General features: G+C 46.7%; 2 protein-coding genes across 3 annotated transcripts; both read right to left on the bottom strand.

Annotated features, from left to right (window-relative positions):
* Window positions 1-15741: 15741 nt before the first annotated feature.
* On the bottom strand, window positions 15742-26217 carry LOC140206696 (V-set and transmembrane domain-containing protein 5-like). 2 transcript variants are annotated; one of them, XM_072274856.1, is made up of 8 exons: window positions 26009-26217; window positions 25492-25809; window positions 21195-21315; window positions 19603-19658; window positions 19141-19205; window positions 17904-17945; window positions 17137-17251; window positions 15742-16834 (listed from the first exon to the last, which is right to left on the bottom strand). In XM_072274856.1, the coding sequence occupies exons 1-7, from the start codon at window positions 26058-26060 to the stop codon at window positions 17183-17185; spliced, it is 723 nt and encodes a 240-aa protein (XP_072130957.1). In that variant the 5' UTR covers window positions 26061-26217; the 3' UTR covers window positions 15742-16834; window positions 17137-17182. The 2 variants fall into 2 exon arrangements, with proteins under 2 accessions (XP_072130957.1, XP_072130958.1); XM_072274857.1 differs by having other exon boundaries at window positions 17208-17251; window positions 26009-26215.
* A 34843-nt stretch (window positions 26218-61060) lies between these two features.
* Window positions 61061-117855, bottom strand: LOC140206693 (cell adhesion molecule CEACAM7-like). The gene is made up of 9 exons (XM_072274847.1): window positions 117656-117855; window positions 117139-117456; window positions 67547-67822; window positions 65986-66109; window positions 65508-65563; window positions 65045-65109; window positions 63828-63869; window positions 62558-62601; window positions 61061-62191 (listed from the first exon to the last, which is right to left on the bottom strand). Exons 1-9 carry the CDS (start codon window positions 117705-117707, stop codon window positions 62188-62190), a joined length of 981 nt encoding a protein of 326 aa, XP_072130948.1. The 5' UTR covers window positions 117708-117855; the 3' UTR covers window positions 61061-62187.
* Window positions 117856-144179: the final 26324 nt, after the last annotated feature.

Raw genomic sequence — 144179 nt, 5'->3', positions numbered from 1 at the left:
GATGGCGCGATGGAGCAATTGATCAGCAGACAGGACAGGGCATCACAGTGATTTATCAACGTTGACAGTGGAAATTATACCTGTCAACACAGCAGCCTTTTTGTAACCATCAGCTTGCGCCTAAATAAATGTTCCTGTTGATAACGACGACTCAAACGTAAACGGCCACGTATTTTTTTTTTTGTTGTTGCAATTTTTTAATTTTCATGCTGTGGTCTTCTGTCGACTTCTGTTACCAGAGGTAAAAAAAAATGCAGTGAATATGGAGCAGAGTTGCAGATACGATGGAGGGTCTGGAGTGATTTATTTAGAAGGCAATTTGTGGAATTTAATATCTACACTTAAGACTAAGGCGAATATTATTTCATGTTTCCCAGAATACAGAGAACTAAAGAGCAGGTAGAAATATTCGGTTAAGATTATGGAGTGCCATGTCGGCTCATCTGCTTCAGTACCCGAGGGACATACTGTGCATGCTTATAAGCAGGATCACTCCAAGCCGTTCTTCACAGCAGCAGCTTCAGATAACATTATGACGTATTGTTGAGTGAAATTCCTGATGTTTTGAGAGGTAGATGTGTTTCTCAGCATACAGAACCCCGAGCGGTACAAACCCGACTTCATGAAGTTGAGAAAACAACCAGTTTGTGAATAAAGTACAGCCGCTGGAAGTACTGAACAAGCCAATCTTGGAGCAAGTTACCCAGGGTATAAGTAACATAACGTTAATGGGGAGAAACATAAACTGCTGGAAACACTCAATAGGTCGGGCAGCATCTGTGAAAGGAGAAACAGGGGTTGACATCGCAATGCAGGATGGGAAGGTGGGGAAACAATAAAGCGTCAATAAATTGTGAGATGAGCTTTCACCGGAGAGGGAGGGTCATGTGTGCAGCAGTTCTGACAGAGGATCTTCGACTTGAAATCTTCACAGTTTCTGCGCCACAGAGGCTACCTGACCGTCTGAGTGTATTCCGGGATCACCTTTTTTTAAAAAAATATTTCCATCAATTCCAGCGCGTGCGTTGTCTTAAAATTCAGTTAATTTTAATACAAATGTGAACGAAACGAACTCTCAGGTAACCCATCCTGCTGGGGGATCCCGCTTTTTCAGGCGAACGATGCTTAGGTCACCGGTAATGTGGTCTCCCAATTCAACGCGGGTCTCAGCGACATATAAGTGAGCACACGGAGAGCACGGAGCACAGTACACTATATGACCCCAATTCACTCACAGGTGGGTTGTCGCCTCACCTGGGAAGATCGTGTGGGACCCTGCATGGAGGCCAGGAAGGAGGTGAAGGGGCAGGTCTTGCACTTGTTCCGCTTGCAAGGATAAATACCCGGAGGGAGATCAGTGGGGAGGGACAAATGGAGAAGGGAGTCGCGCAGGGTGCGATCCATGCAGAAAGCAGATATTGGGGTGGTGTGGTGGGAAAGATCTACTTGGTGGTGGGATCGCGCTGGAGTTTGAGGAGGTTCTGGACAATTCTGTGGTGTAAGCGGAGTCTGGGCTCTCTGTTTTGCCATTTGCCGCTCCAGTTCCACATAAACCTTTCAAACGTCAGGTCCAGATTTCCCAGTCAGGAAACGTCTGCCCAGACTGAACTGTATTTCACAACTGTAATCGTTGAATAGATTCATGTCAGTCCCTCTGGATATAAAACAACTAGAGAACGTTCAAAAATGAGGAAATGACACGAAATCATGGATAATTTCTCTGTCTCTGAAACCCCAGCCTCTACACCACTCCCTCTCTGAAACGGCAAGCATTCTATTCACACCCTCCCTGTCTCTATAAACACTTTTATCCCGCGCCCCTCCGACTCTGTGACCACTCCTGCCACAAACCTCATCCATGTCTCTGTAACCACCACCCTCCAAGCCAGGACACTGCTCGGCTGTCGATAAATCCGCCTACCGCTACACCCTCTCGTCTGTAAATCCGTCAAGACCCTACATCCATCCATCCGAACCTCCTCTCTCCTTTACCGCTCGCTGCTTCTGAAACACGCTCTAAGCACGACACATCTCCCAATTTCTGTCCCCTACAACCACCTGTCTGTGTATACACCTCAATTGCTGCTCCCATCGGAGTGTCCGTAACCCTCTCCGGTCCCAATAACCTTCCCCATATCTGTAACGGCTTACACCGTTAATGAAATATTTCAGATTCCTTGGGAGATATGGACATTCTGGTGTGAAGATGTATTTTTAACCACTTTCGTTACGATTTGTGGATGGGACCCAATTGTCAGATTGAATCGGTTGTGTTTGGGAAGTTCTGCTCAGATTTTGGGAATCATCTATCCAGGATGCAAATTGAGGGGGGATCACTGGGAGGGAATTAAAGAGGAGATGAATACTGCTCGAAAGGTCGGTGTGGTGAGTTGGGGCGGGATCGGAGGTGATGGGGAACCGGGACAGAAGTGTCTGGGGTAGATCTTTGTGAATGGTTGGGGAGGGTCGAGAAGCCGAGTGCTTCCTTGTGTTGCTGACTCCGTGTGTACATCCGGCATCAGATGTTGTGGACACTGGGTATAAAACAAGGCTGGGGGCAGGGTCTCTGATCTGACAAAACGGGATTAAGCGCGCCAAAGGTTGACATTCGCGAGGTGCTTTTCCATTGTTTTTCTCACAATTCAGGGCTCGTTGAATTGAGCTCCGGAAGTGTTTGTTACACAATACCAGTTTGCTCAGAACCAACTTTAATTACTACAAAGGATGGAGCCGATTGCAGCTGCAGAAATCAGATCCACCGCAACCTGATTAACCCTTTATGAACGGCCAGAGACTCATAGAGAGGGCGGAGAGCGAGACTGAACACGGGACTCTGCGGCTGCGCCACTGCAGAACACATTGGTCTCTGATCTCCTGTCAGTGCTTTGTTTCCGAGTGTCATTTCTTCCTCGAATTGGCACAAATTACTGCAAGGACACGCCGGTTCGGGGAGTAGCTGTGGACAGAGACACTGTCCGCTTTTCGGATCCGAGATGAAGGCACCAGGACCCAGAACATCAACTGGTTCTCACACCCAGAGATTTGGCAGTGATCTTTAACACACTTTAACACATCGGGTGAAACAACAGCCGGCATATCCATGACCCCACCCACACTGGACATTCTCTCTACCCTCTTCCCCACCCCATTCCTTCGTTACAAGCCTGCAAGCACGTACCACCAGTCACAAGGACAGAGAGGAGACATGTTTAGCGATTTAGTGTTCACGGTTTCATTGTCCATTCAGAAATCCTTCTGTGGAAGGGCAGAAAATGCTCATGAAATTTTGCCTGCGTGTCTGCTGTCTCCATGCTTTTGTAGCTCCTCCCTGATTGTGGTAATTCGAAGATAGGAAAGGGATAAATGTTTGATAGTTCGCGGCTTGACGGCCATGGCGAAAGGTGACGGAAGATGAGATCTGGAGCTGATTAGCTCTGATCATACCGGAAGTTAGGGCAGGGTAGAGTGGACAAGTGGCCTTCGTTTCTTCCTGTTTGCTTGTTCTCGTCTCCCAGGGCAAGAGTAAGGTGGAAGGAGATTCAACATCTCTTTTGCCCCCAAATTAAACTGTTAGACGCCACAGCGAGACAGGCGTCGTCTTCACCGTAACTCACACCTTTATTGAAAGATTTAAATGGTATTGCACAGTTGGCATGTTAAAGTATGTTTATAATGAATGAAGTTTTTTATTTCCCTTCTGTGACATTGATCACAGTGCACCCATGGGTGGGGCCGATGCCGTACAGTTCGCGAGTACACCCCGAGGTGTGTGTGTGTATGTGTGTGTGTGTGTGTGTGTGTGTGTGTGTATGTTTGTGTGTGTTTGTGTGCGTGTGTGTGTGTGTAAGTGTGTGTGTATGTGTGTAAGTGTGTGTGTGTATGTGTGTATGTGTGTGTGTGTAAGTGTGTGTGTGTGTCTGTGTGTGTGTATTTGTGTGTGTGTGTAAGTGTGTGTGTGTGTGTGTGTGTGTGTGTGTGTGTGTGTGTGTGTGTGTGGAATGAATATGTGTGTAGAAGAGCAGGTTGGAGGAAACTGCTGGGGGATGGGTTGTGGGGTCTGTGGTTTAGTTTTCATTACAGTCCCACGGAACTGATTCAACGCTTAAGGGTGGTTTGAGAAGGCATGGATGTGGTGTGAATGCTACAATTGGTAAAGCCTCAGGTCCTGATGGAAAAATAAGCTGTTATTTACTTCGATGTTTAAATCACCCTGTATTTTGTCCGCCATGAACTATCCTGTGGAGTAGAGGGAGAGAAGCATCAGAAAGTGGGTTCTGTTCTGTATTATTTATTGTTTAATTGAACCGTTGAAGACCTATGAGGAAGGCATTCCCACAGTTTCCCTTTTCTCTCTTATCTATTGCTAGCAGACAGCGTGGAGTTGGACACTGCTGCAGAACAGCCTGCTGCAGTTGCCTTTCTTCACCAGCGACACCCAGTGGTCGATGTGTGCAACGTTTACATCTTTACTCACCAGGGTTATTTCGCTCGCCCCTCCTGAACTCTCACTCCCCACCCGGCATCTCCTGCTCTGAGGCCGAAGGGCAAAAAAAGAAAACGATGAGCCCCACCACCCTCTGGTCCCTGCCCTAGGAAATCTGTTCATTGTGCCTTCACACTGGTGGGGTCCGAAGCCGGGAACTCCCCGCCTGACAGTACTTTGCGTGTAATTTTCCCAATCGAAGTGTGACAGTTGAAGGAAGACGCCCACCACAAATTTCTCCGTGAGGGGTCGGGCAAGGGAGGGGTGATTAATAGCAGCCTTGCCAACAACACCCAGACCTACCCCTTTTAAAAAAGGGGAGAATAATCACTACGCTTTGCTGAAAATATTCCGATGTAAATGGTTCTCTTGGCGACGCTTTCTTGCTGAGATATATCCCACAGGAGATCAAAGACTCGCTGTTTGTAATCAACTAGGTGTATAAATCAATTCGGTGTATAAGATGATGAAAGGCATTGATCGTGTGGATAGTCAGAGACTTTTTCCCATCGCTGAAATGGTTGAGAGAAGAGGACACAGGTTGAAGGTGCTGTGGAGCAGGTACAGAGGGGATGTCAGTGGTAAGTTTTCTTTATACAGAGAGTGCGTGGAATGGGCTGCCAGCAACGGTGGTGGAGGCGGATACAATAGGGTCTTTTAAGAGACTTTTGGATAGGTACATGGAGCTCAGAAAGATAGAGGGTTATGGGTAAGCGTAGTAATTTCTCAGGTAGGGGCATGTTTGGGACAACACTGTGGGCCGAAGGGCCTGTATTGTGCTGTAGGTTTTCTATGTTTCTCTGTTTCTAACACACACTGATATTTCTAAAACCAGACAACTTTCCATGGCACAAGACACTCAGCATCTCACCCCTTCCTGATGAATATCCCAACTCCTCACGGAGCCTTCTAAACGCTGACGACCAGGACGGGGTGTCTGGATCCTGTCCAGGATCAGAATCACGTTTACTATCACTGACTTATGCCATCACTGCTCCTCCCCCACCCCCCCCCCAACACCCAATCCCGTTTAAAGCACTGAAACCCAGAAGTGTTGAGAATCCATTCCTGCCTTTGTGCCTTTGTGCCAGCCACTGTTCTGTAATGGCCACCACATCATACTTCCATGTATGTATCCAAGCTCTCAGTTCATCACCTTTGTTCCTGATGCTTCTTGCATTGAAGTACACGCACGTTGGCCCTTCCGCCTTATTACCTTTACACCTTTTTTTTCTGCTTCTCTTTCCTCAGAGCCTCTTTATATATTAGAACTTGCTTTACTCCATGCGCTGTACTTGCTGTTCTCGCATGACCTTTATCCACCTCCACCTCACTATCTGCTCTAACACTTTGGTTCCCTCCCTCTGAAAATCCAGTTTATACCCTCCAGAGAAGCAGGAGCAAACCTTCCCGCAAGGATGTTAGTCCTCCTCCTATTCTGTGGAGTTGCCTGTGGAAAGGTCAGTCATCTGCCAAAACAAGACTAAGCACAAAAACAGTCTGACACTTCTGAATTGAGATCCACTTTCTTTTTTTGGAATGAGCGGTTGGTTGGTCTGAGCTCGGGATTTGCTGGTTACGCATGCAAGACGAGTGGAAACATATTGGTGAGTTACTGTTCGTGCATTCATAGTGCAGTCTGAAATTTTATGGCGGAGGGGAGGAGGCAGTTCATGAAATGTTAAATGCCTGCCTGCTGCCTTCCTGCCCCCGCACCTCCCCCATGATTGTAGCCATTCGAAGACAGGGAGGAGATAAATGCTTGAATGTTAGGGGATTGAGGGTCAGGCAGACTGAGACAGAAGATAAGATCTGAAGCTGATTCGCTGACTGGTGGGGCAAGCGGCCATTTCATCCTCTTCCTATTAGCATACCATCGCTAGATCGTCCTAAATTAACTATGATATAATATCATTCATTCAGATGCTGTGGTTTAACGTTACAAAATAGGCTCTGGTCCTCCATCATGTCGGATTCACACACAATGGACGAAAGAAAGAAGCAATGGTAATCAGGACTGAGGAAGAAGAAGAAGAAGATCGGCGGTGGTGGGGGAGGGAGAACAAGGTTAATGCAGCACCAGAGGTCTCTCAATGCTGCTTCTCAGGTTGACTCTGTGGTTAAGAGGGCATATGACGTGTTGGCATTCATCAACCGTGGGAATGAGTTTGAGAGCGTACAGGTAGTGTTGCAGCTTTCTAGGATCCCGGTCAGACCCCACTTGCAGTACTGTGCTCAGTTATGGCCGCCTCACTACAGGAGAGATGTGGAAACTATTGAAAGGGTGCAGAGGAGATTTACGAGGATGTTGCCTGGATTGGTGAGCATGCCTTATGAGAATAGATTGAGTGAACTCGGCCTTTACTCCTTGGAGTGACAGAGGATGAGGGGTGACCTGATAGGGGTGTACAAGATGGTGAGAGGCATTGATCGTGTGGATAGTCGGAGGACTTTTCCCAGGGATGAAATGGCTAACGCAAGAGGGCACAGCTTTAAAGTGCCTGGAAGTTGGTACAGAGCAGATGTCCGGGGTAAATTATTTTTACGATGAGCGTGCTGAGTGCGTGGAATGGACTGTAGGTCGAGGCAGATAAGGTAGAGAGCCCTGGACAGGTACCCATGGAGATTAGGAAAATGGGCAATCCTAGTTTATTTCTAGTGTAAGGACATGATCGCCACAGCTTTGTGGGCAGACAGGCCTATATTGTGCTGTAGGCTATTAAGTTTCTATAAGATCGGCGGTGGAGGAGGAAGGGAGGGAGAGCTAGATTCATATCTGTTGCACAAACAGCCTAAAGAGTGAAAGATCCAGCAAAGGATGCGATTAATCATTCAAACACAGCATGTCACCTCCCAGAATTCACAGAGTCTGAGAAATGTAAGGAACAAGGAGATTAAAACCACTCTTGCCCGCAAGTCAATGTCTGGACTCTGCCGAGAGACGGTAGTCTTCCCCGCCACACATTGCCTTCTTGAAAGATGTTAGAGAGATGACACCGTTTAATTTTCAAAACATTTTCATGCTGAATAAAGCTTCACCCCCTTCCCAGGCTGCCTCCCGGAATCACTGCCATTGCCAAGTGGCCACATTGTTGCTGACCCTGCTGCTTCACGGGGGTCGGACTGGATTCAGTCACTGCTCGGCAGATGGATTTGAACAACAATCCGGTCACCACTGAAGTCACCATCACTGGCCTTTCAGCTTGACCGACTTGCCCTCCTCTCGCATTCTTGTTCCAGCTTCTTGGCTACTTCCATAGAAACCATGGAAACCATAGAAAAACTACAGCACAGAATCAGGCCTTTTGGCCCTTCTTGGCTGTGCCGAACCATTTTCTGCCTAGTCCCACTGACCTGCACACGACCATATCCCTCCATACACCCCCCATCCATGTATTTGTCCAATTTATTCTTAAATGTTAAAAAAACACACACTTACCACCTCGCCTGGCAGCTCATTCCATACTCCCACCACTCTCTGTGTGAAGAAACCCCTCCCCATGTTCCCTTCAAACTTTTCCCCCTCACCCTTAACCCATGTCCTCTGTTTTTTTTTTCTTCCCTTGCCTCAGAGGAGAAAGCCTGCTTGCATTCAGTCTATCTATACCCATCATAATTTGATACACCTCTTCCTTTCCACTCCTGGTGAAGGGTCTCGACCTACAACGTCGATCTTCTGCAGGTGTTGCTGAACCTACCGAGCTCTTCCAGTATTGAGTGTTTGCTCCCCCTGCGATGCCCTGGAAGCTTCTTGGGGGATGGGATGTGTGGCACGTGGTTTAGTTTTTTTACAGCCCCTTGGAACTGACTGAATGCTTGAGAGTGGGTGAAGAAGGGTTTGGCCAGGTGTGAATACTCTACGTACTACAGCCTTCAGTCCTGAAGGGGGAGAAAAAAAACAGCTATAACTAACATCGATCTGTAAAACTGTTTGTATGTTTTTCAGCATGAACTGGCCTGTGGGGTGAGGTGATCGATGGAGGGGGAACTGAGTTGTTTTTGACAGCATTTCTGTTTGAATTGAACTGCTGAAGAAATATGGGAAGTGATTACCGCAGTTCCCCATTTCTCTCTTATCTATTGCTAGCAGACAGTGTAGCGTTAGACACTGCAACAGAACTAACGGATACAATAACAACGTTAACGTTCCCTGCCTCCACCAGCGGCACTTAACAGCCGATGTGTGCACAGTCTATAGAATGCAGTGCAGTTACTCACCAGGACTATTATACGTCAACCTACGACCACCACCCCCACCACTGCACCCACCGCCGCACCCCACCTCCCACCTCCTCCCTCGCACCCTCTCTATCGCTCTCGCCGTGGGGGCGAATGGCAGCAATAAGATGAACGAATAGCGCCACCCGCTTATCCCGCCACTCGGAAATCTGCCCGTCCTGCCTGCATCACAGTGCGGGTCCGATTCCCGGAACCCGCTACCTGACAGCACTTTGGGACCACCTTCCCCAGACAGGGTCTGACAGTTCAAGGAGGGAACCCACCAGTAACACCTCAGTGAGGGGTTTTGGTAAGGGAGGAGTGATAAATACCAGCCTTGACAACAGCACCCAGATTCATCCCTTAAAATACTAAGGAACAATCCCCACAACTCTCTGCTGAAAATATTCCACTGGGAATTGTTTTCCATACAACCGTTTTACCATATAGCAATTACAGCACGGAAACGGGCCATCTCGGGCCTTCTAGTTCGTGCCGAACTCTTATTCTCACCTAGTCCCACCGACCTGCACTCAGCCCATAACCCTCCATTCGTTTCCTGTCCATATAGCTGTCCAATTTTACTTTAAATGACAATATCTAAACTACCTCTACCTCTTCTACCAAAAGCTCGTTCCACACAACTACCACTCGCTGAGTAAAGAAGTTCCCCCACGTGTTACCCCGAAACTTTTGCACCCTAAAACTCAATTCATGTTCTCTTGTTTGTATCTCTCCCACTCTCAATGGAAAAAGCCTATCCACGTCAACTGTATCTATCCATCTGATAAATTTAAATACCTCTATCAAGTCCCCCCTCAACTTTCTCGGCTCTAAAGAATAAATACCCAACTTGCTCAATCTTTCTCTGTAAATTAGGTGCTGAAATCCAGGTAACATCTAGTAAATCTTCTCTGTACTCTCTCTATTTTGTTGACATTTTTCCTGCACTTCGGTGACCAGAACTGTACACAGTACTCTAAATATTGCCTTTCCAATGCCTTGTACAATTTTAACATTCCATTCCTGGTGACCATATCCCGCTGAGGTATGTCTCAGTGGAGAGACTATGTTCATTCTGTAATCTATCAACACACATTGATATTGGACAAATCAACCAACCTCCCTTACCACCCGATCCCGAGAAGCTCAATCCTTCCTGCTGAATCTGTCTGCTCTTGGTTTTTAAAATGCTCTCCCTGGTACATCTATAGATTTTTTTCTACGATCATTGGTGACGTACCACGTACTCTGATAGTTTAAGGAGACAGCCCACCAGAAACACCTGAGTGAGGGTTTTGGTAAGGGAGCGGTGATAAATTCCAGCCTTGCCAGCAACACAAAGATTCATCCCTTAAAATACTCAGCAACAATCCCAACCACTCTGTCCTAACACGCGGTTAAATATCTCAATTGCTATGTTTTTATTTTCTCTCATCCTCTGTAGTTGCATTAATGTGCTTGACACAGATCAGATACTCTGAAATGTTAACAGCCAACAGCATGAAGCTGATCACGATTGCATTGCTGATCCATCATTAAGGGCTGGTGCATTCCACGCACCAACCACTCTCTGAGTAAAAAACTTTCCTCTAATATCACCCTTGCACTTCCCACCCCTTACCTTAAAGCCATGTCCTCTTGTATTGAGCAGTGGTGCCCTGCGGAAGAGGCGCTGGCTATCCACTCTATCTATTCCTCTTATTATCTTGTACACCTCTATGATGTCTCCTCTCATCCTCCTTCTCTCCAAACAGTAAAGCCCTAGCTTCCTTAATCTCTGATCATAATGCATACTCTCTAAACCAGGCAGCACCTGGTAAATATCCTCTGTACCCTTTCCAGTGCTTCGACATCCTTCCTATAGTGAGGTGACGAGAATTGGACACAGTACTCCTAGTGTGGCCTAATCAGAGTTTTATAGAGCTGCATCATTACACCTCGACTCTGAAACTCTATCCCTCGACTTATAAAAGCTCACAACCCCATAAGCTTTCCTAACTACCTTATCCACCTGTGAAGCAACTTTCAGGGATCTGTGGACATATATCCCGATATCCCTCTGCTCCTCCAAACTACCAAGTATCCTGCCATTTACCTTGTACACTGCCTTGGAGTTTGTCCTTCCAAAGTGTACCACCTCACACTTCTCCAAGTTGAACTCCATCTGCCACTTCTCAGCCCACTTCTGCATCCTATCAATGTCTCTCTGTAATATTTGACAATCCTCTACACTATCTACAACACCACCAACCTTTGTACCGTCTGCAAACTTGCCAACCCACCCTTCTACCCCCACATCCAGGTCGTTAACAAAAATCGCGAAAAGTAGAGGTCCCAGAACAGATACTTATGGGACACCACTAGTCACAATTCTCCAATCTGAATGTACTCCCTCCACCACCACCCTCTGCCTTCTGCAGGCAAGCCAATTCTGAATCCACCTGGCCAAACTTCCCTGGATCCCATGCCTTATAACTTTCTGAATAAGCCTACTGTGTGGAACCTTCTTAAATGCCTTACTAAAATCCATATAGATCACATCCACTGCACTCTCCTCATCTATATGCCTGATCACCTCTTCAAAGAACTCCATCAGGCTTGTTAGACACGATGGCCCTTCACAAAGCCATGCCGACTGTCCCTGATCAGAAAATGATTCTCTAAATGCCTACAGATCCTATCTCTAAGAATCTTTTCCAACAGCTTTCCCATCACAGACGTAAGACTCACTGGTCTATAATTACCTGGACTATCCCTACTACCTTTTTGAACAAGGGGACAGCATTCGCCTCCCTCCAATCCTCTGGTACCATTCCCGTGGACAACGAGGACATAAAGATCTTAGCTAGAGGCTCAGCAATCTCTTCTCTCGCCTCGTGGAGCAGCCTGGGGAATATTCCGTCAGGCCCCGGGGACTTATCTGTCCTAATGTATTTTAACAACTCCAACACCTCCTCTCCCTTATTATCAACATGCTCCAGAACATCAACCTCACTCATATTGTCCTCACCATCATCAAGTTCCCTCTCATTGGTGAATACCGAAGAGAAGTATTCATTGAGGACCTCGCTCACTTCCACAGCCTCCAGGCACATCTTCCCACCTTTATCTCTAATCGGTCCTACCTTCACTCCTGTCATCCTTTTTTTTCATTCTCGTAATTCAAGAATGCCTTGAGGTTTTCCTTTACCCTATCCTTGCCATAGAGGGAGTACAAAGAAGGTTCACCAGATTGATTCCTGGGATGGCAGGACTTTCATATGAAGAAAGACTGGATGAACTGGGCTTGTACTCGTTGGAATTTAGAAGATTGAGGGGGGATCTGATTGAAACGTATAAGATCCTAAAGGGATTGGACAGGCTAGATGCAGGAAGATTGTTCCCGATGTTGGGGAAGTCCAGAACGAGGGGTCACAGTTTGAGGATAGAGGGGAAGCCTTTTAGGACCGAGATTAGGAAAAACTACTTCACACAGAGAGTGGTGAATCTGTGGAGTTCTCTGCCATAGGAAACAGTTGAGGCCAGTTCATTGGCTATATTTAAGAGGGAGTTAGATATGGCCCTTGTGGCTATGGGCGTCAGGGGGTATGGAGGGAAGGCTGGGGCGGGGTTCTGAGTTGGATGATCAGCCATGATCATAACAAATGGCGTTGCAGGCTGGAAGGGCCGAATGGCCTACTCCTGCACCTAGTTTCTATGTTTCTATGTTTCTACTTGCCAGGGCCTTCTCATGCCCCCTTCCTGCTCTTCTCAGCCCCTTCTTAAGCTCCTTTCTTGCTTCCCTGTATTCCTCAATAGACCCATCTGATCCTTGCTTGCTAAAACTCATGTATGCTGCCTTCTTCCACCTGACTAGATTTTCCACCTCACTTGTCACCCATGGTTCCTTCACCCTACCATTCTTTATCCAGTTCCCAGCCTTCTCCCCGTTACCTTTTAATGCCATGTCAAATCAAGAACCTATCAATCTCTCGGATTACTCGGAGGCATTTAAAGTCTGGAAGAAGAATAATGGAATGGTCGGGGAGGGGTGAGTTGGCAGGGGATCGAGTGTGATAGGGACCTGGGAGTGAAGTGTTTGGGACATATTCTACTGAATGATTCGGCATGTTAGAGGACCGGAGAATTGTTTTGTGTTGCTGTTCCCCTGTGCTCATCTGACAACAGATGTTGCGGACAGTATAAGGATAAAAGAAAGTTTGAGACAGGATCTCTAACCTGACAACATAGGACTAAGCTCGTCAAAGGCTGACATTCGTGAGAAGTTTTTTTGTTTTTTCTCTTGGTTTTTCTTAGAATTGAGCTCGGGAAGTATGTGTTACACAATGCCAGTTTGTTCGGAACCGACTTTGTTTACAACAAGGGAAGCAGCCGATTGCCATCTGCAGAAACTAAATCGACAGAAAGTTAACTCTTTATAAACACCAACAGAGAGACAGAGAAGATGGGGAGCGTGACTGAACACGGGTCACCGCGGGTGCGCCAGAACAGACCACGTCCATCTCAGATCTCCTATCGCCTCTTTTTTTTTATTTTTCGAGTGTCATCTTCTTCTCATATGTACGCTTTTTAATCCTGAGGACGTGTCTTCTGGTCTTAGATTCTCCCACCATAAGAAACATCCTCTCCACATCCACTCTCTCTGTGTCAACTGGTCCTAGATTCCCCCACTATGGAAAACATCCTCTCCACATCCAATCTCTCAAAGCCTTTCACCATTCGAGAGCTTTTATTGAGGTCACCCCTCATTCTTCTGAACTCGCTGTATACAGGCCCAGGGCCATTGAAAGCTATTCATTGAACAAGCCATTCTACCCTGGAATGACTTCCACACAGCTGCTTTGAACTCTTCATCAGTTTCAGCTCATCGTTTGTCAGACAAACGGCTCAGACCTGCTTACAATGCCACAAGTGATCTTTCACCAGGGCATTATGAAGTTTTAATATTGCATCTTGCTTCTATATTCGAGTCCTCTTGAAATGAATGCCAACACCTCTTTTACCTTCGTCATCAGAGACTGATCCTGCAAGTCAACCTTTAGCGAATCCTGCACAGGGAATCCCAAGTCCCTTTGTACCCCAGTTTTTGTCTTGTATTTCCTTTCCATTTAGGAAACAGTCAACCTTCCATTTCATCCCCCAAAGTGCATGCTCAAACACTTCCGAAAGTACATTCCAACTGCCTCTTTTGACCATTCTCCCAATCTGTCTGAGTCCTTCTTTAGCCTCTCTAATTTGATATCTCTTCATCTATCTTCCAATCGTCTGCAAACCTTACAACAAAACCATGACTACCCCCATCCCACTCATTGACATCTGACGGAAAGGAACCTTTCCCAACACAGACCCTGTGAAACACCACTCGTCACCGTTTGCCAGTCCGAAAAGAGTTCCCTTATTCCCACCCTTCGTCTCCTTCCCGGACTACGTGTTCCCGTTCTGGGAAACTGCCAAGCGGCCTGCATTATTTCCGGATTTTCTGGAGCTGCTTCGGCGACGAGTGCTTTCGGGGTGAGGCTCTGGGTGTGACCCGATTCCTCGCCGATTTCGCCGACTGAAGCATCTGGGGAGACCGAAATGTCGAGACAGCAGGCGCTGTGCGAGCTACCGGAGGCCTCTCTATTTCTCCCGATGGTGACAGACAGTCCACTGGTCCCAGAGTCAGGGCAGCTGGAATGGACTCAGGTTATCAAATCATTTTCATGTAACTGAGTGGAATTCAAAGCGATCTGCGTGAGATTCAGGGGTACACGCAAAAAGAAAATTATATTCAGGTGGACAGCGGCAAGGTGAATTGCTGAATTCCAACAGTGACAGAAGACAACACAATCAGCTTGAATACTATGGGTTAATGGCTGCAGGAGCCCATACTGATATAATTTGATTCATGTTATCCAAATGAAAGAAAAAAAAATACGGAAAGCACAAATTGGGGGCGGGTGGTAAATACGAGAGGAATTAGTGAGAAGGTGAGAGAAGGAAAAGTGAAATCCAGATTTACATGAAATACCGAGAGTGGTCGGTGCCTTGAACGCACTGTCAGGGGAAGCAGTGAATTGCAGTTTAAGTGTCATTTGGGCATTTACGCGGGGAATGGAGGGGAGCTGATCTCATATCGGCAGATGTATTGTTCTAATCTCACATGATGGTTTTCGTTGGCCGAGGTGCCAGTTCCTATTCACGTCTGTTCCCCCCCCCTCGCCACCCCCCAGCCACCTTGAGCTGTACGAACCAAAGAGCAAAGAAAGAAGAAGTTTGAATCCATAATACGCAACAAAAAATCAGGTAACTGCGTTACAGTGAAACATAGACACCAGGGAGACTGGTGGAAGAACCAGGGGATGTGAACGGGTTATGGGGTAAATCAGGATTTTTCAAACAGGAAGTGACGTCATAATCTCGGCTGAATCAGTGACTCGGATTGATAATCATTTACTGAGCTAATTCACGCAGAAATCAGGAGGCAACTCAGGGTTTCAGCAAAGTTTTCTGTTTTATTACGTTTATTATTCAGCCATAAAGAGCGGAATAGCCTTTCAGCAACCGACGACAAACCCCATTAACAGAGGAGATTTACGAGGGCGAAGCCTGGGTTGGAGAGCCTGGTCTATGAGAATAGGTTGCGTGACCTCCGCCTTTTCTCCTTGGGGCGACGGAGGATGAGAGGTGACTGATAGAGGTGTACAAGACGATGACGGTGATTGATCGTGTGGACAGCTGGAGGCTTTTCCCCAGGGCTGAAATGGCTAACACGAGAGAGCATAGCTTTATGGAATTTGGGGGTCGGTACAAGGGGAAGGTCAGAGGTAAGATTTTCACACAGAGAGTGCAGGGTGCGTGGAATGCACTCCCAGCGAAGGCGGATGCAATGGATCTTTAAGTGCAAACACAGAATAATCTGCAGATGCTGGGGTCAAAGCAACACTCAGAGCACGCTGGAAGAACTCAGCAGGTCGGGCAGCCTCCGTGGGAAAGATCGGTCGACGTTTCGGGCCGGAACGTCCCGACGAAGGGTTCCGGCCAGAAACGTTGACCAATCTTTTCCACGGATGCTGCCCGACCTGCTGAGTTCCTCCAGGGTGTTGTGGGGATCTTTTAAGTGTCTGTGAGATCGGCGCATGGAGTTTAGAAACATAGAGGGCTGTGTGGCAGGGTAATTCTAGGCCGTTTCCAGAGTAGGTGCCATGATCGGCACAACATTGTAGGCCGAAGAGCCTGTAATTTGCTGTAGATTTCTATCTTCTATGTTCGATGTTCTAACAGTAACTTAACCACGGGACACTGTACAATGACCAATTAACCTTCACGGACTTTGGATAGGGAGATCTACAGATTTATTACACATGACGCCGGACTTCATCTCCGAACTCGCAATGCTAACAGCACCTGAGTAAAATAGGGTTGATTGAGGCTTAAGAGCAGAGAGACTATGTTATTTGCTGCTTCGCTTGGAAACACGAAAGTTTATTAGGTATTTTCTAGTCCCTGGATAGACACTCCTGCCTTCCATCCTCGTATCCCCACCACTCTGTCCAAATGGGTTTCTGCCTCTGGGACACTAATGGAAGCTGAATACGAGGAGACTGACACAGTACTCAGTGGGCGAATACGTATCCCTTGCTCACAGCGAGCTCCGTGACGCTAAGGGTGAAATTAATGGAATTATTCCCACTTGGCCGCTTGTGCCGCTGAACCGGCCTCACGCCAAGTGAATAACGGAGCTATGCTGAGGGTTGAGAGCGAAACACTACGATATTTCATGTTTCTGAGCGTACCAAGTGGTCAGAAAACTATCGGCCCATGATGGGGGTCAGAACGGTATAGAAATTGTATCACACAGCAACGTTGAGAGGGAATATGTTGGTGGCAGTGTGGAGGTGGCAATTACGGGATGTAAGGTCTGGGTTGAGCTGAGAAAACTAAGCTGCTTTGATACTAACGAGTCAAAACCTTCAGTGATATCTTCATCGTGAGGATGTGAAACGCAGAGAGAATCCTACGGAGACATGGGGAACAATTATACAGAAACAAGGAAAGACATTCTGAACGATGGCTTTTTCCTCGATGGTTGTCCATCCTCTGTGTCAATTCACCTGCCAACTATCCTCTTCCGTTCACCAGTGACGTCATCTGAGGAAACAACACACCATTTATGCTGACTACGTCAGCAACCCGGAAGTGCTGCTGCTGGTGAGGAAAATTACGAGGTGACGATTTTCGAATCTGTGCTAAAACATCGTGACAATGCAACCTTGAAAACAACTAGTATATTTCATATAGATACAGGCCCAGAAAATTTGTTCCTTTCAATATCAATAAAACGCTGTATGATACCGCCTAACTCGAATCTTGCGTTGTTACGTGTCTCGAAACTGCTAATCACAGTGTAGTATATACATGGACACAACCATCGCACTGCATAACTCACAGACCTGGAATTAGTAGATACGTTTCCTTTACAAGTGACACTGTGTATCGTCAGCCCAATATTCCATTCACATACCTCTTCAGATCACTGTAAACAGATCGGTCCTGCAGCACAAGTCCCTGTTAATGTGAGGAAATCAGCATGATTAGCAGCATTTTGTTATTAAAAGCATTTTGTGATAGAAGAGAACAGCAATAATACTGAAGAATACTTGCGCTTATTTAATAAATTCTGTCTGAAAGTAACACGGAATAGTCAGACCATGATGAAAAGAGGATCAGGGACAGACAGTCATGATCCCCAAGCGAAAGGGAGCATAATCCCTTGTCATTCGCTTCTCTTCCTTCAAAAGATCAGAGTGATATTTGCAACTTTCCAGTCCTCAGAAACAATTCCACAGCAATCTGTAGCTTGGAATATCAGTAATTATCCCTCGACTACCTCTTCAGTGGCCCATTTCAGAATGGTGTGGTGCAGTTAATCTTGTCCATTTAGTCCAGGTGATTCATCTACCTTCAGCCCTTCCAGCTTGCCTTGCATCTTCTCCTTATTAGCCACTCCCGTGTCCTGACACTGTCAGACTGATAGTTTGCTCCACAGCAAAGATTGACACATAATACTTCATGAATGGATCCGCCATGTCTTTGTCCCCAACTGCTGCCTCTTCGATTTCATTTCCGCTATGGAATGTCTCACCTCAGCGTCTGTCCCTTACTGTGTAAAGTGGAAACAATTACTTCAAGAAGGCATTGACGCAAATGTAGTCCTTACCATATAAGTGGAATTTCCATCATCTGCATTGTTCCTTGTGCCCTGGAACGAGAACATGAAGATTTCTATTGAAGCGTTTAACCAAGTGCATAACAATTGTATTCTGAGTCTGCACATAAAAAAGGGAGAATCAATTTTCACATTCACTGCTGATTGGAGCATATTGCATCATTCGCCGTTCGACAGACTGCGTGTTTCGGATTCAGTGTCAGGAAAGTACATATTTTCTCTGACACCAGGAACGCTTCCGGACAGCATTAGATGATTTGTAAGCATTCAGCAATAAGGGTAGCATGATGAATGTTATTTGACGAGGAGCTCGCCTTCAGAACCAAACATCTTGAGAGATTATTCCTGATCAGAATTTGCACGTCACAGAGAGGGGATATGGACTTGTGTCCTCAGGATGCTGACCGTATTTGCTATTTCTCTAAACGTTCACATAGATCATCGCTGATCACAGTCCGGCAGGTGCAGACCTAACCACCGCTTCCACTTGTGTCTTTCCCGCTTTGACCGGACATTTAAAGAGGATCCTTCATGAAATATATTCCACTCAGAGTAAGATCTGTTTTTTTGCATTGTACAGCAATAATGTATTCTGCAGAAACAGCAAATAACTCGGGTGAAGAAGTTCTGCAGGTGCTGGAAATCCGGAATAACGCACACAAAATGCCGGAGGAACCCAGCATTTCAGGTAGCATCAATGAAAATTAATAAACATTCGACGTTTTGGGCCGAAAGCGTTCTGCTGGACTGGAAAGGAAGCAGAAAGGCGCCAGAATTTAAAAAAAAAAAAAAACAATAAGTGTGGGAGAGGAAGGTTGTCTATGTGGAAGGTGAATGGTGCGCCTGGAGAGTGGGGAAGGTAAAGCGCTGAAGGAAAATGAATCCGATTACAGAGGAGACTGGACCATGGTAGAAATCGAAGATGGAGAGTCTCCGGGGAAGTTCATGGACATGTGAAGATAAGAGATAAGAGTCGAGGGCGAAGAATAGAAGAAGAGGGAAGTGAACAAAAACACGGGTAGGAAAAGGTCGATGTTCGTTGCTATCTGGTTTGGGTCTACTTTGAGGCGTTGTTCCTCAGTTAACTGGAAATGTGAACCGGTGATCTACATAAATGGCCAATCAGTGCCCAAGGGCCCGATGGACGCTACCGATCACATTACCGATGTTCTTATCTTTCCTTCGCAAAACAATGACTGAGGCCATGAACATAATACAAACATCCAACCTGCTCATTCCTTGGGAAATTTTCATAGTTTTCCGATGCGTCCGCAGCGTTTGTATCCAAGGTGCCTGTGAGAACAAAACAGATATGTCACAACGGTGAAGAGCGGTAGGGACCGTTGTTAGTACTGCAGACGTCAATCCGGGCCCCAAAAAAATGCAACCATAGCGTGAGCCACGTCCCATCCAGTTGACTGAAACACGTAATCTCTTGTACAGAAGACCAGTAACTGAGGGCCTATATTGATCAATATGAAGGGAAATTAAGTCCACTAAACTACAATTCCATCTCCCCCTGATATTGTAATGTTCAGTTCAAAATTTAAACTTTTTTCACTGGGATACCAAACGATAGGCAAGATAAAACGACCTCCAGCTTGTGTGCGCTATGAGCTTCCATATTTAAATGCAATGTTTAGATTTCCGTGGGCTCAGTAATAGAACAGTTCAAACGGGGTTCACTCACTCTTTCTTCTGGAATTGGTGCTCGTGTCGTGTTTGGATTGCGGTGGATCTTTGATGCTGAATAAACAGAAACAAAGGTCAAAACATGAATTCGGCAGGATGTCACTTTCCTTCACTGATACACCGAATGAGAACGACCCCTATAATTCCATTTGATAATTTCTATTCATTCCTTGATACTGTTCCTGTTATTGGATACCCGATTCCAGTCCTACTCGATCTCAACAACAGTGACCATAATGGGTTATGGATAGAAAACGTTCTGGAATTTCGGACCTCAGCTTTCCAGGAGAAAGTGACACACCTGCATTAATGAACGCAGCCCACTTTCAAACAAATGCTCACACTTCAGGAAAGCCACGTCCACGTACAAGATAATACTGATTCTGTCCACGGATGTCTCCTGATCTGTGGCATAATTCTAGAGTTGCTAATCAATTTTAGCTCCTCCTTGGGTAAAGAGGTTTAAAATGCCAACAGGTGGAGACCGAGCGGTCCCCATTTTCCTTAAACACCGGGGACGTGCGGATTGACCAACTGCTCCACTGTGACTGAAACTGATTGTTATCGACAGGGTAATATTCACTCATAGATCCGTTATCTCACGGAAAAGGACATCAGTGCCTGGTGAGGATCTACACCAATGCACCGTCCGTGTTCCATTCCTGAACCTTGGACATGAATCGTCACCATTTAATTATCCATTTCCCTCTTAAAGGCCGCAGCTGATCCGCCCTTAGGAAATCTGCAAACAGAGCTTCCCCTGTTCCAACAGCAAACTGCTGGGAAACTAACCATTCACCTTACACACATCAAAGTTGCTGGTGAACGCAGCAGGCCAGGCAGCATCTGTAGGAAGAGGTGCAGTCGACTGCACCTCTTCCTACAGATGCTGCCTGGCCTGCTGCGTTCACCAGCAACTTTGATGTGTGTTGCTTGAATTTCCAGCATCTGCAGAATTCCTGTTGTAACCATTCACCCTGACTTGTAATGGCTGCCTCTTTCATCTTGAGTCTCTAGACTTTAATCCTGTACTCAGTGATGTGGGAGAGCAAATTCAAACTCACATATGAACTCCGATGTTTATGTGTTTCAGTATGAACTCCACTCAAAATGCCTTCCAGGAAACAGCGTGCTTCCAAAAGCACAATCTGTCCCTGAACCCAGTATCCGCTCTGGTATATTTCTTCTGCACCATTTCTGAATCCCTAGCTTGCCTCCTGTCATATGCTGAGGAGGCAGGAAAAAATAACTTTCAACACGGCCAATAGTTCTGTTCCTGCTATGCACGCATTCCAGACTTCAATAATTGTTGTTTCGGAAACAAATCCCAGGACCCGTTGTGCCGTGTGAAGCACTTCCTCGTCCTGCATCCCCGCATCTAAAAAGGGTCTGTTCATGTTCCCCCACAAATAATGCCTGACTCGCCAATTTCCTCCAGCTCCAGTTTGTGTCCCCTTCTTCGTTCACCGGCTGCATCGCAAATTCGCGTTAAAGCTTCCAATAACCCACTTCTGCCAAAAAGAAAAATCTTCCGCACTAAATGAAAGTAGAGGTGACATTCGGGAAAAAAAAATAAAAACATGCATTTACCCGTCAGTGTTCCTGGTGATCAACCATCCACTGACTACGCCGATCATGATCACGCCAAGGAAAAATACCACAATGCCCAGGATTGCGCCAGAGCTGAGGATACATTTGCCATCTGTTTTTTCTGTTAACACACAAAGAAAATGAATATCTTACATTCCGAGAACACGTCTTTATCAGTGACAAATTCATTTTCACAGCAATTTGACTGGGTCAGTTTAGAGTTGTATATTGTCTCACAAGGATTACCCCCGGAATGAAAGCGTTAACATACGTTGAACGTTTAATTGGTCTGGGTGTGCAGTCGTTTGAATTTACAAGGATTGTCGGGGGGGTGGCGTGGAGGGAACCGCATTGAAACTTTCAACGAATGTTGGGAGGTCTAGACAGAGTAGATGTGGAAAGTGTGTTTCATGCAGTGGGAGTGTCTCGGATATGGAGGCACAACCTGAGGATACAGGGGTGTCAATTTAAAATAGTGATGCGCGGATATTTCTGCATAAGACCATAAAACAAAGGAGCAGAAGTCCGCCATTCGGCCTATCGAGTCTGCTCCGCCATTTTATCATGAGCTAATCCATTCTCCCATTTAGTCCCACTCCCCCGCCTTCTCACCCTAACCTTTGATTCCTTGGCTACTCAGATACCTATCAATCTCTGCCTTAAATATGACTTAGCCTCCACTGCCACCGTGACAACAAATTCCATAGATTCACCACCCTCTGGCTGAAAGAAACTTCTTCTCATCCCCGTTCTGAATGGGCGCCCTTCAATCCTTAAGTCGTGGCCTCTCGTACCAAACCCCGCCATCATGGGAAACAGGTTTGCCACATCCACTCTGTCTATGCCGTTCAACATTCGAAATGTTTCTATGAGATCTCTCCTCATTCTTCTAAACTTCAAGGAATACAGTCCGAGTGCGGATAAACTTTCCTCATATGTTAACTCTCTTATTCCTGAAATCATTCCAGTGAATCTTCTCTGCACCCTCTCCAACGTCAGCACATCCTTTCTTAAATAAGGAGCCCAAAACTGCCCACAATACTCCAAGTGAGGTCTTACCAGCGCCTCATAGAGCCTCAAAATCTCATCCCTGCTGCTATACTCTATTCCGCAGGAAATGAATGCCAACATTGCATTCGCCTTCTTGACCACCGACTCAACCTGGAGGTTAATCTTACGGGTTTCCTGGCACGAGGACTCCCAAATCCCGTTGCACCTCAGAATTCTGAATTCTCTCCCCATTTAAATAATAGTCTGCCCGTTTATTTCTTCTGCCAAAGTGCATAATGATACACTTTCCAACATTGTATTTCATTTGTCACTGCTTTGCCCATTCTTCCAAGCTATCCAAGTCTCTCTGCAGACTCTCCGTTTCCTCAGCACTACCGGCCCCTCCACCTATCTTTGTAGCATCAGCAAACTTAGCCACAAAGCCATTTATTCATTAATCCAAATCGTTGATGTGCAACGTAAGAAGAAGCGGCCCCAAGACGGACCCCTGTGCAACACCACTGTTAACCGGCAGCCAACCAAAATAGGATCCCTTCATTCCAAATCTCTGTTTCCTGCCAATCGGCCAACGCCCTATCCATGTATGTAAATTTCCCGTAATTCCATGGGCTGTTGTCTTGTTAAGCAGCCTCATGTGTGGCACCTTGTCAAAGACAGTCTGAAAATCTAAATATACAACATCCACCTCATCTGCCTGGTCTAGTCTACTGGTAATTTCCTCAAAAAATTATAATAGGTTTGTCAGGAAGGATTTTCCTTTCAGGAATCCATGCTGAGTTCTGCCTATCTTGTCATATGCCTCCAGGTGCTCATCCTTGACAGCAGACTCCAACAACTTCCCAACCACCGATGTCAAGCTAACAGGTCTATAATTTCCCTTTTGCTTTCTTGACCCCTTCTTAAATAGCGGAGTGACATTTCCAATCTTTCACTCCTCCGGAACCATGCCAGAATCTATCGACTTTTGAGCGATCATTGCTAATGCCTTTGCAATCTCCACAGCTACATCCTTCAGAACACGAAGGTGCATTGCATCTGGTCCGGGAGATTTATCTACCTTTAGACCATTCAGCTTCCTGAGCACTTTCTCTGCTGTAATTGTGACTGCGCACATTTCACTTCCCTGCCACCCTTGAGTGTCCGGTATACTGCTGATGTCTTCCTCAATGAAGACTGATGCAAAATACTCGTTCAGTTCCTCCGCCATCTCCGTATCTCGCATTACAATTTCTCCAATATAATTTTCTATCGGTCCTATATCTACACTCAACTCTCTTTTTCTCTTTATATACTTGATAAAGCTTTTAGTATCCTCTTTCATATTATTTGCTAGCTTCCTTTCATAGTTTCAGATTCCTCGCTTCTGCTGAAAATACCGTGAACATCCCAATAATCTGTATTGTTGACTTCACAAACTTCTATATGGTCAGGCCAAGGCCTTCCACGCTCCGAGGATAACTTGAACAATCTCCCATTCCAGTAGCATCCTTGTGAATTTTTTCAGCGCCTTTAAGGCTGTATGAAATTCTTCTCAGAATTCTTTCTGCCTATTCGAGGAATGATAATGCAATTCCTAACCATAAGCTTCAAGGTGAATTTTATGTCCCATCAAAACATCTAACCCTACAGTAAAATTCGTCATTCGCGTCATATCACCTCAGCGGGAATCTTGATGGCCTAAGCCCGCAAGCGTCGACTCGACCCTGGCTCCTGGAATGCAGTCCCAAAACTTACTAAACCTAATTGCACCTCTTTCAGATGTTTGGGGGGACCGGAGCTCCCATTGTCATTCGGACTGACAAAGGGCTGAGGCCCGGAACGTCGACCGTACCTCTTCCTACAGATGCTGCCTGGCCTGCTGCGTTCCACTAGCATTTTGTGTGTGTCACTCAAAGATGGTTGCTTAGCTCACTGATATACGCTCTCTTCACACACGACGTGACTAGTGACAGATCATATTCCAAACGTCAAATTGCCGATGATACAACTATTGTTGACAGAATTTTCGATGCAACGATAAGGCATACGGGAGAGTGACAGATCAGCTTGGTGACAGGTGCCGCAACAATTACCTTGTACTCAACTTCACTGAGTCTGAGGACGTGATTTGAACATCAAGAAGGGTTAGTCGAGTGCAAACACACACCAGTCCTCATCGAGGGAACGGAAGTGGAAAGGGCGAGCGGTCTCAAGATGCTGGATGTCAACCTCTCTGAGGTTCGACCCTGGGCCGAACATATTGATGCATTTGCAATGAAGGCACCGCGGCGGCCATTTTTCATCAGTAGTTTGAGGAGATCTGATATGTTACAGAAGATACTCGCAAATTTCTACAGATGTACCGTGGGGAGCATTCCAACTGTTTGCCGGACGTGCTGGTCCTGGACCCAGCACACAAGTGCAATAGCGAAGACTGCATAGCAGCTCCTCGACTTCCTTTGGAGATTGTGAAGATTCGTCATGGCGTCTACCTTCGATAGATGTGTAATGCTGAATGTATTGACCTACTGCTTCGCGGCCTGGTATGAGAAAAATCAATGCTTTTGAATGGAAAATTCTATAAAAAGTAGTGGTCACGGCCCAGTTCATCACCGGTAAAGCCCTCCCAAGCACTGAGTGCATCTACATGAACGGCTGTCGGATGAAAACATAATTTGCCCTCAAATATCCTCACCACCCAGGACATGCTATTTTCGCGATGCTGACATCAGGTAGAAGGTACAAGAACCTCAGGACTCACACCACCACGTTCAAGAACAGTTACAACCCTTCAACCATCAGGCTCTAGAACAAAGCGGATAATTACACCCACTGGCCATCCAGTGACATGTTCCCACAACCAATGATCTCAGTTTAAGGACCCTTACCCCGTGATTTCATGTCCTGAGTATTTATGACTATTTATTTATATTTGTATTTGCACTGTATGTTGTCTTGTCCACTCCCGTGGACTGTTCATTGATCCTGTTGTAGTTCCTAATCTACAGCTTTACTGGGCCGGGTGAGAGTTGAACAGTCCGCAAATTGGGACCGGCAGGGTGCGGTAGAGGCGAGGTTCACCACCCACAGCCACTGATCATCGCCGAACGTTGTCCGAGAGGATCTTCAAACTAAATCTAATGCAGATCTGTGTTGTTCACTCGGTACAAATTTTTTTTTTCATTCAGAAACAATGGGTCATCCAACAACGAAAAGTACAGGTCATATTGTATTCTGTCGCCACAGGAATAAAATTGAATGTTATAGTCCGAGATTGCATGACTCTGTAAAGCTTTGTCTCACTTACCAATAACACGCAGAAAGATGGTCGCTGAGGTTCGGGAGCCATTAGTTGGAACGATAGTCACACGGTATTCCCCATTGTCCGACATGTTCAACGACTTCAGCAGAAGCGACCCATTGGAGATGAATACATAAGCCCGCGATGTGTAGGCCTTGTCAACGGTCACGGTCTGGTTGATCCACTGGGCGATTGTTTCCCCCTTAAAAATCCAGTCTCCACTGCTGACATTGCCCGACGGCCGCACTGAAAAGAGCGCATCTCCCCCGACGGTGACCTTTATCTGGCTGTGCTCAACGAAAATGGTGAACTGCTGAGACTGACCTGAGGAAGAGAAAATGGTATGAGGGAAAAGCGACAGATGCGGAGAGACTGGAGAGCTGTACTGGGCTCAATCAGCACAGACAGCTGAGATCTGTACTTAGCTCAGTAGGATCGTCCCCTGTAACCTGCCCTTCTTTCCTCCAACCACCCGCCACTGTTGATGATACGACCACGGACGATTGGAGAGAGCGACCCTCACCCGCCGTTATGCAGAGACAAAGAACGAGCGCTGCGAAGGGCAGTCCCGACATCCCGACAGAGAGCAGCGCCGATCTCTGTTACACTCGGAGACTGAGCCGCACTTCCGGGTTTGCGGGGCAGATAATTGGATTCTGACGTCACAAGCGGCAGCGCTGATTGGATCAGAGAATCTGTACTCTGCTCAAAATCCAGATCAAATCTTGTGTGCTGTTCTACAAATATCTGCTGCTGTGTTGAATCCGATTATGATCTCAAAGAGAGTTTCTCTCACCCACCGTCATGAACAGAAAGAGAGAGAGTAAAGTGAACGTCATCCAAGCGATCCGGAGAGAGCAGGGCCTGTCTCTGTTACAATGAGAGAGTGAGACGCATTTCCTGGTCACCGTGACTGATTTCGAGAGTCCTGATCTGAAAAGCCGGAGCTGATTGGATCGTACAGCGAGAAGGCGGAGATTGAACGAACATAAAACGCTGCAGAAACAGGAGGCTATTCAGCCCTCGAAATTCTTCATTCTCTATATGGGTTAGTGCTCGGTCCTGACATTCGGGCTGTGTTCAGACCCTGCATGAGAATCGCCTCGATAGGACATACCAGACTTTCGCCTGGTGAATCTGTCTTGCACTGCCTGAAATGCTTGTGAACAGCATTTCAAATCAGAATCAGAATCAGGCATCGTGTCATTGGCATATGTCGTGAGATTTGTTACTTTGCAGGTGCAATGCATTGCATTTATTAACAATAAAAAAACATATAAATTATCATAACTCTCATTCGTAAGGCCAGAGATGTTGTGGGGATGGAACTGGACTCTCTGACGGTGGTGTCTGAAAAGAGGATGCTGTCCAAGTTGCATGCCATCTTGGACAATGTCTCCCATCCACTACATAATGTACAGGTTGGGCACAGGAGTACATTCAGCCAGAGATTCATTCCACCGAGATGCAACACAGAGCGTCATAGGAAGTCATTCCTCTCTGTGGCCATCAAACTTTACAACTCCTCCCTTGGAGGGTCAGACACCCTGAGCCAATAGGCTGGTCCTGGACTTACTTCCTGGCATTATTTACATATTACTATTTAATTATTCATGGTTTTATTACTATTTAAATATTTATGGTGCAACTGTAACGAAAACCAATTTCCGCCAGGAACAATAAAGTATGACAATGACTATGAAATAAATAAACTGAGAGAAAAAATAAATCATGGATAAACGCATCGAACCTAGCCAGAATAATGACAGAATACCTATGTCCTCAGGACAAAAAGGCAAAGCCAATCTGAAAACAACACTTTGTCACAAAACTGACACAGGAAAATATATATGAACCATGAGCAATGATCACAACAGCGACGGCGCAGGGACCTACCTGCAAATTAACTGTAATTGTGCAGGTACGTCATTACATCAAATTACATTCAGTATTACTTATTACAGGAACAACACGCCATCCCGATTTCTGTTGGAAATGGAACAGACAACACCGGGGATCAGCCGCAGACGTGCCAAATATTGTCACCAGTCAGAAACTCTTCCTGCCCAGTCAATCCCCAATGCTGACTCTAGATGGCGCAATGGGATCGATCATGTGCACACAGGACAAGGCTGCGCCATCGAGCCAGTCAGCAACTTTGGCAGCGGAAATTATATCTGTCAGTTTGAGAGCAAAGTAACCGTCACACACAGCAGCCTTTCACTGAAGTTTCTGTCTCTTCTCCGCTTCAATCGACCGCTTACACGTCGAAGTAGGTTTATTTTGCAATTTCCGCGATGTGCGCTTCTGTCCACTATGGAGAAGGGAAACAGATATAACGGAGGGTTTGAAGTGATTTATTTAAAAGTCAATTTACCAGAAATTTGAAATATACATTTTAGCAATGTAGCGAACAATGTTCGAAGTTTGCCGGAGCAGAGAGAACAGGGTAGAAAACTGAGGTTAAAGTAATGGCGAGCCGTGTCTGTTCATCACCCTCAGTAACCGGGGACATGATTGTAAGCAGCTTCCTCAAATCCGTTCTGCATAACAACAGCTTTAGTTGACTCCAGAAGTTTTGAGAAGTAGATATGTTTCTCAGAATTCAGAGTCCTGAGCAGCGCCGATCTGACTTCACGAAGTTAAGTTTACCATCCGCAGCCGCTTTACACACTGAAATGATCTATCATTTAGCCGGTTGCAATGTTTTGAGCAAAATGACTTTCAGGAGTAATAACAGAAAACGCTGGAAGCACTCAGCATGTCGGATCGCCCCAGTGAAAGGAGGGCAAGAGGTCAACATCCCTGTACAGGGCGTGAATGTGAACGTGAATTGACCTTCACCAGAGGGGGAGTGAAACGCGGCCGATGGGATTTATCAACCAATTCAACAATCAGTTGGCTGAGTTGTGCCTGGGATGTGCTTTCCTTGGAGAGAGTACAGAGGAGATTTCCGGGGATGATTATGGGAATGAAATCGTTAGCACTGTCATAAGGGCGGTGGGTGGCAACGGACCCAAGTGCAAGGCACAGACACTGAAGCACTAGGGACAGGACTAGGATACAGGGCGATGGCAAGAACATGGACAGGAAAACGAGGAACCTGGAACAGGACTGAACAGGAGAGCTAGGAGCCCGGGCTTGGACTCCGAGCCAGAGACTGGACAAGGACAGAGTACCTGGGCCTTGATCTGGCTCAGACCCCAGAACTAGGCAAGGACAAGAACTGGCAAGCAGGGAGGACGAGGCTGGAGTCTCAAGGCTTGAGGCTAGAGATTAGAGGCCAGGCTTGGCAGGAGGCAGGAGGCTGGAGTCTTCCGGCTTGAGGCTAGAGGTTAGAGACGTGGCTTGGCTTGGCAAGAAGCTACAAGATAGAAATTTGGCTTGGCTTGGCAAGAGGCTAGAGGCTAGTGGCTGGAGTCATCAGGCTTGAGACTAGGCAGGAGACAAGGCGAGGCTTGGCAGGAGGCTGGAGGCAGGAGCCTTGAAGCGAGGCTGGAGACTGGAGGCAGGAGACTTGAGGCGAGGCGAGGCTGGAGGCTGGGGGCAGGAGACTTGAGGCGAGACTGGCGGCTGGAGGCCGAAGACTTGAGGCGAGGCGAGGCGGGAGGCTGGAGGCAGGAGAGTTGGGGCGAGGCGAGGCTGGAGGCTGGAGGCAGGAGACTTGGGGCGAGGCGATGCTGGAGGCTGGGGACAGGAGAATTATGGCGAGGCGATGCTGGAGGCTGAAGACAGGAGAATTATGGCGAGTCCAGCCTGGAGACTGGAGGCAGGAGACTTGAGGCGAGGCGAGGCTGGAGGCTGGGGGCAGGAGACTTGAGGCGAGACTGGCGGCTGGAGGCCGAAGACTTGAGGCGAGGCGAGGCGGGAGGCTGGAGGCAGGAGAGTTGGGGCGAGGCGAGGCTGGAGGCTGGAGGCAGGAGACTTGGGGCGAGGCGATGCTGGAGGCTGGGGGCAGGAGACTTGAGGCGAGACTGGCGGCTGGAGGCCGAAGACTTGAGGCGAGGCGAGGCGGGAGGCTGGAGGCAGGAGAGTTGGGGCGAGGCGAGGCTGGAGGCTGGAGGCAGGAGACTTGGGGCGAGGCGATGCTGGAGGCTGGGGACAGGAGAATTATGGCGAGGCGATGCTGGAGGCTGAAGACAGGAGAATTATGGCGAGTCCAGCCTTGAGGCTGGAGGCAGGAGACTTGAAGCGAGTCGAGCCTGGAGGCTGGAGGCTTGATACTTGAGGCGAGGCGAGGCTGGAGGCTGGAGGATGGGGCAGGAGAGTTGAGGCGAGGGGAGGCAGATGACCTGAGGCGAGGCGAGGCTGAAAGCAGGAGACTTGAGGCGAGGCGAGGCTGGGCTCCTCCTGGGCAGGGTGCGGATCACGTGGGCAGGGCGCGGATCACCACCCGACGGAGACAAGGGACAGGAAGTGACTGAACCAATCCCAGGTAACGGCAAGACGGCCTGAATTACCTGGGCGGAGACAAGGGATAGGATGGGAACTAGGTACAGGGTGGCTCCAGGACAAGACAGGAAAACAAGGCAAGGCTTCAGGCAAAGCAAGGCAAGATGAGAACTTCAGGCTAGGCGAGAGTTGCAGCAAGACAAGGCGGGGCTCCAGGCGAGGAAACAGAAGGCAGAGGAAGGGATACAAGGAGTAAGGACAAGAACAATCCAGCAGCTCGCCCTGGTCTCTGGAGGTATTTATGCAGCCAGCCCCAACTAGCATCAGCTGCCTTAATTAGTGTTTAACAGGAACAAAAACAGTGTAGACAGGAAAACCTGGAGCAAGGGTCGATGGACCGGACCATGAACCGGAATACGGACTTCACGGACGGAACATGACAAACACATGAGGAGCTTTCTGCAGCTTTGGGCCTGTACACACTGTAATTTAGAAGTACGCGGGGACATTTCATTGAAACATACCGAGTGTTGAAAGGTCGAGATATTGCGTATTTTGAGAGGATGTTTACTCTGGTGGGATTTTGCAGAACAAAAGGGCACAGTGTCGAAATTGAGGGGCCGCCCTTTAGAACAAAAGAAAGGGGAATATGTTTTTTTAGCCTGAGAGTAGTAAATCTGTGGAATGCTCTGCCACAGTCTGCGGTGCAGGCCAAGGCCTGCTTATATTTAAAGCGGAAGTTTTCCTTTCCTGGCCGGCGAGGGCATCAAAGTATATGGTGGGAAGGCAGCTGTATGGGGTGGAGTGGAATCCTTGATCGGCCATGATGGACTGGCGGAGCAGACCCCATGGGTGGGATGGTCCAATTCTGACGTCACGGCTTCTGGTCTTCTGGTCTTCTGGAGCCAGAGCTGGAACATAGAGAGTCCTTCATCTCCCTCCCGTCCATGCGTATTGATTAGTTATTATTATCCTGTCTTTCGTTTACTATTTCCACAGTTTATTCTCTTTTGCACACTGGTTGAACACCGAGTTGGAGCGGAGTTTCACTGGTTCTGTTGCGGCTATTATTCCGTAGATTTACTGAGAATGCCGCAGGAAAATGGACCCCAGTGTTGTATCTGGTGACATAAATGTGCTTTGATAGGACCAAACGGAGCAAAGAAAAACAGCCACCGTGAGATGTTGTTGAAATCTCCCCAGAATCATGGAGTGAGGCAGAAATCAGGGCCTGAGAGTGAAGATGTCGCAGACTCCCCCTGGGTCGACTGAAAAAGGCGCCCATGTGAGTTCGCATCCGAGACATGAGTGGATCACTACAGACAAATGAGAGAAGCGCCCTTTTAGCGGGCGCCTCCAGAAACACGGTTGGTCACCCCCTCGTTAACAAACCAATGGACTCAGCAGTGAGAAAGCCGCCTTTAGCCGGCTCAGTACGTCCTGCGTCGATGTGACTTGGGACCCACCAGACCGGGAGAGCCCGAATGTTTCAACCATCTGCCCGCCAATTTCTGCGAATACTGTGTAAATGCTGTCCACTTGTAACTCCCCGTCAACAGGGAATAACAGTTAGGACACTGCATACAATAAAAATCTAAAATTTATGAATGCCGACTTAAGGAAACAGTTATTCAAGAAGAAACAAAGGAAACGAATACAATAGAAGTGGCCATTATAACTAAACCAGTCAAATGGGCACAAAGTTTTAGCTCAGATCATCCAAGAGGTGGCGCTGTCCCTGTACTCACGGCGCTGGCTGATACTTCCGCTTCAAATTGTCGCCGTAACCTACGGAAATGGCCGACGCGCATTGTGAGCATTTATACTTGTGCGTTGGTGAGTCTGCGTCGTTCGGTAATTCGGGCACGCCACGCATGCGCACACACCTGCCCGTGCAAGCCTTAATGTTCATGGTAGTCTTTCTAGGGTAAACAAGTTTACAGCGAACGTCTTTTTCCGTAAAAGGGAAAAGTGTCCTCCATAATTTCGGAGGCCTGTTCAGCTTTACGGAAAGCATTGCAGCCAGAGTTCCTTCCCTGCTCTTCAGTCGCCCAATGGGAAGCGACGGCAGCGTAGGAGGAAATGCGATGCTACCAAGCGGACCAATCACAGTCTTTGCGGTCTGCGTTGCCGCGATGTGCAGTTACATTTTGGGAAAGGTGCGTGTCAGGCTCCCGAGTAAGTCCGCGTCGTCGTACCTAGTGGGTCGATTTGACGCGGAGAATAAATTAACATTCCGGTTGGATGGAGACCTACCGCTGGTTCTCTCGGCCTTACTCTCTCTTCATCACCCGCCGAAGAAGCCATCGTCCCGTACATTCAGTGTCAGTCACCAAATCTCCCCGCCCAGCTTTCTCTACAACTGTCCACCATCCTGATTGACTGAGCAGACAATCCTGAGAGAGTGACCCGGAGGAACGGAGAGACAGAGAACAGGCGCTGAGCAGGACAATCCCGCCATCCCGAGAGAGCAGCGCCTGTCTCTGTTACACTCGCAGACTGAGCCGCACTTCCTGGTCTCCGCGCCGGATCACTGCAGCCCGTCATCTGAAAAAGCGGAGCTGAATGGATCGCCGAGCGAGAACGAGTCGAGGGGAATGAACGAACCTAAAACGCGGAAGGAGAAGGCCGTTCCGTCTTCGCTCCTCTTATTTCATCCTCTTCCAACTCACGTGACATTTTTCAGAATACGACTTACCTGCCAGATAGACAGACCGGTGAGTGATGCCGCACAGCAAGACAGCGAGACGAAGGAATGTACGGTGGACTTCACGAAGGAGAATTCAAGCGAACAGACACCCGTCCTCCCGGAAGTGGAGAGCAGTGTCAAGCTTCTTGGCGGGAGCTTCTGAGAGGATGTCTGCTTGGCCTCAGATATTTATAATTTCACAAAGAAAGGCACATCAGCCGTTGTCTGTCATAAGGAGTTTGAAGAGATTTGGCATGTCAGAAAAGGCATAGTTCCTGGTCCGATTTCCCTGTCTAGTCCATGTCCTAGCCCAAGTCTGCGTTCTTGTCCCTGCTCCTTGTCTTTATCCTGTCACGTCCCTACTCTAGTCAAGTCCTGTTCCTTGTACTTCAGTGTCTGTGTCTTGCATTTCGGTCCCCTACCAGTGCCCCCATTGTGACAATTAGGAGTTTGAAGAGACTTGACAAGTCACAGAAGACGGGAACATGTCTACAGACGCAGGGTGGGGAGTATTCTGACTGGTTTCACTCGCGGCTGCTAGACGGCATGGTCAGAGATTGCAGAAGGTCGTAGATACAATCACATCCGTCAGCGGCTCTGGTCTCCACATCACGGAGTCAAAGCACTGCTGTACAAACACAGGCCTTTCGGCCCAGCTACTACGTGACAGACCACTTATCTGTACAGTTCCATCGACCTAGGCCTGGAGCTTAGATGGCCCTTCATATCACTGCCTCCCATGCTTATTTATTAATTATTATTGTTCTTTCTTTCTTTTCCATTTGCACAGTGTGCTCCCTTTTGTGCACTGGCTGAACACACAGATTTTGCGACGTTTCACTGATTCTGTTCCGGTGATTATCCTATAGATTTATTGAGAGTGCCGCAGGAAAATGTATCTCAATGATTTATCCTTTGACATATAATTGCTTTGATAAAAGTCCTTGATGGAGCAAGTGAAGCTGAGTGACGTTATCCCCTCCTGACTCGTCACCGCGTTTGACGCAACCTACGTCGGTGGTGACGTCAGCAAACGTCAACACGGCATTGGAGCCGCGCGAAGCCGCGCAGTCATCAGTGGAAAGCCAGTAGAGCAGGGAAGAGGATTTAATTTAATGTGGCAAAGGGAAGCAGCCAGGATGAGATGTTACAGAGATCACCTGAGCACCCTGGAGCGGGTGTGGAAATCAGGATATGCGAGTAAAGATGTCGCACGCCTCCATTGGGACGACTGAGAGAGCTCGCATGTGAGTGTTTAAATTGAGAGATGAGTAGATCAATAAACATCTAGTGTGCGCCGTGGGCTTTCACTTTGCACAGTTTCCGTAGAGGTGAGGTCAGTAAATCCGGATTCACACTTTTTCAGGTAGAACTGTCCACTCTCAGGCAAATGAGTAAAACTCCCTTTTACCGGGCTGCTCCAGAAACACGGCTCGTTAACAGGCCTATGGAGTCAGCGGTGAGAAAACCACTTTTTGCCAACTCCGTACGTCTACGGTCGATATGAGTTGAGTCCCACCGGACCCGGAGAGCCGGGATGTCTCAACCAATCGCGCCCCAATCTGAGCGACTACTGAGTCCACTTGCAATTATGCGTCGGCAAGATATAACAGGTTGTACAATGCAGACAATGATATGAAATGCATATTTATGGAATTCAATTTAACCAAAGAGTTATTAAAGAAAGAGAAAACAAGATAAAAATAAGAGCAACACAGCATTCAGTGATTAGGTCGCCTACATGTCTCTCCGTTGGATGCCTTTCTGTTCTACCATTCTGCCAGAGTTTTCCTACTAGTTGTAGGGTAAGTACCAGGCTCTGGGTTAACACGTACCGTCTTGCCTAGAGGTACAAAGTGATTCACTGGAGATTTTGATAGAATCTGTCCCATCTTCTGGCATAACCAGAAAAGTGTGAAATCTTCACTGCGGTCCATAATAAACCACGATTCTTGCAAGAATTGATAGATTCTGACACTGTACCGGGCGGCGGGAAAATTACACATGTTATTCCGTGGTGTAAGAAGGGTGGGGAGGCAGCAGAAAGGATACTAGAGAACTGTCAGTCTGACATTAGTTGTTTGGAAGTTGTTGGAATCGATTGTTCGGGATGAGATTACGGAGTACCTGGAGGCACAGGACAAGATAGGCCAAAGCCAGCATGGTTTCCTGAAAGGAAAATCCTGCCTGAGAAACCTACTGCAATTCCTTGAGGAAATTACAAGCAGCAGATGCAGGAGACGTGGTATACTTGGATTTTCTGAAGGCCTTTGACAGGGTGCCGCACAGTAGGCTGCTGAGTAAGGAAAGAACACATGGAATTACAGGGAAGTTACGAGCATGGGTGGAGCATTGGCTGATCGGCAGAAAACAGAGAGTGGGAGTAAAGGGACCCTCTTCTGGCTGGCTGCCGGTTACCAGTGGTGTCCCACAGGGGGCGTTGTTGGTACCGTTGCTTTTTATGACGTATGATTTAGACAACTCCATGATGGATTTGTGTTTAAATTTAACGATGATACAAAGATAGGTGGATGGGCGGGTAGTTTGGAGGAAACAGAGAGCCTGTAGCGAGACTCAAATAGTTTAGGGGAATGAGCAAAGAAGTGGCAATTAAAATACAATGTTGGAAAGTGTATGGTGATGCACTTTGGAGTAAAAAAAAAATAAATGGGCAGACTATTATTTAGATGGGGAGAAAATTCAAAGCGTAGAAGTGTAAAGGAGCAGACTGAGTGGGTTGTAAAGAAGGGAATGCTGGCCTTCATTTCTAGAGGTACAGAATATAAAAGCAGGTATGTGGAGTCTCTATACGGCACTCGCGAGACCACACTTGCAGTATTACGTGCAGTTTGGGGCTCATTATTTTAGAAAGGATATATTGACTCTGGAAAGATTTCAGAGAAGATTCACAAGACTGATACCAGCAATGAAGGTTTACAGTATGAGGAACGTCTGGCAGCTCTTGGTCTGTATTCCCTAGAGTTCAGGAGAATGGTGGGGCGGGGGGGAATCCCATGGAAACATTCCGAATATTAAAAGGCCTGACCAGATTAGACATGGCAAAGTTATTTCCCATGTTAGGGGATTCTAGGGCAACAGGGTAAGACTTTAAGTTTGAGGGACCTCCATTCAGAACTGAGAAGCATAGAAATTACTTTCGTCAGAGGGTGTTAACACTGTGGAATTTGTTGCCACGAGCGGCAGTGGAGGCCAAGTCATTGAGCGTCTTTAAGGCAGAGATAGACAGGTTCTTGATTAGTCTGGGCATCAAGGGTAGGGGGATAATGTGCGCATGCGCCGGTCGTGCACGCAGCCGGTTACAGCTGCTCCGTAATTTCTCATTTTTAAACTTTTTCACTTAGTTATTTCCTGTTGTTGTTGTTTTTTTTTTCTCTCACGGTAACAAGTTGTAGCCGCACCCTCTCTAACATACTGGTGCAGAGAGTGTTACTTGCTTTTTTTAGCGCTGGAATTACTTCCGGGGTTGGTTCCATTTTGCTCTATTTCCACACAGGCAAATCAAAACGGATTTTCACCAATCAATTCAAGCAATCCCTCTGACCAATTTTTTTTCATATCACGGACACAGGCCCCAGTTTTGTCACGTACCCCGTGACGGGAATAAAGAAGCAGCAGAGATGGAAAACACTTTGGATTCCAGTATTGCTATGAACTAATAGTATTTATTTGTAACTACGTAATACAGTAACATAAATGTAGATAAATCAAACAGGTTAGCAACGATTATATATAAGTAAGTAAATCAGTAAGTGCGGAAATACACGTGAAAAAAGAAGCTTCTTTAAGTGCAGGCATACAAAGATACAGTCTTACGATGATGAGTAAAGTTCGGTTCAGTTCGTGGTATCGAGTTTAGTAGTGATGGAGACAGAGAGAGAGAGAGAGAGATTTGAATCTTCAGATAAGCTGATGCCGTCAATCTTCCCGTTATCCTCCCTGCAGAGTTTCCGGTCCTTCTGAAATGAAATGGACGAAACGGATTACAACAAACTATTCAGGAAATACAGCAGAGTTTCTTTGCAGGGAGAGGAAGAACAGCCCAGCGCCAGAGAAAGTGCTCCTAGACACCGGCAAATGCATTCGTCTGGAAGCCTCCCGCGGTAAATAGGAGAGTCGGGACACCGTATCAGATAACCCACGTCATATGAAACTATGAATTTCAGAGCTACCTTAAATCCCCAAAACCGTCTCCTCCTCCAAAATGGATGCAGTTCACGTCAGTCAGAATCATATCGTTTTGAAACTTCTCTCGGTGTGCCGTTTGTGGGAAATAATTCAGGGAACTTTTCCAAGCAGAATACCCAGCGTATCTCTGCGGGGCTAAAGTAAGGCAGATTGGACTGTAGATGCAATAACTAAACTAATCAGGCTTCGGGACTAATGTCACGTGGGTGTACACCATACTGTCACGTCACTGACCTCCTGTGCAATTATAGGGAGACTCCCATTCACAGCGTGTATGGTACAACCCGTTTTCAGTACCAATACTCTAGATTTAGTCTCTATCGGTGAGGACCCGTCGCTGTAACACGACTACACATTGTGATTTTCATCCCAGTCTAAAAGCTGTAGCTTCCCGCATCCACATGTGCACTGAAGCAATGTATTCTCGACTATTCGCAGCTATGGACGTTGGTCGGAAGGGTAGCGGGGCTGATAAGGGCTGCGGGCGTTTTTTCGCTCTGAACCTCCCATGAGGTTTCCGGAGAACGGAATTCTAATCAAAGTCCTGAAACGGCCTTACACGGCGCAGTCGATTCAATGGTCCATTTGTCTAAAAAAATATATCATTGCCCTCATTGCACCAAGTTCGGATCAGAATGCATTGCTTCGAAATAAAATTAAACCAGAATTAGAATTTTGAAGAAATAATTTTGATTTTAGTGAGTAGATTTGAAGTGATACTCAGAGCTCACTACAGTCCAAGAAGCGGACGTGATATCAATTCTCCATAACCGGTCACTGTGAATGATATCACAAGTCCTTTTTTGTGCTTCGCACATATTCACGCCACCCAAATTTAATCTGCATCACATTTGCCTTTGAACTGTGGAGTTTGGAAATGTTTAAAACGCATTGTTTTGTGTGAAGACCCATGTGGGCAGATCAGGTTATCCTGCACATTTCTTATAACTGAAGTACAGATGAGAACCGACGTTGTGGTCGTTTCATCGTCACCGTAGTGCGACCCAGGCATGAGGTATGAAGTTCAAATTTTCAATTTTAATTCCCCAGCATTCCGAGATAGACTCGGATCCGTCTCCCAAACGACTGTTCAGTATTTCCTATGGTGTAAGTCCGTAGCGGTTTATGCCTACGGTACCGTTCACTAATCTAATCACACTGATCCGGAACGCCCTCACGATCAGGATCTGTAATATTATGTGTAATTACCGGAGACTCGGAACACTTACTGTAGACATCGAGATAAACCTCATCGCTTGTCATTTCGTTAATCGTTTTTTTTTTTGCCTTGCAGGTGAAACTTCTGTCTGTCCATAGAAACCATAGAAACCATATAAACTACAACACAGAAACAGGCCTTTTGGCCCTTCTTGGCTGTGCCGAACCATTTTCTACCTAGTTCCACTGACCTGCACACGGACCATATCCCTCCATAAACCTCCCATCCATGTATCTGTCCAATTTATTCTTAAATGTTAAAAAAGAACCCGCATTTACCACCTCATCTGGCAGCTCATTCCATACTCCCACCATTCTCTGTGTGAAGAAGCCCCCCCCTAATGTTCCCTTCAAACTTTCCCCCCCTCACCCTTAACCCATGTCCTCTGGTTTTTTTTCTCCCCTTGCCTCAGTTGAAAAAGCTTGCTTGCATTCACTCTATACCCGTCATAATTTTATATACCTCTATCAAATCTCCCTTCATTCTTCTATGCTCCAGGGAATAAAGTCCTAACCTATTCAACCTTTCTCTGTAACTGAGTTTCTCAAGTCCCGGCAACATCCTTGTAAACCTTCTCTGCACTCTTTCAACCTTATTTATATCCTTCCTGTAATTTGGTGATCAAAACTGAACACAATACTCCAGATTCGGCCTCACCAATGCCTTATACAACCTCATCATAACATTCCAGCTCTTATACTCAATACTTCGATTAATAAAGGCCAATGTACCAAAAGCTCTCTTTATGACCCTATCTACCTGTGACGACACTTTTAGGGAATTTTGTTTCTGTATTCCCAGATCCCTCTGTTCTACTGCACTCCTCAGTGCCTTACCATTAACCCAGTATGTTCTACCTTGGTTTGTCCTTCCAACGTGCAATACCTCACACTTGTCAGTATTAAATCCATCTGCCATTTTTCAGCCCATTTTTCCAGCTGGTCCAAGTCCCCCTGCAGGCTCTGAAAGCCTTCGTCACTGTCTACTACACCTCCAATCTTTGTATCATCAGCAAATTTCCTGAGCTGCCAGTCCTGCCCCTCCTGTAGCCAAGTTTCACTAATTGCTACAACGTCATAATTCCACGTGTCAATCCACACCCTCAACTCATCCGCCTTCCCCGCAATACTCCTAGCATTGAAATATATACACCTCAGAAGATTTTTACCACCACTCACAACCTTTCTATTAGCGGATTTGCTTGAACTTTTAACATCATTTATTTTCACCCCAGCCACACTGTCAGCTCTGGCACTTTGGTTCCCATCCCCCTGCAAATCTAGCTTAAAGCCCCCCAATCGCATTAACAAACCTCCCTGAAAGGGTATTGGTCCCCCTGTAGTTCAAGTGTAACCCGTCTCTCTTGTACAGGTCCCACCTGCCCCAGAAGGGGTCCCAATTATCCGGAAATCTGAAACCCTGCTTCCTGCACCAGTTCCTCAGCCACTTGTTCATCCTCCAGAGCATCCTATTCCTACCCTCACTGGCACCTAGCACAGGTAGCAATCCTGAGATTACCACCCTCGAGGTCCTGCTTTTCAACTTCCTACCAAGCTCTCTATACTCACTGTCCAGGACCTCTTCACTCTTCCTTGCTATGTCATTGGTACCGATATGCACCACGACATCTAGCTGATCACCCTCCCACTTCAGAATGTCATGCAAGCGATCAGAGACATCCTTGACCCTGGCACCCGGGAGGCAACAAACCATCCTGGATTCTCTGTCACGACCACAGAAGCTCCTATCTGAACCTCTAACTATCGAGACCCCTATCACTACCGCTCTCCTCTTTTTCCACCCTCCCTTCTGCACTGCAGAACCATACTCAGTGCCAGAGATCCGGCTACTGCAGCTCGTCCCAGGTAAGTCATCCCCCCCAACAGTATCCAATGCGGTATACTTGTTGAGGTGAATGGCCACAGGGGAACCCTGCTCTGCCTGCCCTTTCCTCTTCCCTCGCCTGACAGTGACCCAATTTCCTGTCCTCTGCTCCTTTGGCGTAACTACCTCCCTGTAGCTACGATCTATAATCGCCTCATTCTCCCGAATGATCCGCAGGTCATCCAGCTCCTGCTCCAGTTCCCTAACACGGTTTGTCAGGAGCTGCAGCTGGATGCACTTCTTACAGGTGTCGTTGTCAGGGACACCGGAGGGCTCCCTGACTTCCCACATCCTGCAGGAGGAGGATTCCAACATCCCGCCTGGCATTCTCTCTACGCTAGACAATCTGAACAAAAATATTACTAGAGCCTACCCTGGCCTCTGCCTGTTCTCGCCGAAGCCTGTTGAGCCAAAGCCGCCCCACTCTGTCTCAGTCCACTCCGACGATGGCCGCTACAAAGATGGCCGCTGTCCTGAAAGTGTGAGTGTGCTGTTGTCGGAACTCAATTGCAACCTGCCACCTGGAATTATCGTCCTGTTCTCCTCAAGCCACAGGTAAGAGACTGCCGTGCCTGTTGCCAAGCAGGTTAGTGAGACGGTGTCACTGTACTCTCTCAGTCTGGTGGAATTAGATGTTACAGTGACTTTGGAAACAAGTTCTGTTAAAACATATGACATTGGTTAGTGCACGACTCAAAAACAGAATCTGGAGGTTTATGGATTCCGTTCCGAATCCGAAAATGAAATCATACATTTATTATTCCATAATAAGTAAGCATTAGGAGATTATTAAATTTGATGGACATAAGGTTTCAGATGGACGTTACGGGGATCAGGGAATAATTGTAGAAGGTTGGAGGTTGGGTAATTGTGTTCCATTGATCAGGACCAGTGGGAAGCGCAACCTCGGATACCCCAGGCGGGTGTGCATGCTTCAGTTTCAGGAAAATTACTTATGGGACTTCTAAGCGACAATGTAAACCGTCATTCTGATCGTTAAGGCCTGATTACGAATAGCCAATGTGGTATTCTGCGTGTGAAGTCATAAAAAGGATAGAGGTGGGGGGAAGGGGAGGAGGGGTGGCATTACTGGTCAGGGATACTGTTACAGCTACAGAGAATGTGGGTAATATAGCAGGATCCCCTTTTGAGTCAGTATGGGTGGAAGCCAGGAACAGGAAGGGAGCAGCTACTCTACTGGGGGTATTCTATAGGCCCCCTGGTAGCAGCAGAGATACAGAGGAGCAGATTGGGAGGCAGATTTTGGAAAGGTGAAAAAATAAGAGGGGTGTTATCATGCGTGACTTTAACTTCCCTAATATTCATTGGCACCTGATTAGTTCCAATGGTTTAGATGGGGAAGATTTTGTTAAGTGTGTCCAGGACGGATTCCTGTCACATTATGTGGACAGGCCGAATAGGGGGAATACCATACTAGATCTAGTACTACGTAATTAACCGGCTCAGATCACAGAACTCTCAGTGTGTGAGCTTCTGGGGGACAGTGACCACCGCTCCCTGGCTTTAGCATTATCATGGAAAAGGATAGAATCAGAGAGGACAGGATTTTTTTTTAATTGGAGAAGGGCAAATTATGAGGCTATAAGGCTAGAACTTGAGGGGGTGAATTGGGATGTTGTTTTACAGAGAAATGTATTATGGACATGTGGTCGATATTTAGAGATCTCTTGCAGGACGTTAGGGAGAATTTTGTCCCGGTGAGGAAGATAAAGAATGGTAGGGTGAAGGAACCATGGGTGACAAGTGAGGTGGAAAATCTGGTCAGGAGGAAGAAGGCAGCATACATGAGGTTTAGGAAGAAACGGTCAGATGGATCTATTGAAGAATACAGGACAGCAAGAAAGGAGCTTAAGAGGGGGTTGAGAAGAGCAAGAAGGGGGAATGAGAAGGCCTTGGCGAGTAGGGTATAGGAAATCCCCAAGGCATTCTTCAATACTGTGAAGAAAAAAAGGATGACAGGAGTCCTTCTAAAGGTGGGAAGAAGTACCTGGAGGCTGTGCGAGTCCTCAATGAATACTTCTTTTCGGTATTCACCAATGAGAGGGAACTTGATGATGGTGAGGACAATATGAGTGAGGTTGATGTTCTGGAGCATGTTGATATTAATGGATAGGAGGTGTTGAAGTTGTTAAAATACATTAGGACGGGTAAGTCTCGGGGGCCTGACGGAATTTTCCCCAGGTTGCTCCACGAGACGAGGGAAGAGATTGTTGATACGCTGGCTAGTATCTTTATGTCCTCGTTGTCCACGGGATTGGTACCAGAGTATTGGAGGGAGGCGAATGTTGTCCCCAGGTTCAAAAAAGTTAGAAGGGATAGTCCGGGTAATTATAGACCAGTAAGCCTTATGTCTGTGGTGGGAAAGCTGTTGGAAAAGATTCTTAGAGATAGCATCTATGACCATTTGGAGAATCATGATGTGATCAGTGACAGTCACCATGGCTTTGTGAGGGGCAGATCGTGTCTAACAAGCCTGATAGAGTTCTTTCAGGAGGTGACCAGGCATATGCATGAGAGTAGTGCAGTGGATGTGATCTATATTGATTTTAGTAACGCATTTGACAAGGTTCCACACGGTAAGCTTACTCAGAAATTCAGAATGCATGGGTTCCAGGGAAGTTTGGCCAGGTGGATTTAGAAATGGCTTAACTTCAGAAGCAGAGTGTCATGGTGGAGGGCGTACATTCAGATTGGACGATTGTGACTAGTGGTGTCCACAAGGATCTGTCCTGAAACCTCTAGTTTTCGTGATTTTTATTAAAGGCCTGGATGTGGGGTTAGAAGGCTGGGTTGTCAAGTTTTCAGACGGCCAAAGTTTGTTGGTGTTGAAGATAGTGTGGAGGATTGTCGATGATTGCAGAGAGACATTGAGAGGATGCAGAAGTGTGCTGAGAAGTGGCAGACGGAGTTCACCTCGTAGAAGTGTGAGGTGGAAACATTTGGAAGGTGAAACTCAAAAGCAGAGTACAGAGTAAATTGCAGGATACTTGGTAGTGTGGAGGAGCAGAGGGATCGGGGGGCACATGTCCACAGATCCCTGAAAGTTGCCTCACATGTGGATAGGGTAGTTAAGAAAGACTATGGGGTGTTAGTTTTCATAAGTCGAGGGATAGAGTTTAAGAGTCGCGAGGTAATCATGCAGCTCTATAAAACTCTGGTTAGGCCAGACTTGGAGTACTGTGTCCAGTTCTGGTCGCCTCACTATAGGAAGGATGTGGAAGCATTGGAAAGGGTATAGAGGTGATTTACCAGGATGCTGCCTGGTTTAGAGAGTATGGATTATGATCAGAGATTAAGGGAGCTAGGGCTTTAGAGGTGTACAAGATAATAAGAGGAATAGATAGAGTGGATAGTCAGCGCCTCCTCCCCAGGGCACCACTGCTCAATACAAGAGGACATGGCTTTAAGGTAAGGAGTGGGAAGTTCAAGGGGGATATTAGAGGAAGGTTTTTTTACTCAGAGGATAGTTGGTGCGTGGAATGAACTGCCTGAGTCAGTGGTGGAGGCAGATACACTAGTGAAGTTTAAGAGACTACTAGACAGGTATATGGAGGTATTTAAGGTGGGGGGTTATGTGGGAGGCAGGGTTTGAGTGTCGGCATTATATTGTGGGCCGAAGGGCCTGTACTGTGCTGTATTATTCTATGTTCTATGTTAAACCATAGAAACCATCGAAAAACTATAGCACAGAAACAGGCCTTTTGGCCCTTTTTGGCTCTGCCGAACAATGTCCTGCCTATTCCCACGGACCTGAACACGGACCATAATATCTCCATACACCTCCCATCCATGTATCTGTCCAACTTATTGTTAAATATTAAGAAAGAACACGCATTTACCACCTCGTCTGGCATGTCATTCCACACTCCCCCACTCTCTGTGTAAAGAAGCCCCGCCCTAATGTTCCCTTTAAACTTTTCCCCCTTCACCCTTAACCCACGGCCTCTGTTTTTTCCTCCCCTTGTCTCAGTGGAGAAAGCCTGCTTGCATTCACTCTGTCTATACCCATCATAATTTTATATACCTCTGTAAAATCTCCCCTCATTCTTCTACGCTCCAGGGAATAAAGTCCTAACCTATTCAACCTTTCTCTGTAACTGAGTTTCTCAAGTCCCGGCAGCATCCTCGTAAACCTTCTCTGCACTCTTTCAACCTTATTTATATCCTTCCTGTAATTTGGTGACCAAAACTGAACACAATACTCCAGATTCGACCTCACCAATGCCTTATACAATCTCATCATAACATTCCAGCTCTTATACTCAATACTTTGATTAATAAAGGCCAATGTACCAAAAGCTCTCTTTACGACCCTATCTACCTGTGACGCCACTTTTAGGGAATGTTGATTCTGTATTCCCAGATCCCTCTGTTCTATTGCACTCCTCAGTGCCTTACCATTTACCCTGTATGTTCTACCTTGGTTTGTCCTTCCAAAGTGCAATACCTCACACTTGTCTGTATTAAACTCCATCTGCCATCTTTCAGCCAATTTCTTTTCAGCTGGTCCAAATCCCTCTGCAAGCTTTGAAAACCTTCATCACTGTCCACTGCACCTCCAATCTTTGCATCATAGGCAAATCTGCTGATCCAATTTACCACATTATCATCCAGATCATTGATATAGATGACAAATAACAATTGACCCAGGGCTGATCCCTGTGGCACACCACTATTCACAGGCCTCCACTCTGAGAAGCAATTCTCTACTACCACTGTTTGGCTTCTTCCATTGAGCCAATGCCGAATCCAATTTACCACCTCTCCATGTATACCTAGCGACTGAATTTTCCTAACTAACCTCCCATGCGGGACCCTGTCAAAGACCTTACTGAAGTCCATGTAGACAATATCCACTGCCTTCCCTTCATCCACTTTCCTGATAACCTCGTTGAAATCTTCTTTTTGCCCTTCTGATTTCCTTATTGAATATTTTCTTGCACTTTTTATACACCTGAAGCATATTCTTTACTCCCTCTCTCCTATACATGTCATACAACTCTGTCTTCTTCTTTATCAGAGTTGCAATATCCCTTGAGAACCAAGGTTCCTTATTTCCATTCACTTTGCCTTTAATCCTGACAGGAACATACAAGCTCTGCACTCTCAAAATTTCTCCTTTGAAGACTTCCCACCTACCGATCACTTCCTTGCCAGAGAACAACCTGTCCCAATCCACGCTTTTCAGAACCTTTCTCATTTATTCACATTTGGCCTTCTTCCAGTTTAGAATCTCAACCCTAGGACCAGATCTATCTTTATCCATGATCAATTTGAAACTAGTGGTGTTATGATCACTGGAACCAAAGTGCTCCCCTGCACACACTTCCGTCAATTGTCCCAACTCTTTTCCTAATAGGAGATCTAATATTGCATCCTCTCTAGTTGGCAGCTGCACATATTGATTTAGAAAACTTTCCTGAACACATATTAAAAACTCTAGCCCATCTAGACCCCTAACAGTGTGGGTGTCCCAATCAATATGTAGAAAATTAAAATCCCCTACTACCACAACTTTATGTTTCCTGCAGTTGCCTGCTATCTCTCTGCAGATTTATTCCTCCAAATCTCGCTGACTATTGCGTGGTCGACAATACAACCCCACTAATGTGACCATACCTTTCCTGTTTCTCAGCTCCACCCATAAGGACTCAGCAGACAAGCCCTCTAATCTGTCCTGCCTGAGCACTGCTGTAACATTTTCCCTGACGAGCAATGCTACTCCCCACACCTCCACCTTTCATTCCTCTGCCTCTATCACATCTGGAACATCGGACCCCTGGAATATTAAGCTGCCAGTCCTGCCCCTCCTGTAGCCAAGTTTCACTAATTGCTACAACATCATAATTCCACATGTCAATCCACGCCCTCAACTCATCCGCCTTCCCCGCAATACTCCTAGCATTGAGATATATACACCTCACTCACTCACAATCATTTTACCACCACTCACAATCTTTCTATTTGTGGCTTTCCTTGAACTTTTAACATTATTTATTTTTATCCCAGCCCCACTGTCAGCTCTGGCACCCTGGTTCCCATCCCCCTGCAAATCTAGTTTAACGCCTCCCCAATAGCACTAACAAGCCCACCCGAAAAGATATTGGTCCCATTGTAGTTCACGTGTAACCCGTCTCTCTTGTACAGGTTCCACATGCCCCAGAAGAGGTACCAATGATCCTGAAATCTGAAACGCTGCCCCCTACACCAGTTCCACAGCCACTTGTTCATCCTCCAAAGCATCCTATTCTTACCCTCACTGGCACCTAGCACAGGTAGCAATCCTGAGTTTACCACCCTTGTGGTCCTGCTTTTCAACTTCCTACCAAGCTCTCTATACTCACTCTCCAGGACCTCCTCACTCTTCCTTGCTATGTCATTGGTACCAATGTGCACCACGACATCTAGCTGATCACCCTCCCACTTCAGAATGTCATGCAATCGATCAGAGACATCCTTGACCCTGGCACCCGGGAGGCAACAAACCATCCTGGATTCTGTGTCACGACCAAAGGACCTCCTATCTGTACCTCTAACTATCGAGTCCCCTGTCACTGCCGCTCTCCTCTTCGCCCACCCTCCCTTCTGCACTGCAAAGCCAGACTCAGTGCCAGGGTACACTTGGATTTGGCCAATAAAATCCACTGAAAAAGAGACAAATGAACTTCTCACTCCCCACACCTGCTAGTTGTGTTACCAACTCCATCAGAACGTGTCACTGAGTGAGTACAGCCGGAATTACACCAGACATACCTATGTTGAAAGCAATAGATTAATGCGAAAAGATGAAAGAAGTCTGCCGAGGATCTCGAGCATTCCGGACTGGTGATCTAGGAATGTACAGGATGTCTTTGAACGACTTACGGAAGGCTATCAAAAGATCAGTTGGCAAGCTCTGCCGTTTGCTTTTCTCAACAGTGGATTTGCAACGGCAGCAATCTCACTCGCTCTGCACTGGGCCACGGATCAACTGAACAATATTGAAACTAATAGCAGGCTGTGTTGTTTTTTTTAATTTTATTTTTACTACAGATCACCATTCAGCACACGTATTGTCCTCGGTTATCTTCGATAAGCTCCGAACCCCGGGTGTCTATGCCTCCCTCTGCAACTGGATCCTTGACTTGCTGACCGGGAGACGACAGTCTCTGCGGATCGGGTAGCGCATCGCCTCCTCTCTGACAATCCACACTAGCTCAGCGCAAAGTTGGTTTCTCAGCGCACTGATGTACGTCTCTCCACTCACGACTATGTGACTACGCTCGGATCATATTCCATCCATGACATTGCCGGTGACGCAACTATTGTCGACAGAATTTTAGGCGGTGACGAGAGGGCTGACAGGAGCGTGATAGATCAGTTTGCTGACTGGTGACGTAACCATTACCTTGTGCTCAGCTTTACCGAGGCCAAGGAGTAGATTTAGATGTTGAAATGGGGCAATCGAGGGCGCACACAGCAGTCTTCATCGGGAGAATGGAAATGGAAAGGGTGAGCATCCACTTTTCAAAATGATTCCCCCCCCCCCCCAACTATTGAGTGCGTTGTCGGAGGAAAACAGCATCCATCATCAAATATCCTCAACACCCAGGACATGCTCTTATCGCGTTGTTGCCATAAGGTTACTATCCATCAGCCCTCTGGTCACTCAACCCCCCATCCCTGTCCCCGTCACGGCCTCCCTTCCCTACACCCCTCCCTATCTCCGTCACCCCTCCCTCCCCTACACCCCTCCCTATCTCCATCACACCCTCCCTCCCCGTCTCCATCACCCCTCCCTCCCCTACATCCCTCCCTGTCTCCATCACCGCCTCCGTCCCCGTCTCAGTCACCCCCTCCCTCCCCTACATCCCTCGCCGTCTGCGTCACCCCCTCCCTCCCCTACATCCCTCCCTGTCTCCATCACCGCCTCCGTCCCCGTCTCAGTCACCCCCTCCCTCCCCTACATCCCTCGCCGTCTCCGTCACCCCCTCCCTCCCTACACCCCTCCCCGTCTCCATCACCCCCTCCCTCCCCGTCTCCGTCACCCCCTCCCTCCCCTACACTCCTCCCTATCTCCATCACACCCTCCCTCCCCGTCTCCATCACCCCCTCCCTCCCCTACATCTCTCCCTGTCTCCAACACCCCCTCCCTCCCCGTCTCCGTCACGCCCTCCCTCCTCTACACCCCTCCCTGTCTCCATCACCCCCTCCCTCCCCGTCTCCGTCTCACTTACCAATAACACGTAGAGTGATGGTCGCTGAGGATTGGGTGCCACTCGCTGGAATCATATTCACACGGTATTCCCCACTGTCCAACACTGTCACCGACTTCAGCAGAAGCGACCCGTTGGAGGTGAATAACTCAGCCCGCGATGTGTAGTCATTGTCAAATCGCACGGTTTCACCGATCCACAGGGCGACTATGCCTCCTTTAATACCCCACCTTCCGCTGCTGACATTGCCCGACGGCCGCACTGAAAAGAGCGCATTTCTCCCGACGGTGACATCTATCTGGCTGTGCTCAACGATAATGGTAAACTGAGGAGACCCACCTGAGGAAGAGAAAATAGTTTAACGAAAAGCGACAGACGCGGATAAAATCGAGTACTGCCCTTAACTCGATTTCCACAAATACCAGGGGTCTTTACATAGCTCAGTAACGTCCACCCTTATAACCTGATCTTCATGCCTCCGACCACCCGCCACCGCCTTGAATAACCGACCACTGAGAGTTCGAGAGAGTGATCCTCACCCGCCGTTAAGTCGAGAGAAAGAAAGATGGCTGCGAAGGGCAGTCATAACACCCCTAGAGAGCAGCTCCAATCTCTGTCACACTCGGAGACGGAGCCGCACTTCCGGGTTTGCGGGTCAGGTAACTGGATGCCTTCGTCGTTCGCAGCAGCTCTAATTGGATCTAATCTTGTTTTCTACAACCACCCGCCTTACTCTGGATTATCCGACCACTAACAGTTTCAGAGAGTGATCCTCACCCGCCGTTATGCAGAGACAAAGAACGAGCGCTGCGAAGGGCAGTCCCGACATCCCGACAGAGAGCAGCGCCGATCTCTGTTACACTCGGAGACTGAGCCGCACTTCCGGGTTTGCGGGGCAGATAATTGGATTCTGACGTCACAAGCGGCAGCACTGATTGGATCAGAGAATCTGTACTCTGCTCAGATCTGAATCAAACCTTGTGTGCTGTTCCCCAACTATCTGCTGCTGTGTTGAATCCGGTAATGATCTCAAAGAGAGTGTTTCTCACCCACCGACATGAAGAGTGAAAGAGACAGTAAAGTGATGTCATCCACGCGATCCCGGGAGACCAGCGCTTGTCTGTTACATTCGGAGACTGAAACGTATTCCCAGATCTGGAAAATCCGTGATCCGAAAAGCCGGAGCTGATTGGATGGGAAAGTGAGAAGGAAGAGAATGAATGAACTTTAAACGCTGTAGAAGCAGAAGGCTGTTCAGCCTGCGATACTCTTCTGTCATGATTGGATCAGATCCCGATCAGAGAATCCGTGCTTTGGTCAAACCTGGATCAGATCTTGTGTGCTGTTCTGCAACTATTTGCTGCTGTGTTGAATACGACAATGATCTCAAAGAGAGTGTCTCTCAGCCGCCGACATGAGCAGCTTTTTCTCCTTCCTAGAGAATCTCTGCTTGGCCACACCATATTTATACATTCACAAAGAAAGTCACGTCAGCGGCTGGATGCTATGAGGTATCTGAAGAGAATTGGTGTCAGTGTGTCACCAGAGACTGGGAAGTAAATATGTGCCCATGCAAGGTGGAGAGCATTCTGGTCTGCAGGGTCCAATGTACAGGATCGGCAAAGATTGCAGAGTGTTGCACACACAATCACATCCAAGCCTCACCATAATTGACGACCATCCGGGATATGCTGCCTTTTCATGACTACCATCCAGGAGATCCTCCCGTCTCCTTATTACTAACCGGAATACGCCTTTGTCTCATTACTAACAACCGGGATATGCTCTCCGGTCAAGTTCCTCCCTCGTGCCTCTGTCAATCCCTTTATTCAATTTGACCTATGCTTCTTCCTCTCAAACTGCAGTCTGAATTCAATCATATTATGATCATATTATGATCACCTCCTTTACGTTAAGCTGACTAAAACCTGCATTATTAGAAAACACCCAATCGAACATAGCCATCCCAGAGTGTTTTTTTTAAAGTTTCATCTTGCAGTTTCTTAAATGCACCCGAAAGATTCAATATTATCTGACCCCATATCACCTCTTTCTAAAGATGTTATTCCATCTTTTACCAATAGAGCCACATCACTGCCTATGCCATCCTGTCTGCCGTTTTGATACAAAGTATATCCTTTGATATTAAACCACAAACTACGACCCACTTTCGGCTACGACTGTGTGATATCCACAAGCATCATATCAACCAATCTCTAATTGCGCCACGGGTTTTTTCCAATTTATTCTGAATGCTGCACGTATTTAATACAGCACCTTCAGTCATGCATTCTTCGCCCGTCTGATTTTTGCCTCTGTGTTACAACTTAACACTTTGTTCTGTCTGCATCTGCACCCAATCGTTGGCTTGTCCTTACACTCATTCATGTTCCATCCATCATCCACATCGTTAGCTCTATCATAATGGTTCCTATCCCGCCGCCATATTCGTTTAAACCATTCCCAACAGCTCTAGCAAACCGGCCCTGAAGGATATTGGTTGCCCACGGATTTAAGTGCAACCTATCCCTTTTGTACTGGTCACACGTGGATCAGATGAGATCAGAAGAAGTCACAATCATCCAGATATCGGAACTCTTGTTCCCCGCTCCAATTCTTCAGCCACGCATTTATCTGCCAACCTCATTCTGTTCCCATCCTCACTGTCGCGTTGGACAGCCAGCAATCCCGAGATTACTAACCTGCGGTTCCGCTTCTCACTTGCTTCCTAAATCCCTGTAATCTGTTTGCTGTATCAGTACTTTCTCCCCAACCTATTGGCATGAACATCGATTTCGCTAACTTCCGGAAATGTACCCTCTGCCCACCCCCGCCCAACCAAACCCTGTTCCATTCCCTAACTGGAGATCCAGGGTCACAGAAGAAAACTATGAAGACCCTGTGACGAACGTTCAGGGGTTAATGATTTTTTTTTCCAACAATAAAGAGCGTGAATTTAAAGCTGCAGTCCGTTATCTGTGATTTAGGTACACTGCGTGATTGGAATGTGTGCTGTAGATGGGATGTGGGAATAGTTATGACTATGTTTCTTTGTTCTGTGGATTATCACATGTCTGCGATCGAGCAAACCTGATATACTTGTCTGAAACTGACACTTCAGCAAATGTATAGCTGTAACTGTTCAAGGACATACTGTGTAACTTCATTATTCTGCAGAATGATAGTGTAAATTCCTCCTTATGACTAGATGCTTCTTGTCACGTACAACTGGCGTATAAATAAGACTGTACTTTATTGTTAAGTGGAGTTCCCAGATCCCGTTTTTAGGTGCTTGGGCTCCCCGTGGTATCACGCACTCTCCGTCCAGGTACGAGAATTTATTTGGCGAAAATTGGCGACGAGGACAGTATCCTCTTAGTGTCCTAACACCTCTCAAGTTGGAGACAGTTTAATAATGACGACGACTGCCTCAGGACGACACGCACACACTCCTTACAACCCCCCTCCCCCGTCCCCATGCCAGAAGTTCAGGCACCTGACACCCCCAGCGGAGCAGACATCACTGTAACGAGAGAAGGGTGTCAGGAAAGAGGAATTGAAGCAAAGGGAGCTGAAAGAAATGTTAGCAGTACTAGAGAAAAGGGGGGGAAAGCCCGAAAAGGAAAAAAAAACACAGGCAGGAAAAGAGAAGAACAGAGTGGAGGATATATTTTTGTCAAACACCTTCAAAACTCGACATGCAGAGTCTACAATACTTGATTAATAGCAGCCGAGAAAAGAAGCAGCCCCATTGCACGGTCTGTTACAGTTGCTCCTGGTAGACTAGGGGACACCACAATGCTTCATTTGACAGTGGCCATAAAAGCACCAGGAAAGCCTAAAGATATCGGGACGATGATAAAACGACTGGCGGAAGAAACCAAGGCTGTTTATACAATAACACTGCCGGTAGTGGGACAGGAAGCCCGAATAGAATTCTCTAACGAAAAGGAGGTCGAGAATTATGTTAAAGTCCGAGAGCTGGGAAACTCCCTTTCAAAAGCAAAAGCCCCCACCAGAAGGCCCTCGACTTCCCCATAGAGCCTGAGCGCGGGTACCAGGGAACCTGTCGGCACAACATAGCAATCATGTGGGAAAGGCCCAAACAGATCCGGAGCATAAAGTTACTCCAGAAAGAATGCGCCACTGTCCTGTATTAAACAGTACCGTATGGCGACTGAAGCTGAAGAAAGTGTCGCTCCAGTAATTGACGCATTGCAGCAAGGGGTGCTGATGAAGACACAAATCATATATAACCCGGCTAATTTACCTATCCCAAAAACGGGCCGGAGAAATGGATGGCGTTTTTTGACAGGATCTGAGAGCCATTAATAAGATAGTTATCCCTATCACTCCGCTGGTGCTGGAAACTTCTACACCTGAGGGAGCTGGTACCTTTACTGTAATCGATCGGTGCTCAGCATTATTTTCCATACAGTTGCATGAGGATAGCCAGTATTTATTGGCCTTTACCTATAAGAGTGAGCAACATACGTTGGCACCTTTGCCCCAGGGATACACCGAAAGCACCGCAGTTTATGCTACAGCAGTTAAAAACGGTTTGGCCGAATGCCAGCGAATATTCCACGCTGATTCAGTATGCTGATAGCTTCTGCTACAGGGCCACAATGATTCTTTACCACTCCTTGAACTTTTGGCGAGAAGAGAGCGCAGGGTGTCTGTGGAGGGAATGCAGTTTTGCAAGAGACTGTCCAGTCACTTGGCTTCCAGCTGAGTAAAGTTTGGCGAAGTTTGTGAAGGGATCGAATAAAAGCAATAAAAAAGGAGCCAGGCCCCAAAACAAGTAAAGAAAAAAAAAAGGAAAAAAAAAAACATTCTTTCTTTCTTGGGCATGGTACGGCACTGTCGACAGTGGATTCCCGAATACTGGGAGAGGGATGCAGCAATGCGTTCTGCTACATTGAAATCGGAGCCCCTCATCGTCGAATGGACACCCGAAAGAGTGAAAGCCTTCCATGACTTCAATGTAATGATAGAAAAATCTATTCCTATTGTATTGGATCACCCTTGTTCTGTGATAGTACCAAATGCCGGAAAGCTACTGCTGAATTCAGCTGCTGCTCAACATTTTACCAGGGCCAGAAGGGCAGGCTATGAGGTGATTCTTCTCTCTCGATCCAACTGTACGTACAGAAGATCTCCGGCTATAAACCCAGCTACTTTTGTTCCGTTACCATCTGCACAGCAGGATGGGGGTGACCATGACAGTCTGCTCGCAGTGGAAGCCACTACTCCTCCCCCACCAGATCTGAGAAGCGAACCTAGTGATAACCCTGTTTTAATTATTTTCACAGATGGCTCTTTGCACGGCCCAAGAGATGACCTGTTGCTGACAGGGTATGCTATAGTAACTCCTCACGAGATTATAGAAGCTTACGCCTTGACAATAGGAACATCAGCGCAGGCGGCAGAACTCTATGCCGTTACACGAGTGTGCTTGCATCTTGGCCTAAGGAAAAGCTGCCAATGTTTGTTCCGACTCACGTTATGCGTTTGGAATAGCACACGACTTTGGACCATTGTGGAAAAATAGAGGATCGGTCAGCTCCTTGGGGAAAGCGATTAAACACGCCTGCTTGGTACCTAACCTTCCAGAAGCAAGACAGTTGCCACAGACTTTAGTCATAATCAATTGGCCCTTCAGCGACAAGTTGCGCTATAGAACCCTCGGGTTGAATCGGGAGGGAAGGAGCTCCTTGTGTGTATGGACGTCCAGCAGTTGGTTGAAGCCCCAAATGCTGTCTCACAGCAAGAGAAATGTGCCCGGAGCAAATCTGCATGTTACCAGAGTACCGGGCTATGACGTCGCCCAGATGGTCGAATAATGTGCCCGCATTACGCCTGCGCAAATTGACTTTGTACATTGGGCTGCTGAAAGGAGGTGTAAGTATATATTGGTAATAGTAGAGATGCTGACCAGATAGGCGGAGGCCTATCCAACTAGGAGGAAAGGTGTACGAACTGTGGTGAACATACTGATGGAATAAAGTACACCTAGGTTTGGAATCCCCCTAGGGATAAGTAGCGACAGGGGAAACCATTTTACAAATAAATTAGTACAGGGACAGAAGGGAGCCTCGGCGTTCCGGTTGAAATTGCATATCCCCTGCCAGCCTCAGTCCTCAGGTATGGTGGAAAGAGCAAAAGGGGAAATAAAAGTGGCTTTGGGGGAGCAAAGGGACCTGGCGATGCATTGCCACCGATCCCTGAAAGTTGCCTCACAGGTGGATAGGGTAGTTAAGAAAGCTTATGGGGTGTTAGCTTTCATAAGTCGAGGGATAGAGTTTAAGAGTCGTGAGGTAATGATGCAGCTCTATAAAGCTTAGGTTAGGCCACACTTGGTGCACTGTGTCCTGTTCTGGTCGCCTCACTACAGGAAGGGTGTGGAAGCATTGGGAAGGGTACAGAGGAGATTTACCAGGATGCTGCCTGGTTTAGAGAGTATGGATTATGATCAGAGATTAAGGGAGACAGGGCTTTACTCTTTGGAGAGAAGGAGGATAAGACGAGACATGATAGAGATGTACAAGATATTAAGAGGAATAGATAGAGTGGATAGCCAGCGTCTCTTCCCCAGGGCACCATCGCTCAATACAAGAGGACATGGCTTTAAGGTAAGGGGTGGGATTTTCAAGGGGGTGTTCGAGGAAGGCCTCTTTCTCAGAGAGTGGTTGGTGCGCGGAATGCACTGCCCGAGTCACTGGCAGAGGCTGATACACTAGTGAGGTTTAAGACACTACTAGACAGGTATATGGAGGAACTTAAGTTGGGGGGGGGTATACGGGAAGCAGGGTTTGAGTGTCGGGACAACATTGTGGGCCGAAGGGCCTGCAATGCACTGTACTATGCAATGTTCTGTGTTCTATTTTCTAACAGATCAACAAGGAGGAAACTGTGGAAGAAACCTTAAAGTATTCTTACCGATCAGGGACAACAGGGCCAAGCCATTTTTGCCACGACAGCAGTACCGTCTGTTCTTGGTAAATTGCCAACTAACTAACCATACCGAGCAATAAGCAACTGACTCACATATCTGCTGTACTTTGAGAAAGAAGTGATAATTTGTTACTCTCAGGAATCATTGTTTCGTAATCTGCCCTACCTCGGCAGGCAGAGTAACTATCAAATAGATTGTTACTTCCTGTTATCCTGTAGAACATGCTGTGAAACAATTCTGTTTGTGTGAGGAAGACCTTTTCTCAATTATATTTTGACTATAAATATGAGTTTAAATCCTTTCTTGTTCAGAGCTGCGAGGCTCCGGTTTAGGAGTCTGAACTCTCCAAGAGATCATGTAATAAAATTCTTTAGTCCGAAACAACTCTCTGAGTCGGTCAGATCTATTCTGTCTGCTGCTCCTGAGATTTTTTTGTCCCCACAACAATAGGGCACATTCTCTACAAATCCACTCTATCTGTGTCCTGTGGTCCTGGAATCTCCCACTATAGAAAACATTCTCTCCACCTCCTCTCTCTCTGTGTTCTCTGGTCCTAGACTCACCCACTATAGGAAACATCCTCTCCACATCCACTCCATCTGTGTCCTCTGTCCTAGACTCCCCCACTACAGGAAACATTCTCTTCACGTCCACTGTATCTGTGTCCTCTGGTCCTAGACTCCCCCAGTGTAGGAAACATCCTCTCCACATCGTCTCTATCTGTGTCTTCTGGTCCTACACTCCCCAACGAAAGGAAACATCCTCTGCACATCCACTCTATCTGTGCCCTATGGTCCTAGACTCCCCCACTGTAGGAAACATCCTCTCCACATCCACTCTACCTGTGTCCTCTGGTCCGAGACTCCTCCACAACAGGAAACATCCTCTCCACATCCACTCTACCTGTGTCCTCTGGTCCGAGACTCCCCCACTATAGGAAACATGCTCTCCACATCCACTCTATCTGTGTCCCCTGGTCCTAGATTCCCCCACTATAGGAAACATCCTCTCCACATCCACTCTATCTGTGTCCGCTGGTCCTAGACTCTCCCACAACAGGAAACATCCTCTCCACATCCACTGTATCTGTGTCCTCTGGTCCTAGACTCCCCCACTATAGGAATCATCCTCTCCACATCCACTCTACCTGTGTCCTCTGGTCCGAGACTCCCCAATACAGGAAACATCCTCTCCACATCCACTCTATCTGTGTCCTCTGGTCCTAGACTCCTCCACTACAGGAAATATCCTCTCCACATCCACTCTATCTGTATCCTCTGGTCCTAGACTCCCCCACTATAGGAAACATTCTCTCCACATCCACTCTATCTGTGTCCTCTGGTCCTGGACTCCCCCACTATAGGAAACATCATCTCCACATCCACTTTATCTGTGTTCTCTGGTCCTAGACTCTCCCACAACAGGAAACATCCTCTCCACATCCACTCTATCTGTGTCCTGTGGTCCTAGACTCCCCCACTGTAGGAAACATCCTCTCCACATCCATTCTACCTGTGTCCTCTGGTCCGTGACTCCCACACTATAGGAAACATGCTCTCCACATCCACTCTATCTGTGTCCCCTGGTCCTAGACTCCCCCACTATAGGAAACATCCTCTCCCCATCCAGTCTATCTGTGTCCTCTGGTCCTACACTCTCCCACCATAGGAAGCATCCTCTCCACATCCACTCTACATGTCTCCTCTGGTCCTGGACTCCCCCACTATAGGAAACATCCTGTCCACATCCACTCTATCTAAGCCAGTCAATATTTGACAGTTTTCGGTGAAGTCCCCTTCTCGTTCTTCCAAACTCCAGCGGCTTCAGGCCCACCGCTGCAAAAGCCCCTCGTACAGCGTTTGGAGACCGCGTGACGGGACGGCGAGGGGCGTGGGGTTTTTGACCTCGAGGATCAGTCACAGATGGGGACAGAGAAATGTATCTGGGGTTAGAGTGCGGAGTCGCACTTTTGGGAGTGGATCCAGGAGAGAGAGATTGCGGAGAAATGCGTCGAACGCCGAGAGACAGGCACCCCAGGGGAAAAATCTCCGGTGGATAACCCTGGGTTGCCGCCGGTGTCGGGAAGAACAGGAAGATTTGCCAGGTGTGGCTGAGGAATTGCTGAAGGGGTTTGGGGGGCAGGGTTTCAGATTTCCAGATCTTTGGGATCTCTTCTGGGGAAGGTGTGACCTGTACAAAATACGGGGGTTACACTTGAACTTGCGGTTTGTTGGGGTGGTGTTGGAACACAATATCCTTACGGGTAGCTTTGTTAGAGTTTTTATTGGGGGTGGGGTTGTTAAACGAGGTCTGCAGGGATACGGGAAAGAATGTATGAACAGATGAAGTGGGTAGTTGGTGTAAAGATGGAAGGAGATTTAGCTACATCGCCAATTCAAGCAAAATTCTGCAGATGTCCCGGGGACAGCGTCGCAACCGGGTGCATCTTCCTCCGGTACGGAGAGAGGGGCCGCTACACAGTAGCGGAGAAAAACGCAGAAAGTTGCGAACCTGCCCCGCTCCATCGCGGGCACCAACCTCCCGCTGTCCATCATTAAGGGCCCCCATCATCCTCTCATTGCTACCGTCAGGGAGGAGGTGCAGGAGCCTGAGGACAAACGCTCAGCGATCCAGGAACTCAGCCAGTCTTCTCCTACGCCATCCGATTTCTGAATGGACACTGGACCGATTAACACCACCTCACTACCTTTTCATTTCTGTTTCTGCACCACGTGTTTAATTTAACTTTCAAAAGGCTCAAAGGGACACGGCGGTTTCGAGAGGAGATGCTGTTTGGTGCGGGAAGATCCCAAGAGTGTCAGGGGTTTGGGGAGGGGGGACGGTGTGGGGACCGGGTTCAGGCCCGGAGCCAGCAGACATTCCTATTAGCAGCCCTTTCATTCCCGGAATTGTCCCCCCGTGACACTACTCCGGACACGCTCCAGTGCCAGCGCGACCTTTCTGAGATAGGGGGACGCCCAAAGCCGCTCACAGACCTCCCGAAGAGAGGCCTCACCGGCGCTTTGCGAAGCCTCACCGTTACATCCTCGCTTTTATATTCCCGTCCCCTCGAAATGTGTGAATCCAACTTGGGGCGTGGCGGTGTGGAAGACAAGGAATGCCATTGCCCCAACTTTTAGGGGCGGAGGTGGTTACAGAGACGAGGAGGCGTGTAGGAGAGGGAGGGTGTGTCGGAGACGGGGAAGAATGTAAGGGAGGGAACGGGTGACAGCGACAGGGAACGGAATCGGGGAGGGACCAGGAATATCACTCAATGTGACCTTCTTTCCTGGAACGACACAAGGATCTAATCAAGATCTGATTATTGGTTCTTTCGCACGGGATGTGTCGAAATTCCACCGCACTGCCCCCCCAGCCCATCCTGCTGCGGAACGGGCGTTAATCCTCGGCGCAGAACGACGTTCGTGCCAGAAATCCGCAGGTCAGCGGAAGCGAGAGATGATGCTGGGGCCACGGATTATTCTCGTGTTGCTGGTGGGAATCACTCTGACCCAGGGGGAGAGTGGTAAGTATTCCCAAATGGCACTGATCGCAGCCACCCCCACCCCCCGCCTCACTCCGTCTCTGTAACGTCCCACAAAGTCTTCAACCTCCTCCATCCACCTCTCGCCCCCATGTCCCCCCTCTCTCCCCATCTCACTCTCTCCCCCGTTACTGCCCCACTCTCTCTTGCCTGGTCTCTCTACACGTCTCTCTCCCGTCTCCCTCTCCCCTCTTTCTTCCCCCTTTCCTCCCTCTCTCTTCCCCTCTATCTCCCCACTCTCTCTGGCCCATCTCCCCCTCTCTCTTCCCCCTTCTCCCCACTTTCTCCCACCTCTCTTTCTTTCTCTCGATATCCTTCCTCTCTCCCCAACTCCCCCTCTCTCCCCTTCTCCCCACGCTCTCCCGCCTCCCTCTCTTCCCCTCTATCTCTCCCCCATCTGCCCCTATCTCTCCCCTTCTCCCCACTTTCTCCCGCCTCTCTCTGCCACTGTTGCCTTGTCCCTCCCCTCCACCACTTCCTTCCTTAACTCCTCCAGCGACCCTCTGCACTCTCGCTCCCTCTGCACCCTCCTACTCTCCCTCAATCACTGCTTCCCCTCTCTCCGTCTACTTCTCGGCTGTCTACTGCTCTCTCACCCTCTCTCCGCCCCTCTCTCCTCTCCCTCTCTCCCTCCCACTCCCCCCTCGCCCTCTCATTCTCTCCCCGCCTCTTCTCTGTCTGCCTGCTCTCTCTTCTTCAGACTCCTCCTCTCTCTCTCTGTGCCCCCTAGTTCCCCGTCACATTCATCCTCTCCCCGTCTTTCACACTCACCCTGTCTCTCTCCATCCACCTCTCCCTCACACTCTCTCTCTCTCGATATCCCTCTGCGGTATCAGTCGTTGTTGTTTAGGGATTGGCTTTGTCGGGTTGCTGGTCTGTTATTCTGGTTGTACAACAGGGGACTAATGTTGGATGGAGTTATAGACCAGTGAACCTTACGTCTATGGTGGCAAAGCTGTTGGAAAAGTTTCTTAGAGATAGGATCTCTGGGCATTTAGAGAATCATGGTCTGATCAGGGACAGTCAGCATGGGGTTGTGAAGGGCAGATCGTGTCTGACAAGCCTGATAGAGTTCTCTGAAGAGGTGACCAGCCATATAGATGAGGGTAGTGCAGTCGATGTGATCTATATGGATTTTAGTAAGGCATTTGACAAGGTTCCACACGGTAGACTTATTCAGAAACTCAGAAGGCATGGGAACCAGGGAAATTTGGCCATGTGGATTCAGAATTGGCTTGCCTGCAGAAGGCAGAGGGTTGTGGTGGAGGGAGTACATTCAGTTTGGAGGATTCTGACTAGTGGTGTCCCAATAGGATCAGTTCTGGGACCTCTAGTTTTCGTGATTTTTATTAACGACCTGGATGTGGGGGTGGAGGGGTGGGTTGGGAAGTTTGCAGACGACACAAAGGTTGGTGGTGTTGTAGATAGTGTAGAGGATTGTCAAAGATTGAAGAGAGACATTGGTAGGATGCAGAAGTGGGCTGAGAAGTGGCAGATGGAGTTCAACCCGGAGAAGTGTGAGGTGGTACACTTCGGAAGGACAAACTCCAAGGCAGAGAACAAAGTAAATGGCAGTATACTTGGTAGTGTGGAGGAGTGAGGGATCTCGGGGTACATGTCCACAGATCCCTGAAAGTTGCCTCACAGGTGGATAGGGTAGTTAAGAAAGCTTATGGGGTGTTAGCTTTCATAAGTCGAGGGATAGAGTTGAAGAGTCGCGAGGTAATGATGCAGCTCTATAAAACTCTGGTTAGGCCCGACTTGGAGTACTGTGTCCAGTTTTGGTCGCCTCACCATAGGAAGAATGTGAAAGCATTGGAAAGGGTACAGAGGAGATTTACCAGGATGCTGTCTGGTTTAGAGTGTATGTATTATGATCAGAGATTATGGTAGCTGGGGCTTTACTCTTTGGAGAGAAGGAGGATGAGAGGAGACATGATAGAGGTGTACAAGATAATAAGAGGAATAGATAGAGTGGACAGCAAGCGCCTCTTCCCCAGTGCACCACTGCTCAATACAAGAAGACATGGCTTTAAGGTAAGGGGTGAGAAGTTCAAGGGGATATTAGAGGAAGGTTTTTTTTACTCAGGGTGGTTGGTGCGTGGAATGCACTGCCTGAGTCAGTGGTGGAGGCAGATATACTGGTAAAATTTAAGAGACTGCTAGGTTCTTAAATGTGGAGGGATTCAAGGTGGGGTGTGGTATATGGGAGGTAGGGTTTAAGGGTCGGCACAACATTGTGGGCCGAAAGTTCTGTACTGTGCTGTACTATTCTATGTTCTATGTTCTAAAACAGAGTTGAAGAGACACGTGTGCATTAATTAAGGATGCATCTTCTGCAATCCCACCAGACATCCGCGTGTTTATTCAATCACCGATCATGTGTTACATTTTTTCAATATTTCAGACACCCCAAACACGTCATACTGATATTAATGTTCTACTCAAGGTCATGGTCCAGGCCAGATTTTTTTAAAATTTTCTTTGTATTTGTCACCACAATGTGTTATCATTCTTTCCAAGACTCCTGGATTACGTTACATTGTTATTTATTTATCAAAAACCGACTCTAACTCTGTATTTCCTAGTGCCGGGGAAATCCCTTCTACAGGCCCGTGCTCCTGCCCCCCACACCCGTACTTCCCAGGTTGTCCAAATGCACTTGTGTCTCCCGGACCGCGGTGTGCGGAGGAAGGCGAAAAAGTGGTCCCTGGCTCTAGAAAATGGCATCAAGGTGGCCATTCCCGTCAAGGTGGGGAAATGGAGACATCAGTTCCTTCCTGATTAGGGAGAGAGAGAGCCTGTGGAATATCGAATACCGGGTGAAACGCGAAGTCTTTGGGGTAACTGCAGGTCGATGTCTTTGCTCATGCGTGAGTACTCGGCTTTTTTTTGTCAGTGGGGGTACTGATGCTCGCTGCCACTTACGCGCGGGAGGGGGGAGCTGGGAGGAACTTGTGCTTCCAACTTCTAACTGCCTTTCATTCTTTGGGCCACTCTTCTGTTTTCGTGGATGGTTGCAGAGAAAAAAAGCATTTCAGGATGTATATTGTATACAAATTTCTGACGTTGAATTGTGACTTTGAAACCTTGAACCTTTGAGAATGATCTCAAAATAAATAGGTCTGGGTATCACGGATAAATTTTGGTTGCTCGCTAAGACGATACTCACATCACATCGCACAGTGTTTAGTGAGCTAATACGAAGGCCCGGGATGGGAAGAGTGGAATCATAGGAATTATTGTCACTTTGTGGGCCGAAGGGGCTGTATTGTGTTGTAGCTTTTCTATTTTTTCTGTATTGCAGAACAAAGTTGAGAGGGCAAATTTTGGCGGAAGTATGAAGGTGCCTCTCTTGGGATGCAGGAGTCTGCTTTGAGGTGAGAGAACGAAGCGGCTTGGATACAAAATGAGTCTGAGACTTCAGTAATGTCTCGGAGTGAAGATGTGACATCTGGCAGACAGAAGAGGGAGACATGGATAACGGGGTAAATAAAAAGTGTGAGACGTTTTGAACGGTGGCTTCATCCACGATGGTTGTCCTTATCATGTGTGCACTCACGGCCAACCGCACTCTTTTATTCACCAGGAACGTCATCTGAGGAAACAATACACAATTCATGTGGACTACCTTAGTAACCGGAAGGAAATAAAGTTGGTGAGACCAAACACGGGCGAGATTTGCAGATCAGGCGCCAGGCATCGTGTCAATGAGAATTTGCAGACAATTTGTCAGTTTTGTAAGGCCACAGGCCCATGGCAATTGCTCCTCTGAATGGCAATGACTTGCTGAGTGTCTCCGGCTGACACCAATCCTACAGTCTCTCGTGACTTTTAATCACCGGGTAACTTGAAAGCACGCACAGCCAGGGCTCTGCTCAACTCATCGGCTTGATAATAATGGACACGTTCCCTTCGCAAGTCACATTTCAAAAATCGACATCCCAATGTTCTGCTCACTTACCTCTTCAGATCACTGTAAACGGATCTATCGCCCAGCATCAGTCCCTGTCAAACGCAAGTAAATCATTGTGATTAGCAAAAGTTAATAACAAACGCAGTGTGTGATAGAGAAGAATTGGGAGAACATCGGAAAGGACTTGCCCACATTACACATATCGGTTCGGAAAGAACCGTGGGGCCGAGGGACCAGGGTTAAAAAAAAATCTTGTTTCATATCGCAGGAGACAGGAGAGATCCAGAAGACTATAAGACAGAGGAGAAAAATTGCCCATTCGGCCCAATAAGTCTGCTCCAACTTTCTATCATGGCTGATTCATTACACTTCTCAACCTCAATCACTTTCCTTCTGTCCGTAATGTTTGACACCCTTATTAATCAAGAAATTATCAACCCAGTCGTCTTGGTGCAAGATTCACTAAAGTTTAACTTGCAGGAAGTAAAGAATACAAGGGCCATCTTGGCATCATTGACTTCGATATCGCAGCAATATCGGGCAATAAATTCCACAGATACACCACACTCCACCTGAAGATATTGCTCCTAATGCCTCTCTTCCAAAGGGGGTTCCTTGCTTTCTGAGGTTGTGTCCTCTGGGCACAGAGCGACCCAGAATTAGAGATGTCCTCTCCCCGTCCACTCTATATAGGTCTTTCAATATTCGATGTTTCAAAGTGATCGACCTCTCATTCTCGTAACCTGCAGGGAGTAGTGGGTTAGATTCATTAAACACTCCTCATACCTAACGTCTCCCCCGAAGGCGCCTGTAATCTCCTGCTATCTGCTTCCCTTCCTTCAGAGAGAGCAGAGTGATATATGCAGCCTCTCCGTCCTCCAAAGCAATTCCATAATAATGTGAAGCCTGGGATATTGTTGCTAATTCCTCTGTTACCTCTTCAACGGCCTATTTCAGAGCCCCGGGTGCAGTTAATCTCGTCCATTCAGTCTAAGTGATTTATCCACCTTCAGCCGTTCCGGCCTTGCATCGTCCCCGTCTTATAGTGACTGCAATCACTCCTGTGTCCGGACACTGACAAATTAATGGCGTGCTCAGCAGTGCAGACTAACAGAAAATACTTCACGGGTTCCTTCGCCTTTTCTGTGTCCTCCATTGCTGCCTCTTTGACGTCATTCTCGCTGTCGAATCTCTCACTACAGGTTCCGCTTCTTACTCGATGAAATGGAACCAATTAGTTGAAAATTGAACCAATTACTTAATGCGTGAAATAGAAGCAATTACTTCAATAAGGGATTGACGCAAATAATTCCCTTACCATGTAAGTGGAGTTTCCATCTTGTGTATTGTCACTTGAGCCCTGTAAAGAGAAAAGGGCGATTTGTTTATCGTGACGTTTAACCAAGTGAGCAACCATTACATTCTCACTCTCCACATATAAACCCCGAGGGTATCAATTTTCACATTGGAGCAATATTGCGCCGTTCACCGTTCGACAGACTATGTACTTCTGATTCAGTGTCAGAGCAAAATATGTATTTCTTCGACATCATTCATCAGCTTTCTTCAATAAGGGTAGCCTGATACATGTTACCTGGCCAGGGGCACGCTATCAGAACCATTCAGCTTGCGAAATAAGTCTGAATGAGAACGTGTACGTGGTGGATTCGGGATTTTGTCTCGTGGCCTCAGGCTGTTTACCGTAAGCTGCTGTTTCTCTGAAACGCTCACAGAGATCACTGTTGATCACAGAGAGAAATGTGCAAACCTGACCATGGCTTCACTCTGTGTGTGATTGCGGAGTCTCCGCCTTTACTCACATCGATCGGACATTATAAAAGACATTTCTCTGAAATTTATTACAGCAAGGACAAAATATGTTTTTGCATCGTACAGGAATTGTGGATTTTTGGGAATTCTGTGGAAATTCTGCAGGTGCTGGAAACTCAGAGCAACACACACAAAATGCCGAACGAATTCAGTGTGCTAGGCTGCACTATGAGAATGTATTAATCCGTTTACGTTTTATGCCGAGACCCTTCTCCTGGGCTGGGAAGGAGGCAGGAAGACGCCTGAACAAAATGGTGGCGAGGGGAAGGGGGCCTGGCTGGAGCTGATACGTGAGGCTTGTTGACTGGGAAAGAGAAAGGTTGAAGAAAAAAAAATAATCCGATTGTAGAGGCGACTGTGCCACAGGAGAAAGGGAAGAAGGAGGGGCACCAGGGGGAGTGATGGGCAGGTGAGGAGAAGAGGTAAGAGGCCAGAGTGGACAATAGAAGAAGACGGAGGTGAACAGAAATACTGATGGGATAAAGTCGATGTTCATACCATCACGTTTGGGTCTACTTTGCAGAATATGATGTTCTATTTCTCCATTAACTGAAAATGAGATCCGGGATCGATGAACCATGATCTTATTAAATGCCCAATCAGAGCCGACAGGCCCGATGGACGCCACCGATCGCAATACTCATGTTCTTATCGTCCCTTGGCAAAACAACGACTGAAATCATCGAGATAATACAAACATCTAACCTGTTGATTCCGTGGGAAATTCTCATAGTTTTGCGATGCGTTCACGGTCGTTGTATCCAAGGTGCCTGTGGGAACCAAACAGATATGTCACAACCGTGCAGAGCAGCAGCACCGTTGTTGGACACAGCAGACGTCAATCCGGCCCAAAGTAAAACGCCATTGATTGCATGAGCTTCCTTCCCACCAATCGCCAGAACCAGGAATTGAGGGGATATATCGATCAATATGAAGAGAAATTAAGTTGTATAAGCTACCATTCCTTTCCTTCGCCGACATAGTAATCTTGAGCAGAAAAATTCAAATTATTTAAGGGGAAACCACAACGGCAAATGTCGCATCGTTCGTGACCACTCGCGCGGGTGAAAACCTTCAGCTTGCGTGCACGATGAGCTCCTAAATTTAAATCAAATGTTTAGATTTCCATGGGCTCAGTAATAGAACAGTTGCAACGGAGTTCACTCACTTTTTCTTCCGGAATTGGTGCTCGTGTCGTGTTTGGATTGCGGTGGATCTTTGATCCTGAATAAACAGAAACAAAGATCAAAACATGAATTCGACAGGATGTCACTTTCCTGCACTGATACACCGATACACTGATGCTCCTATAATTCCATTTGATTCTCTCTAGCTATTCATTTTCACTACGCTGGTTATCAGATGCCCGAATCCAGCCCTACTCGATCTCAACGACAGTGACCATAATGGGTAAAGTAGAGAAAAGTGCTCTGGCCTTTTTGACACAAACTGCTCTTCACACAAATATTGTTGAACGCAAACCTGTTTCAGAGAGATGTTCAAATTTCAGACAAACAACTTCGCCGTGAAGGAGGAATGCTGATTCTGTACACAGATGGCCCCTGATCCGAACAAAAGTCGTTTCTGCCGAAATTCTCCAACAATGATTAAAGGCTGAACTGAGATTCGGAGAGAACTGCGTTTACCTGACCATTTTTCTTGCGATCAACCATCCACTGATTCCTCCGATCAGGCCCGCGCCAAGTAGACCAAGTACAATGCCCACGATCGCGCCAGAGGTGAGGGTAACATTTCCATCTGTTTTTGGTGCTAACATAGAAAATAAACATCAATTTTACATTGCAAAAACACTGTTTTTGTTTTAGAAATGATGATTGATCCACGCGCTGAAACGTTCCCGTAGCTGGTCTCGATATTGAATATTGGTTTTGGTCCAATATTCTGACATCATGTGGATGCCACTGGTCTGTATTCCGTAAAGGGAACATTGTGTTGGATCCACAACGTAAATAGATTTGGGAATCAACTACTTCTGGGGGAGGGGCGGGCGTGAGAACACGGAACATAACATGAAAGAACGATACTCCAGCTACTCGAAGTGGTTATTGAATTTCTCACTGAAATATAACGTGACCAACCCCGGCTCTTTTGTCATTTCTGACTGCATTTGCAGACTCCAGTTTCCGCTATCACCGGGTCTTCTCTTCGTTCATGTTTTAAACTTCCAACCCCTGCAGACGTAATTTCACCACCTGGCTCACAAAATATCACCATCCTTTCAATCTTTCACAAACCCGGTTTTGCTTTCTCTCCTGCCTTCGCTCTAACACATCGTGTTCATTTAAACAAACAGACTAAATTATAATATTTCTGTCTGTGCAGATGCTCTCCTCTCCTGCTGAGTATTTAGCGCCTGTGAGCTTCACTTTCGACCTTCCAAAGTGTATTACCTCACTCTTTTCTGGATTGTCTGACCCTCCAAGGGAGGAGTTGTAAAGTTTGATGGCCACAGGCAGGAGTGACTTCCTATGACGCTCTGTGTTTCATTTCGGCGGAATGAGTCTCTGGCAGAATGTACTCCTGTGCCCACCCAGTACATTATGTAGTGGGTAGGAGACATTGACCAAGATGACATGCAATTTTGACAGCATCCTCTTTTCAGACACCACCGTGAGAGAGTCCAGTTCCATCCCCACAATATCACTGGCCTTACGAATGAGTTTGTTGATTCTGTTGGTGTCTGGTACACTCAGCCTGCTGCCCCAGCACACAACAGCAAACATGATCGCACTGGCCACCACAGACTCATAGAACATCCTCAGCATCGTCCGGCAGATGTTAAAGGACCTCAGTTTCCTCAGGAAATAGAGACGGCTCTGACCCTTCTTGTAGACAGTCTCAGTGTTCTTTGACCCGTCCAGTTTATTGTCAATTCGTATCCCCAGGTGTTTGTAATCCTCCACCATGTCTACACCGACCCCCTGGATGGAAAAAGGGTTCACCGGTACCTTAGTTCTCCTCAGGTCTACCACCAGCTCCTTAGTCTTTTTCACACTAAGCTGCAGATGATTCTGCTCACACCCTGTGACAAAGTTTCCTACCGTAGCCCTGTACGGTAAGATCAGAGTAATATCCTGGTGGATATGGGATGTTGTGACTTTCTCTGGTCATCTCTACACTGAGAACCTATGTTGATAAATGTAATATCCGATACAAATGAACGCGGTTGATTAACTGTGTACTTACAGTAAACTTGCACGTAGGTCTCTCCAGAGCCACTGCTGGCTGGGTTGCTGGCGATGCACTTGTACGTCCCTGCGTCGTTTCTGTTAACACTGATTATAGTCAGTTTCGCCTTGTCGGGAGATGTAAATATCCTTCTGTTTTCCCGGATGGGTTGGTTATCCTTGAACCATCTCCGTGTCTGAACAGTGCCCGACGCGTCACAGCTCAGTGCGATGGTATCGAGGTTTTCCAGGGGAGTGGAATCATTGGTCACCACAGTAACTCCAGTCACTGGCTCTGTAATTGCAATTAAAGTACAAATGATTTTTACAGCTGGTTTTATCTACACGGTCAGAATATTTCTGTGTCGCCAACTCAATATCGTCGTTATTCCTATCTCTTATCCCCATCTGTTTCTATATCAGGTCAGATTGCAGACTGAATGAAGCTCAGGCAGAGTTTAAATTTTACTGCTGTTACGTAGGGGGACTAACTAACTTCGCTATAGTTTAATTGTCCTTTGGAAAAAATGGGAAAAAATGCTGGTCTCCCCGTATCCTCTGTCTTTATACATGTTATTCGATTACAAGATTAGTCCTATAATATTGTAGGCAACACTGAATTACGGCGGAAAAAATGTTGCCGGGAGCTTGATGTCCAAGGATACATATTGTTTCGAAAGGACAGGCAGGAAGACGAGCGGTCCGGCGTTGCTCTGTTGGTAAAGAAATAAATTCAAATTATTAGAAGAGGTGAAAGTGGGTCGGAATGTATCAAACCGATGTGCAGAGAGCTGTGGAACTGCAAGGGTAAAAAGTCCCTGATGAGAGTTGCGCAGAGACCGCCAAGCAGAATAATGATGTGGCCTAAAATTACAACGTGGAATAGAAAATGCATGTCAAAATGAGAATGTCACAATAAGTCATGGGGGATTTCAATATAGGCCTTCAGGGTACTGGGAAAAATATAGAACTTTTGAATTATGGTCCATGGACAAATAGAGAGATAGAGGCATACGCAGACGGAATAGATCGATAGGTACATAGATAGATAGATAGATAGATAGAAATATAAATAGATAGATAGGTCGATAAATATATAGAGGGATAGATCGGTGGATGAATGGATAGATAGATAGATAGATAGATAGATAGATAGATAGATAGATAGATAGATAGATAGATAGATAGAGGGATAGATCGGTGGATGAATGGATAGATAGATAGTTAAGCGGATAGATGAAGCGCTAATCGGGTGTCAGGTCTGCAGAAAACCTACAGCAAATCAGTCAATGACAAATCTCATGATTTTGCTGTGGATTAAAAATGGAGAAATAACATGATAATTAGTCGGTTAGGTTGTGAGAAGAACGTACAGGTATGTTTGGACACATGACGAACCTCCCAATCCATTGTATTCAGACGTACTGTTAAATATCTCAGTGGGTACTGCATCCCAAAGCTGATTCATATTCATCTGCCGTCAACTGTCACCATTTCTTTCGCAAGTGTAAATCCTGTGGCTCGATATAATATCTTCCCCTTTTCAGTTCATTGAACAGTTCTCCACCGCTGCCCAGACGTTCAATCACACTGGTGTTTATGCTTGCAGAGTTTCAAACAGGGAAACACGGAAATACATCAGAAGAGCAAGGAAGCCTCACATATACACCTCTTGTGATCTGAAACTGGCGTTGGAGTTGACGGTGCTCAGTGTTTTGAATCCGTGGTCGGTTAAGTACTCCTCCTATCAAAGCCTTCCAGAATTCCGCCACCTTCTGTTAACACGAAACGAACTCAAAACCACGCCAAACTGCGGGATGTATCTTACTAACCTTCTCTTGAAATTCATTGCATGACAGATGCACATTTCCTGACAATGTTTTCACAGCTTCCGAGAAAAAGACATGCCCAGTACATATGTTGCGCAATTTTGGAAACTGCATCAGCTTTCTACTGCCAAAACGACAACGGTCTGCAAGCTGTAATAAGATCTGGTATTTCAACATCTTTGCCTCTGATCCCAACATGCATCATGAGCAAATCAGTAGCTGATTCTGCAAGGGCATTGTTAGAGTCAGACAGGACTCCTTTATCCCGCAAAATATTCTAGCTGAGCTAGTCGCATTTACTCGCCTTCCAGTCTTGTTCATTTTAGCCTCCCGGCCTCTGTACCAGGGGCGTCCTTGGGGACGGCATCAGAGAACTGGAGATACAGCTCAGTGACCATAGTCTGGTCGGGGAAAGTGTGGAGGTGATAGAGAGGAGCTATAGGCAGGTAGTCACACTGGGGCCTCGAGGACATATAAGGGTAACAGTCAGGAGAGAGAAGGGTCAGATGTTAGAGAGTACCCCTCTGGTTGTGTCCCTTAACAGTACTCCTGTTTGAGTACTGTTGGGGGCGGGGGGCGTGGTTAGCCTACTTGGGGGAAGCAACAGTGGCCTCTGGCACAGATCCTGGCCCTGTGGCTCAGAAGGGTAGGAAAATAAAGAAGGCGGCAGTTATAGGGGAGTCTATAGTCAGGGCGTCAGACAGGCGATTCTGTGGATGCAGGAAAGAAATGTGGATGGTAGGTTGCCTCACAGGTGCCAAGGTCTGTGATGTTTCTGATCGGGTTCCCCATATTCTGCAGTGGGAAGGTGAAAAGGTGGAGGTCGTAGTACATATAGGTACCAACTACCTAGGTAGGAAACGAGACGAGGTCCTGAAAACAGACTGCAGGGTGTTAGGAAGGAAGTTGTGAAGCAGGACAGCAAAGACAGTAATCCAATCGTTGTATCATCAGCAAATTTGCTGATCCAATTTACCACATTATCATCCAGATCATTGATATAGGTGACAAATAACAATGGACCCAGAACTGATCCCTCTGGCACACCACTAGTCACAGGCCTCTGCTCTGAGAAGCAATCCTCTACTACCACTCTTTGACTTCTTCCATTGAGCCAATGTCTAATCTAATTTACCACCTCTCCATGTATCAACCAACACACATCAATGTTTCTGGTGAACGCAGCAGGCCAGGCAGCATCTCTAGGAAGAGGTACAGTCGACGTTTCGGGCAGAGACCCTTCGTCAGTACTAACTGAAGGGAGAGCTAGTAAGAGATTTGAAAGTGGGAAGAGGAGAGGGAGATCCGAAATGATACGAGAAGACAGGAGGGGGAGAGATGGAGCCTAGAGCTGGACAGTTGATTGGCAAAAGGGCTTTGAGGGGATCATGGGACAAGAGACCCAGGGAGAAGGAAAAGGGGGAGTGGGAGAAAAAACCCAGAGGTTGGGCAAGGGGTATAATCAGAGGGACAGAGAGAGAAAAAGGAGAGAGAGAGAAAGAATGTGTGTATAGAAGTAAATAACGGATGGGGTACGAGGGGGAGACGGGGAATTAGCGGAAGTTAGAGAAGTCAAGCTGGATAGTCTAAAGATAGATATATCTCACGGACCAGATGAAATGCACCCTCGTGTTCTGAAGGAACTAGCTGTGGAGATTGCAGAGGCATTAGCGATGATCCTTCAAAAGTCAATAGATTCCGGAATTGTTCCGGAGGAAGGGAGGATTTCAAACGTCACTCCGCTATTTAAGGAGGGGCCAAGGAAGCAAAAAGGAAATTATAGACCTGTTATCTTGACATCGGTTGTTGGGAAGTTGTTGGAGTCGATTGTGAAGGATCGGGTAACAGAGTACCTGGAGGCATATGACAAGATAGGCAGAATTCAGCATGGATTCCTTAAAGTAAAATCCTGCCTAGCAAACCTATTACAATTTTTTGAGGAAATTACCAGTAGGCTAGACAAGGGAGATGCAGTGGATGTTGTATATTTGGATTTTCAGAAGGCTTCTGTCAAGGTGCCACACATGAGGCTACTTAACAAGATAAGAGCCCATGGAATTACAGGAAAGTTACATACGTGGATAAAGCATTGGGGCTGATTGGCAGGAAACAGGGAGTTGGAATAAAGGGATCCTATTCTGGTTGACTGCCGGTTACCAGTGATGTTCTACAGGGGTCCGTGTTGGGGCCGCTTCTTTTTACATTGTACATCAACGATTTGGATTATGGAATAGATTGCTTTGTGGCTAAGTTTGCTGACGATACGAAGATAGGTAGAGGGGCCGGTAGTGCTGACGAAACGGAGAGTCTGCAGAGAGACTTGGATAGATTGAAAGAATAGGCAAAGAGGTGGCAAATGAAATACAATGTTGGAAAGTGTATGGTTATGCACTTTGGGAGAAGAAATAAACGGGCAGACTATTATTTAAATGGGGAAAGAATTCAAAGTTCTGAGATGCAACGGGATCTGGGAGTCCCCATGCCGGATACCCTGAAGGTTAGCTTCCTGGTTGAGCCGGTGATGAAGAAGGCGAATGCGATGTTGGCATTCATTTCTAGAGGAACAGAGCATAGGAGCAGGTAGAGTATAGAATCATTTGCCCATCAGATAGAAGGTACAAGAACCTCAGAACTCGCACCACGAGGTTCAAGAACAGTTACAACCCTTCAGGCATCAGGCTCTGAACGAAAGCGGGTAACTACACTCACTTGCCCATCCAGTGATATGTTCCCACAACCAATGATCTCACTGTGCGGACATTTTATTTCGTCATTTCATATTCTCAATATTTATTACTATTTATTTATATTAGTATTTTCACAGAATGTTGTCTGGTCCACTCTCGTGGATTGTTCATTGATCCTATTATAGTTACTAATCTGCAGCTTTACAGATTGTAAGTGAAAGTTTAGCAGCCCGAAAAGTGGGAATTGGCAGGGTTCACGAAAGAAACCATAGAAACCGTAGAAACTACAGCACAGAAACAGGCCTTTTGGCCCTTCTTGGCTGTGCCGAACCATTTTCTGCCTAGTTCCACTGACCTGCACACGGACCATATCCCTCCATATACCTCCCATCCATGTATCTGTCCAATTTATTCTTAAATGTTACAAAAGAACCCGCATTTACCACCTCGTCTGGCAGCTCATTCCATACTCCCACCACTGTCTGTTTGAAGAAGCCCCCGCTAATGTTCCCTTTAAACTTTTCCCCCCTCACCCTTAACCCATGTCCTCTGGTTTTATTCTCCCCTTGCCTCAGTGAAAAAAACCTGCTTGCATGCACTCTATCTATACCCATCATAATTTTATATACCTCTATCAAATCTCCCCTCATTCTTCTACGCTCCAGGGAATAAAGTCCCAACCTATTCAACCTTTCTCTGTAACTGAGTTTCTCAAGTCCCGGCGACATCCTTGTAAACCTTCTCTGCACTCTTTCAACCTTATTTATATCCTTCCTGTAATTTGGTGACCAAAACTGAACACAATACTCCAGATTCGGCCTCACCAATGCCTTATAGAACCTCATCATAACATTCCAGCTCTTATACTCAATACTTCGATTAATAAAGGCCAATGTACCAAAAGCTCTCTTTACGACCCTATCTACCTGTGACGACACTTTTAGGGAATTTTGTATCTGTATACCCAGATCCCTCTGTTCCACTGCACTCCTCAGTGCCTTACCATTAACCCTGTATGTTCTACATTGCTTTGTCCTTCCAACGTGCAATACCTCACACTTGTCAGTATTAAACTCCATCTGCCATTTTTCAGCCCATTTTTCCAGCTGGTCCAAGTCCTTCTGCAGGCTCTGAAAACCTTCTTCACTGTGTACTACACCTCCAATCTTTGTATCATCAGCAAACTTGCTGATCCAGTTTACCCCATTATCATCCAGATCACTGTTGTAGATGACAAATAACAATGGACCCAGCACTGATCCCTGTGGCACACCACTAGTCAGAGGCCTCCACTCAGGGAAGCAATTCTCTACCACCACTCTCTGGCTTCTTCCATCGAGCCAATGTCTAATCCAATTTACCACCTCTCCATGTATACCTAGCGACTGAATTTTCCTAACTAACCTCCCATGCGGGACCTTGTCAAAGGCCTTACTGAAGTCCATGTAGACAATATCCACTGCCTTCCCTTCATCCACTTTCCTTATAACTTCCTCGAAAAACTCCAACAGATTGGTCAAACATGACCTACCATGCACAAAGCCATGTTGACTCTCCCTAGTAAGCCCCTGTCTATCCAAATGCTTGTAGATTCTGTCTCTTAGTACTCCCTCCAATAACTTAGCTACTACTGACATTAAACTCACCGGCCTATAATTTCCCGGATTACTTTTCGATCCTTTTTTAAACAACGGAACAACATGAGACACTCTCCAATCCTCCGGCACTTCACCCGTAGGCAGCGACATTTTAAATATTTCTGCCAGGGCCCCCGCAATTTCAACACTAGTCTCCCTCAAGGTCCGAGGGAACACTCTGTCAGGTCCCGGGGATTTATCCACTTTAATTTTCCTCAAGACAGCAAGCACCTCCTCCTTTTCAATCTGTACAGTTTCCATGGTCTCACTACTTGATTCCCTCAATTCCATAGATTTCATGCCAGCTTCCTTAGTAAATACAGACGCAAAAAAACTATTTAAGATCTCCCCCATTTCCTTTGGTTCCGCACAAAGCCGACCACTCTGATCTTGAAGAGGACCAATTTTATCCCTTACAATCCTTTTGCTCTTAATATACTTGTAAAAGCTCTTTGGATTATCCTTCACTTTGACTGCCAAGGCAACCTCATGCCTTCTTTTAGCCCTCCTGATTTCTTTCTTAAGTATTTTATTGCACTTCTTATACTCTTCAAGCACCTGATTTACCCCGTGTTTCCTATACATTTCATACAACTCCCTCTTCTTCTTTATCAGAGTTGCAATATCCCTTGAGAACCAAGGTTCCTTATTCCTATTCAATTTGCCTTTAATCCTGACAGGAACATACAAACTCTGCACTCTTAAAATGACCCCTTTGAAGGCTTCCCACCCACCAATCACATCTTTGCCAGAGAACAACCTGTCCCAATCCACGCTTTTTAGATTGAGTTTTCTACCAGTTTTTTAAAAAAATTATTAAATAACCAAGAATCATTTTTTGCTTTAGCTTCCTAATCCTTACATTTTATCTTCCTGGGTGCATTCACTGCCGTCTCGTAATTTAAAGAGCTCTGATATTCAGACGCGTGTCCTTCCTTCTACTGGAACAAACGTCCTGTCTATTGTGCACTGGGCAGTTGGTGCTGAAGAAGTTGCACATGGCAGCGAGATGCAGTGGATGTTGTATATTTGGATTATCTGAAGGCCTTTGACAAGGTGCCACACACGAGGCTACTTAACAAGATAGGAGCCCATGGAATTACGGGAAAGTTACATACGTGGATAGAGCGTTGGCATATTGGCAGGAAACAGAGAGTGGGAATAAAGGGATCCTATTCTGGTTGACTGCCGGTTACCAGTAGTGTTCCGCGGGGATCAGTGTTGGGGCCGCTTCTTTTTACATTGTACATCAACGATTTGGAATATGGAATAGATTGCTTTGTGGCTCAGTTTGCTGACGATACGAAGATAGGTGGAGGGGCCGGTAGTGCTGAGGAAACGGAGAGTCTGCAGAGAGACTTGGATAGATTGGAAGAATGAGCAGAGAAGTGGCAAATGAAGTACAATGTTGGAAAGTGTATGGTTATGCACTTTGTCAGAAAAAAATAAACGGGCAGACTATTATTTAAATGGGGAAAGAATTCAAAGTTCTGAGATGCAACGGGACTTGGGAGTCCTCGTACAGGATACCCTTAAAGTTAACCTCCTGGTTGAGTCAGTAGTGAAGAAGGCGAATGCAATGTTGGCATTCATTTCTAGAGGAATAGAGTATAGGAGCAGGGATGTGATGTTGAGGCTCTATAAGGCGCTGGTGAGACCTCACTTGGAGTACTGTGGGCAGTTTTGGTCTCCTTATTTAAGAAAGGATGTGCTGACGTTGAGAAGATACAGAGAAGATTGACTAGAATGATTCCGGGAATGAGAGGGTTAACATATGAGGAACGTTTGTCGGCTCTTGGACTGTATTCCTTGGAGTTTAGAAGAATGAGGGGGGACCTCATAGAAACATTTCGAATGTTAAAGGCATGGACAGAGTGGATGTGGCAAAGTTGTTTCCCATGATGGGGGAGTCTAGTACGAGAGGGCATGACTTAAGGATTGAAGGGCGCCCATTCAGAACAGAAATGCGAAGATTTTTTTTGTTTAGTCAGAGTGTGGTGAATCTATGGAATTTGTTGCCACGGGCAGCAGTGGAGGCCAAGTCATTGGGTGTATTTAAGGCAGAGAATGATAGGTATCTGAGTAGCCAGGGCATCAAAGGTTATGGTGAGAAGGCAGGGGAGTGGGACTAAATAGGAGAAAATGGATCAGCTCATGATAAAATGGCGGAGCAGACCCGATGGGCCGAATAGCCTACTTCTGCTCCTTTGTCTTATGGTCTTATGGTCTTATGGTGTGGACGTCCCTAAAGTCAGCTGTTTAAAATAACTCTACCGAGTTACCGCCTAATTGAGTCATAATTGGCACTGATCAAATGTATTTTCACCCACAAGGTCTACACCGAACCTCGGCCATTACGATCTTAAAACTAAAGGAATTCTGATCATTCTGAGATCTTGTAGCATATGTACGTTACGGAAAAAAATGTGCCGAAGCTTGGATATTGGGTAATTGTGTTCCATTTATTACGACGAGTGGGAAGTACAAGCTGGGAAACCCCCGGCCGGAGAGCATGTTTTCAGTTACAGGAATAGAATTTAAGGGATTTCTAAGAGACAAAGTCTACCATCATTCTGATAGTCAAGGCTTGATCGCGAATGGTCAGTGTGGTAATTCTGCGGGTCTGACAAAACGTTTGGATTTGCTGGGGTTCGGTGTAGCTAGAACAGTGGATTTTGTCCACATGGTCTTCAGTAAGGCCTTTAACAAGGTTCCACATGACAAATTCATCTGCGTTAGGGGGATAGCGATACACGATAAGAGGGAGATATTTGAAAGGGGTCTAAGGAAACGTAACACAGAGGGTAATAAGCACCTGGAATGAGCTCCCTGATGAAGTGGTCCAGCTGAACACAGTTGCAACATTTAAGACGAACTTCGATAAACAATTGGAGCGGAATGGTTTGGAATATTATTGACCGAACGCAGCAACTGCGAATAGCAAGGAGATGCAGGGGTCGGCATGGACATGTTGGGCCGAAGGGTCTGCTTCTTTGCTGTTTTAATCTTTGACGCCATGGCGTTTTGAAATTTCACATTTCAAAAACAAACCCGACAAAATGTCAAATCAATGGAGCTCGTGAAGGAGGAAGAAGGAAACAATTCACTTCAGGCAAGGGTGACTTGGCAATGAGAAAGATGATGCATAATCACTGGCAAACACAGAACAGAAATACTGACAACAGTTTCTAATATCATCCAGAGAAACTATCGCTACTGAAATGATCCAAAGCTCAGTGTTCGTGTTAATGTTTTGGAGCCAATGGGAATTGTTTCACACAAAACCGAACAGATATAAATTGGGGTTCGTCTTAAAAGCACGTGTTGCAAGCCCCACACGGCGTAATGACACGGATCAGAATATCTCACTCAGCACCGGACTCTACCTTACCAGACGCTGATAATTGAAGTAAAAAATAAACTCTGAGTTTATAGATACACAACTCAGACACTTTACGACCACGTCTGGGGAGAATACAAACTGTACCACAGAAGAAATAGTTTCGTGTAGTTGAGCTGGATTGTTGGTTTGCATTGCAAAAAGCCCACACGTAAAAAACAATGCTCGGGATAAATCGACAAATATGAGGTTCTGTCCAAATTATTATGAAAGGACCATAGGTGTCTGGAAAAGCCGAAAAGGGGCAAATCGTGTTTGACCCCGCCCCGTCTGCAGCACATTCTGATTTGATGGATTTTTCTGGAATGACCTCACTTTAAGGATACTTTATCTCGTCATTTCATGTTCTCATTATTTATTTACTATTTCTTTATATTTGCATTTGCACAGTCTGCTGTCTTGTCCACTCTCGTGATTTTTTCATTGGTCCTGTTATAGTTACTAATCTACAGCTTTACTGAGTACGAGTGAGAGTTGGGCAGACCGAACAGTCGGACTGGTAGGGTTCACTACAGGCCAGGTTCTGCGTCCACAGTTAGCGGTCATCGCCGATGCCTGTCCGAGAGGATCTCCAAACTAAATCTAATGCAAGACTGTTTCGTTCACCCGGTTTAGTTTTAATTCAGAACGAATTCGTCATCCAGCAACGAACAGTAAAGGTTATATTGTGTTATATCACACCAGGAATAAAATGGAAATTACAGTCCGAGATCGCATGACTGTGTATAACTCTGTCTCACTTACCAAAGACACGCAGAGTGACGGCCGCTGAGAATTGGGTGCCACTCACTGGAACCATATTCACACGGTATTCCCCGGTGTCTGACATCTTCACGGACTTCAGCAGAAACGACCTGTTGGAGGTGAATAAAACACCCCGCAATGTGTAGGCATTGTGAAAAGACGCGGTGTGACGGATCCACTGGGCGATTGTTTTCCCTTTAAATATCCAGCTTCCACTGCTGATCACGGCCGACGGCCGCACTGAAAAGAGCGCACCACCCCCGACGGAGACATTTATCTGGCTGAACTCCACGAGAATGGTAAACTCACCTGTGAATGAGAAAATCGTGTGAGTGAAAAGCGACAGACGCGGAGAGACTCGAGAACTACAATTAGCTCAATCAGCAGAGATTATCACATCGTCTCTTATAACCTGTCTTTCCTTCCTCCAGTGCACGTCACTCAGTTCATTGTCTGACCACTAAAGATACAACAGAGTGCTCCTCACCAGTGGTTATGCAGAGATAAAGAACGAGCGCTGCGAAGGGCAGTCCCGACATCCCGACAGAGAGCAGCGCCGATCTCTGTTACACTCGGAGACTGAGCCGCACTTCCGGGTTTGCGGGGCAGATAATTGGATTCTGACGTCACAAGCGGCAGCGCTGATTGAATCAGAGAATCTGTACTTTGCTCAGATCTGAATCAAACCTTGTGTGCTGTTCCCCAACTATCTGCTGCTGTGTTGAATCCGATTATGATCTCAAAGGTAGTTTCTCTCACCCGGCGACATGAAGTGATAAAGAGAGAGTAAACTGAACGTCATCCACGCGATCACGAGAGAGCAGCGACTATCTCTGTTGCATTCGTGGACTCAGCCGCATTTCCTGGCCTCGGTGCCAGATCCCGAGAATCCACTGTGTGAAAAATGGGAGCTGATTGGATCGCAGAGCCAGAAGATGGAGATTGAAGGAACCTAAAACGCTGAGAACACACACTAATCCTCACTGGAGGGTCGGCGGCGATTCGGGCCAGCAGCTGTAAGCTCCTTCTCAGAGAATCTCTGCTTGGCGTCTCATGTTTATACATTCACACAGGAAAGCACGTCATCGGCTGAATCCTATTAGATGACTGAAGAGATCTGGTATTGGTGTGTCACCAAGACTGGGAAGTGGAGAGCATTCTGACTGTGGTCATCGCCGTCTGGTGTGCAGGCTCCGATGCACAGAATCGACAAAGATTGCAGAGGGTTGTATATACAATCACATCCATCACAGTACAAGCCCCGCCATAATCCAATCCGTCTATAAAAGGCCGTGACTCATTAAGGACCATCACCACCAGGATACGCTCTCTTCTCATTATTACCAACCCAAGAATATACAGGAGCCGGAAGACAGACACTCAGAGATTTACCTCCAGCCTCTGCAATCAAATGTCTCACGGTCCATCGACCCACGAACACGTCCTCAAAATTAATCTTTAATTTGTTTATTCGTTTACTTGTTTGTTTATTCCTTTATTTGTTCATTCATTCGTTCGTTTACTTACTTAAATATTTGGCAAACTTTAGTACATGCATTACTTGCGGTGTCTATGGCAACGATCATGATACACACTCCCTGTCTCGACCAAATAGGTGCAGAAGGATTCACCATGCTGGAACGGCCATGACGGAGTGAGACATTACTACCCTGGTCTGGCTTTGGTTAAGCAGGCTTGGGCTGAACAAGCTTCAACAATCGCAGGGCGGATGCTCTGAGTAAGTTATCGAGAACGTTTCGAGTAAGTATTATATTTTTCTGATAGTACATAGCTAGTGCGCTGAACAAGAGGAGGCCGCAACATACTTGGACGAACGCAGGCGAATGCTCGAAGTAAGGAATTAAGTTTGTGGTAAGTTGATTTCTTTTGACTAGCTAGTGCGCTGAGAACAGATGCGGAGTCAGTGTTCTGCTCCTTGTGTGAGATTTAGCGAAATTCAGATGCCACCTCTATCCCGCATAAATACATCAGCACAACGTACATCGAGTGCAGCTCCTGAGGGACCAACTTAAGGAACCGGAGCTGCTGTTCCGTGAGCTTCGATTCACACGGGAGCATGAGGAGCTGATAGGTAGAAGCTACAGGACGGTAGTCACCCCGAGATGAAGGAGGTAGTCTCCCGGGTGACTGGCAGGAGAGGGGAAGGGGACAGGCAGCAAGAGCAGCGCCACCCTGTGGCCGTACACCGCAATAATAGGTATACCGCACGAGATAGGGTGTCTGGGTTGCTGGGACGCGGGCATTACCAGGAAGAAGGTGGCCCAGAAGCGAAGGGTGAAGGAGAAGTGTTTGAGGAATTCCTCAATCAGAGGATCAGGACACCCATTCTGTGGACGTGGAAGAAACACCCGGTTCTGCTCCAACTCATAACGTCGGAGCACCATGATGAGTTTATCATGAAAGAGACGCTGCTACTCTGTTCTTATCTGATGCAGCCAAGCGGTCTGCCTGGTGGACTGAGAGCTCCTCGGGCTGGAACGCGACATTCAGAGTGTGGGAGGTGAGCCGTTTCGGTGAAACGGAGACTAGTGTAGTGCCGCAAGGGTCTGATTAGGAACAGTCAACGTGGATTTGTAGGTGGAAGGTCATGTTTGACAAAACTTGCTGAATTTTTTGAAGAGGTTACTCGGAAAGTTGACGAAGGTAAAACGGTGGATTTTGTCTATATGGACCTCACTAAGGCCTTTGACAAGTTTCCACACGGAAGGTTAGTTGGCTATTAATATTGAAGTAGTAAAGTAGATTCTAGAGTGGTTGGATGGGAGCTGCCAGAGAGTAGTGGTGGATAACTGTTGGTCAGGTTGGAGGACGGTGTGTAGTGATGTGCCTCAGGGATCTGTACTGGGTCCAATGTTGTTTGTCATTTATATTAATGAGCTGGATGATGGTGTGGTAAATTGGATTGGTAAGTATGCAGATGGAACTAAGATAGGTGGCGTTGTGGATAATGAAGTAGGTTTTCAAAGCTCTCAGAGAGATTTGGGTCAGTTAGGAGAGTTGGCTGAAAGAGAGTGGATGGAATTTAATGCTGATAAGAGTGAGGTGCTACATTTTTTTTTAGATTGGATTGGATTAGATTCAACTTTATTGCCGTTGCGCCGAGTACAGATACAAAGCTAATAAAATGCAATTGGAATCTGACCAGAAATGCAAAGAATAGTGTTATTATGAAATAAATGCGAAAATCGTGCTACAGCACACAAATATAAAATTACTGAGTCAGTACAACATGGATGCAATGTTACTTTGCCGTGTGATGAGAGGTTCAGCAGTGTCACAGCCTCAGGGAAGAAGCTCTTCCTGTTCCTGCTGGTGCGGGAGCGGCGGCTCCTGTAGCGCCTACCGGATGGGCAGAGAGTAAGAAGTACATTTTGGTAGGACTAATCAAAGTAGGACATACATGGTAAATGGTAGGGCATTAAAGAATGCTGTAGAACAGAGGGATCTAGGAATAATGGTGCATAGTTCCATGAAGGTGGAATCTCATATGGATAGGGCGGTGAAGAAAGCTTTTAGTATGCTGGCCTTTATAAATCAGAGCATTGATTATAGGAGTTGGGATGTAATGTTGAAATTGTAGAAGGCATTGCTAAAGACAAATTTGGAGTATTGTGTGCAGTTCTGGCCACTGAATTATAAGAAAGATGTCAATAAAATAGAGAGAGTTCAGAGAAAATTTACTGGAATGTTACCTGGGTTTCAGCACCTGAGTTACAGGGAAAGGTTGAACACGTTGGGTCTTTATTCTTTGGAGCGTAGAAGGTTGAGGGGGGACTTGATAGAGGTGTTTAAAGTTATGAGCGGGATAGATAGAGTTGACGTTTATAGGGATTTTTCCATTGAGAATGGGGGAGATTCAAACAGGATAACATGAGTTCAGAGTTAGGGGGTAAAATTTAGGGACAACGCGAGGGGGAACGTCTGTACTCCGAGAGTGGTAGCTGTGTGGAACGAGCTTCCAGTAGAAGTGGTAGTGGCAGGTTCGATGTTGTCGTTCAAAGAAAAAATGGATAGATATATGGACAGGAAATGAATGGAGGGTTATGGTCTGAGTATAGAACAGTAGGACTGGATGAGAGTAAGCGTTCGGTATGGACTAGAAGGGCCGAGATGGCCTGTTTCCGTGCTGTAATTGTTATATGGTTTATAACAAAGTCTTTGGATAATGAAGATACCAAATATTGTTTCAAGCTTCCAATGTTTGAAGGAAATTACACATAAAATCCAGAGCACATTACACTCATGTTAGGTCAAAGTGCCTTCAGATCTCGCGCCACCAGATTATGTATGAAGATGTGTCGAATTGGCGATTCCTGAAACAATCGTTATGAAAGAACGGTGAGAGAGATTGACAAGGTAGGTGCTGAAAATTCAAACCTCTATAATTCTACCTCTCTTTCAAGTTCGCGAACCGGACACGTGAAACGGTCACTAATATGATCGATAAACACGAGACTTGGAACAGACCGACTGGCCCCTTCATTCCGCTCCACGAAGTGTGAAGCTCGCTTGCAATCTGATCTTGGTGTCACATTCATTTTCCGGTCTGTATATCATCAACTCCAAAAAGGCCGATGACTGATGAGCTTTCTCTCGAAACACGGCATACTCAAGGAGGGCCGCAACTTGCCAGCCCCCACTACACTCCCACAAACACAAACACCTTTAGAGCTGTCAGTGATAGAGAATTACAAGGGTACACAGTACTCCGTGAGTACAAACACCCCCACGACTGCATTAAACGTCAGGAACACTGAAGCTAAACACTTTGACTTGTTCTGCATACCCTCACCCTCTAAGTCAGACCGACGCAGGATCTCACATGAAATAAATAAATCCTTAGCAACGGCAAATGCGCAGCAGAGATGGGGGACCCGAGAAAATCCGCAAATGCGGGAGATACAGATTAACACAGAAAATGACGGAGGAATTCAGCAGGCGAGGTAGCAAACATTCGGTGTGAGACCATTCATCAGGACTGGAGGTTCGAAGGAGTCAGACTGAGAAAGTACGGGAAGTGGAGGAAGAGGAACACGGTGGCATGTGATTGGCAAAAAAGAGCAAGGGGGAGGGTGAAGTAAAGATCTGTTAAGTTGATTTGTGGAAGAGATAAAGGGCAGGGGAGGTGGGGCTGTCTAATTGGAGAAAAAATAAGACGGTGGGAGAATGGGAAGGCAGAGGAGAAACAGAGGGAGTTTATGGGCAGGTAAGTAGATAAAGCGAGAAAGGGAAAACGGAATGGGGAATGATAACGAAGAGGGGATCAGAGAAGTGTGAGGAATTCAACAGCCAAGTTGAGGACAGATCAAATTTTGAGGCGAAGTTGGTGATATTTTTGCATCACCACGGGCGCGGGAAAAGCCAACAATGCAGTAGATATATTGAGTCAGGAAAACTTCCCGAGCACACCAAACGAACGATACCCCCGATCTAAGTAGATGGCAGTCAATATTATGAAATTTCAAATCTCCCGTCAGGAAAAACCCTATCATCATTTAACCCTTCCAGAATCTGCCTCTCTATTTGCTTCTCGATATCCCCGTTACGTTTAATGGGTCTATAAGAGAGATTTTGCCTCTTTCCTGTTTCAGCTTTCTGCCTGCACTGCCTCAGAATATAATAATTCCATGATTCCTCGTTTTCTGGAATCCTAGCAATATCCCTGATTAGCAATGCCACGCTCCCCCTCTTTTACCTCCCTTCCTGTCCGTTGTGAAATATATAAACCTGGCACACTCACTCTTCCTGCCCCTGAGATATACAACTCTCTGTAATGTCCAGAAAGGCATAGTTTCACGTATTGATCCGCGCTGTAAGTACATTCGCCTTGTTTACGATAGTCCTGGCATTAAAGTAGACACATCTCAAACCATCAGGCTCAGTGTTTCCGTGTTCTATCATCTGCCTATCCTTCCTCACCATCTCCCTGCTAGCTGCCGCTACTTGTGCGCCAACCGCCCGATCCTCTGTCTCTTCTCTTGGTCCCCTCCGAAAATGCAGTTTGAAATCTCCCCATTAGCATTACCCTCCAGAATATTCGATGTACGTGGTAATCGTGATTTGGACGGTTTGGGATTGTCGCAGCTGTTCCAAACAGATGGCGGCCAAGGAAGCATTTTTCCCCATTCTTCCAGACTGAGAATCGGGGGAATTTCTCAAGAAAAAGAAAGATTAAAAAAAAAAGGTGGTTCCTGCGTTCCCGATGCCGAAATAAATTTGGGTGGACAAAATGATCTGGATGCTTTGAGTCTAAAGACAACTGGGAGCCTGGATTAGATGGGCTGGAAAACACATAGAAACAATGGTGTCAATCTGATTTACGATTGAATTTTGTGACTGAAAATAAGAGCATAAACTACTCTGGATTGCTACAGGTTTCATTCAATCGCATGAGGAAAATGTAAAACTGACTACCTACAGTGTCTGGATAAAGCATTCATCAGCCTTGAAAGTTTACATGTTTTATTGCGGTAAGCATTTAATTACAGTCGGTTTAATTCGGCATTTTTTGGCAGTGATCACACTGATCAGCAACAAGAACAATCAAAAATATCCCTGCATGTAAAAAGTGAAAATAGATATCTAAAAAGTGGTGTAAATTAACTGCAATGCTGAAGGCAAAATAACATATTATATAAGTATTTACTTCTCCCACCCTTAATATGACACGGCAAATCATGACACAGAAATTTGACAGTATCAGCAGTCACAGAATTAGTTAAACGGAAGTCTGTTTTTGGAGACTTCTGTGCAGTCAAATTGTTTCAATTGATTGCAGGACAAATCCACCATGCCGCACTTCCGGGTTTGCGGGGCAGATAATTGGATTCTGACGTCACAAGCGGCAGCGCTGATTGGATCAGAGAATCTGTGCTCTGCTCAGATCTGAATCAAACCTTGTGTGCTGTTCCCCAACTATCTGCTGCTGTGTTGAATCCGATAATGATCTCATAGAGCGTGTTTCTCACCCACCGACACGGGGAAAAAAAGAGACAGTAAAGTGAGCGTCATCCACGCCATCCCCAGAGAGCAGCGTCTGTCTCTGTTCCCTTCGGAGACTGAACCACATTTCCAGGTCTCCGTGCCAGATGTTGAGAGCGTGTTACGTGAAAACCCGGAACTGTTTGATTGGAGAGCGACAAGCAGGAGAATAAACGAACTTAACAGGCTGTAGGAACAGAAGGCTATTCGCCCCTCGATACTCTACTGTCATGTTTTACCAGCTCACGCGGCATTTTCCTCAAAACTGCACTCCTCTGAAATAAATGGAATGGTTGAGTGCTGTCGCCGCACGTCAGCGGCTGCATTCCATTAGGTGATTGAAGAGACTTGGTGTTGGTATGTCAACAAAGACTGGGAAGTGTACGGACATGCAAGATGGAGAGAATTCTGACTGTTTGCATCACTGTCCAGTGTGGAGGCTGCAATTCACAGGGTCGACAAAGATTGCAGACAGTTGTATACACAATCACATCCACCACGGTACATGCCTCACCATAATCCAGGACATCTTGAAAACGTGGTGCCTCCAGGAGTCCAGGTCCATTATTGAGGATCATCGCCCTCGGCCTATGCCGTTGTCTTATTGCAACCTTTCGGAATATGCACCCGTCCCATTGGTACCATCCAGAATATGCTCTCTTCCCATTAGTTAGAACCGGTCTATGCTCCAGTCTCATTAGTGCCATCCGGGATGGTAGTAAGGCTCCCGTATCCTTACTACCATCCGGGATATGCCCTTGTCTCATTACTACCATCCGGTAGATGCACTTGTCTCAATACTACCATCTGGGATATGCTTTGGTCTCATCACTACCATCCCGGATATGCTCTTCTCTCATTTCTACCATCCGAAAGATTTCCAGTCTCATTAGTAGCATCCGGTAGATGCACTTGTGTCATTACTACCATCCGGGATATGCTCTGGACTCATTACTACCGTCCGGGAAATGTTCTTGTCTCATCACTACCATCCGGGATATGCTCTCCTCTCATTACTACCATCCGAAATATGCTCTACTCTCATTACTACCATCCTTGGTATGATTCCTTCTGATTACTACCATCCAGCACAAGCTCTTCTCTAATCAGTAACATCCCTGATATGCTCTAGTCTCACTACTGCCATCCGGGATATGCTCTTGACTCATTACTACCATCCGGGAAATGTTCTTGTCTCATCACTACCATCCTTGGTATGATTCCTTCTGATTACTACCATCCAGCACAAGCTCGTCTCTCATCACCACCATCCCGAACATGCAGATTTCTGAACTGTCCGTTGACCCATGAACGCGACCTCACAATTTCTCTTTTATTTGTTTGTTCATTTACATTGTTGTTGATTTCTTTATTTAGTTGCTCATTCGTTTGTTCACTTATTTGAATAATTTGTTTATTTTATGTATTTATTACCTATTTCTGTTGTCAGGGCGCGTCACGCAGCCTGTCGTTTATGGTAGCAGTGATACCAATTGGCCACCCCGATGTAGAAGGATTCTCCATTGTTGGAACGGCCATTGCTGGAGCGGGGAATTGATAGAGTGGGCCGCCTTTAGTTAAACAGGCTTTGGCGCGAGCACGCTTGGACAGAGTTAGGTGCATGCTCGAGGTAAAGAATGTAGAGTCTAGTAAGGTGATTTCTCTTCACTGTTATTGCGTAACTAGTTCACTGAGAATAGATGCAGAGTAATTATTATATTCCTTGTGTGAGATTTAGGGAAATTGAGAGTCCACCTCTAACTTGTACAAATACATCAGCACAACATGCATCGTGTGCAGCTCCTGAGGGACCAAGTTAAGGAACCGGGGTTGCTGTTCGATGAACTTCGACTCACACGGAAGAATGAGGAGGTGAGAGATGAAAACTACAGGAAGGTAGTCACCCGAGATTAAGAATGTAGTCTCATGGGTGACTGGGAGGCGAGGTGAAGGGGATAGACAGCCAGAGCAGCGCCACCCTGTGGCCGTACCCGTCAATAAAAGGTATTCCGCTTTAGTTGGGGTTGTTGGGTTGCTGGGTTTGCAAGTTACCAAGAGGAAGTTACTGCGACTTGTTCTGTGGCTCAGAAGCGAATTGTGAAAGAGGAGTAGAATATGATGTCAGAAAATAGTATTAATAGTAAGATTTTGACAGTATAGAGGATCAGAGGAATCTTGGGGTCCGAGTCCATAGGACGCTCAAAGCACAAGCGCAGGTTGACTCTGTGGTTAAGAGAGATACTGGTGTATAGTCCTTCATTAATCGTGGTATTGAGTTTAGGAGCCGAGAGGTAATGTTGCAGCTATATAGAACCCGGACGAGACCCCACTTGGAGTACTGTGCTCAGTTCTGGTCGCCTCACTACAGGAAGGATGTGGAAACCATAGAAAGGATGCAGACGAGATTTACAAGGATGTTGTCTGGATTGGGGAGCATGCCTTATGAGAATAGGTTGAGTGAACTCGGCCTTTTCTCCTTGGAGCGACGGAGGATGAGTGGTCATAGAGGTGTATAAGATGATGAGAGGCATTGATCGTGTCGATTGTCAGAGTCTTCCCCCACCCCCCCCCCACCCCCAGGGCTGAAATGCTGCCACAGGAGAGCGCAGCTTTAAGGTGCTGGTGAGTAGCTACTGAGGAGATCTCAGGGGTAATGTTTTTTACACAGATAGTGGTGAGTGCGTGGAATGGGCTCCCGGCAACGGTGGTGGAGACGGATACGATAGGGTATTTTAAAAGACTCCTGGATAGGTACATGGAGCTTAGAAAAATAGAGGTGCTAAGTGTACACCCTAGTAACTTGTAAGGTAGGGACGTGTTCAGGACAAATTTGCGGACCGACGGGCCTGTATTGTGCTGCAGGTTTTCTGTGTTCTGTGTTTCTATGTTCCTATGAGTGTAATAGTAATTGAGGAATTCCTCAATTAGAAGATCAGAACGTATAATCTGTGCACATTGAAAAAAAAACGGTTCCGCTCCGAGTCATACGTCCGAGCACCATGATAGCTTTATCATAAAAAGAGGCACCGCTGCTCTGTTCTTAACTGATGCAGCCACGCGGTCTGTCTGGTGGACCGTCAAACTGTGCAATCGAAAGTAAACAAATACCAAAACAAGAGATAGGTTGTTAATGATGATGATGGTGATAATGGAGATGATTGAATGAGCCTTGCATGGGTAAGTTAGCTGAAATGCATATACACTACATCCAGTGTTCCTCCTTCACCAATCTGGTTTGTTGCATCCTTTAATAATTCAGTCAGGTTCCTAAGGCACAACCTGCCCGTGACAAAGCCACGCTGACTATCCCTGATCAGACTGAGCCACTCAAAATGACCATAAATCCTGCCTCACGCGATCTTCTCCAATATCCTGCCCACCACTGAAAGAAGGCTCACTGGTCTATTATTTCCTCGGTTGATTTAAATATTCCTTCATTCATTTTTGTCCTCCATTTACTCATTTATGTGCTTTGTCTGTAAGTCGGTTTGTTGATTTTGTAGCTACGTTCGCCTGAAGAACAAAAGGGACGATTCTCTCTCCACGCCACACCACAGCGTGCGGAAGGACAGATCGGGTCTGTATTTTGCAGATCATTATAATTGGCAAATGACGCCTGAGTTGTTGACAGCGAGACCTGGTCTGACTGCCATACTACAGTTGAAGGTGTACGTTCAGTATTACTCATTACAGAGACAGCATACGATCTCGATTTCTGTTGAAAATGGGCCACACCACTTCACGATTCAGCTTCAGAGTCTACCTGTGGCAGATATCGTTACAACCCTGAAATTAATTGGTTCTGTCCAGTCAGTTCCCAATGCTGACGATAGATGGCGCAATGGGACAGACTATGTGCAGACTGGACAGGGCTACGCCAGCGAGTCAGTACTCAACGTTGAATGTAGAAATTATACTTGCCAGGTTGAGAACAGAGTAACCATGGAAAACAACGGCCTTTCTGCAAAGATCAGTGAACAGGGCAAATGGAAGTTTCTGTCGATATTCCGCTTCCAACCATCGCTTCCACTTCTCAACAACTTTATATTGCAGTTTTCGCGCTTTTCTTTTCTGTATACTTTAGTCGTCAGAAAAAAAAAACTGCTTTTCAGGCACAGTGAATGTGGAACAGGGTAACAGATATACTGGAGCTCCTCAAAGGGTTTAAGTCAAGATCCCGGACATGTTTATGTCAAATTTCCGGTGATCTTCATTTAAATCTACATCGGATAAGCTCTCATGCTTTCCAGAGCATTTCAACTCTTCATTTAAAATAATGGAGAACCACGCCGGTTTATCTGCCTCTGTCGCACAGGGACATTCCTTGCCCATGCTTGTAAGCATTATTGCCCCGCGCTTCTCTTCACACCGACAGCTTCATTTGGAATCACCACCGACTGTGCAGTTTAGCTCCTGAAGTTTTCAGAAGTAGATTTGTTTCTCAGGGTACAGACCTCCGAGCAGTGCGGACGTGACTCCACGAAGTGAAGGAATCGATCCGTTTATGAATGAATTTCAGCCGCTGGACATACTGAGCAAACCAAACTTGAATCAAATTCAATTAAGCAGCAGAGAAAAAAAGAGGCCAACAGAATAAAACGCGTCTTCTCCATGATTTTGTAGAATTATAACCGGGAACTCCTTTTCATAAATTCCAATTCGTTTGCCCTTCAGGCTAATACGTCGGTCATGATCGGAACTTGTTCTACAGAGTCCCGGCTGATATGACTGAGTTGCAGTAGAAAGGAGTGATTCCATTCCTCTTTCAGTTCTATTTGCAGAGTCCGTGCCTCATGTCAATGTGAACATCAACTATTGCGGTCCTCAGGAAAACAACGGTAAAGTTGTATTCACTTGTGACGTTAAGGTCACAATTCAGATAAAACATGGTTAGAAGACATCTAACCGAACCAATATCTCTGATTTCAGAAAAACCTAATCTGAACATAGTCCGTCTTAACAGAAATGACACAGAAAAAAATATAGACGTACTGTCAGTATTGATTACAGCAGCGACAGTGCAGAGATCTACCTGCAAGTTAATCGTAGGTACGCACGTAGCTCATTAAATTAGTTTGCATTCAATATTACCGATCACAGAATCAGTGTAGAATCTCTATTTCTGTTGCAGATGGGCCAAACAACATCAGGATTCAAACACAGTGGCCGGTTGTCGCAGACACTGTCACATGCCAGAAATTAACTTGTTCAGTTCTCGATCCTGACTATAGATGGCGCGATGGAGCAATTGATCAGCAGACAGGACAGGGCATCGCAGTGATTTATCAACGTTGACAGTTGAAATTATACTTCTCAACACAGCAGCCTATTTGTAACCATCAGCTTGCGCCTAAATAAATGTTCCTGTTGATAACGACGACTCAAACGTAAACGTCCACGTATTTTTTTTTTGTTGCAATTTTTTAATTTTCATGCTGTGGTCTTCTGTCGACTTCTGTTACCAGAGGTAAAAAAAAATGCAGTGAATATGGAGCAGAGTTGCAGATACGATGGAGGGTCTGGAGTGATTTATTTAGAAGGCAATTTGTGGAATTTAATATCTACACTTAAGACTAAGGCGAATATTATTTCATGTTTCCCAGAATACAGAGAACTAAAGAGCAGGTAGAAATATTCGGTTAAGATTATGGAGTGCCATGTCGGCTCATCTGCTTCAGTACCCGAGGGACATACTGTGCATGCTTATAAGCAGGATCACTCCAAGCCGTTCTTCACAGCAGCAGCTTCAGATAACATTATCACGTATTGTTGAGTGAAATTCCTGATGTTTTGAGAGGTAGATGTGTTTCTCAGCATACAGAACCCCGAGCGGTACAAACCCGACTTCATGAAGTTGAGAAAACAACCAGTTTGTGAATAAAGTACAGCCGCTGGAAGTACTGAACAAACCAATCTTGGAGCAAGTTACCCAGGGTATAAGTAACATAACGTTAATGGGGAGAAACATAAACTGCTGGAAACACTCAATAGGTCGGGCAGCATCTGTGAAAGGAGAAACAGGGGTTGACATCGCAATGCAGGATGGGAAGGTGGGGAAACAATAAAGCGTCAATAAATTGTGAGATGAGCTTTCACCGGAGAGGGAGGGTCATGTGTGCAGCAGTTCTGACAGAGGATCTTCGACTTGAAATCTTCACAGTTTCTGCGCCACAGAGGCTACCTGACCGTCTGAGTCTATTCCGGGATCACCTTTTTTTAAAAAAATATTTCCATCAATTCCAGCGCGTGCGTTGTCTTAAAATTCAGTTAATTTTAATACAAATGTGAACGAAACGAACTCTCAGGTAACCCATCCTGCTGGGGGATCCCGCTTTTTCAGGCGAACGATGCTTAGGTCACCGGTAATGTGGTCTCCCAATTCAACGCGGGTCTCAGCGACATATAGGTGAGCACACGGAGAGCACGGAGCACAGTACTCTATATGACCCCAATTCACTCACAGGTGGGTTGTCGCCTCACCTGGGAAGATCGTGTGGGACCCTGCATGGAGGCCAGGAAGGAGGTGAAGGGGCAGGTCTTGCACTTGTTCCGCTTGCAAGGATAAATACCCGGAGGGAGATCAGTGGGGAGGGACAAATGGAGAAGGGAGTCGCGCAGGGTGCGATCCATGCAGAAAGCAGATATTGGGGTGGTGTGGTGGGAAAGATCTACTTGGTGGTGGGATCGCGCTGGAGTTTGAGGAGGTTCTGGACAATTCTGTGGTGTAAGCGGAGTCTGGGCTCTCTGTTTTGCCATTTGCCGCTCCAGTTCCACATAAACCTTTCAAACGTCAGGTCCACATTTCCCAATCAGGAAACGTCTGCCCAGACTGAACTGTATTTCACAACTGTAATCGTTGAATAGGTTCATGTCAGTCACTCTGGATCTAAAACAACTAGAGAACGTTCAAAAATGAGGAAATGACACTAAATCATGGATAATTTCTCTGTCTCTGAAACCCCAGCCTCTACACCACTCCCTCTCTGAAACGGCAAGCATTCTATTCACACCCTCCCTGTCTCTATAAACACTTTTATCCCGCGCCCCTCCGACTCTGTGACCGCTCCTGCCACAAATCCCATCCATGTCTCTGTAACCACCACCCTCCAAGCCAGGACACTGCTCGGCTGTCGATAAATCCTCCTACCGCTACACCCTCTCGTCTGTAAATCCGTCAAGACCCTACATCCATCCATCCGAACCTCCTCTCTCCTTTACCGCTCGCTGCTTCTGAAACACGCTGCAAGCACGACACATCTCCCAATTTCTGTCCCCTACAACCACCTGTCTCTGTATACACCTCAATTGCTGCTCCCATCGGAGTGTCCGTAACCCTCTCCGGTCCCAATAACCTTCCCCATCTCTGTAACGGCTTACACCGTTAATGAAATATTTCAGATTCCTTGGGAGATATGGACATTCTGGTGTGAAGATGTATTTTTAACCACTTTCGTTACGATTTGTGGATGGGACCCAATTGTCAGATTGAATCGGTTGTGTTTGGGAAGTTCTGCTCAGATTTTGGGAATCATCTATCCAGGATGCAAATTGAGGGGGGTCACTGGGAGGGAATTAACGAGGAGATGAATACTGCTCGAAAGGTCGGTGTGGTGAGTTGGGGCGGGATTGGAGGTGATGGGGAACCGGGACAGAAGTGTCTGGGGTAGATCTTTGTGAATGGTTGGGGAGGGCCGAGGAACCGAGTGGTTCCTTGTGTTGCTGACTCCGTGTGTACATCCGGCATCAGATGTTGTGGACACTGGGTATAAAACAAGGCTGGGGACAGGGTCTCTGATCTGACAAAACAGGATTAAGCGCGCCAAAGGTTGACATTCGCGAGCTGCTTTTCCATTCTTTTTCTCACAATTCAGGGCTCGTTGAATTGAGCTCCGGAAGTGTTTGTTACACAATACCAGTTTGCTCAGAACCAACTTTAATTACTACACAGGATGGAGCCGATTGCAGCTGCAGAAATCAGATCCACCGCAACCTGATTAACCCTTTATGAACGGCCAGAGTCTCATAGAGAGGGCGGAGAGCGAGATTGAACACTGGACTCTGCGGCTGCGCCACTGCAGATCACATTGGTCTCTGATCTCCTGTCAGTGCTTAGTTTCCGAGTGTCATTTCTTCCTCGAATTGGCACAAATTACTGTAAGGACACGCCGGTTCAGGCAGTAGCTGTGGACAGAGACACTGTCCGCTTTTCGGATCCGAGATGAAGGCACCAGGACCCAGAACATCAACTGGTTCTCACACCCAGAGATTTGGCAGTGATCTTTAACACACTTTAACACACCGAGTGAAACAACAGCCGGCATATCCATGACCCCACCCACACTGGATATTCTCTCTACCCTCTTCCCCACCCCATTCCTTCGTTACAAGCTTGAAAGCACGTAGCACCAGTCACAAGGACAGAGAGGAGACATGTTTAGCGATTTAGTGTTCACGGTTTCATTGTCCATTCAGAAATCCTTCTGTGGAAGGGCAGAAAATGCTCATGAAATTTTGCCTGCGTGTCTGCTGTCTCCATGCTTTTGTAGCTCCTCCTTGATTGTGGTAATTCGAAGATAGGAAAGGGATAAATGTTCGATAGTTCGGGGCTTGAGGGCCAATGCAAAAGGTGACGGAAGATGAGATCTGGAGCTGATTAGCTCTGATCATACCGGAAGTTAGGGCAGGGTAGAGTGGACAAGTGGCCTTCGTTTCTTCCTGTTTGCTTGTTCTCGTCTCCCAGGACAAGAGTAAGGTGGAAGGAGATTCAACATCTTTTTTACCCCCAAATTAAGACGACTCCACCGTCACTCATACCCTTTTTGAAAGATTTACATGGCTTTGCACTGTTGGTATTTTAAAGTATATTTATAATGAATGAAGTTTTTTATTTCGCCCCTTTCTCCAGCCGCCTTCTGGAACAGCTGCAATGTCTCTGATGCTGTTTTCCCCGCTGGGTCCATTCTAGGGACCCTCTTGATACACGGAGGACAGACTAGATTTTGGTACTGTTCGGCAGATGGATTTGACCAGTTACAGATGAAGTCACCATCACTGGCGTTTCAGTTTGACCTGCTCCTCCCGCCCGGCATTCTTGTCCTGGCGTCTTGTCCTTTTCTTTTCCAGTCTTGGTGAAGGGCTCTGATCAGCAACATTGTCCATCAAATATATGCTGCAGGAATTGCTGAGTTCCTCCAGCACTCTGTGTTTGTAAGTGCTGTGGAGCGCTGGGCGTGTGTAAACAACTCTCAGATTATTTAATGAAATGCGTTCGACAATTTACAACTATCGCAGAGAAGTCTGAACTCGCATCCCTCAATGACTGCAACCCACCCATGTCCCTGACGGTGTTCAACCCTTCAGAGGCAACGAAATGAAGGAGTTTGTCGTTTCTGCGACATTGGTCACAGTGCACCCATGGGTGGGGCCGATGCCGTACAGTTCCCGAGTACACCCCGAGGTGTGTGTGTGTGTGTGTGTGTGTGTGTGTGTGTCTGTGTGTGTGTGTGTGTGGAATCAACGTGTGTGCAGATGAGCGGGTTAAAGGAAACTGCTGGGGGATGGGTTGTGGGGTCTGTGGTTCAGTTTTCATTACAGTCGCACGGAACTGATTGAACGCTTAAGGGTGGTTTGAGAAGGCTTGGATGTGGCGTGGATGCTACAATTAGTAAAGCCTCAGGTCCTGATGGAAAAATAAGCGGTTATTTATTTCGATGTTTAAATCACCCTGTATTTTGTCCGCCATGAACTATCCTGTGGAGTAGAGGGAGAGAAGCATCAGAAAGTGGGTTCTGTTCTGTATTATTTATTGTTTAATTGAACCGTTGAAGAACTATGAGGAAGTCATTCCCACAGTTTCCCTTTTCTCTCTTATCTATTGTTAGCAGACAGTGTGGAGTTGGACTCTGCTGCAGAACAAACTGCTGCAGTTGCCTTTCTTCAACAGCGACACCTAGTGGTCGATGTGTGCAACGTTTACAGAATTGCACCATCTTACTCACCAGGGTTATTTCGCTCGCCCCTCCTGAACTCTCACTCCCCAACCCGGCATCTCCTGCTATCTGCGGCCGAAGGGCAGAAAAGAAAACGAGGAGCCCCTCCACCGTCTGGTGCCTGCACTCAGAAATCTGTCCACAGTGCCTTCACACTGGTGGGGTCCGAAGCCGGAAACTCCCCACCTGACAGTACTTTGCGAGAAACTTTCCCAATCGAACTGTGACAGTTTAATGAGGACGCCCACCACTAATTTCTCTGTGAGTGGTCGGGCAACGGAGGGATGATTAATACCAGCCTTGTCAACAACGCCCAGACCCATCCCTTAAAGAAGTAAGGGATAATAATCACTACGCTTTGCTGAAAGTATTCCGGTGTAACTGGTTCTCTTGGCGACGCTTTCTTGCTGAAATATATCGCACAGGCGATCAAAGACTCTCTGTGTGTAATCAACTAGGTGTATAAATCAATTAGGTGTATAAGATGATCAGATGCTTTAATCGCTTGGATAGTCGGAGGCTTTTTCCCATCGCTGAAACGGTTACCACAAGAGGACACAGGTTTAAGGTGCTGTGGAGTAGGTACAGAGGAGATGTCAGGGGTATATTTTTTTTTTTACGCAGAGGGTAGTGAGTGCGTGGAATTGGCTGCCGGCACCGGTGCTGGGGGCGGAGACGATAGGGTCTCTTAAGAGATTTATTGATAGGTACATGGAGCTTAGAAAACTAGAGGGCTATGGTTAAGTCTAGTAGTTTCTAAGGTAGGGACATGTTCGGCACAACATGTTTTTTCAATGAGGGTAACATGTCTTTTCAATGCAGCGCCTCCTTAAGAATGGACACTGCCTTCTTGAGGCGTTGCCCTTTGACCCCCTCACTTGTCAACCATGGTTCCTTTATCTTCCTCAGGGACAAATTTATCCCTAACATCCTGCAAGCGATCCCTAAACATCGACCATGTGTCCATAGTGTATTTCCCTGCGAAAACATGACCCCAATTCACACACGCGCGTTCCAGCCTTATCGTCTCATAGTTGGCCATTGCCTAATTAAAAATTTTCCTCTTCTCTCTGATTCTATCCGTTGCCATGATACTGTTAAAGGTCTGGAATCGGTGGTTACTGTCCCCCAGATGCTCACCTAGTGAGAGATCTGTGAGCTGACCCGGATCGTTACCTAGTACTAGATCTAGTATGGCATTCCCCCTGGTCGCCTGTCAAAATATTGTGACAGGAATCCGTCCTGGACACACATAACAAACGCTGTCCCGTCAAAACCATTCGAACTAATCAGATGCCATTCAACATTCGGGTAGTTAAAGTCACCCATGATAACATCCCAGTTCATATTGCACCTTTCCAAAATCTGATTCCCAATCTGCTCCTCTGTATCTCTGATGCTGCCAGGAGACCTATAGAATACTCCCAGGAGAGTAACTGCGCCCTTCCTGTTCCTGACTTCTTCCCATACTGACACAAAAGACGATCCTACTACATTACCCACCCTTTCTGTAGCTGTAATAGTATTCCTGACCAATCATGCCAGCACTGTTCCTCCCCCCGCCCCCATCCCTTTGAAAGCACTGAAATCCAGGAGCGTTGAGAATCCATTCTTGTCCTGGAGCCAGGCAAGTATCTGTATTGGCCACTACATCATAATTTCATGTATGTATCCAAGCTCACAGTTCATCACGTTTGTTCCTGACGCTTCTTGTATTGAAGTACACGAACTTGAGCCCTGCCACTTTCCTGCCTTTACACCCCTTTTTTCTGCTTCTCTTTCCTCAGAGCCTCTTCATATGTGTAAGTGGGTTTCGTCTTTTATCTTACTGCGGAGGATAATTAAGATGGCTTCCTTGCTATGTTATAATCGGGAATACTTCCTTGTTATGTTAAACGCTGAGAAACCTTTGCACTGGCAGCTTGTTTTGGGTTAGGGAGTGATAAGGGGATTTACGAACCAATTGGGATAGCTGTTATAACTTTGGTGCATCTGGAAGATTGTATGTGCGGGGTTATGAGGGAGAAGGAGGGAGAGAGAGACAGAGAATGGACCAGGTGCTGTGATGTCCGCAAACTGGGTCGGACCCCGAAGGGGGCGTTCGGCGAGGAGGGGAGACGGAGACGGACTCGTGTGCAGCGTCTGGTCGACCACCGTTGTTGGTCCCAGGCGGCCGGTCGAGGTGGTCCGAGGGAACGCAGGGTGAAGGAGAAGGGTCCCGAGCTCCAACTGTTTGTGCACGAAGTGATTGAACTTTGTTAAGTGTGGCGCCTTTTATTTTCCTTTTATATTTTATTCTCTATTAATTATATAGTCCAGTAATTTCTATAAACTGTAAATCATTTAATTGTTTCTGGTGTATTGTCTGTTATTTGAGCGGGGTGGGGTACATCACACAGCATCCACACGAACTAATTACTCAGTTTGGCGGGGCCGAGGGCTGTTTCCCTAGACGACAGCGAGCCGAGCGACCCTGAGGCTGGCCGGGGGGCGCTGCATATGTTAGAACTTGCTTTACGCCATGCACTGTGCTTGCTTTTCTCGCATGATCTTTATCCTCCGCCACCTCAGTATCTGCTCTAACACTCTGGTTCCCTCCCTCTGAACATCTAGTTTAAACCCTGCAGAGAAGCACGAGCAAAGCTTCCCGCAAGGATGTTAGTCCCCCTCCTATTCTGCGAAGTTACCTGTGGAAAGGTACCTATGAAGCAAGGCTTCGGACAGGATCTGTAATCTGACAAAACAGGACTAAGCACATGAAAGGCTGACATTTCTGAGACGAGATCCACTTTCTTTTTTGGAATGAACCGGTTGGTTGTACTGAGCTTGGGAACTGCTCGTTACACTTGCAAAACGAGTAGAAACATATTAGTGAATTAGTTTTCATGGATTCATTGTGCAATCTGAAATCATATGGCGGAGGGGAAACAGCTATTCATGACTTCCTCACTGCCTGCCTGCTGCCTTCCTGACCCCGCACCTCCTCCATGATTGTAGCAATTCGAAGGTAGGGAGGTGATAAATGATTGAATGTTTGGTGATTGGGGGTCAGGCAAAATGAGACAGAAGATGAGATCTGCAGCTGATTCGCTGAATGGTGGGTCAAGCGGCCATTTCATCCTCTTCCTATTTACATACAGTGGCCAGGTCGTCCTGAATTAATTACAATATAATATCGTTCATTCAGATGCTGTGGTTTATCGTTACAAAATAGGCTCTGGTCCTCCATCATGTCGGGTTCACACACAATGGAGGAAAGAAAGAAGCAATGGTGATCAGGACTGAGGAAGAAGAAGAAGATCGGCGGTGGTGGGGGGAGGGAGAACAAGGTTAATATATGCAGCACCAGAAGTCTCTCCAAGCTGCTGTTCAGGCTGACTCTGTGGTTAAGAAGGCATATGATGTGTTGGCATTCATCAACCGTGGGAATGAGTTTGAGAGCGGACAGGTAGTGTTGCAGCTATATAGGATCCCGGTCAGACCCCACTTGCAGTACTGTGCTCAGTTATGGTCGCCTCACTACAGGAGAGATGTGGAAACTATTGAAAGAGTACAGAGCAGATTTACGAGGATGTTGCCTGGATTGGTGAGCATGCCTTATGAGAATAGATTGAGTGAACTCGGCCTTTACTCCTTGGAGTGACAGAGGATGAGGGGTGACCTGATAGGGGTGTACAAGATGGTGAGAGGCATTGATCGTGTGGATAGTCGGAGGACTTTTCCCAGGGATGAAATTGCTAACGCAAGAGGGCACAGCTTTAAAGTGCTTTAGGTAGGTACAGAGGAAATGTTTGGGGTAAGTTTTTTTACGATGAAAGTGGTGATTGCGTGTAATGGACTTTGGGTGGAGGCAGATACGGTAATGACTTTTAAGAGACCCCTGGATATGTACATGGAGCATAGGAATGTGGATAATCCTAGTTTATTTCTAGTGTAAGGACATGATCGCCACAGCTTTGTGGGCAGACAGGCCTATATTGTGCTGTAGGCTATTAAGTTTCTATAAGATCGGCGGTGGTGGAGAGAGGGAGGGAGAGCTAGATTCATATCTGTTGCACAAACAGCCTAAAGAGTGAAAGATCCAGCAAAGGATGCGATTAATCATTCAAACACAGCATGTCACCTCCCAGAATTCACAGAGTCTGAGAAATGTAAGGAACAAGGAGATTAAAACCACTCTTGCCCGCAAGTCAATGTCTGGACTCTGCCGAGAGACGGTAGTCTTCCCCGCCACACATTGCCTTCTTGAAAGATGTTAGAGAGATGACACCGTTTAATTTTCAAAACATTTTCATGCTGAATAAAGCTTCACCCCCTTCCCAGGCTGCCTCCCGGAATCACTGCCATTGCCAAGTGGCCACATTGTTGCTGACCCTGCTGCTTCACGGGGGTCGGACTGGATTCAGTCACTGCTCGGCAGATGGGTTTGAACAACAATCCGGTCACCACTGAAGTCACCATCACTGGCCTTTCAGCTTGACCGACTTGCCCTCCTCTCGCATTCTTGTTCCAGCTTCTTGGCTACTTCCATAGAAACCATAGAAACCATAGAAAAACTACAACACAGAAACAGGCCTTTTGGCCCTTCTTGGCTGTGCCGAACCATTTTCTGCCTAGTCCCACTGACCTGCACACGGACCATATCCCTCCATACACCCCCCATCCATGTGTTTGTCCAATTTATTCTTAAATGTTAAAAAAACACACACTTACCACCTCGCCTGGCAGCTCATTCCATACTCCCACCACTCTCTGTGTGAAGAAACCCCTCCCCATGTTCCCTTCAAACTTTTTCCCCCTCACCCTTAACCCATGTCCTCTGTTTTTTTTTTCTTCCCTTGCCTCAGAGGAGAAAGCCTGCTTGCATTCACTCTATCTATACCCATCATAATTTGATACACCTCTTCCTTTCCACTCCTGGTGAAGGGTCTCGACCTACAACGTCGATCTTCTGCAGGTGTTGCTGAACCTACCGAGCTCTTGCAGTATTGAGTGTTTGCTCCCCCTGCGATGCCCTGGAAGCTTCTTGGGGGATGGGATGTGTGGCACGTGGTTTAGTTTTTTTACAGCCCCTTGGAACTGACTGAATGCTTGAGAGTGGGTGAAGAAGGGTTTGGCCAGGTGTGAATACTCTACGTACTACAGCCTTCAGTTCTGAAGGGGGAGAAAAAAACCAGCTATAACTAACATCGATCTGTAAAACTGTTTGTATGTTTTTCAGCATGAACTGGCCTGTGGGGTGAGGTGATCGATGGAGGGGGAACTGAGTTGTTTTTGACAGCATTTCTGTTTGAATTGAACTGCTGAAGAAATATGGGAAGTGATTACCGCAGTTCCCCATTTCTCTCTTATCTGTTGCTAGCAGACAGTGTAGCGTTAGACACTGCAACAGAACTAACGGATACAATAACAACGTTAACGTTCCCTGCCTCCACCAGCGGCACTTAACAGCCGATGTGTGCACAGTCTATAGAATGCAGTGCAGTTACTCACCAGGACTATTATACGTCAACCTACGACCACCACCCCCACCACTGCACCCACCGCCGCACCCCACCTCCCACCTCCTCCCTCGCACCCTCTCTATCGCTCTCGCCGTGGGGGCGAATGGCAGCAATAAGATGAACGAATAGCGCCACCCGCTTATCCCGCCACTCGGAAATCTGCCCGTCCTGCCTGCATCACAGTGCGGGTCCGATTCCCGGAACCCGCTACCTGACAGCACTTTGGGACCACCTTCCCCAGACAGGGTCTGACAGTTCAAGGAGGGAACCCACCAGTAACACCTCAGTGAGGGGTTTTGGTGAGGGAGGAGTGATAAATACCAGCCTTGACAACAGCACCCAGATTCATCCCTTAAAATACTAAGGAACAATCCCCACAACTCTCTGCTGAAAATATTCCCCTGGGAATTGTTTTCCATACAACCGTTTTACCATATAGCAATTACAGCACGGAAACGGGCCATCTCGGGCCTTCTAGTCCGTGCCGAACTCTTATTCTCACCTCGTCCCACCGACCTGCACTCAGTCCATAACCCTCCATTCGTTTCCTGTCCATATAGCTGTCCAATTTTACTTTAAATGACAATATCTAAACTACCTCTACCTCTTCTATTGGAAGCTCGTTCCACACAACTACCACTCGCTGAGTAAAGAAGTTCCCCCATGTGTTACCCCGAAACTTTTGCACCCTAAAACTCAATTCATGTCCTCTTGTTTGTATCTCTCCCACTCTCAATGGAAAAAGCCTATCCACGTCAACTGTATCTATCCACCTGATAAATTTAAATACCTCTATCAAGTCCCCCCTCAACTTTCTCGGCTCTAAAGAATAAATACCCAACTTGCTCAATCTTTCTCTGTAAATTAGGTGCTGAAATCCAGGTAACATCTAGTAAATCTTCTCTGTACTCTCTCTATTTTGTTGACATTTTTCCTGCACTTCGGTGACCAGAACTGTACACAGTACTCCAAATATTGCCTTTCCAATGCCTTGTACAATTTTAACATTCCATTCCTGGTGACCATATCCCGCTGAGGTATGTCTCAGTGGAGAGACTATGTTCATTCTGTAATCTATCAACACACATTGATATTGGACAAATCAACCAACCTCCCTTAGCACCCGATCCCGAGAAGCTCAATCCTTCCTGCTGAATCTGTCTGCTCTTGGTTTTTAAAATGCTCTCCCTGGTACATCTATAGATTTTTTTCTACGATCATTGGTGACGTACCACGTACTCTGATAGTTTAAGGAGACAGCCCACCAGAAACACCTGAGTGAGGGTTTTGGTAAGGGAGCGGTGATAAATTCCAGCCTTGCCAACAACACAAAGATTCATCCCTTAAAATACTCAGCAACAATCCCAACCACTCTGTCCTAACACCCGGTTAAATATCTCAATTGCTATGTTTTTATTTTCTCTCATCCTCTGTAGTTGCATTAATGTGCTTGACACAGATCAGATACTCTGAAATGTTAACAGCCAACAGCATGAAGCTGATCACGATTGCATTGCTGATCCATCATTAAGGGCTGGTGCATTCCACGCACCAACCACTCTCTGAGTAAAAAACTTTCCTCTAATATCACCCTTGCACTTCCCACCCCTTACCTTAAAGCCATGTCCTCTTGTATTGAGCAGTGGTGCCCTGGGGAAGGGGCGCTGGCTATCCACTCTATCTATTCCTCTTATTATCTTGTACACCTCTATGATGTCTCCTCTCATCCTCCTTCTCTCCAAACAGTAAAGCCCTAGCTTCCTTAATCTCTGATCATAATGCATACTCTCTAAACCAGGCAGCACCTGGTAAATATCCTCTGTACCCTTTCCAGTGCTTCGACATCCTTCCTATAGTGAGGTGACGAGAATTGGACACAGTACTCCTAGTGTGGCCTAATCAGAGTTTTATAGAGCTGCATCATTACACCTCGACTCTGAAACTCTAACCCTCGACTTATAAAAGCTCACAACCCCATAAGCTTTCCTAACTACCTTATCCACCTGTGAAGCAACTTTCAGGGATCTGTGGACATGTACCCCGATATCCCTCTGCTCCTCCAAACTACCAAGCATCCTGCCATTTACCTTGTACTCTGCCTTGGAGTTTGTCCTTCCAAAGTGTACCACCTCACACTTCTTCGGGTTGAACTCCATCTGCCACTTCTCAGCCCACTTCTGCATCCTATCAATGTCTCTCTGTAATATTTGACAATCCTCTACACTATCTACAACACCACCAACCTTTGTACCGTCTGCAAACTTGCCAACCCACCCTTCTACCCCCACATCCAGGTCGTTAACAAAAATCGCGAAAAGTAGAGGTCCCAGAACAGATACTTATGGGACACCACTAGTCACAATCCTCCAATCTGAATGTACTCCCTCCACCACCACCCTCTGCCTTCTGCAGGCAAGCCAATTCTGAATCCACCTGGCCAAACTTCCCTGGATCCCATGCCTTATAACTTTCTGAATAAGCCTACTGTGTGGAACCTTCTTAAATGCCTTACTAAAATCCATATAGATCACATCCACTGCACTCTCCTCATCTATATGCCTGATCACCTCTTCAAAGAACTCCATCAGGCTTGTTAGACACGATGGCCCTTCACAAAGCCATGCCGACTGTCCCTGATCAGAAAATGATTCTCTAAATGCCTACAGATCCTATCTCTAAGAATCTTTTCCAACAGCTTTCCCACCACAGACGTAAGACTCACTGGTCTATAATTACCTGGACTATCCCTACTACCTTTTTGAACAAGGGGACAGCATTCGCCTCCCTCCAATCCTCTGGTACCATTCCCGTGGACAACGAGGACATAAAGATCTTAGCTAGAGGCTCAGCAATCTCTTCTCTCGCCTCGTGGAGCAGCCTGGGGAATATTCCGTCAGGCCCCGGGGACTTATCTGTCCTAATGTATTTTAACAACTCCAACACCTCCTCTCCCTTATTATCAACATGCTCCAGAACATCAACCTCACTCATATTGTCCTCACCATCATCAAGTTCCCTCTCATTGGTGAATACCGAAGAGAAGTATTCATTGAGGACCTCGCTCACTTCCACAGCCTCCAGGCACATCTTCCCACCTTTATCTCTAATCGGTCCTACCTTCACTCCTGTCATCCTTTTTTTTCATTCTCGTAATTCAAGAATGCCTTGAGGTTTTCCTTTACCCTATCCTTGCCATAGAGGGAGTACAAAGAAGGTTCACCAGATTGATTCCTGGGATGGCAGGACTTTCATATGAAGAAAGACTGGATGAACTGGGCTTGTACTCGTTGGAATTTAGAAGATTGAGGGGGGATCTGATTGAAACGTATAAGATCCTAAAGGGATTGGACAGGCTAGATGCAGGAAGATTGTTCCCGATGTTGGGGAAGTCCAGAACGAGGGGTCACAGTTTGAGGATAGAGGGGAAGCCTTTTAGGACCGAGATTAGGAAAAACTACTTCACACAGAGAGTGGTGAATCTGTGGAGTTCTCTGCCATAGGAAACAGTTGAGGCCAGTTCATTGGCTATATTTAAGAGGGAGTTAGATATGGCCCTTGTGGCTATGGGCGTCAGGGGGTATGGAGGGAAGGCTGGGGCGGGGTTCTGAGTTGGATGATCAGCCATGATCATAATAAATGGCGGTGCAGGCTCGAAGGGCCGAATGGCCTACTCCTGCACCTATTTTCTATGTTTCTATGTTTCTACTTGCCAGGGCCTTCTCATGCCCCCTTCCTGCTCTTCTCAGCCCCTTCTTAAGCTCCTTTCTTGCTTCCCTGTATTCCTCAATAGACCCATCTGATCCTTGCTTGCTAAAACTCATGTATGCTGCCTTCTTCCACCTGACTAGATTTTCCACCTCACTTGTCACCCATGGTTCCTTCACCCTACCATTCTTTATCCAGTTCCCAGCCTTCTCCCCGTTACCTTTTAATGCCATGTCAAATCAAGAACCTATCAATCTCTCGGATTACTCGGAGGCATTTAAAGTCTGGAAGAAGAATAATGGAATGGTCGGGGAGGGGTGAGTTGGCAGGGGATCGAGTGTGATAGGGACCTGGGAGTGAAGTGTTTTGGACATATTCTACTGAATGATTCGGCATGTTAGAGGACCGGAGAATTGTTTTGTGTTGCTGTTCCCCTGTGCTCATCTGACAACAGATGTTGCGGACAGTATAAGGATAAAAGAAAGTTTGAGACAGGATCTCTAACCTGACAACATAGGACTGAGCTCGTCAAAGGCTGACATTCGTGAGAAGTTTTTTTGTTTTTTCTCTTGGTTTTTCTTAGAATTGAGCTCGGGAAGTATGTGTTACACAATGCCAGTTTGTTCGGAACCGACTTTGTTTACAACAAGGGAAGCAGCCGATTGCCATCTGCAGAAACTAGATCGACAGAAAGTTAACTCTTTATAAACACCAACAGAGAGACAGAGAAGATGGGGAGCGTGACTGAACACGGGTCACCGAGGGTGCGCCAGAACAGACCACGTCCATCTCAGATCTCCTATCGCCTCTTTTTTTTTATTTTTCGAGTGTCATCTTCTTCTCATATGTACGCTTTTTAATCCTGAGGACGTGTCTTCTGGTCTTAGATTCTCCCACCATAAGAAACATCCTCTCCACATCCACTCTCTCTGTGTCAACTGGTCCTAGATTCCCCCACTATGGAAAACATCCTCTCCACATCCAATCTCTCAAAGCCTTTCACCATTCGAGAGCTTTTATTGAGGTCACCCCTCATTCTTCTGAACTCGCTGTATACAGGCCCAGGGCCATTGAAAGCTATTCATTGAACAAGCCATTCTACCCTGGAATGACTTCCACACAGCTGCTTTGAACTCTTCATCAGTTTCAGCTCATCGTTTGTCAGACAAACGGCTCAGACCTGCTTACAATGCCACAAGTGATCTTTCACCAGGGCATTATGAAGTTTTAATATTGCATCTTGCTTCTATATTCGAGTCCTCTTGAAATGAATGCCAACACCTCTTTTACCTTCGTCATCAGAGACTGATCCTGCAAGTCAACCTTTAGCGAATCCTGCACAGGGAATCCCAAGTCCCTTTGTACCCCAGTTTTTGTCTTGTATTTCCTTTCCATTTAGGAAACAGTCAACCTTCCATTTCATCCCCCAAAGTGCATGCTCAAACACTTCCGAAAGTACATTCCAACTGCCTCTTTTGACCATTCTCCCAATCTGTCTGAGTCCTTCTTTAGCCTCTCTAATTTGATATCTCTTCATCTATCTTCCAATCGTCTGCAAACCTTACAACAAAACCATGACTACCCCCATCCCACTCATTGACATCTGACGGAAAGGAACCTTTCCCAACACAGACCCTGTGAAACACCACTCGTCACCGTTTGCCAGTCCGAAAAGAGTTCCCTTATTCCCACCCTTCGTCTCCTTCCCGGACTACGTGTTCCCGTTCTGGGAAACTGCCAAGCGGCCTGCATTATTTCCGGATTTTCTGGAGCTGCTTCGGCGACGAGTGCTTTCGGGGTGAGGCTCTGGGTGTGACCCGATTCCTCGCCGATTTCGCCGACTGAAGCATCTGGGGAGACCGAAATGTCGAGACAGCAGGCGCTGTGCGAGCTACCGGAGGCCTCTCTATTTCTCCCGGTGGTGACAGACAGTCCACTGGTCCCAGAGTCAGGGCAGCTGGAATGGACTCAGGTTATCAAATCATTTTCATGTAACTGAGTGGAATTCAAAGCGATCTGCGTGAGATTCAGGGGTACACGCAAAAAGAAAATTATATTCAGGTGGACAGCGGCAAGGTGAATTGCTGAATTCCAACAGTGACAGAAGACAACACAATCAGCTTGAATACTATGGGTTAATGGCTGCAGGAGCCCATACTGATATAATTTGATTCATGTTATCCAAATGAAAGAAAAAAAAATACGGAAAGCACAAATTGGGGGCGGGTGGTAAATACGAGAGGAATTAGTGAGAAGGTGAGAGAAGGAAAAGTGAAATCCAGATTTACATGAAATACCGAGAGTGGTCGGTGCCTTGAACGCACTGTCAGGGGAAGCAGTGAATTGCAGTTTAAGTGTCATTTGGGCATTTACGCGGGGAATGGAAGTGTGCTGATCTCATATCGGCAGATGTATTGTTCTAATCTCACATGATGGTTTTCGTTGGCCGAGGTGCCAGTTCCTATTCACGTCTGTTCCCCCCTCCTCGCCACCCCCCAGCCACCTTGAGCTGTACGAACCAAAGAGCAAAGAAAGAAGAAGTTTGAATCCATAATACGCAACAAAAAATCAGGTAACTGCGTTACAGTGAAACATAGACACCAGGGAGACTGGTGGAAGAACCAGGGGATGTGAACGGGTTATGGGGTAAATCAGGATTTTTCAAACAGGAAGTGACGTCATAATCTCGGTGTACAGGAACATTGGTAACGGAGGCTGAATCAGTGACTCGGATTGATAATCATTTACTGAGCTAATTCACGCAGAAATCAGGAGGCAACTCAGGGTTTCAGCAAAGTTTTCTGTTTTATTACGTTTATTATTCAGCCATAAAGCGCGGAATAGCCTTTCAGCAACCGACGACAAACCCCATTAACAGAGGAGATTTACGAGGGCGATGCCTGGGTTGGAGAGCCTGGTCTATCAGAATAGGTTGCGTGACCTCCGCCTTTTCTCCTTGGAGCGACGGAGGATGAGAGGTGACTGATAGAGGTGTACAAGACGATGACGGTGATTGATCGTGTGGACAGCTGGAAGCTTTTCCCCAGAGCTGAAATGGCTAACACCAGAGAGCATAGCTTTATGGAATTTGGGGGTCGGTACAAGGGGAAGGTCAGAGGTAAGATTTTCACACAGAGAGTGCAGGGTGCGTGGAATGCACTCCCAGCGAAGGCGGATGCAATGGATCTTTAAGTGCAAACACAGAATAATCTGCAGATGCTGGGGTCAAAGCAACACTCAGAGCACGCTGGAGGAACTCAACAGGTCGGGCAGCATCCGTGGGAAAGATCGGTCGACGTTTCGGGCCGGAACGTCCCGACGAAGGGTTCCGGCCAGAAACGTCGACCAATCTTTTCCACGGATGCTGCCCGACCTGCTGAGTTCCTCCAGGGTGTTGTGGGGATCTTTTAAGTGTCTGTGAGATCGGCGCATGGAGTTTAGAAACATAGAGGGCTGTGTGGCAGGGTAATTCTAGGCCGTTTCCAGAGTAGGTGCCATGATCGGCACAACATTGTAGGCCGAAGAGCCTGTAATTTGCTGTAGATTTCTATCTTCTATGTTCGATGTTCTAACAGTAACTTAACCACGGGACACTTTACAATGACCAATTAATCTTCACGGACTTTGGATAGGGAGATCTACAGATTTATTACACATGACGCCGGACTTCATCTCCGAACTCGCAATGCTAACAGCACCTGAGTAAAATAGGGTTGATTGAGGCTTAAGAGCAGAGAGACTATGTTATTTGCTGCTTCGCTTGGAAACACTAAAGTTTATTAGGTATTTTCTAGTCCCTGGATAGACACTCCTGCCTCCCATCCTCGTATCCCCACCACTCTGTCCAAATGGGTTTGTGCCTCTGAGACACTAATGGAAGCTGAATACGAGCAGACTGACACAATATTCAGTGGGCGAATACGTATCCCTTGCTCACAGCGAGCTCCGTGACGCTAAGGGTGAAATTAATGGAATTATTCCCACTTGGCCGCTTGTGCCGCTGAACCGGCCTCACGCCAAGTGAATAACGGAGCTATGCTGGGGGTTGAGAGCGAAACACTACGATATTTCATGTTTCTGAGCGTACCAAGTGGTCAGAAAACTATCGGCCCATGATGGGGGTCAGGAGGGTATAGAAATTGTATCACACAGCAGCGTTGAGAGGGAATATGTTGGTGGCAGTGTGAAGGTGGCAATTACGGGATGTAAGGTCTGGGTTGAGCTGAGAAAACTAAGCTGCTTTGATACTAACGAGTCAAAACCTTCAGTGATATCTTCATCGTGAGGATGTGAAACGCAGAGAGAATCCTACGGAGACATGGGGAACAATTATAAAGAAACAAGGAAAGACATTCTGAACGATGGCTTTTTCCTCGATGGTTGTCCATCCTCTGTGTCAATTCACCTGCCAACTATCCTCTTCCGTTCACCAGTGACGTCATCTGAGGAAACAACACACCATTTATGTTGACTACGTCAGCAACCCGGAAGTGCTGCTGCTGGTGAGGAAAATTACGAGGTGACGATTTTCGAATCTGTGCTAAAACATCGTGACAATGCAACCTTGAAAACAACTAGTATATTTCATATAGATACAGGCCCAGAAAATTTGTTCCTTTCAATATCAATAAAACGCTGTATGATACCGCCTAACTCGAATCTTGCGTTGTTACGTGTCTCGAAACTGCTAATCACAGTGTAGTATATACATGGACACAACCATTGCACTGCATAACTCACAGACCTGAAATTAGTAGATACGTTTCCTTTACAAGTGACACTGTGTATCGTCAGCCCAATATTCCATTCACATACCTCTTCAGATCACTGTAAACAGAACGGTCCTGCAGCACAAGTCCCTGTTAATGTGAGGAAATCAGCATGATTAGCAGCATTTTGTTATTAAAAGCATTTTGTGATAGAAGAGAACAGCAATAATACTGAAGAATACTTGCGCTTATTTAATAAATTCTGTCTGAAAGTAACACGGAATAGTCAGACCATGATGAAAAGAGGATCAGAGACAGACAGTCATGATCCCCAAGCGAAAGGGAGCATAATCCCTTGTCATTCGCTTCTCTTCCTTCAAAAGATCAGAGTGATATTTGCAACTTTCCAGTCCTCAGAAACAATTCCACAGCAATCTGTAGCTTGGAATATCAGTAATTATCCCTCTACTACCTCTTCAGTGGCCCATTTCAGAATGGTGTGGTGCAGTTAATCTTGTCCATTTAGTCCAGGTGATTCATCTACCTTCAGCCCTTCCAGCTTGCCTTGCATCTTCTCCTTATTAGCCACTCCCGTGTCCTGACACTGTCAGACTGATAGTTTGCTCCACAGCAAAGATTGACACATAATACTTCATGAATGGATCCGCCATGTCTTTGTCCCCAACTGCTGCCTCTTCGATTTCATTTCCGCTATGGAATGTCTCACCTCATCGTCTGTCTCTTACTGTGTAAAGTGGAAACAATTACTTCAAGAAGGCATTGACGCAAATGTAGTCCTTACCATATAAGTGGAATTTCAATCATCTGCATTGTTCCTTGTGCCCTGGAACGAGAACATGAAGATTTCTATTGAAGCGTTTAACCAAGTGCACAACAATTGTATTCTGACTCTGCACATAAAAAAGGGAGTATCAATTTTCACATTCACTGCTGATTGGAGCATATTGCATCATTCGCCGTTCGACAGACTGCGTGTTTCGGATTCAGTGTCAGAAAAGTACATATTTTCTCTGACACCAGGAACGCTTCCGGACAGCATTAGATGATTTGTAAGCATTCAGCAATAAGGGTAGCATGATGAATGTTATTTGACGAGGAGCTCGCCTTCAGAACCAAACATCTTGAGAGATTATTCCTGATCAGAATTTGCACGTCACAGAGAGGGGATATGGACTTGCGTCCTCAGGATGCTGACCGTATTTGCTATTTCTCTAAACGTTCACATAGATCATCGCTGATCACAGTCCGGCAGGTGCAGACCTAACCACCGCTTCCACTTGTGTCTTTCCCGCTTTGACCGGACATTTAAAGAGGATCCTTCATGAAATATATTCCACTCAGAGTAAGAGCTGTCTTTTTTGCATTGTACAACAATTATGTATTCTGCAGAAACAGCAAATAACTCGGGTGAAGAAGTTCTGCAGGTGCTGGAAATACGGAACAACGCACACAAAATGCCGGAGGAACCCAGCATTTCAGGTAGCATCAATGAAAATTAATAAACATTCGACGTTTTGGGCCGAAAGCCTTCTGCTGGACTGGAAAGGAAGCAGAAAGGCGCCAGAATTTAAAAAAAAAAACAATAAGTGGGGGAGAGGAAGGTTGTCTATGTGGAAGATGAATGGTGGACCTGGAGAGTGGGGAAGGTAAAGCGCTGAAGGAAAATGAATCCGATTACAGAGGAAACTGGACCATGGTAGAAATCGAAGATGGAGAGTCTCCGGGGAAGTTCATGGACATGTGAAGATAAGAGATAAGAGTCGAGGGCGAAGAATGGAACAAGAGGGAAGTGAACAAAAACACGGGTAGGAAAAGGTCCATGTTCGTTGCTATCTGGTTTGGGTCTACTTTGAGGCGTTGTTCCTCAGTTAACTGGAAATGTGAACCAGTGATCTACATAAATGGCCAATCAGTGCCCAAGGGCCCGATGGACGCTACCGATCACATTACCGATGTTCTTATCTTTCCTTCGCAAAACAATGACTGAGACCATGAACATAATACAAACATCCAACCTGCTCATTCCTTGGGAAATTTTCATAGTTTTGCGATGCGTCCGCAGCGTTTGTATCCAAGGTGCCTGTGGGATCAAAACAGATATGTCACAACGGTGAAGAGCAGTAGGGACCGTTGTTAGTACTGCAGACGTCAATCCGGGCCCCAAACAAAATGCAACCATAGCGTGAGCCACGTCCCATCCAGTTGTCAGAAACACGTAATCTCTTGTACAGAAGACCAGTAACTGAGGGCCTATATTGATCAATATGAAGGGAAATTAAGTCCACTAAACTACAATTCCATCTCCCCCTGATATTGTAATGTTCAGTTCAAAATTTAAACTTTTTTCACTGGGATACCAAACGATAGGCAAGATAAAACGACCTCCAGCTTGTGTGCGCTATGAGCTTCCATATTTAAATGCAATGTTTAGATTTCCGTGGGCTCAGTAATAGAACAGTTCAAACGGGGTTCACTCACTCTTTCTTCTGGAATTGGTGCTCGTGTCGTGTTTGGATTGCGGTGGATCTTTGATGCTGAATGAACAGAAACAAAGGTCAAAACATGAATTCGGCAGGATGTCACTTTCCTTCACTGATCCACCGAATGAGAACGACCCCTATAATTCCATTTGATAATTTCTATTCATTCCTTGATACTGTTCCTGTTATTAGATACCCTGTTCCAGTCCTACTCGATCTCAACAACAGTGACCATAATGGGTTATGGATAGAAAACGTTCTGGAATTTCGGACCTCAGCTTTCCAGGAGAAAGTGACACACCTGCATTAATGAACGCAGCCCACTTTCAAACAAATGCTCACACTTCAGGAAAGCCACGTCCACGTACAAGATAATACTGATTCTGTCCACGGATGTCTCCTGATCTGTGGCATAATTCTAGAGTTGCTAATCAATTTTAGCTCCTCCTTGGGTAAAGAGGTTTAAAATGCCAACAGGTGGAGACCGAGCAGTCCCCATTTTCCTTAAACACCGGGGACGTGCGGATTGACCAACTGCTCCACTGTGACTGAAACTGATTGTTATCGACAGGGTAATATTCAGTCATAGATCCGTTATCTCACGGAAAAGGACCTCAGTGCCTGGTGAGGATCTACACCAATGCACCGTCCGTGTTCCATTCCTGAACCTTGGACATGAATCGTCACCATTTAATTATCCATTTCCCTCTTAAATTCCGCAGCTGATCCGCCCTTAGGAAATCTGCAAACAGAGCTTCCCCTGTTCCAACAGCAAACTGCTGGCAAACTAACCATTCACCCTACACACATCAAAGTTGCTGGTGAACGCAGCAGGCCAGGCAGCATCTGTAGGAAGAGGTGCAGTCGACTGCACCTCTTCCTACAGATGCTGCCTGGCCTGCTGTGTTCACCAGCAACTTTGATGTGTGTTGCTTGAATTTCCAGCATCTGCAGAATTCCTGTTGTAACCATTCACCCTGACTTGTAATGGCTGCCTCTTTCATCTTGAGTCTCTAGACTTTAATCCTGTACTCAGTGATGTGGGAGAGCAAATTCAAACTCACATATGAACTCCGATGTTTATGTGTTTCAGTATGAACTCCACTCAAAATGCCTTCCAGGAAACAGCGTGCTTCCAAAAGCACAATCTGTCCCTGAACCCAGTATCCGCTCTGGTATATTTCTTCTGCACCATTTCTGAATCCCTAGCTTGCCTCCTGTCATATGCTGAGGAGGCAGGAAAAAATAACTTTCAACACGGCCAATAGTTCTGTTCCTGCTATGCACGCATTCCAGACTTCAATAATTGTTGTTTCGGAAACAAATCCCAGGACCCGTTGTGCCGTGTGAAGCACTTCCTCGTCCTGCATCCCCGCATCTAAAAAGGGTCTGTTCATGTTCCCCCACAAATAATGCCTGACTCGCCAATTTCCTCCAGCTCCAGTTTGTGTCCCCTTCTTCGTTCACCGGCTGCATCGCAAATTCGTGTTAAAGCTTCCAATAACCCACTTCTGCCAAAAAGAAAAATCTTCCGCACTAAATGAAAGTAGAGGTGACATTCGGGAAAAAAAAATAAAAACATGCATTTACCCCTCAGTGTTCCTGGTGATCAACCATCCACTGACTACGCCGATCATGGTCACGCCAAGGAAAAATACCACAATGCCCACGATTGCGCCAGAGCTGAGGATACATTTGCCATCTGTTTTTTCTGTTAACACACAAAGAAAATGAATATCTTACATTCCGAGAACACGTCTTTATCAGTGACAAATTCATTTTCACAGCAATTTGACTGGGTCAGTTTAGAGTTGTATATTGTCTCACAAAGATTACCCCCCGAATGAAAGCGTTAACATGCGTTGAACGTTTAATTGGTCTGGGTGTGCAGTCGTTTGAATTTACAAGGATTGTCGGGGGGGGGGGCGTGGAGGGAACCGCATTGAAACTTTCAACGAATGTTGGAAGGTCTAGACAGAGTAGATGTGGAAAGTGTGTTTCATGCAGTGGGAGTGTCTCGGATATGGAGGCACAACCTGAGAATAGAGGGGTGTCAATTTAAAATAGTGATGCGCGGATATTTCTGCATAAGAGCATAAAACAAAGGAGCAGAAGTCCGCCATTCGGCCTATCGAGTCTGCTCCGCCATTTTATCATGAGCTAATCCATTCTCCCATTTAGTCCCACTCCCCCGCCTTCTCACCCTAACCTTTGATTCCTTGGCTACTCAGATACCTATCAATCTCTGCCTTAAATGTGACTTAGCCTCCACTGCCACCGTGACAACAAATTCCATAGATTCACCACCCTCTGGCTGAAAGAAACTTCTTCTCATCCCCGTTCTGAATGGGCGCCCTTCAATCCTTAAGTCGTGGCCTCTCGTACCAAACCCCGCCATCATGGGAAACAGGTTTGCCACATCCACTCTGTCTATGCCGTTCAACATTCGAAATGTTTCTATGAGATCTCTCCTCATTCTTCTAAACTTCAAGGAATACAGTCCGAGTGCGGATAAACTTTCCTCATATGTTAACTCTCTTATTCCTGAAATCATTCCAGTGAATCTTCTCTGCACCCTCTCCAACGTCAGCACATCCTTTCTTAAATAAGGAGCCCAAAACTGCCCACAATACTCCAAGTGAGGTCTTACCAGCGCCTCATAGAGCCTCAAAATCTCATCCCTGCTGCTATACTCTATTCCGCAGGAAATGAATGCCAACATTGCATTCGCCTTCTTGACCACCGACTCAACCTGGAGGTTAATCTTACGGGTTTCCTGGCACGAGGACTCCCAAATCCCGTTGCACCTCAGAATTCTGAATTCTCTCCCCATTTAAATAATAGTCTGCCGGTTTATTTCTTCTGCCAAAGTGCATAATGATACACTTTCCAACATTGTATTTCATTTGTCACTGCTTTGCCCATTCTTCCAAGCTATCCAAGTCTCTCTGCAGACTCTCCGTTTCCTCAGCACTACCGGCCCCTCCACCCTATCTTTGTAGCATCAGCAAACTTAGCCACAAAGCCATTTATTCATTAATCCAAATCGTTGATGTGCAACGTAAGAAGAAGCGGCCCCAAGACGGACCCCTGTGCAACACCACTGTTAACCGGCAGCCAACCAAAATAGGATCCCTTCAATCCAAATCTCTGTTTCCTGCCAATCGGCCAACGCCCTATCCATGTATGTAAATTTCCCGTAATTCCATGGGCTGTTGTCTTGTTAAGCAGCCTCATGTGTGGCACCTTGTCAAAGACAGTCTGAAAATCTAAATATACAACATGCACCTCATCTGCCTGGTCTAGTCTACTGGTAATTTCCTCAAAAAATTATTATAGGTTTGTCAGGAAGGATTTTCCTTTCAGGAATCCATGCTGAGTTCTGCCTATCTTGTCATATGCCTCCAGGTGCTCCGTATCCGTAACCTCATCCTTGACAGCAGACTCCAACAACTTCCCAACCACCGATGTCAAGCTAACAGGTCTATAATTTCCCTTTTGCTTTCTTGACCCCTTCTTAAATAGCGGAGTGACATTTCCAATCTTTCACTCCTCCGGAACCATGCCGGAATCTATCGACTAATGAGCGATCATTGCTAATGCCTTTGCAATCTCCACAGCTACATCCTTCAGAACACGAAGGTGCATTGCATCTGGTCCGGGAGATTTATCTACCTTTAGACCATTCAGCTTCCTGAGCACTTTCTCTGCTGTAATTGTGACTGCGCACATTTCACTTCCCTGCCACCCTTGAGTGTCCGGTATACTGCTGATGTCTTCCTCAATGAAGACTGATGCAAAATACTCGTTCAGTTCCTCCGCCATCTCCGTATCTCGCATTACAATTTCTCCAATATAATTTTCTATCGGTCCTATATCTACACTCAACTCTCTTTTTCTCTTTATATACTTGATAAAGCTTTTAGTATCCTCTTTCATATTATTTGCTAGCTTCCTTTCATAGTTTCAGATTCCTCGCTTCTGCTGAAAATACCGTGAACATCCCAATAATCTGTATTGTTGACTTCACAAACTTCTATATGGTCAGGCCAAGGCCTTCCACGCTCCGAGGATAACTTGAACAATCTCCCATTCCAGTAGCATCCTTGTGAATTTTTTCAGCGCCTTTAAGGCTGTATGAAATTCTTCTCAGAATTCTTTCTGCCTATTCGAGGAATGATAATGCAATTCCTAACCATAAGCTTCAAGGTGAATTTTATGTCCCATCAAAACATCTAACCCTACAGTAAAATTCGTCATTCGCGTCATATCACCTCAGCGGGAATCTTGATGGCCTAAGCCCGCAAGCGTCGACTCGACCCTGGCTCCTGGAATGCAGTCCCAAAACTTACTAAACCTAATTGCACCTCTTTCAGATGTTTGGGGGGACCGGAGCTCCCATTGTCATTCGGACTGACAAAGGGCTGAGGCCCGGAACGTCGACCGTACCTCTTCCTACAGATGCTGCCTGGCCTGCTGCGTTCCACTAGCATTTTGTGTGTGTCACTCAAAGATGGTTGCTTAGCTCACTGATATACGCTCTCTTCACACACGACGTGACTAGTGACAGATCATATTCCAAACGTCAAATTGCCGATGATACAACTATTGTTGACAGAATTTTCGATGCAACGATAAGGCATACGGGAGAGTGACAGATCAGCTTGGTGACAGGTGCCGCAACAATTACCTTGTACTCAACTTCACTGAGTCTGAGGACGTGATTTGAACATCAAGAAGGGTTAGTCGAGTGCAAACACACACCAGTCCTCATCGAGGGAACGGAAGTGGAAAGGGCGAGCGGTCTCAAGATGCTGGATGTCAACCTCTCTGAGGTTCGACCCTGGGCCGAACATATTGATGCATTTGCAATGAAGGCACCGCGGCGGCCATTTTTCATCAGTAGTTTGAGGAGATCTGATATGTTACAGAAGATACTCGCAAATTTCTACAGATGTACCGTGGGGAGCATTCCAACTGTTTGCCGGACGTGCTGGTCCTGGACCCAGCACACAAGTGCAATAGCGAAGACTGCATAGCAGCTCCTCGACTTCCTTTGGAGATTGTGAAGATTCGTCATGGCGTCTACCTTCGATAGATGTGTAATGCTGAATGTATTGACCTACTGCTTCGCGGCCTGGTATGAGAAAAATCAATGCTTTTGAATGGAAAATTCTATAAAAAGTAGTGGTCACGGCCCAGTTCATCACCGGTAAAGCCCTCCCAAGCACTGAGTGCATCTACATGAACGGCTGTCGGATGAAAACATAATTTGCCCTCAAATATCCTCACCACCCAGGACATGCTATTTTCGCGATGCTGACATCAGGTAGAAGGTACAAGAACCTCAGGACTCACACCACCACGTTCAAGAACAGTTACAACCCTTCAACCATCAGGCTCTAGAACAAAGCGGATAATTACACCCACTGGCCATCCAGTGACATGTTCCCACAACCAATGATCTCAGTTTAAGGACCCTTACCCCGTGATTTCATGTCCTGAGTATTTATGACTATTTATTTATATTTGTATTTGCACTGTATGTTGTCTTGTCCACTCCCGTGGACTGTTCATTGATCCTGTTGTAGTTCCTAATCTACAGCTTTACTGGGCCGGGTGAGAGTTGAACAGTCCGCAAATTGGGACCGGCAGGGTGCGGTAGAGGCGAGGTTCACCACCCACAGCCACTGATCATCGCCGAACGTTGTCCGAGAGGATCTTCAAACTAAATCTAATGCAGATCTGTGTTGTTCACTCGGTACAAATTTTTTTTTTCATTCAGAAACAATGGGTCATCCAACAACGAAAAGTACAGGTCATATTGTATTCTGTCGCCACAGGAATAAAATTGAATGTTATAGTCCGAGATTGCATGACTCTGTAAAGCTTTGTCTCACTTACCAATAACACGCAGAAAGATGGTCGCTGAGGTTCGGGAGCCATTAGTTGGAACGATAGTCACACGGTATTCCCCATTGTCCGACATGTTCAACGACTTCAGCAGAAGCGACCCATTGGAGATGAATACATAAGCCCGCGATGTGTAGGCCTTGTCAACGGTCACGGTCTGGTTGATCCACTGGGCGATTGTTTCCCCCTTAAAAATCCAGTCTCCACTGCTGACATTGCCCGACGGCCGCACTGAAAAGAGCGCATCTCCCCCGACGGTGACCTTTATCTGGCTGTGCTCAACGAAAATGGTGAACTGCTGAGACTGACCTGAGGAAGAGAAAATGGTATGAGGGAAAAGCGACAGATGCGGAGAGACTGGAGAGCTGTACTGGGCTCAATCAGCACAGACAGCTGAGATCTGTACTTAGCTCAGTAGGATCGTCCCCTGTAACCTGCCCTTCTTTCCTCCAACCACCCGCCACTGTTGATGATACGACCACGGACGATTGGAGAGAGCGACCCTCACCCGCCGTTATGCAGAGACAAAGAACGAGCGCTGCGAAGGGCAGTCCCGACATCCCGACAGAGAGCAGCGCCGATCTCTGTTACACTCGGAGACTGAGCCGCACTTCCGGGTTTGCGGGGCAGATAATTGGATTCTGACGTCACAAGCGGCAGCGCTGATTGGATCAGAGAATCTGTACTCTGCTCAAAATCCAGATCAAATCTTGTGTGCTGTTCTACAAATATCTGCTGCTGTGTTGAATCCGATTATGATCTCAAAGAGAGTTTCTCTCACCCACCGTCATGAACAGAAAGAGAGAGAGTAAAGTGAACGTCATCCAAGCGATCCGGAGAGAGCAGGGCCTGTCTCTGTTACAATGAGAGAGTGAGACGCATTTCCTGGTCACCGTGACTGATTTCGAGAGTCCTGATCTGAAAAGCCGGAGCTGATTGGATCGTACAGCGAGAAGGCGGAGATTGAACGAACATAAAACGCTGCAGAAACAGGAGGCTATTCAGCCCTCGAAATTCTTCATTCTCTATATGGGTTAGTGCTCGGTCCTGACATTCGGGCTGTGTTCAGACCCTGCATGAGAATCGCCTCGATAGGACATACCAGACTTTCGCCTGGTGAATCTGTCTTGCACTGCCTGAAATGCTTGTGAACAGCATTTCAAATCAGAATCAGAATCAGGCATCGTGTCATTGGCATATGTCGTGAGATTTGTTACTTTGCAGGTGCAATGCATTGCATTTATTAACAATAAAAAAACATATAAATTATCATAACTCTCATTCGTAAGGCCAGAGATGTTGTGGGGATGGAACTGGACTCTCTGACGGTGGTGTCTGAAAAGAGGATGCTGTCCAAGTTGCATGCCATCTTGGACAATGTCTCCCATCCACTACATAATGTACAGGTTGGGCACAGGAGTACATTCAGCCAGAGATTCATTCCACCGAGATGCAACACAGAGCGTCATAGGAAGTCATTCCTCTCTGTGGCCATCAAACTTTACAACTCCTCCCTTGGAGGGTCAGACACCCTGAGCCAATAGGCTGGTCCTGGACTTACTTCCTGGCATTATTTACATATTACTATTTAATTATTCATGGTTTTATTACTATTTAAATATTTATGGTGCAACTGTAACGAAAACCAATTTCCGCCAGGAACAATAAAGTATGACAATGACTATGAAATAAATAAACTGAGAGAAAAAATAAATCATGGATAAACGCATCGAACCTAGCCAGAATAATGACAGAATACCTATGTCCTCAGGACAAAAAGGCAAAGCCAATCTGAAAACAACACTTTGTCACAAAACTGACACAGGAAAATATATATGAACCATGAGCAATGATCACAACAGCGACGGCGCAGGGACCTACCTGCAAATTAACTGTAATTGTGCAGGTACGTCATTACATCAAATTACATTCAGTATTACTTATTACAGGAACAACACGCCATCCCGATTTCTGTTGGAAATGGAACAGACAACACCGGGGATCAGCCGCAGACGTGCCAAATATTGTCACCAGTCAGAAACTCTTCCTGCCCAGTCAATCCCCAATGCTGACTCTAGATGGCGCAATGGGATCGATCATGTGCACACAGGACAAGGCTGCGCCATCGAGCCAGTCAGCAACTTTGGCAGCGGAAATTATATCTGTCAGTTTGAGAGCAAAGTAACCGTCACACACAGCAGCCTTTCACTGAAGTTTCTGTCTCTTCTCCGCTTCAATCGACCGCTTACACGTCGAAGTAGGTTTATTTTGCAATTTCCGCGATGTGCGCTTCTGTCCACTATGGAGAAGGGAAACAGATATAACGGAGGGTTTGAAGTGATTTATTTAAAAGTCAATTTACCAGAAATTTGAAATATACATTTTAGCAATGTAGCGAACAATGTTCGAAGTTTGCCGGAGCAGAGAGAACAGGGTAGAAAACTGAGGTTAAAGTAATGGCGAGCCGTGTCTGTTCATCACCCTCAGTAACCGGGGACATGATTGTAAGCAGCTTCCTCAAATCCGTTCTGCATAACAACAGCTTTAGTTGACTCCAGAAGTTTTGAGAAGTAGATATGTTTCTCAGAATTCAGAGTCCTGAGCAGCGCCGATCTGACTTCACGAAGTTAAGTTTACCATCCGCAGCCGCTTTACACACTGAAATGATCTATCATTTAGCCGGTTGCAATGTTTTGAGCAAAATGACTTTCAGGAGTAATAACAGAAAACGCTGGAAGCACTCAGCATGTCGGATCGCCCCAGTGAAAGGAGGGCAAGAGGTCAACATCCCTGTACAGGGCGTGAATGTGAACGTGAATTGACCTTCACCAGAGGGGGAGTGAAACGCGGCCGATGGGATTTATCAACCAATTCAACAATCAGTTGGCTGAGTTGTGCCTGGGATGTGCTTTCCTTGGAGAGAGTACAGAGGAGATTTCCGGGGATGATTATGGGAATGAAATCGTTAGCACTGTCATAAGGGCGGTGGGTGGCAACGGACCCAAGTGCAAGGCACAGACACTGAAGCACTAGGGACAGGACTAGGATACAGGGCGATGGCAAGAACATGGACAGGAAAACGAGGAACCTGGAACAGGACTGAACAGGAGAGCTAGGAGCCCGGGCTTGGACTCCGAGCCAGAGACTGGACAAGGACAGAGTACCTGGGCCTTGATCTGGCTCAGACCCCAGAACTAGGCAAGGACAAGAACTGGCAAGCAGGGAGGACGAGGCTGGAGTCTCAAGGCTTGAGGCTAGAGATTAGAGGCCAGGCTTGGCAGGAGGCAGGAGGCTGGAGTCTTCCGGCTTGAGGCTAGAGGTTAGAGACGTGGCTTGGCTTGGCAAGAAGCTACAAGATAGAAATTTGGCTTGGCTTGGCAAGAGGCTAGAGGCTAGTGGCTGGAGTCATCAGGCTTGAGACTAGGCAGGAGACAAGGCGAGGCTTGGCAGGAGGCTGGAGGCAGGAGCCTTGAAGCGAGGCTGGAGACTGGAGGCAGGAGACTTGAGGCGAGGCGAGGCTGGAGGCTGGGGGCAGGAGACTTGAGGCGAGACTGGCGGCTGGAGGCCGAAGACTTGAGGCGAGGCGAGGCGGGAGGCTGGAGGCAGGAGAGTTGGGGCGAGGCGAGGCTGGAGGCTGGAGGCAGGAGACTTGGGGCGAGGCGATGCTGGAGGCTGGGGACAGGAGAATTATGGCGAGGCGATGCTGGAGGCTGAAGACAGGAGAATTATGGCGAGTCCAGCCTGGAGACTGGAGGCAGGAGACTTGAGGCGAGGCGAGGCTGGAGGCTGGGGGCAGGAGACTTGAGGCGAGACTGGCGGCTGGAGGCCGAAGACTTGAGGCGAGGCGAGGCGGGAGGCTGGAGGCAGGAGAGTTGGGGCGAGGCGAGGCTGGAGGCTGGAGGCAGGAGACTTGGGGCGAGGCGATGCTGGAGGCTGGGGGCAGGAGACTTGAGGCGAGACTGGCGGCTGGAGGCCGAAGACTTGAGGCGAGGCGAGGCGGGAGGCTGGAGGCAGGAGAGTTGGGGCGAGGCGAGGCTGGAGGCTGGAGGCAGGAGACTTGGGGCGAGGCGATGCTGGAGGCTGGGGACAGGAGAATTATGGCGAGGCGATGCTGGAGGCTGAAGACAGGAGAATTATGGCGAGTCCAGCCTTGAGGCTGGAGGCAGGAGACTTGAAGCGAGTCGAGCCTGGAGGCTGGAGGCTTGATACTTGAGGCGAGGCGAGGCTGGAGGCTGGAGGATGGGGCAGGAGAGTTGAGGCGAGGGGAGGCAGATGACCTGAGGCGAGGCGAGGCTGAAAGCAGGAGACTTGAGGCGAGGCGAGGCTGGGCTCCTCCTGGGCAGGGTGCGGATCACGTGGGCAGGGCGCGGATCACCACCCGACGGAGACAAGGGACAGGAAGTGACTGAACCAATCCCAGGTAACGGCAAGACGGCCTGAATTACCTGGGCGGAGACAAGGGATAGGATGGGAACTAGGTACAGGGTGGCTCCAGGACAAGACAGGAAAACAAGGCAAGGCTTCAGGCAAAGCAAGGCAAGATGAGAACTTCAGGCTAGGCGAGAGTTGCAGCAAGACAAGGCGGGGCTCCAGGCGAGGAAACAGAAGGCAGAGGAAGGGATACAAGGAGTAAGGACAAGAACAATCCAGCAGCTCGCCCTGGTCTCTGGAGGTATTTATGCAGCCAGCCCCAACTAGCATCAGCTGCCTTAATTAGTGTTTAACAGGAACAAAAACAGTGTAGACAGGAAAACCTGGAGCAAGGGTCGATGGACCGGACCATGAACCGGAATACGGACTTCACGGACGGAACATGACAAACACATGAGGAGCTTTCTGCAGCTTTGGGCCTGTACACACTGTAATTTAGAAGTACGCGGGGACATTTCATTGAAACATACCGAGTGTTGAAAGGTCGAGATATTGCGTATTTTGAGAGGATGTTTACTCTGGTGGGATTTTGCAGAACAAAAGGGCACAGTGTCGAAATTGAGGGGCCGCCCTTTAGAACAAAAGAAAGGGGAATATGTTTTTTTAGCCTGAGAGTAGTAAATCTGTGGAATGCTCTGCCACAGTCTGCGGTGCAGGCCAAGGCCTGCTTATATTTAAAGCGGAAGTTTTCCTTTCCTGGCCGGCGAGGGCATCAAAGTATATGGTGGGAAGGCAGCTGTATGGGGTGGAGTGGAATCCTTGATCGGCCATGATGGACTGGCGGAGCAGACCCCATGGGTGGGATGGTCCAATTCTGACGTCACGGCTTCTGGTCTTCTGGTCTTCTGGAGCCAGAGCTGGAACATAGAGAGTCCTTCATCTCCCTCCCGTCCATGCGTATTGATTAGTTATTATTATCCTGTCTTTCGTTTATTATTTCCACAGTTTATTCTCTTTTGCACACTGGTTGAACACCGAGTTGGAGCGGAGTTTCACTGGTTCTGTTGCGGCTATTATTCCGTAGATTTACTGAGAATGCCGCAGGAAAATGGACCCCAGTGTTGTATCTGGTGACATAAATGTGCTTTGATAGGACCAAACGGAGCAAAGAAAAACAGCCACCGTGAGATGTTGTTGAAATCTCCCCAGAATCATGGAGTGAGGCAGAAATCAGGGCCTGAGAGTGAAGATGTCGCAGACTCCCCCTGGGTCGACTGAAAAAGGCGCCCATGTGAGTTCGCATCCGAGACATGAGTGGATCACTACAGACAAATGAGAGAAGCGCCCTTTTAGCGGGCGCCTCCAGAAACACGGTTGGTCACCCCCTCGTTAACAAACCAATGGACTCAGCAGTGAGAAAGCCGCCTTTAGCCGGCTCAGTACGTCCTGCGTCGATGTGACTTGGGACCCACCAGACCGGGAGAGCCCGAATGTTTCAACCATCTGCCCGCCAATTTCTGCGAATACTGTGTAAATGCTGTCCACTTGTAACTCCCCGTCAACAGGGAATAACAGTTAGGACACTGCATACAATAAAAATCTAAAATTTATGAATGCCGACTTAAGGAAACAGTTATTCAAGAAGAAACAAAGGAAACGAATACAATAGAAGTGGCCATTATAACTAAACCAGTCAAATGGGCACAAAGTTTTAGCTCAGATCATCCAAGAGGTGGCGCTGTCCCTGTACTCACGGCGCTGGCTGATACTTCCGCTTCAAATTGTCGCCGTAACCTACGGAAATGGCCGACGCGCATTGTGAGCATTTATACTTGTGCGTTGGTGAGTCTGCGTCGTTCGGTAATTCGGGCACGCCACGCATGCGCACACACCTGCCCGTGCAAGCCTTAATGTTCATGGTAGTCTTTCTAGGGTAAACAAGTTTACAGCGAACGTCTTTTTCCGTAAAAGGGAAAAGTGTCCTCCATAATTTCGGAGGCCTGTTCAGCTTTACGGAAAGCATTGCAGCCAGAGTTCCTTCCCTGCTCTTCAGTCGCCCAATGGGAAGCGACGGCAGCGTAGGAGGAAATGCGATGCTACCAAGCGGACCAATCACAGTCTTTGCGGTCTGCGTTGCCGCGATGTGCAGTTACATTTTGGGAAAGGTGCGTGTCAGGCTCCCGAGTAAGTCCGCGTCGTCGTACCTAGTGGGTCGATTTGACGCGGAGAATAAATTAACATTCCGGTTGGATGGAGACCTACCGCTGGTTCTCTCGGCCTTACTCTCTCTTCATCACCCGCCGAAGAAGCCATCGTCCCGTACATTCAGTGTCAGTCACCAAATCTCCCCGCCCAGCTTTCTCTACAACTGTCCACCATCCTGATTGACTGAGCAGACAATCCTGAGAGAGTGACCCGGAGGAACGGAGAGACAGAGAACAGGCGCTGAGCAGGACAATCCCGCCATCCCGAGAGAGCAGCGCCTGTCTCTGTTACACTCGCAGACTGAGCCGCACTTCCTGGTCTCCGCGCCGGATCACTGCAGCCCGTCATCTGAAAAAGCGGAGCTGAATGGATCGCCGAGCGAGAACGAGTCGAGGGGAATGAACGAACCTAAAACGCGGAAGGAGAAGGCCGTTCCGTCTTCGCTCCTCTTATTTCATCCTCTTCCAACTCACGTGACATTTTTCAGAATACGACTTACCTGCCAGATAGACAGACCGGTGAGTGATGCCGCACAGCAAGACAGCGAGACGAAGGAATGTACGGTGGACTTCACGAAGGAGAATTCAAGCGAACAGACACCCGTCCTCCCGGAAGTGGAGAGCAGTGTCAAGCTTCTTGGCGGGAGCTTCTGAGAGGATGTCTGCTTGGCCTCAGATATTTATAATTTCACAAAGAAAGGCACATCAGCCGTTGTCTGTCATAAGGAGTTTGAAGAGATTTGGCATGTCAGAAAAGGCATAGTTCCTGGTCCGATTTCCCTGTCTAGTCCATGTCCTAGCCCAAGTCTGCGTTCTTGTCCCTGCTCCTTGTCTTTATCCTGTCACGTCCCTACTCTAGTCAAGTCCTGTTCCTTGTACTTCAGTGTCTGTGTCTTGCATTTCGGTCCCCTACCAGTGCCCCCATTGTGACAATTAGGAGTTTGAAGAGACTTGACAAGTCACAGAAGACGGGAACATGTCTACAGACGCAGGGTGGGGAGTATTCTGACTGGTTTCACTCGCGGCTGCTAGACGGCATGGTCAGAGATTGCAGAAGGTCGTAGATACAATCACATCCGTCAGCGGCTCTGGTCTCCACATCACGGAGTCAAAGCACTGCTGTACAAACACAGGCCTTTCGGCCCAGCTACTACGTGACAGACCACTTATCTGTACAGTTCCATCGACCTAGGCCTGGAGCTTAGATGGCCCTTCATATCACTGCCTCCCATGCTTATTTATTAATTATTGTTGTTCTTTCTTTCTTTTCCATTTGCACAGTGTGCTCCCTTTTGTGCACTGGCTGAACACACAGATTTTGCGACGTTTCACTGATTCTGTTCCGGTGATTATCCTATAGATTTATTGAGAGTGCCGCAGGAAAATGTATCTCAATGATTTATCCTTTGACATATAATTGCTTTGATAAAAGTCCTTGATGGAGCAAGTGAAGCTGAGTGACGTTATCCCCTCCTGACTCGTCACCGCGTTTGACGCAACCTACGTCGGTGGTGACGTCAGCAAACGTCAACACGGCATTGGAGCCGCGCGAAGCCGCGCAGTCATCAGTGGAAAGCCAGTAGAGCAGGGAAGAGGATTTAATTTAATGTGGCAAAGGGAAGCAGCCAGGATGAGATGTTACAGAGATCACCTGAGCACCCTGGAGCGGGTGTGGAAATCAGGATATGCGAGTAAAGATGTCGCACGCCTCCATTGGGACGACTGAGAGAGCTCGCATGTGAGTGTTTAAATTGAGAGATGAGTAGATCAATAAACATCTAGTGTGCGCCGTGGGCTTTCACTTTGCACAGTTTCCGTAGAGGTGAGGTCAGTAAATCCGGATTCACACTTTTTCAGGTAGAACTGTCCACTCTCAGGCAAATGAGTAAAACTCCCTTTTACCGGGCTGCTCCAGAAACACGGCTCGTTAACAGGCCTATGGAGTCAGCGGTGAGAAAACCACTTTTTGCCAACTCCGTACGTCTACGGTCGATATGAGTTGAGTCCCACCGGACCCGGAGAGCCGGGATGTCTCAACCAATCGCGCCCCAATCTGAGCGACTACTGAGTCCACTTGCAATTATGCGTCGGCAAGATATAACAGGTTGTACAATGCAGACAATGATATGAAATGCATATTTATGGAATTCAATTTAACCAAAGAGTTATTAAAGAAAGAGAAAACAAGATAAAAATAAGAGCAACACAGCATTCAGTGATTAGGTCGCCTACATGTCTCTCCGTTGGATGCCTTTCTGTTCTACCATTCTGCCAGAGTTTTCCTACTAGTTGTAGGGTAAGTACCAGGCTCTGGGTTAACACGTACCGTCTTGCCTAGAGGTACAAAGTGATTCACTGGAGATTTTGATAGAATCTGTCCCATCTTCTGGCATAACCAGAAAAGTGTGAAATCTTCACTGCGGTCCATAATAAACCACGATTCTTGCAAGAATTGATAGATTCTGACACTGTACCGGGCGGCGGGAAAATTACACATGTTATTCCGTGGTGTAAGAAGGGTGGGGAGGCAGCAGAAAGGATACTAGAGAACTGTCAGTCTGACATTAGTTGTTTGGAAGTTGTTGGAATCGATTGTTCGGGATGAGATTACGGAGTACCTGGAGGCACAGGACAAGATAGGCCAAAGCCAGCATGGTTTCCTGAAAGGAAAATCCTGCCTGAGAAACCTACTGCAATTCCTTGAGGAAATTACAAGCAGCAGATGCAGGAGACGTGGTATACTTGGATTTTCTGAAGGCCTTTGACAGGGTGCCGCACAGTAGGCTGCTGAGTAAGGAAAGAACACATGGAATTACAGGGAAGTTACGAGCATGGGTGGAGCATTGGCTGATCGGCAGAAAACAGAGAGTGGGAGTAAAGGGACCCTCTTCTGGCTGGCTGCCGGTTACCAGTGGTGTCCCACAGGGGGCGTTGTTGGTACCGTTGCTTTTTATGACGTATGATTTAGACAACTCCATGATGGATTTGTGTTTAAATTTAACGATGATACAAAGATAGGTGGATGGGCGGGTAGTTTGGAGGAAACAGAGAGCCTGTAGCGAGACTCAAATAGTTTAGGGGAATGAGCAAAGAAGTGGCAATTAAAATACAATGTTGGAAAGTGTATGGTGATGCACTTTGGAGTAAAAAAAAAATAATGGGCGGACTATTATTTAGATGGGGAGAAAATTCAAAGCGTAGAAGTGTAAAGGAGCAGACTGAGTGGGTTGTAAAGAAGGGAATGCTGGCCTTCATTTCTAGAGGTACAGAATATAAAAGCAGGTATGTGGAGTCTCTATACGGCACTCGCGAGACCACACTTGCAGTATTACGTGCAGTTTGGGGCTCATTATTTTAGAAAGGATATATTGACTCTGGAAAGATTTCAGAGAAGATTCACAAGACTGATACCAGCAATGAAGGTTTACAGTATGAGGAACGTCTGGCAGCTCTTGGTCTGTATTCCCTAGAGTTCAGGAGAATGGTGGGGCGGGGGGGAATCCCATGGAAACATTCCGAATATTAAAAGGCCTGACCAGATTAGACATGGCAAAGTTATTTCCCATGTTAGGGGATTCTAGGGCAACAGGGTAAGACTTTAAGTTTGAGGGACCTCCATTCAGAACTGAGAAGCATAGAAATTACTTCCGTCAGAGGGTGTTAACACTGTGGAATTTGTTGCCACGAGCGGCAGTGGAGGCCAAGTCATTGAGCGTCTTTAAGGCAGAGATAGACAGGTTCTTGATTAGTCTGGGCATCAAGGGTAGGGGGATAATGTGCGCATGCGCCGGTCGTGCACGCAGCCGGTTACAGCTGCTCCGTAATTTCTCATTTTTAAACTTTTTCACTTAGTTATTTCCTGTTGTTGTTGTTTTTTTTTTCTCTCACGGTAACAAGTTGTAGCCGCACCCTCTCTAACATACTGGTGCAGAGAGTGTTACTTGCTTTTTTTAGCGCTGGAATTACTTCCGGGGTTGGTTCCATTTTGCTCTATTTCCACACAGGCAAATCAAAACGGATTTTCACCAATCAATTCAAGCAATCCCTCTGACCAATTTTTTTTCATATCACGGACACAGGCCCCAGTTTTGTCACGTACCCCGTGACGGGAATAAAGAACCAGCAGAGATGGAAAACACTTTGGATTCCAGTATTGCTATGAACTAATAGTATTTATTTGTAACTACGTAATACAGTAACATAAATGTAGATAAATCAAACAGGTTAGCAACGATTATATATAAGTAAGTAAATCAGTAAGTGCGGAAATACACGTGAAAAAAGAAGCTTCTTTAAGTGCAGGCATACAAAGATACAGTCTTACGATGATGAGTAAAGTTCGGTTCAGTTCGTGGTATCGAGTTTAGTAGTGATGGAGACAGAGAGAGAGAGAGAGAGATTTGAATCTTCAGATAAGCTGATGCCGTCAATCTTCCCGTTATCCTCCCTGCAGAGTTTCCGGTCCTTCTGAAATGAAATGGACGAAACGGATTACAACAAACTATTCAGGAAATACAGCAGAGTTTCTTTGCAGGGAGAGGAAGAACAGCCCAGCGCCAGAGAAAGTGCTCCTAGACACCGGCAAATGCATTCGTCTGGAAGCCTCCCGCGGTAAATAGGAGAGTCGGGACACCGTATCAGATAACCCACGTCATATGAAACTATGAATTTCAGAGCTACCTTAAATCCCCAAAACCGTCTCCTCCTCCAAAATGGATGCAGTTCACGTCAGTCAGAATCATATCGTTTTGAAACTTCTCTCGGTGTGCCGTTTGTGGGAAATAATTCAGGGAACTTTTCCAAGCAGAATACCCAGCGTATCTCTGCGGGGCTAAAGGAAGGCAGATTGGACTGTAGATGCAATAACTAAACTAATCAGGCTTCGGGACTAATGTCACGTGGGTGTACACCATACTGTCACGTCACTGACCTCCTGTGCAATTATAGGGAGACTCCCATTCACAGCGTGTATGGTACAACCCGTTTTCAGTACCAATACTCTAGATTTAGTCTCTATCGGTGAGGACCCGTCGCTGTAACACGACTACACATTGTGATTTTCATCCCAGTCTAAAAGCTGTAGCTTCCCGCATCCACATGTGCACTGAAGCAATGTATTCTCGACTATTCGCAGCTATGGACGTTGGTCGGAAGGGTAGCGGGGCTGATAAGGGCTGCGGGCGTTTTTTCGCTCTGAACCTCCCATGAGGTTTCCGGAGAACGGAATTCTAATCAAAGTCCTGAAACGGCCTTACACGGCGCAGTCGATTCAATGGTCCATTTGTCTAAAAAAATATATCATTGCCCTCATTGCACCAAGTTCGGATCAGAATGCATTGCTTCGAAATAAAATTAAACCAGAATTAGAATTTTGAAGAAATAATTTTGATTTTAGTGAGTAGATTTGAAGTGATACTCAGAGCTCACTACAGTCCAAGAAGCGGACGTGATATCAATTCTCCATAACCGGTCACTGTGAATGATATCACAAGTCCTTTTTTGTGCTTCGCACATATTCACGCCACCCAAATTTAATCTGCATCACATTTGCCTTTGAACTGTGGAGTTTGGAAATGTTTAAAACGCATTGTTTTGTGTGAAGACCCATGTGGGCAGATCAGGTTATCCTGCACATTTCTTATAACTGAAGTACAGATGAGAACCGACGTTGTGGTCGTTTCATCGTCACCGTAGTGCGACCCAGGCATGAGGTATGAAGTTCAAATTTTCAATTTTAATTCCCCAGCATTCCGAGATAGACTCGGATCCGTCTCCCAAACGACTGTTCAGTATTTCCTATGGTGTAAGTCCGTAGCGGTTTATGCCTACGGTACCGTTCACTAATCTATTCACACTGATCCGGAACGCCCTCACGATCAGGATCTGTAATATTATGTGTAATTACCGGAGACTCGGAACACTTACTGTAGACATCGAGATAAACCTCATCGCTTGTCATTTCGTTAATCGTTTTTTTTTTTGCCTTGCAGGTGAAACTTCTGTCTGTCCATAGAAACCATAGAAACCATATAAACTACAACACAGAAACAGGCCTTTTGGCCCTTCTTGGCTGTGCCGAACCATTTTCTACCTAGTTCCACTGACCTGCACACGGACCATATCCCTCCATAAACCTCCCATCCATGTATCTGTCCAATTTATTCTTAAATGTTAAAAAAGAACCCGCATTTACCACCTCATCTGGCAGCTCATTCCATACTCCCACCATTCTCTGTGTGAAGAAGCCCCCCCCTAATGTTCCCTTCAAACTTTCCCCCCCTCACCCTTAACCCATGTCCTCTGGTTTTTTTTCTCCCCTTGCCTCAGTTGAAAAAGCTTGCTTGCATTCACTCTATATCCGTCATAATTTTATATACCTCTATCAAATCTCCCTTCATTCTTCTATGCTCCAGGGAATAAAGTCCTAACCTATTCAACCTTTCTCTGTAACTGAGTTTCTCAAGTCCCGGCAACATCCTTGTAAACCTTCTCTGCACTCTTTCAACCTTATTTATATCCTTCCTGTAATTTGGTGATCAAAACTGAACACAATACTCCAGATTCGGCCTCACCAATGCCTTATACAACCTCATCATAACATTCCAGCTCTTATACTCAATACTTCGATTAATAAAGGCCAATGTACCAAAAGCTCTCTTTATGACCCTATCTACCTGTGACGACACTTTTAGGGAATTTTGTTTCTGTATTCCCAGATCCCTCTGTTCTACTGCACTCCTCAGTGCCTTACCATTAACCCAGTATGTTCTACCTTGGTTTGTCCTTCCAACGTGCAATACCTCACACTTGTCAGTATTAAATCCATCTGCCATTTTTCAGCCCATTTTTCCAGCTGGTCCAAGTCCCCCTGCAGGCTCTGAAAGCCTTCGTCACTGTCTACTACACCTCCAATCTTTGTATCATCAGCAAATTTCCTGAGCTGCCAGTCCTGCCCCTCCTGTAGCCAAGTTTCACTAATTGCTACAACGTCATAATTCCACGTGTCAATCCACACCCTCAACTCATCCGCCTTCCCCGCAATACTCCTAGCATTGAAATATATACACCTCAGAAGATTTTTACCACCACTCACAACCTTTCTATTAGCGGATTTGCTTGAACTTTTAACATCATTTATTTTCACCCCAGCCACACTGTCAGCTCTGGCACTTTGGTTCCCATCCCCCTGCAAATCTAGCTTAAAGCCCCCCAATCGCATTAACAAACCTCCCTGAAAGGGTATTGGTCCCCCTGTAGTTCAAGTGTAACCCGTCTCTCTTGTACAGGTCCCACCTGCCCCAGAAGGGGTCCCAATTATCCGGAAATCTGAAACCCTGCTTCCTGCACCAGTTCCTCAGCCACTTGTTCATCCTCCAGAGCATCCTATTCCTACCCTCACTGGCACCTAGCACAGGTAGCAATCCTGAGATTACCACCCTTGAGGTCCTGCTTTTCAACTTCCTACCAAGCTCTCTATACTCACTGTACAGGACCTCTTCACTCTTCCTTGCTATGTCATTGGTACCAATGTGCACCACGACATCTAGCTGATCACCCTCCCACTTCAGAATGTCATGCAAGCGATCAGAGACATCCTTGACCCTGGCACCTGGGAGGCAACAAACCATCCTGGATTCCCTGTCACGACCACAGAAGCTCCTATCTGAACCTCTAACTATCGAGACCCCTATCACTACCGCTCTCCTCTTTTTCCACCCTCCCTTCTGCACTGCAGAACCATACTCAGTGCCAGAGATCCGGCTACTGCAGCTCGTCCCAGGTAAGTCATCCCCCCCAACAGTATCCAATGCGGTATACTTGTTGAGGTGAATGGCCACAGGGGAACCCTGCTCTGCCTGCCCTTTCCTCTTCCCTCGCCTGACAGTGACCCAATTTCCTGTCCTCTGCTCCTTTGGCGTAACTACCTCCCTGTAGCTACGATCTATAATCACCTCATTCTCCCGAATGATCCGCAGGTCATCCAGCTCCTGCTCCAGTTCCCTAACACGGTTTGTCAGGAGCTGCAGCTGGATGCACTTCTTACAGGTGTCGTTGTCAGGGACACCGGAGGGCTCCCTGACTTCCCACATCCTGCAGGAGGAGGATTCCAACATCCCGCCTGGCATTCTCTCTACGCTAGACAATCTGAACAAAAATATTACTAGAGCCTACCCTGGCCTCTGCCTGTTCTCGCCGAAGCCTGTTGAGCCAAAGCCGCCCCACTCTGTCTCAGTCCACTCTGACGATGGCCGCTACAAAGATGGCCGCTGTCCTGAAAGTGTGAGTGTGCTGTTGTCGGAACTCAATTGCAACCTGCCACCTGGAATTATCGTCCTGTTCTCCTCAAGCCACAGGTAAGAGACTGCCGTGCCTGTTGCCAAGCAGGTTAGTGAGACGGTGTCACTGTACTCTCTCAGTCTGGTGGAATTAGATGTTACAGTGACTTTGGAAACAAGTTCTGTTAAAACATATGACATTGGTTAGTGCACGACTCAAAAACAGAATCTGGAGGTTTATGGATTCCGTTCCGAATCCGAAAATGAAATCATACATTTATTATTCCATAATAAGTAAGCATTAGGAGATTATTAAATTTGATGGACATAAGGTTTCAGATGGACGTTACGGGGATCAGGGAATAATTGTAGAAGGTTGGAGGTTGGGTAATTGTGTTCCATTGATCAGGACCAGTGGGAAGCGCAACCTCGGATACCCCAGGCGGGTGTGCATGCTTCAGTTTCAGGAAAATTACTTATGGGACTTCTAAGCGACAATGTAAACCGTCATTCTGATCGTTAAGGCCTGATTACGAATAGCCAATGTGGTATTCTGCGTGTGAAGTCATAAAAAGGATAGAGGTGGGGGGAAGGGGAGGAGGGGTGGCATTACTGGTCAGGGATACTGTTACAGCTACAGAGAATGTGGGTAATATAGCAGGATCCCCTTTTGAGTCAGTATGGGTGGAAGCCAGGAACAGGAAGGGAGCAGCTACTCTACTGGGGGTATTCTATAGGCCCCCTGGTAGCAGCAGAGATACAGAGGAGCAGATTGGGAGGCAGATTTTGGAAAGGTGAAAAAATAAGAGGGGTGTTATCATGCGTGACTTTAACTTCCCTAATATTCATTGGCACCTGATTAGTTCCAATGGTTTAGATGGGGAAGATTTTGTTAAGTGTGTCCAGGACGGATTCCTGTCACATTATGTGGACAGGCCGAATAGGGGGAATACCATACTAGATCTAGTACTACGTAATTAACCGGCTCAGATCACAGAACTCTCAGTGTGTGAGCTTCTGGGGGACAGTGACCACCGCTCCCTGGCTTTAGCATTATCATGGAAAAGGATAGAATCAGAGAGGACAGGATTTTTTTTTAATTGGAGAAGGGCAAATTATGAGGCTATAAGGCTAGAACTTGAGGGGGTGAATTGGGATGTTGTTTTACAGAGAAATGTATTATGGACATGTGGTCGATATTTAGAGATCTCTTGCAGGACGTTAGGGAGAATTTTGTCCCGGTGAGGAAGATAAAGAATGGTAGGGTGAAGGAACCATGGGTGACAAGTGAGGTGGAAAATCTGGTCAGGAGGAAGAAGGCAGCATACATGAGGTTTAGGAAGAAACGGTCAGATGGATCTATTGAAGAATACAGGACAGCAAGAAAGGAGCTTAAGAGGGGGTTGAGAAGAGCAAGAAGGGGGAATGAGAAGGCCTTGGCGAGTAGGGTATAGGAAATCCCCAAGGCATTCTTCAATACTGTGAAGAAAAAAAGGATGACAGGAGTCCTTCTAAAGGTGGGAAGAAGTACCTGGAGGCTGTGCGAGTCCTCAATGAATACTTCTTTTCGGTATTCACCAATGAGAGGGAACTTGATGATGGTGAGGACAATATGAGTGAGGTTGATGTTCTGGAGCATGTTGATATTAATGGATAGGAGGTGTTGAAGTTGTTAAAATACATTAGGACGGGTAAGTCTCGGGGGCCTGACGGAATTTTCCCCAGGTTGCTCCACGAGACGAGGGAAGAGATTGTTGATACGCTGGCTAGTATCTTTATGTCCTCGTTGTCCACGGGATTGGTACCAGAGTATTGGAGGGAGGCGAATGTTGTCCCCAGGTTCAAAAAAGTTAGAAGGGATAGTCCGGGTAATTATAGACCAGTAAGCCTTATGTCTGTGGTGGGAAAGCTGTTGGAAAAGATTCTTAGAGATAGCATCTATGACCATTTGGAGAATCATGATGTGATCAGTGACAGTCACCATGGCTTTGTGAGGGGCAGATCGTGTCTAACAAGCCTGATAGAGTTCTTTCAGGAGGTGACCAGGCATATGCATGAGAGTAGTGCAGTGGATGTGATCTATATTGATTTTAGTAACGCATTTGACAAGGTTCCACACGGTAAGCTTACTCAGAAATTCAGAATGCATGGGTTCCAGGGAAGTTTGGCCAGGTGGATTTAGAAATGGCTTAACTGCAGAAGCAGAGTGTCATGGTGGAGGGCGTACATTCAGATTGGACGATTGTGACTAGTGGTGTCCACAAGGATCTGTCCTGAAACCTCTAGTTTTCGTGATTTTTATTAAAGGCCTGGATGTGGGGTTAGAAGGCTGGGTTGTCAAGTTTTCAGACGGCCAAAGTTTGTTGGTGTTGAAGATAGTGTGGAGGATTGTCGATGATTGCAGAGAGACATTGAGAGGATGCAGAAGTGTGCTGAGAAGTGGCAGACGGAGTTCACCTCGTAGAAGTGTGAGGTGGAAACATTTGGAAGGTGAAACTCAAAAGCAGAGTACAGAGTAAATTGCAGGATACTTGGTAGTGTGGAGGAGCAGAGGGATCGGGGGGCACATGTCCACAGATCCCTGAAAGTTGCCTCACATGTGGATAGGGTAGTTAAGAAAGACTATGGGGTGTTAGTTTTCATAAGTCGAGGGATAGAGTTTAAGAGTCGCGAGGTAATCATGCAGCTCTTTTAAACTCTGGTTAGGCCAGACTTGGAGTACTGTGTCCAGTTCTGGTCGCCTCACTATAGGAAGGATGTGGAAGCATTGGAAAGGGTATAGAGGTGATTTACCAGGATGCTGCCTGGTTTAGAGAGTATGGATTATGATCAGAGATTAAGGGAGCTAGGGCTTTAGAGGTGTACAAGATAATAAGAGGAATAGATAGAGTGGATAGTCAGCGCCTCCTCCCCAGGGCACCACTGCTCAATACAAGAGGACATGGCTTTAAGGTAAGGAGTGGGAAGTTCAAGGGGGATATTAGAGGAAGGTTTTTTTACTCAGAGGATAGTTGGTGCGTGGAATGAACTGCCTGAGTCAGTGGTGGAGGCAGATACACTAGTGAAGTTTAAGAGACTACTAGACAGGTATATGGAGGTATTTAAGGTGGGGGGTTATGTGGGAGGCAGGGTTTGAGTGTCGGCATTATATTGTGGGCCGAAGGGCCTGTACTGTGCTGTATTATTCTATGTTCTATGTTAAACCATAGAAACCATCGAAAAACTATAGCACAGAAACAGGCCTTTTGGCCCTTTTTGGCTCTGCCGAACAATGTCCTGCCTATTCCCACGGACCTGAACACGGACCATAATATCTCCATACACCTCCCATCCATGTATCTGTCCAACTTATTGTTAAATATTAAGAAAGAACACGCATTTACCACCTCGTCTGGCATGTCATTCCACACTCCCCCACTCTCTGTGTAAAGAAGCCCCGCCCTAATGTTCCCTTTAAACTTTTCCCCCCTCACCCTTAACCCACGGCCTCTGTTTTTTCCTCCCCTTGTCTCAGTGGAGAAAGCCTGCTTGCATTCACTCTGTCTATACCCATCATAATTTTATATACCTCTGTCAAATCTCCCCTCATTCTTCTACGCTCCAGGGAATAAAGTCCTAACCTATTCAACCTTTCTCTGTAACTGAGTTTCTCAAGTCCCGGCAGCATCCTCGTAAACCTTCTCTGCACTCTTTCAACCTTATTTATATCCTTCCTGTAATTTGGTGACCAAAACTGAACACAATACTCCAGATTCGACCTCACCAATGCCTTATACAATCTCATCATAACATTCCAGCTCTTATACTCAATACTTTGATTAATAAAGGCCAATGTACCAAAAGCTCTCTTTACGACCCTATCTACCTGTGACGCCACTTTTAGGGAATGTTGATTCTGTATTCCCAGATCCCTCTGTTCTATTGCACTCCTCAGTGCCTTACCATTTACCCTGTATGTTCTACCTTGGTTTGTCCTTCCAAAGTGCAATACCTCACACTTGTCTGTATTAAACTCCATCTGCCATCTTTCAGCCAATTTCTTTTCAGCTGGTCCAAATCCCTCTGCAAGCTTTGAAAACCTTCATCACTGTCCACTGCACCTCCAATCTTTGCATCATAGGCAAATCTGCTGATCCAATTTACCACATTATCATCCAGATCATTGATATAGATGACAAATAACAATTGACCCAGGGCTGATCCCTGTGGCACACCACTATTCACAGGCCTCCACTCTGAGAAGCAATTCTCTACTACCACTGTTTGGCTTCTTCCATTGAGCCAATGCCGAATCCAATTTACCACCTCTCCATGTATACCTAGCGACTGAATTTTCCTAACTAACCTCCCATGCGGGACCCTGTCAAAGACCTTACTGAAGTCCATGTAGACAATATCCACTGCCTTCCCTTCATCCACTTTCCTGATAACCTCGTTGAAATCTTCTTTTTGCCCTTCTGATTTCCTTATTGAATATTTTCTTGCACTTTTTATACACCTGAAGCATATTCTTTACTCCCTCTCTCCTATACATGTCATACAACTCTGTCTTCTTCTTTATCAGAGTTGCAATATCCCTTGAGAACCAAGGTTCCTTATTTCCATTCACTTTGCCTTTAATCCTGACAGGAACATACAAGCTCTGCACTCTCAAAATTTCTCCTTTGAAGATTTCCCACCTACCGATCACATCCTTGCCAGAGAACAACCTGTCCCAATCCACGCTTTTCAGAACCTTTCTCATTTATTCACATTTGGCCTTCTTCCAGTTTAGAATCTCAACCCTAGGACCAGATCTATCTTTATCCATGATCAATTTGAAACTAGTGGTGTTATGATCACTGGAACCAAAGTGCTCCCCTGCACACACTTCCGTCAATTGTCCCAACTCTTTTCCTAATAGGAGATCTAATATTGCATCCTCTCTAGTTGGCAGCTGCACATATTGATTTAGAAAACTTTCCTGAACACATATTAAAAACTCTAGCCCATCTAGACCCCTAACAGTGTGGGTGTCCCAATCAATATGTAGAAAATTAAAATCCCCTACTACCACAACTTTATGTTTCCTGCAGTTGCCTGCTATCTCTCTGCAGATTTATTCCTCCAAATCTCGCTGACTATTGCGTGGTCGACAATACAACCCCACTAATGTGACCATACCTTTCCTGTTTCTCAGCTCCACCCATAAGGACTCAGCAGACAAGCCCTCTAATCTGTCCTGCCTGAGCACTGCTGTAACATTTTCCCTGACGAGCAATGCTACTCCCCACACCTCCACCTTTCATTCCTCTGCCTCTATCACATCTGGAACATCGGACCCCTGGAATATTAAGCTGCCAGTCCTGCCCCTCCTGTAGCCAAGTTTCACTAATTGCTACAACATCATAATTCCACATGTCAATCCACGCCCTCAACTCATCCGCCTTCCCCGCAATACTCCTAGCATTGAGATATATACACCTCACTCACTCACAATCATTTTACCACCACTCACAATCTTTCTATTTGTGGCTTTCCTTGAACTTTTAACATTATTTATTTTTATCCCAGCCCCACTGTCAGCTCTGGCACCCTGGTTCCCATCCCCCTGCAAATCTAGTTTAACGCCTCCCCAATAGCACTAACAAGCCCACCCGAAAAGATATTGGTCCCATTGTAGTTCACGTGTAACCCGTCTCTCTTGTACAGGTTCCACATGCCCCAGAAGAGGTACCAATGATCCTGAAATCTGAAACCTTGCCCCCTACACCAGTTCCACAGCCACTTGTTCATCCTCCAGAGCATCCTATTCCTACCCTCACTGGCACGTAGCACGAGTAGCAATCCTGAGTTTACCACCCTTGAGGTCTTGCTTTTCAACTTCCTACCAAGCTCTCTATACTCACTCTCCAGGACCTCCTCACTCTTCCTTGCTATGTCATTGGTACCAATGTGCACCACGACATCTAGCTGATCACCCTCCCACTTCAGAATGTCATGCAATCGATCAGAGACATCCTTGACCCTGGCACCCGGGAGGCAACAAACCATCCTGGATTCTGTGTCACGACCAAAGGACCTCCTATCTGTACCTCTAACTATCGAGTCCCCTGTCACTGCCGCTCTCCTCTTCGCCCACCCTCCCTTCTGCACTGCAAAGCCAGACTCAGTGCCAGGGTACACTTGGATTTGGCCAATAAAATCCACTGAAAAAGAGACAAATGAACTTCTCACTCCCCACACCTGCTAGTTGTGTTACCAACTCCATCAGAACGTGTCACTGAGTGAGTACAGCCGGAATTACACCAGACATACCTATGTTGAAAGCAATAGATTAATGCGAAAAGATGAAAGAAGTCTGCAGAGGATCTCGAGCATTCCGGACTGGTGATCTAGGAATGTACAGGATGTCTTTGAACGACTTACGGAAGGCTATCAAAAGATCAGTTGGCAAGCTCTGCCGTTTGCTTTTCTCAACAGTGGATTTGCAACGGCAGCAATCTCACTCGCTCTGCACTGGGCCACGGATCAACTGAACAATATTGAAACTAATAGCAGGCTGTGTTGTTTTTTTTAATTTTATTTTTACTACAGATCACCATTCAGCACACGTATTGTCCTCGGTTATCTTCGATAAGCTCCGAACCCCGGGTGTCTATGCCTCCCTCTGCAACTGGATCCTTGACTTGCTGACCGGGAGACGACAGTCTCTGCGGATCGGGTAGCGCATCGCCTCCTCTCTGACAATCCACACTAGCTCAGCGCAAAGTTGGTTTCTCAGCGCACTGATGTACGTCTCTCCACTCACGACTATGTGACTACGCTCGGATCATATTCCATCCATGACATTGCCGGTGACGCAACTATTGTCGACAGAATTTTAGGCGGTGACGAGAGGGCTGACAGGAGCGTGACAGATCAGTTTGCTGACTGGTGACGTAACCATTACCTTGTGCTCAGCTTTACCGAGGCCAAGGAGTAGATTTAGATGTTGAAATGGGGCAATCGAGGGCGCACACAGCAGTCTTCATCGGGAGAATGGAAATGGAAAGGGTGAGCATCCACTTTTCAAAATGATTCCCCCCCCCCCCAACTATTGAGTGCGTTGTCGGAGGAAAACAGCATCCATCATCAAATATCCTCAACACCCAGGACATGCTCTTATCGCGTTGTTGCCATAAGGTTACTATCCATCAGCCCTCTGGTCACTCAACCCCCCATCCCTGTCCCCGTCACGGCCTCCCTTCCCTACACCCCTCCCTATCTCCGTCACCCCTCCCTCCCCTACACCCCTCCCTATCTCCATCACACCCTCCCTCCCCGTCTCCATCACCCCTCCCTCCCCTACATCCCTCCCTGTCTCCATCACCGCCTCCGTCCCCGTCTCAGTCACCCCCTCCCTCCCCTACATCCCTCGCCCTCTGCGTCACCCCCTCCCTCCCCTACATCCCTCCCTGTCTCCATCACCGCCTCCGTCCCCGTCTCAGTCACCCCCTCCCTCCCCTACATCCCTCGCCGTCTCCGTCACCCCCTCCCTCCCTACACCCCTCCCCGTCTCCATCACCCCCTCCCTCCCCGTCTCCGTCACCCCCTCCCTCCCCTACACTCCTCCCTATCTCCATCACACCCTCCCTCCCCGTCTCCATCACCCCCTCCCTCCCCTACATCTGTCCCTGTCTCCAACACCCCCTCCCTCCCCGTCTCCGTCACGCCCTCCCTCCTCTACACCCCTCCCTGTCTCCATCACCCCCTCCCTCCCCGTCTCCGTCTCACTTACCAATAACACGTAGAGTGATGGTCGCTGAGGATTGGGTGCCACTCGCTGGAATCATATTCACACGGTATTCCCCACTGTCCAACACTGTCACCGACTTCAGCAGAAGCGACCCGTTGGAGGTGAATAACTCAGCCCGCGATGTGTAGTCATTGTCAAATCGCACGGTTTCACCGATCCACAGGGCGACTATGTCTCCTTTAATACCCCACCTTCCGCTGCTGACATTGCCCGACGGCCGCACTGAAAAGAGCGCATTTCTCCCGACGGTGACATCTATCTGGCTGTGCTCAACGATAATGGTAAACTGAGGAGACCCACCTGAGGAAGAGAAAATAGTTTAACGAAAAGCGACAGACGCGGATAAAATCGAGTACTGCCCTTAACTCGATTTCCACAAATACCAGGGGTCTTTACATAGCTCAGTAACGTCCACCCTTATAACCTGATCTTTATGCCTCCGACCACCCGCCACCGCCTTGAATAACCGACCACTGAGAGTTCGAGAGAGTGATCCTCACCCGCCGTTAAGTCGAGAGAAAGAAAGATGGCTGCGAAGGGCAGTCATAACACCCCTAGAGAGCAGCTCCAATCTCTGTCACACTCGGAGACGGAGCCGCACTTCCGGGTTTGCGGGTCAGGTAACTGGATGCCTTCGTCGTTCGCAGCAGCTCTAATTGGATCTAATCTTGTTTTCTACAACCACCCGCCTTACTCTGGATTATCCGACCACTAACAGTTTCAGAGAGTGATCCTCACCCGCCGTTATGCAGAGACAAAGAACGAGCGCTGCGAAGGGCAGTCCCGACATCCCGACAGAGAGCAGCGCCGATCTCTGTTACACTCGGAGACTGAGCCGCACTTCCGGGTTTGCGGGGCAGATAATTGGATTCTGACGTCACAAGCGGCAGCGCTGATTGGATCAGAGAATCTGTACTCTGCTCAGATCTGAATCAAACCTTGTGTGCTGTTCCCCAACTATCTGCTGCTGTGTTGAATCCGGTAATGATCTCAAAGAGAGTGTTTCTCACCCACCGACATGAAGAGTGAAAGAGACAGTAAAGTGATGTCATCCACGCGATCCCGGGAGACCAGCGCTTGTCTGTTACATTCGGAGACTGAAACGTATTCCCAGATCTGGAAAATCCGTGATCCGAAAAGCCGGAGCTGATTGGATGGGAAAGTGAGAAGGAAGAGAATGAATGAACTTTAAACGCTGTAGAAGCAGAAGGCTGTTCAGCCTGCGATACTCTTCTGTCATGATTGGATCAGATCCCGATCAGAGAATCCGTGCTTTGGTCAAACCTGGATCAGATCTTGTGTGCTGTTCTGCAACTATTTGCTGCTGTGTTGAATACGACAATGATCTCAAAGAGAGTGTCTCTCAGCCGCCGACATGAGCAGCTTTTTCTCCTTCCTAGAGAATCTCTGCTTGGCCACACCATATTTATACATTCACAAAGAAAGTCACGTCAGCGGCTGGATGCTATGAGGTATCTGAAGAGAATTGGTGTCAGTGTGTCACCAGAGACTGGGAAGTAAATATGTGCCCATGCAAGGTGGAGAGCATTCTGGTCTTCAGGGTCCAATGTACAGGATCGGCAAAGATTGCAGAGTGTTGCACACACAATCACATCCAAGCCTCACCATAATTGACGACCATCCGGGATATGCTGCCTTTTCATGACTACCATCCAGGAGATCCTCCCGTCTCCTTATTACTAACCGGAATACGCCTTTGTCTCATTACTAACAACCGGGATATGCTCTCCGGTCAAGTTCCTCCCTCGTGCCTCTGTCAATCCCTTTATTCAATTTGACCTATGCTTCTTCCTCTCAAACTGCAGTCTGAATTCAATCATATTATGATCATATTATGATCACCTCCTTTACGTTAAGCTGACTAAAACCTGCATTATTAGAAAACACCCAATCGAACATAGCCATCCCAGAGTGTTTTTTTTTAAAGTTTCATCTTGCAGTTTCTTAAATGCACCCGAAAGATTCAATATTATCTGACCCCATATCACCTCTTTCTAAAGATGTTATTCCATCTTTTACCAATAGAGCCACATCACTGCCTATGCCATCCTGTCTGCCGTTTTGATACAAAGTATATCCTTTGATATTAAACCACAAACTACGACCCACTTTCGGCTACGACTGTGTGATATCCACAAGCATCATATCAACCAATCTCTAATTGCGCCACGGGTTTTTTCCAATTTATTCTGAATGCTGCACGTATTTAATACAGCACCTTCAGTCATGCATTCTTCGCCCGTCTGATTTTTGCCTCTGTGTTACAACTTAACACTTTGTTCTGTCTGCATCTGCACCCAATCGTTGGCTTGTCCTTACACTCATTCATGTTCCATCCATCATCCACATCGTTAGCTCTATCATAATGGTTCCTATCCCGCCGCCATATTCGTTTAAACCATTCCCAACAGCTCTAGCAAACCGGCCCTGAAGGATATTGGTTGCCCACGGATTTAAGTGCAACCTATCCCTTTTGTACTGGTCACACGTGGATCAGATGAGATCAGAAGAAGTCACAATCATCCAGATATCGGAACTCTTGTTCCCCGCTCCAATTCTTCAGCCACGCATTTATCTGCCAACCTCATTCTGTTCCCATCCTCACTGTCGCGTTGGACAGCCAGCAATCCCGAGATTACTAACCTGCGGTTCCGCTTCTCACTTGCTTCCTAAATCCCTGTAATCTGTTTGCTGTATCAGTACTTTCTCCCCAACCTATTGGCATGAACATCGATTTCGCTAACTTCCGGAAATGTACCCTCTGCCCACCCCCGCCCAACCAAACCCTGTTCCATTCCCTAACTGGAGATCCAGGGTCACAGAAGAAAACTATGAAGACCCTGTGACGAACGTTCAGGGGTTAATGATTTTTTTTTCCAACAATAAAGAGCGTGAATTTAAAGCTGCAGTCCGTTATCTGTGATTTAGGTACACTGCGTGATTGGAATGTGTGCTGTAGATGGGATGTGGGAATAGTTATGACTATGTTTCTTTGTTCTGTGGATTATCACATGTCTGCGATCGAGCAAACCTGATATACTTGTCTGAAACTGACACTTCAGCAAATGTATAGCTGTAACTGTTCAAGGACATACTGTGTAACTTCATTATTCTGCAGAATGATAGTGTAAATTCCTCCTAATGACTAGATGCTTCTTGTCACGTACAACTGGCGTATAAATAAGACTGTACTTTATTGTTAAGTGGAGTTCCCAGATCCCGTTTTTAGGTGCTTGGGCTCCCCGTGGTATCACGCACTCTCCGTCCAGGTACGAGAATTTATTCGGCGAAAATTGGCGACGAGGACAGTATCCTCTTAGTGTCCTAACACCTCTCAAGTTGGAGACAGTTTAATAATGACGACGACTGCCTCAGGACGACACGCACACACTCCTTACAACCCCCCTCCCCCGTCCCCATGCCAGAAGTTCAGGCACCTGACACCCCCAGCGGAGCAGACATCACTGTAACGAGAGAAGGGTGTCAGGAAAGAGGAATTGAAGCAAAGGGAGCTGAAAGAAATGTTAGCAGTACTAGAGAAAAGGGGGGGGAAAGCCCGAAAAGGAAAAAAAAACACAGGCAGGAAAAGAGAAGAACAGAGTGGAGGATATATTTTTGTCAAACACCTTCAAAACTCGACATGCAGAGTCTACAATACTTGATTAATAGCAGCCGAGAAAAGAAGCAGCCCCATTGCACGGTCTGTTACAGTTGCTCCTGGTAGACTAGGGGACACCACAATGCTTCATTTGACAGTGGCCATAAAAGCACCAGGAAAGCCTAAAGATATCGGGACGATGATAAAACGACTGGCGGAAGAAACCAAGGCTGTTTATACAATAACACTGCCGGTAGTGGGACAGGAAGCCCGAATAGAATTCTCTAACGAAAAGGAGGTCGAGAATTATGTTAAAGTCCGAGAGCTGGGAAACTCCCTTTCAAAAGCAAAAGCCCCCACCAGAAGGCCCTCGACTTCCCCCTAGAGCCTGAGCGCGGGTACCAGGGAACCTGTCGGCACAACATAGCAATCATGTGGGAAAGGCCCAAACAGATCCGGAGCATAAAGTTACTCCAGAAAGAATGCGCCACTGTCCTGTATTAAACAGTACCGTATGGCGACTGAAGCTGAAGAAAGTGTCGCTCCAGTAATTGACGCATTGCAGCAAGGGGTGCTGATGAAGACACAAATCATATATAACCCGGCTAATTTACCTATCCCAAAAACGGGCCGGAGAAATGGATGGCGTTTTTTGACAGGATCTGAGAGCCATTAATAAGATAGTTATCCCTATCACTCCGCTGGTGCTGGAAACTTCTACACCTGAGGGAGCTGGTACCTTTACTGTAATCGATCGGTGCTCAGCATTATTTTCCATACAGTTG

This window comes from Mobula birostris, chromosome 13, assembly GCF_030028105.1.
Source record: "Mobula birostris isolate sMobBir1 chromosome 13, sMobBir1.hap1, whole genome shotgun sequence".
Taxonomy (NCBI): Eukaryota; Metazoa; Chordata; class Chondrichthyes; order Myliobatiformes; family Myliobatidae; genus Mobula; species Mobula birostris.
This window is presented reverse-complemented; position numbering and strand designations above follow the sequence as displayed.

Excerpts from the sequence above, each read along its gene's own strand:
- LOC140206696 (XM_072274856.1), bottom strand. The coding sequence starts at position 26,060 with ATGTCGGGACTGCCCTTCGCAGCGCTCGTTCTTTGTCTCTGCATAACG. Across the intron at positions 19,659-21,194 it reads ATCACCAGGAACACTGACGG|CATCAAAGATCCACCGCAAT; the intron begins GTAAATGCATGT and ends CTGTTTATTCAG. Across the intron at positions 17,946-19,140 it reads ATTTCCCAAGGAATGAGCAG|GGCACAAGGAACAATGCAGA; the intron begins GTTGGATGTTTG and ends TTCTCGTTCCAG.
- LOC140206693 (XM_072274847.1), bottom strand. The coding sequence starts at position 117,707 with ATGTCGGGACTGCCCTTCGCAGCGCTCGTTCTTTGTCTCTGCATAACG. Across the intron at positions 65,564-65,985 it reads ATCGCAAGAAAAATGGTCAG|GATCAAAGATCCACCGCAAT; the intron begins GTAAACGCAGTT and ends CTGTTTATTCAG. Across the intron at positions 65,110-65,507 it reads CACCAATTCCGGAAGAAAAA|GCACCTTGGATACAACGACC; the intron begins GTGAGTGAACTC and ends TGGTTCCCACAG.